Source organism: Lactuca serriola, chromosome 6 (assembly GCF_051521515.1).
Source record: "Lactuca serriola cultivar US96UC23 chromosome 6, Lser_US96UC23_V15, whole genome shotgun sequence".
NCBI classification, from domain to species: Eukaryota; Viridiplantae; Streptophyta; class Magnoliopsida; order Asterales; family Asteraceae; genus Lactuca; species Lactuca serriola.
The window spans coordinates 184,668,572-184,812,750 of NC_136413.1; the positions used below are offsets into that span (position 1 = coordinate 184,668,572).

The window sequence follows — 144,179 nt, forward strand, 5'->3', positions numbered from 1 at the left end:
CAGCAGAGTTGGGTCAGATTCACGACACTTTCCACGTGTCGCAGTTGCGAAAGTGTATAGCCGACGAGTCGGCAGTGGTACCACTAGAAGATATTCAGGTGGATGCGAGCCTGAATTATGCTGAGAGACCAGTGGCGATCAGGGATCGGAAGATCAAGGTTTTGAGGAACAAGGAAGTTCCTTTGGTGTAGGTCCAGTGGCAGCATCGGAAGGGGTCAGAGTTGGCTTGCGAACCGGAGGGTGAGATGCGGGAGCAGCATCCGGGGTTGTTTGTAGAGTGAGACTTCGGGGGCGAAGTATGATTCTAGTGGGGGAGAATTGTAACACCCAGATTCCCAGGTATGATATTTGTTCCTTCATTTTTTGGGTTTTGTGGGGGAACTCGGCGAGTTGGCGTCTAGACTCGCCGAGTTTGGTCGCGGATTTGCACGCAAGTTCACATCTGGACTCGGCGAGTTCTCGAGTGGACTCGGCGAGTCCACGCTGTTTAATGAAACCCTAATTTCTAGGGTTTGAGACCTATTTAAAGGGCCTTATGGCCGTCATTTGCGGCCACCAACCCCAGAGAGAAACCTTAAGTGAGATCTAGAGCGTTTGTGTGTAAGGAGAGGCAAATCTTGAACTTTTGTGAGTGTTTTTGCAAAAGGGAAGTGTTCAAGACAAGAGGAGGCTGAAGGAGGTGCGTTTTTGGTGGTTTTGAGCTCATAGAGACTGCATTGAGGTATTATTCTCGGACCTTCTTCAGTTTTGGTGTTGATTCTTAATGTTAGGGTTTTCTAACCCTTTTAGAGGATGATTAAGTGGTGTATTTGGTCCCTTCTCGAGTTTGTGTGCTGGATCTGGACCCAAAGAGGTCCAGAGACCTTAACCCTTGGAGCTTTATGAGTCATTTGGGGAGTATTGAGCTTGGAATGTCATTTTTGGGGCTAAATCACCATCTTGGACCATTTCTATGTTATATGTGTGTCAAAGTCTGAACTTTACGTGATTATCATGCTTGGGGAGGCCAGATCTATGATTGTATGGAACATATCTGACCTCAAGAGTGGTTTTGAGTTTGTGCATGGCATGAACTCGCTGAGTCCGAAGAACATACTCGACGAGTAGTATGAAGGTTGCCCGTAATCACCCAGTGAGTGGACTTGTCGAGTTGAGGGAATGACTCGGTGAGTCAGGGAGAGTCAGGGGGGGCTGAGTTCAAGTTGGAACTCGCCGAGTTGTTCTTGAGACTCGGCGAGTTGAGTCGTGGTGGCCCCGCGATTCATGCCAGGTGGAACTCGTCGAGTCAGGGAGGTACTCGACATGCCAAGAGAGGATCTAAGAGAGTCAGTGGACACACGTAGACTCGGCGAATCGCCCTAGTGCACTGGCCGAGTCGGGTCAAAGTTGACCGTTGACCTTGTTGACTTTAGGGTTGAGTACAGTTGTATTTATGGGAGTATTACTTTATGTGATTAGGCGGAGGCTAGATCATACTTCTTATGAGTCAGATATTTACTGAGACATCGAGGTGAGTCTTCTCACTATACGTTACCTAGAGTGGTATGTTGTGTGGACCAGAGGGTCTTATATGCTATGTATGAGATATGTGCTATGTGTTATGTGTATGTTGTATGATGTTATAGACTGGATAGAAGGGTCCAACGATATAGACTAGGCCGGAGGGCCCAACGAGCTATGACCAGACCAGCGGGTCCGACGAGCTACGGGATTGGAGGGTCCCGCTGAGACACATCCACCGGAGGGTCGTATTATAGCCTCGAGTGTCGTATGTTTTGTATGCGGTATTTTGGGGAACTCACTAAGCATTTACGCTAACAGTTGTTGTGTTATGTGTTTCAGGTACTAGTGATGAGCGCGGGAAGGCGCCGACATGATTCGTACACACATGCAGTGGAGTTTTGCAGAGATTCTGGGGAGATACTTTGTGATAATGACTTTTGATACAATGTGTTTGACTTTATTTATGAATGAATGAATGTTTTAAAAATGAAAAATTATTTTGAAATTTTGCGTCGTTACACCTGGATTAACGACAGTTAACTGAGTCCAATCCATACTCTCGGACTAGGGACGAATGAATATGTCTAATCTGTGCTTCTGGGTCAATGACATGTTTAAGGGTTCTATTCCCCGTATATATCTCACTCATACTCATAAGGAGATATTACCCAATGACCCTCATAACAAATTTTTGGTTTACTCATTAACCTAAATCATTATAAATAACCATGTATGTTCTTTAACACATAATTCAGACAACATCAAATAATTCGCACATAAACATATATTTAATACATTCAATCAATACTTGTATTAAAATAATGTTCATGAAAGGGACTATGCACTCACTTGAAATGTGGTGACTATGTACTCGAACAACGCTTCGTTATCTCAAAATAATTTTCCATCACCAAAACCTAGTATCAATACTACTAGGGTTTAGTCTAACGTTAACCGCGACTAATTAATAGTCTAGCTTTTATTATTATTATATAAGTGTTAAACAACACTCTATATAACTCATAATAATAGCCAAAATAATTATTTTAAGGTCCTAATGATGTTACTATAATTAATTAGAAGCTATATTAAAAATAGCGTAGGCGTAGCTCACTTACAGCGAATTTTATAGAAAACCGGGCTTCGTTTGGAGCAGCGTTTCCGAAACCGAAAGACCCTTTATCTCGGGACTCCGGGAGCCTCGGGGCTTCCTTCGGGTGCTAGGGGTTTTACCTGGGGTTTAGGGGGGGGGGGTTTGGAACCCTAGAGAGAGAAAGAAATTTAGAGAGAAAGTGAAGAAAGGTGTGAAAAATATGGCAGCCTCGCAGCCTTTTTATTGGCCGAAGTTTGGACCTATGCTGGGCGTTCAGCAACACTACGCGGGGCGTAGTCTCGGATAAGGTCAGCAGGTGGCAAGCTCCGGATGGTCCGACGTGGCTTAAGCTGGATCGAGGGAGGGCACGCGTACACGGCACGTTCTGAGCTCGGACACTGGGCGTAGCGAAGGGCGACATGTCCGTCATCCGAAGCGAGGCGTGATCAGCAAGCAACGACTAGGATCTTGCCACGTCATCATTCGAGCAACAGGCTTCGTAAATTCGAGTCTAAACTTTAAAAATTCGTAACTTTTGTGTACGAGCTCCGTTTTCGATGTTATTTATATCCACACGAAGGCGGGAACGTACTCTACAACTTTCGTTTAGACTCCTTCGACTAATTTTGACTTTATTTTTAAAAGTTATATTATTTAACAGGCCGGGACATGATTGGTCCGTTTAAAATCTCATAACTTCTTCATCCGACGTCTGTTTTCGTCTGTATTTTTATCGTTACGTTACAAATAATAAGATCTTCAATTCTCGTTTAGGTTATGTTGGCTAAAAACCGCTCGATCTAATATTCGGATTTCGGGTTGTACATTGCTTAGCCGAAACCTCGAAAAATCATAACTTCCTCATACGAAGTCAGATTTGGGCGTTCTTTTTATGGACGCTCTCGGTTTAACGAATTCTACGACTTTCTTTAGATCAGTAAGACTGAATATCACTCCATCATAAATTCACTATTTACACTTCCCGGTGCCGTGCCGGCTCCGTCGCAAAACTTCGACGGGTCATATGTTTTTCCTTATAACTCGGATTTCGGCGTTCTTTATATGTACGGAACCATTGTAACATATACTATAACTTGGTTGAGATTATTTATTATGGATAATCTTTTGTCGAAAAGTCATTTTCGACCCCTATTACCTCTAAATTGATTAGCTCGGACCTACGGGCGTTACAATTATCTCCCCTTTAGAATGATTACGTCCCGGAATCATCAACGAAACAGGGCTCACATGATGACTTTATACGTTATCTCTTTATCCTAGGTAATAATCGTAACTTTATGTCGCTTTGAACAAGTATCTAACTCTTGGACTTCTTGACTACAGGCGGTGCTTGATCTTGCACCTGCTCCCTATCTCACGTTAGACTCCAAATTATGACCTTCAAGTCACAATATTGATCCTCACTGGAGGCTCCTTCTTCTTCTTAAAAAACTTAAGATAAGTTATCTTATTACTACAATGGATCGATGTGTCATAATCTAATGACATATCATCATATGTTGCAACGCTTAGACTTAGGTCTTTTAGAGTCTTCCAGAACAGGCTATACCTTCCTTCATGTTCTAATCACATCTTATAAGGTAGCATTTCTAGCTACAAGCAATTATCGCGATACCTCTACTGATTGCTTTGATTGTCTTTCACTTCAAGCTTTTAGCTTAAGTCAGATGCTACATCGGACTTGGTTCTCTGAACTATTTAACATACCTATCGTAGTTGGACTCAATTTGATATGACCACTAGGGTCGGAATAACATTCATCTTCTTAGTCATTACCGAAACGATGGTAACGACATACTTGAATAAAACGATATCAATTACTAGCTTCTTGGTAACCTTGTGACTTTCCCTGATCCAAGCGTGAGTTCCGTGCTTCCGGTAGTATAGGCCTCTACTACCGTTCACACATGGTCATACTCGTCCCAAGTATTGTCCCGTAGTTTTCTAAGTCACCATACAAGATTATCTCATATCAAAATGAAGGTTTTATATTATTCCTTTGAAATGATTACATAGGTGTTCAAGTTCACCCTAGACTATGCCTCTAACGGGCTACATCATTCGATATTTTGGCTACTGCATAACTTGATCTTCGGATATGAAGTCCTCATCCTTGAATCCTTGCGTTGTCATCTGCTTCATCAAGGATCATCTGAAATGCTCTTGCCTTTGGTTTTGGCGGCATATTCGGCTTTGTAGCTTCTTCTTTCCTTTGGCAGTCTTGCTTGAAGTGTCCCTCTTCACCACACTTAAAGCAGACCTATCTCTTGGTTGTGCATTCGATGGCGTAATGACCAGTCTTCCCGCATTTAAAGCAGGTCATCTCTTTAGAGCATTTCCCAATGTGCTTCTTTCTTTATATGTACGGAACCCTTGGAACATATACTATAACTTGGTTGAGATTATTTATTTTGAATAACCTTTTGTCGAAAAGTCGTTTTTGACCCCTATTACCTCTAAATTGATTAGCCCAGACCTACGGGCGCTACACCTATGGACATCGCGTGTAAGCCGTTTAATGAGAAACCCTAATATTCAGGGTTTGCGCCCCTATTTAAGGAAATATAATGGCTAGGGTTGCTCAGCCTCAAAGAAAACCCTAACCTCAATTTTTTCTCACTAAACCTTTTTTTGTTGATTTTTGGGTATTAGAAAAACAAGAAGGTGTCATTTAGACTTGAATTCAACAAACAACTCTTGTCATCATCTTGTTGTTCATCTTCTGGACTCTTGTAAGTCCTCAAGTTCTAAGCTTTTGGTTTTTGTGTATAGATCTAGGTTTCTATGTCTTATTCTTCATGATGGGACTCATTGGAGTGTTGGGATTCCATAAAGTTGCCAACTTTATGGATCCCCAGAGTCCCATTATGGTTATGATTGTCGAATATGGAGTTTTATAGAGGTTTGAACTATTGCATGTAATCTTCGCCCCTTTTACTCTATTTGACCTAGCTTGAGCTCAATACATGCATTAGACATGCATATCTATAAAGCAACACTTTTTATGGTCCATTGGATGAGGGAATCCCATCTGGGAAGATTGAATGGTTGGTTTTATGGATTAAGATCTTGTTGGATTAAGTACTCTGAATAGTCTGCATGGTGTGGTGAATGGGTCACCACGACGTGGCCGACGGCTGCCTTGCGATTGTTTTGTCTTGTACTGCCCACGGCATGGCTAGAGGCTAGCCATGATGTGGCGACTGAATAAATTAACTTTTGAACATGATTTTGACAAAGTTTGACCTAGGGATATTTAGAGACTAGGACATTTTTTGTTATACAAGTGATTTGTAGAGTTAGTAGGTAGAGTAGTGATATGCTCAACTATCCTTTTCAAACTTTAAGGTGAGTTTTCGTCACTGTACTTGTGGGTCGAAGGCACCAATGCCGACTCACTGGATTTTGTATCCTATTATATTTGATTGATGTTATACTAGTTATATAATAGATTGGTAGATCCGTATGATTACTTGAGAATGTGTTAGATTGGTAGATATGTATGATTACCTGTGTGTTGGTTATTGATTGTTATTGGATATGTCGACATGTTATGGTTTGTTGGGTTGAGGCGGTCATGATTTGTGCTGAAGGCCAAAATACACAGGGTGATCTGAATAGACTGAAGGCTTGCAAGGCTGTCTAGTTAGGCCGAAGGCTCGAAGAGCGGTCCAGATAGGTTATAGGCCCTACGAGGTGGTCCAGTCAGGATGAAGGCGCATATATGTATGTTGTCATTTGTTTTGGTTGTGTGTGGTACTTTGGGGGGAACTCATTAAGGTTTTGCTTACATTTTAAGTTTTATGTTTCAGGTACTTCAGATGATCGTGGGAAAGCAAATCCCTGATCATGCACATCCTTCTGATTTTATGATGTTTGATTTTGGGATACTCTGATTCTAAATTATTATCTTTGGAAAATATGTTTTGTAAACAACTGTGGTTTTTGGTTAGATTTTAAAAATGTAAAATTCACTTTGATTTTTAGGATGTTACAAGTTGGTATCAGAGCTCTGGTTTGAGAGATATGGATAAGCATTCGTGTGAATCCAGACTTAAACTAAGGATCTGTAAACATTTTCAAAATGATTTTGAAATTTTTTTCAAAAGTAACCAAGGACGGACGATATGTATACGATCAGCCGAAGCAGGAAAAGTATACCCAAAGATATCCACACTATTATGTGTTATGATGTTAATGATAGAACTACATGTTAATGATAGGCTAGGGACCTATAGAAATTGCATAATATAATTGCTTGATGTATGATGGTTGGTAGCCTAGGAGGACTTTAGATATGTTAGATGAGATTGACATCATTACTGTAGCTACCTAGTATGTGCATAATAGTTGACATAACTAAGATTCTATAGTTTGAGAATGTTTGGATCAACCTTATTTCCTTATCCTTATTTTATTGTGGCCTTAGGGTAGAATCAAGTATTCGACTATCTATGGGATCCAGTGTTATGTATGATTATCATGCACGAGTGGTTACAGGGTTGGTGGAAGTTTCATGAGTCAGTATGTGAGCAGCCGGTCAGATGAGGAATGCTTAGCCACTCTCAAGAGAGTGAGTATAAGATATATGTGTATCGTAGTTGTGGTTTTGTTTTCTGGCTAGCTTGTGATGATCCATTGAGGAAAATAAGGGTGGGTGTGGAAGGATGTATGGGCCCGTACTATTGGAAGCATAGGACCCGTACTTAAAAGTCTCAATACCGAGGGCACGAGGACGTGCTTTCTAGCTCACATCGGTGGAGGCCAGGGTGGTGCCAGCCGTTATTAGTGGTACCTTCTTAGTGAACTCTCTGTCTGCTCTTATGCTTTTTGACTTAGTTGTGAGTTGGTCTTTTGTGTCTCAGTCTTTTAGTAGGAGTTTCGATATGACTCTTAGAGAGTTGGAGTGTCTGTTGCGAGTTTCTATCACCAACAAACATGGGGTTTTGACATCGAGCGTTTATTGGGGTTGTGTTTTGGAGATTTTTGGGGTGTCTTACCCGATTGACCTGATCCCAATCCCCATGGTGGAAGTGTGTGTGATTGTAAGGATGGACTAATTGAGCATGTTTAGTGCGATGACTGATTGTGAGGGTCAGCGAGTGGTAGTTCAAACCCTAAGTGGGGAGAACTAATTATCCATGGATAGGGTACCAGAGTTGGATCAAACTTTTGTTCTACTTCCAGGGCTCGATGATATTTATAACATGAGTGCATGGGTTACCTTGCTTATGTGGTTGCACTAGGGCCGGGAAGGAGGTTTCGGTTTCAGTTGTGTCGGTAGTCAGGCAGTTCCCAGATGTGTTTCTAGAGGAATTACCTGGAGTACCTCCTGAGAGGCAGGTTGAGTTCAAGATTGATTTGGTTCCCGATGCAGCCCTAATTGCTAAGGTGCCGTATCGATTGGCATCATCGGAGATGCAGGAGTTGTCCTCTTAGCTTTAGGAGTTGTTGGGCAAGCAATTTATTAGACTGGTCAGTTCGCATTGGGGAGGGACGGTTTATTTATGAAGAAGAAGGATGGTTCCTACCGCATATGTATTGATTATTGAGAGTTGAACAAGTTAACAGTGAAGAACCGTTACCCACTTCCACGGATTGATGAACTTTTTGATTAGTTTTAGGATGTATCTTGGTTCTCCATGATCAATTTTAGGTCCAAGTATCATCAGATGAGGTTTAGAGAGGAGGATGTAGAGAAGACAACATTCATGACTTTTTATGGTAATTATGAGTTTGTTGTGATACCGTTTGGGCTTACCAATGTGCCTGTGGCGTTTATGGACTTGATGAATTAGGTATGCAGGCCATTGCTCGACGATTAGTTATTGTTTTTATTGATGATGTCCTGGTCTATTCCAAGACCAGGGATCAGTATGAGGAGCACCTTCGAGAGCTTCTTGTAGTTTTAAGGCAGGAACGACTGTATGCCAAGTTATCAAAGTGTGAGTTTTGTTTATAGTAAGTCTAGTTCTTAGGGCACCTCGTTAAACAGGACGAGATTTTGGTTGATCAAGCCAAGACTGAAGCTATTATGTAGTGAGAAGTTTCAAAGTCTCCCTCGGAAATCAGGAGTTTCTGTGTTTAGCAGGATATTATCGGATATTTATTCAGGATTTCTCCAAGGTTGTGTACCCCTCACTCATCTGATGAGGAATCGCATGGATTTTCATCAGAGGTCTGAGTAGCAGGATGCATTCGAGATGTTGAGACAAAAGTTATGTGACGCCCTAGTATTGACTCTCCTTGAGGGTGTCGAGGATTTTTTTGTATATTGTGATGCATCCATCATCAGTTTGGGAGTAGTTCTTAAGCAGCGATGGAAGTTATTGTCTATGCTTCTAGGCAGCTGAAGTCGCATGAGGTTCGGTATCCAGTGCATGACCTGGAGTTGGGGCGGTGGTATTTGCCCTCAACATTTAGTGGCACTATCTGTATGGGGTCTGTAGTACTATCTACATGAATCACAAGAGTCTGAGATATCTCATGGATCAGCTGAATCTGAACATGAGACAACACAGGTGGCTTGATGTGGTCAAGGATTACAATTGCGATATTCTATACAACCCAAGGAAAGCGAATGTGGTCTATGATGCCTTGAGCAAAAGGTCGGCTATCTCTGGTGCACGCTCAATCACAAGCCAATGATTAGCGTTAGCATTTCCATTGGTATTTCCAAATCTGCTTCGATTTCCCACCATGTCGATCTATGCACCAAATCAGACGTTCAGTGTGCAGTATCGAGAATTTAGATAGGGAAAGCTTTATTTATGATAGACATATAAATCTCCTTATCACTCCGAAAAGTTACATGCTAGTTTTAATACTGTAATTAAACGTTTAGATCTATGAACACATAAAGTTTCCAGATCTATTCGGCAACAGACCATGGATCAAATCAAATAATGGCATCATAAAGCATCACAAATCATTTAACACATAAAATCATTTTAAGCATCTTCCTAATTAAGCTAGTGCTTGTGCCTATCTAGGTGTAGTTCCTAAAATATATTAGACACACTCCTCATGATGATCACTTTGCATTCGAAGTTTATTTCTAGAAATAAATCATCATTCCTTGTTCGCTTAAACTAATGCTCTGATAGCAATTGCGACATCTCTAAATTCACGGTTATTTTACAATTTTTATTTATGCTTATTTGAAAATCAGAGTATTCATTTTTAAGAATAATATTGTAGAATTTGTTCCTAGAAAACATGATAAATATATTATCAAATCATTTCCGAAGAAATGTATTTTGTTTATATTAAAACTTTCGGATGTCATCGTCAATACAGAAACATAAGCATAAATAGAACTAATTTACATTAGTGATTTACATCTCCTTTAATCTCTTAATGTAATGTAGCTTCGTATCGATACCAATGATACAAATAAACTAAGTGGGTCGGGTTGAGAAACCTAGTTAGTACATAGGTTTTTCAACCCACAATAATAAAGTTATTATGTTTTATCATCAAACAATTAACCCAATTACCCATATCCCCATTATCTTCATTATTTCTTAAGGATCTGCGCTAAGAATCATCTATCATTCACTCATTCACTCCTAAGAATTGTCCTAAGGAATAGGCACAAAGTCCGTCATTTCCAAGGTTTGTATAATAGGCACTAAGTCCATAGCTGCTGATATTATTTGTTACGCACTAAGTCCCTAGCCGCAAGGGTTTATCTCTTTTATTGACAATATTATTATAGGGAATCCACCCACAATACATGTCAATGAGTTTTTAGAGTACATCTGATGAACATATCATTGACAAAACCTACATGTTGCGAGCCTGTTAGTGTTCCACTGGACTGTCTATAATAGTATATAATTGTCATCTATTCTCTGCTAGAAAACCGGGCCATCGTTTGGGTCATCGCTTCTCATCATTTTTCACATCTCATCATCTATATAATCTTTCATCTCTCATCATTCGTCTCATCTTTCATGTCTCATCTGATCTCATCTTTAATCTACCCATCATAATTATAGGTATAAAATATGTATACAGTTTAAATCGAATAAAACATGTATACTTTGTTCATCCAACATAGATATCAAGAACACAGATAATATGCACACATAGCACATAATTTATATTAAATACTTCATATCTATGTGTAAGATGAAAGTAACTATGTACTCACTTGTTAAAGTGTCGACTTCAAACTCGGACAACGCTTCGCTTCTAACAATCGTCTTTTCCTTTGATGATACCTAATATTATTACCACTAGATTTTAGTCTAATATTTATTGCGACTAATTAATAGTCTAGACATATGAGCGATATTTTTGATAAGTGTCAAAAAACACTTTTCAACTACTATTTACAGATAGGGGCCAGCCATGAAACACCAGAGGGCAGGACCATTTTGGCATTTAAGTTGTTCTGAATCCAACAACCCTATGCGGCCCTTTATGTCACAACTAGCCTTTTTGGCTAGGAAATTTCATCCTCAAGTAAGCAAGGACTATTGTGAGACTTGTTCTAACACACCTAAGTGTTCAATATGAGTTCCTAAGGAGCCATAAAGTGTTAGAATGCAAATCTCTCCAAGTATGTGAAATCTCTCCCAAATCTCTCTAAGTATGTGAAATCTCTCCAAGTATAGTGAATCTCTCCCAAATCTCTCCAAGAATGTGAAATCTCTCCCAAATCACTATAAGTATGCAAAATCTCTCCAAGTATAGTGAATCTCTCCCAAATCTCTCCAAGTATGTGAAATCTCTCCCAAATCTCTCTAAGTATGCAAAATCTCTCCAAGTATAGTAAATATCTCCCAAATCTCTCCAAGTATGTGATATCTCTCGCAAATCTCTCCACGTATCTCAAATCTCTATCAAATCTCCCTAAGTACCTTCCTTAGTCGAAAACAGCTCAAAACCGGAAGAGGAAATCCCAAAATGACCCTCTTGGTCCGGAACCCTCTTGGTCCTGAACCTCTTGGTCCGGAACCCTTTTAGTCCTAAACCTTCTTAGTCTGGAATGCCTTCTAAGAAACCAAGAAGCTTGTCACTTCGAAACCTCCTTCACTCTGGAATAAGCCCTTCATCTGGACCACAACATTCCGAAACCCTCAGAATTTCCTTTGGAACTTCGCACCGGAAGGCTGAGCCTCGCCTCGCTTCGGAAGACTTCTAGCTGGGCCTGACCGCTGATTCGCCTGTTGACTCTGGATCAGAAGGAGCACTTTGGAACTCACCCAACAGCTTCGGAAATGACCCAAATGACTCCGGAACTTTGAGAAATGCTCCGAAAATTAGAAGCTGACTCCGAAACTTCTCCTAAACCCTTTGGACCCTCGCATGAATCAACACCCACTTCGGATTTTGGTTATTTTCGGACTTTTTCACCATTTTAAGGCATTTTGACGTTGGAAATCACACCAAACTTGTATTTTTCCTTTCCTAAACCCCTTAAACCCCTAATTTATGCTAAAATTAATTATTTTAAGCATATTTTTCTTAAAAATAAATGTTTAGGATTTAGGAAGACCTTATCCTAAATCAAGAAAAGGACAAGGAAGTTTGACTTTGTGATATGATGAAACTCCTCATTCCCCATGCAAATCAAAGTATCCCATGCTTTACCCACCAAATATCCATGCATGGACCAGCAGATCCCCATGCACCAAAGATTCCCTTCCTTTTCTTATACTCCAAAGCAACGTCAGTAAAGGAGTTTAGACTCCACCTTCTCTCTCACTTTTCCCATTTCCCTCAAAACTCATCTTCAAGGCAAGAACGATGATCTTGTTGGAAGGGAAAAATATCCTCAATTTCTCCCTAGAGTTATAAGGTAAATTCCTCCACTCACCTAATATTTTATTATATTTCAAGATGAATCCATATTATTTTATTCATAATAATATGTGATGATCATCCTTAGGAAAGCATCCCTCCCAGGGAAGTTCCTCATCTCAGCAAGAGTTTAAGCTTGATATCTTTACTCCATAACTCCAAACTCCTCAACCAACTCAAGGTGAGCTTCATACCCCACCTTTTTCAATGTTTTAATGTTTTTCAAGGAGAGTACAAGTCAAATCATGCTTAAATTCTTAAATGATTGCATGTATACGTATGTTTGTATGTGTGTGTGAAATATTATTAAATTAATATTTTAGTAGTATACTCATGAATGTAGGAACTCTTAATTTCATAAAGAACAGAGGATACTTTGTACAAAAGAGCCTCCCAACTAGTGGGTGTGTCCACCTTAACCTCTTTATCTATGCTTTCATGTCTAGAGATAAAAGTTATAATAAGGATCTTGATAAGTGGACACCATTTCTACTACTTTTCAAAAATGGAAACTTTGTGAACTATTTGCAAACTATCAGGGGGTATTTTATAAATATTCGATATAAAAGTTTGCATCAAGAAAATATCAAATAAAGCCTTTATGACTGAAATATTTGCATGTCATAAGTTGTTGTCATAAAACCTCCAAGAACATAAGTAATATTCTATATGTCATAAAACAGAAAATGTGTGTCATAACCGGCAGTTATAAATTTATATAAATTATAACTTGACACTTTTTCTATTGACTAAATTGACTCATTTTTCAATAAACGAAAAGGAACGAACACGAGCACCCAGTTAACGAGAACAATCAACGGTATGGAACGAGAACGATATTTCTATTCAAAGAGTACAAATTTCATTATTTATCTAACAAACAATAAATCTCTAATGATTGCTCAAAATTTTGATAATATTTTAGTCAGATAAATCTCAAAAGTACCTAAATATAAAAATATTAGTGTACGTCTAAGTACTGTAAGGAGTTATAGCCGGAGTCTCCTGGAGGGAGAGCGGGAATTTGTGTATAGATCTATACAGGGTTGACACCCCGCACCTTCGTTGTTCGCTATAGCTAGACAGGCCAGTCTAGGGTGACAAATGTCTTTTCCAAAACAAGGGTGTCTGAGAAACGCCAAAACAGGCACTCCGTCAGATTAGTATGGTTATAACGACTCACTAGAATATGTTCTATTAACTAGAAATTTATGTAAGAAAAACCTCATAAATAAATTTCGGCACGTTGTGTTGACTGTCCTAAAAGTGATAGGTGATGGTCTGCATTTGTTGTGTTGATTGTCCTCACTACTAGAAAACTGCCCTTTAATGACGTGCAAACAATGACACGTAGTGATTTACAATACGCATTTGTGTGCGTCGTAAAAATAACGTCCGTTTTTAAAAGAAATGAAGGATAGAGGATACGCATTTTTGCGTGCCCTAAAAATAATGTCCAATAAAAAAAATTAAAAACACGGAGGGTACCTATGTTATAATGAGTGTCGTCTAGAGATGTCGCTTTATATTTTATTTAATGAAACACACGTTTTCTTCTTTCGCAGCTTGGGGGGAAATGAAAATCACAAAAGTTTGAAAGTCCGCCATTTTATCCTCTACCTTGTTTCCATCACTGTTGTCTCTCACTGATCAATACCCAAAGAAAACCCTAATATCATTACCACTCTCTTTTCTTGCACAACTAAAATGTTCACGGGTTCTTTAATTTCACTCCTAGGGTTATTTGATGGCTCTTGTTTGGTTCATTCCCTATACTGAATCGAGAGTCAAAACCTTGCATATGTATTCAGCTTATCGCCTTAATCAACTGTTATTTCATCCTTCATTCACCTTATCTCCGTTGCATTGCTACTGCCGCCAAATTTCCTCTTCCCTTCTCATAGTTGCCAGTTATTCCATTACCTTATTTGTTTCTACTCGTAACAAGAAAAAGCTAAACTGAAAAGATAATTCCACTACTGGTACTAGTCGTTGAGTTCTAATAGATTATGTAGTGAGTCATATTCCGGTGATGCTCGGCAAGGTATTGGAGGTTATTGATTCTCGCAAACTTCAGATTTGTTGATTGTACCCTTGGAGCCGCCGGTCATTCTTCCGCCGTATGTGAATCTGATTCCCCTTTTCTATATTTTTTATAATTCATTTTGTTGTTATTTGGTCAAGTATCCTTTGATAATGTGAAGCCCTAGAATTGAGAAAAGGGTTTTCTCAATTGTACTAATGTCTTTTAGCTCTGATGTTGATGTCTTTTGGGTCTCGATTATGTTACCAGTACTTCTAACCAAGGCAGAAACTATAGTAAATCCAACGCCTTCTCATCTTTTTCTCTTTCTAATATTTTGATTTTTTTTCATTTTGGATTAGAAATCGGATGTTTGAGCTAGCACTGAGGGTGGGAATCAAAGCAGGAGGAGGAACTGGGTATGCTTGAAAAGCATTTTGAAGCTGTATGAGTATGTTTCTTTGTTTTTCATGAATTAAATAAGGTTGAGTTTATAAATTAACTAATGTTTTTGTGTATATATTCTTTTTAGCACATTTCTGTGTAAATGATTGATTCAATTTGTACAGGAAAACGAATTTCTTAATTGTTTTATAACTTTTTTCTTAAAAACGCGCGTCCAATCCTTAAGATCAAAAAATGGCAACCAAAAACTAGGGCTTTTATTTCCCCCTTACATATAATCGTGATTTTTAGAGTTTCAAAAACACTTTCTGTAATATGTGTTCTAATCATAATTGTTGGGTATCAATGGAGAAATTTGGGGTTTTCAATGAAGACTTGGAAGTGGCAGCTATTGGAGAGCCTTTGGTGCTCTGTTGCAGCGAAGAAGACAGCTTCTGGTTTCATGTTTTTGTTAGAATATATTGTTTATTCCTCCAATTTTTAGTTAGCAGTGCTTTTTTCAGTTAGGTTTCTTTACGAAGGATCTGCACACCCACAAACAATGCAAATTCTTCTGGTGAGTTTCCATGTCTTTACTGTTCCCACTTGTAATGTCTGTTAGCTGTTATTTTAATACATGGTTGCATTTTTAAGTTTTTCCTTCTAGATCTTTAGTTTATAAACTTTTACAGGGTGAGATAGGGCGTAGAAGTGGAGGAGATAATTTACTCGAAAGGGAAGGATACGTTGTATCTGCTGGATTTGCCTTGGGTCTAGTTGCCTTGGGTATGTCGTTTTATTAGTCACACTTTCTTGAAGTTGGACTTGTTTTTTAACTTTGTTCTCTTTAACTGAAGGGTGTGGTCTAGATGCGACTCGTTTCATTGATACATTAGTTGGTCGGTTGTTCCAGTATGCAGGAAGCAAAGATTTTCATCATGTAAATGCTCTTTGAATATGCTCATCACTTTTACTCTAAAAGATTTCAATTATCAGTACTTATTTCACTATACTTTAAAGATGACTAGAATTAATATTTCATGTGGATGACTTTTTTTTGGTTAAATTGCCTTTTCTCAGGAAAGATCCCATCTCTCCAACGGATCAATGGATGACCACAATCGTGGTGGAGCAGCTGCTGCCGGGATTTCTTGATGGTTAATGTTCACCTGAGGTGATGATGTTGCAGTTTCTCCAATCCTTCAAATGCCTACAAGTTAGACAAGATTCCATTATATATATATATATATATATATATATATATATATATATATATATATATATATATATATTACAATTTACAAGTAAATAAATCTTTTGACTTATTAATTAATTAATTTACCTCTTGGTATCAACAGGGCTATGACCGTCACTCACAGCATCTTCATAACTAGGAGGCCCACCACCAAAAAAGAAAATTTTATTTCAAGCCCCCTACCCTCACCACCAAAAAAGAAAATAAAATCTGAAAATGGGGTTATCTACTTTATTTATGATTTTGCTTTTTCTTCCTGAAAAATTTCACCAGCTAGTTTTCACCAGCTACAACAGGTTATGGAACAGGTATGTCATGATTTTACTTTTTCCTCCTGAAAAATTTCACCTTTTTCATCTATATAATCAATCAATCACTAGCATTGTAGTGTTGTTGTGGTTCAGTTGGATTTGAGGACAAAGTTATGCATAAGGGATAGTCTATACTGTTTGGCTCAAATAAGGACCAACTTTGTAAAGCTATTCTTTTTGGATTTGATCCAAAAAAACACTTGAACACAGGGACCAAAATAGCAATTTAGTGTATATTTAATACTGAAATCTTTAAGTCTTTTAAAATATGAAAAAATCTTTCTTGTTAATATTGGGAAAGAGGGGCTGAAGTCTCTAATGAACAAATGGAGAATCTTCCTAACATACACAAAGTTTACAGCTGGAATTTTTTTGGTATTGCAAGCTGCAACTCTCAAATTGTCTTGGATTATATTAGATATTTTCTTCATCAGCACATGTGAGTAGATTACTCTTTGCTCCTCCTAATCTAACTTCTGTTCTTCTTGTTTGATGTATTTCGAGCAGATCATGGTTTACGACCTCCAATCTAACTACATTTCTTCCATGTAATTATATTTATATAAAATCATTTATACACTATATATGTCTTTACTTCAATGTATATAGATTAATGGTATTTTTTTATATAATTTACAGGTAGTATTCTATAAAAGAATAAACCGCATGTTTTTTATATAATTTACAGGTAGTATTCTATAAATTTGACCACTTATAGGCAGTTCAGGAAGTTGAAGTTATTTATGGTAGTGATCTTGATACTTATGTTTATGGTAGTGGGTTTCCACGTGCAGCTAATGAAAGACGATTACTATTGGTATGTATAGCTTGAGTGCATCTGTGGCTTAATCATAATAATAATTTAGTTTTATATTATCTTATTGTCAAGTTTGTTTAGTAAGAAGAGTAAGCATGGTATCCTTATCTCAGTTGCAGTCAAACCATAAGCTTCCGGTGCCAATTCAGTTGCTGAGACCTTTTCTGAATTCAAACACCTTCTTCTTATGTATAATTTCAATAGCAAATTCAGTACTTTATTGTGTATAAGTTCTATTAGAAGACAAACATATTTTTGAACCCTTAGAGATTTATTCATTTGTATACTATTGGAATGATTATTTGTATGACATTAACTTTTGTGCAATGTATTATATTTTTTGTATATGGTATTTTATTTTCTATTATGAGACATGAAATGCAAATTTAATTTGAAAATTAGAAAATCTATAAATTATTTTTTTAAAATTTAAAATTACGATATGCAAAAATGTGTGTCATCTTCATTTATGACATGGCCTTTCTTGACAGCGGCTTTAATGATACACATTGCGCGTCGTAAATGCGCGTCGTCTATAGAGGACGCGCAAAAGCGCGTCGTCTCTTGTTATGACAGGGCCTTCCTTGACGCGTATTTACGCGTCGTCTGAGCGTTTTACGACACGCAATGAGCGTCGTAAAAGGTTGTTTTTCTAGTAGTGCCTTCTTCATCGCCTAGAATGTCCACAATAGCCAGGTTGATTCTTTTTCCTAACAAGTATAGATTCATAATACTGCTATTTTTTTACAAATTAAAAAGCATAGGACTCTATGGAAAATGTTTGTAAAGGGTTTTGATAACGATAAACTAGCCCACACATATACATAGTTGGAAACTAGAACTTACGATTATTTTATAGCAGAAAATATAGGATTTTCTGGGGAAAACGATTTTTCTACGATTTCGATAATGATAAACTATAACTTATGAATATTTTATAGCAGAAAATATAGGATTTTTTTTGGAGAAAACGATTTTTCTACGATTCCGATAACGATGAACTAGAACGCACACACTCAATTTTACTCGATAAAAGGAACAAGATTTTCAACCATATTTCCTTTTTCAAAAATAAGGGATTTTTCTGGAAACAGTTGACTATTACTATTCAAAAGAACTATTCTCGTACACACCTCGCTTTTACAAATCACACTACTTTTCAAAATCACTCCTTATAAGGATGAACAAAAGTAATGTCATACACACATATATCCATAATTTTCAAGGCAAGACTTCAAACGATTTCATAGAAAATATCGGATTTTCTGAAAGTACAATGAGAACGGTTCTAAAAAAAGTGTAAACGATTTTATACAAAAATGCTTATGAACTCACCAACTTTTTAGTTGACGCTTTTCAAAACGACTTGTATTCTCAGGGATCTAGTAAGCAGGTAACAAGGGACGCTGATGCAAGACTATTTAGTTGTAGTTTGAAGTTTTCTACTTAAGTATATTTTGTGTAACTCGAAGAACAAATACAATATGTAAACTATGTAAGTTTGTTATCTCAATGTATGATGTTTGGATTGCTTTGTTTCATTTATATATTCAATTGTTATGATACTGCACAATGAAGTCACCCGCCTCCTGACGTTTCCGCCGTCTGGTCCGGGGGTGTGACACTTTAAACTAGATTCCCCGTACCACGAGTAGTTAAAAGATATTTTAATAACACTTTGTATTTCAAATATATATATATATATATATATATATATATATATATATATTGTTTATAAGTTCATAATAACGATAGTAAACTTAAACATAAGTTATACTTAAGGTTGGGTAAGCATAACTCACTTAGGAAGTTTGGCTAGGAACCGGGCTCTGTGGGGCCAGAACTTCCAAGCCGAAAGCTCTTCTTCTTGGAGCCTTCTAGCGCTTTAGGGCTAAACTCTTAGCACTTGGGAAGTACTAAGGGTTGGGAGGGGTTTAGAGAGAAGTTAGAGAGAGAGAGAGAGAGAGAGAGAGAGAGAAAGAAATACTAAGGTGTGAAGACTTGTGGGTCCCCTCGCATCCTATTTATAGAAGTTGGTCCTCGGTTACGTTGGGCGTTCCTCAGAGCTACGTTGCGTGTACCCGGTATGCTGCGCGTACGAGTGCTACGCTTCACGTACGAGGGGACACGTGTTGAAATCCAAAGCAAAGTCTAAGGGGAGCAAGCAAGGGTCGAGATTCGGCCACGTCACCCTCCTCGCATCAACTCATTCTTGACTTCTAAATTTCGTAACTTTCTCATACGAGCTCCGTTTTCAACGTTTTTTATATCCACACGTAGGTGGTGACGTACTCTATAACTTTCATTTAGACTCTGTCGGCTTATTTCGACTTTATTTTTAAAGTTATATTTTAACAGGCTTGGACATGTAAAGTTCGTTAAAGATGCCTAACTTTGCATCCGTCGTCCGTTATCATCTATCTTTATATTGTTGAGCTCTTATTAACGAGATCTTCAATTCTCGTTTAGATTGTGTCGGCTAAAATTGGTCGATTTGAAATTCAAATTCCGGGTTGTGCACTGCTATGCTAAATCTTAGAAAAATCATAACTTTCTCATACGAAGTCAGATTTGGACATTTTTTATGCATGCTCTTGGTTTAGCATATACTACAACTTTAGTTTAGATCGCTAAGGCTAAAAAACATTTTATCGCAAACTCACCTTTTACGATTCTCGATATCATGCTGGTGTTGCCGCAAAACTTCGACAGGTTATAACTTCTTTGTTATAACTCGGATTTCAATGTTCTTTATATGTACGGAACCCTTGTGACAAATAAATACAACTTAGTTAAGATTATTTATTCTAAATAATCTTCTATTAAAAAGTCATTTTTTTATGTTTATTGTCTCTAAATTGACTTGCCCGAATCTACAAGCATTACATTTTATGCGCTATTTGAAGCCTGGACTGATATCATATAATTACTAAGTATATGTTTTAGAGTTGTACATAACTAGGATTATATAGCCTTAGAATGTTTAGTTCAGCCTTACTTCTTGTTCCTCGTTTGGGTATGAGCTTAGGGTAGAATTAATTATTCGACTGTCTATCCCATCCTGGATTATGTATGACTTGTATACGCGAGGCAACCATTTGATATTAGGAACGACTTCCTACGATACAAGAACTCGGATAGGTGATACCCTAGAGAAAACTCTAGGAAACAACTAGTTAGGTTCCTTGTAACACTAGGTGTGTGAAAAGGCCTATCGATAGAAGAGTTTGGTGACTTATAAACCTCGATAAAATTCTTGAATCTAGTATGGATGGCTGTGGAAGGTATTATGGGCCCATACTATTGGAACCATAGGGCTTATACATGAATCAGGAAGAGTCGGAAAGTTACTATGGAATTGGAAAGGATTACATGTTATCCCCATATAACTTAATAAATTTGTATTAAACTATTCCCATTTCCATCTTCATCATGATATAGATCACTCGAGCAAGCGGTTCTGTATCGGACGGGTCAGGTCCAAACAAGACTGGCATATGTGACTGGATTAAGACAATGGTAGCAACAGTTGTAAGAGAGATGATCCCAGAATTATTCAGAACTATCAAAACCGAACTAATTCCGACGAGAGGTATGCGGTTGTTACAAGTATTGATGCCGTTGTAGCCACTGTTGTTTTCGTTGTTGTAGCTTTACCTAGAGAAAAGAAGATGCCTTATCGAGAGTTCAATAACACAAAGTCCCTAGAAGGCTGACTCCTTGATCCAAAGATCCTATAAGTGTAACGTTCCATTTAAATTAAATAAATAATTAACCCTAAACCCCAAGATGTATAAATTATTTTATTGTAGCTCTAAATCCATAATATCTTTGTGGGGTGTAGGTCTTCGAGAGTTAAAGGTCATAATCGAGAGTTTGGGGGTAACATGTAATTTACGGATTAATTTGTAAAGAAATTTGATGGTTGATGTGACATCCCTAAATTTCACGGCCAGAAAAGACCAATTTGTTTATGCTTTGTTTTAAAATCAAAGTAGTCTTTTAAAGAAAACTGTTGCGAAATTTGTTCCCAGAATACATGATAAATACTTTATCCAAGCATCTCCGAAGAGATGTATTTTATTCGTTTTAAAATATCTGGGATGTCCTGGTCAATATAGACACATAAGCATAAACCGAACTTACATTCATCTAAACTAATGATATATATCTCTTTAATCTCTCAGTGTAATGTGTCTTTGTATCGATACCTATGATACAAAAATATTGAGTGGGTCAGGTCTGAAAAACCTAGTGAGTACATAGGGATTTCAATCCCATAATGTTATAACATATATATAATTTAGAATTCACACAATATAAAATTCTCTCTCTCTCTCGGTCTCTCTCTCTCTCTCTCTCTCTCTCTATATATATATATATATATATATATATATATATATATATATATATATATATATATATATATATATAGCCAACGCTTACCCCACCCCGTCAATCCTCTCAACGCTACTATCCATACCCTTGGACCTTAAAGTTTAACTCTTACTCCCAGATCTAATCCATATTCTTGAGTCCATGATTATGCTCATTCCATACACCTGGATAAGGGACAATTGGTCTATGTCTAAATCCATACTCCCGGACCAATGACAGATTCTATGTCCTGTCCATACTCCCAGACTAAGGACAACTAACTATGTCTTAACGTAATCCATACTCCCGGATTAACGACAATTCACTATGTGCAATCCATACTCTTGGACTAGAGACGAATAACTATGTCAAATCCATGCTTCCAGATCAATGACATATTTTAAAGTTCTATTGTCCGTATATATCTCACTTGTACTCATAAAGAGATACCACTTCATAACCGTTATAACAAACCTTAGGTTTAATCTTTAACCTAAGTTATCATAAACAATCAGTATGTTTTTAACACTTAATTCAGACATCATCAAATAAATCACACAAAACATATGTTTAATACATTGAAACAATACTTTTATTAAAATCATGTTCATGAAAGGGACTATGCACTCACCTGATAAGACGATGATCGGACAACACTACTGCTCTATAAAGTAATATTCTTCGATGAAACTGAGATATCTTCAAAAACCGGGCTTCACGCGGGCAGAGTTTCGGCTCGAAAACTCTTTTTCTCGGGATCTTCGAGGCTTTGGGACTTGCTTTGGGTGTCGGGGATGATATCGGGACTTCGGGCGGCTAAAAGTAGGCTTAATGATGAGAAAAGTAGGAGAGAGATTGAGAAATTAGCAACCAAAACCGGCTACCTTCGATTTCTATTTATAGGGTTGAATTTCGCTATTCACGTCGTGAACCAGGATTGTTCACGTCGTGAACTTGGACGTCATTAGGTGTGTAGTCACGACACCAGTCTGTCAGGCTCTGAAGGTGTCAATCACTGATTTCACGTCGTGAGTTCTGACACGGGTTGAAGTTCGTGCCCCAAACTTCAGAAATTCATATCTTTCACATACGAGCTCCATTTTCGACGTTCTTTATATCCACGCGTAGGTGAGATTATGCTCTACAACTTTCATTTAGACTCCGCCGACAAATTTTGACTTCATTTTTAATATTATATTTTTAGTAGGTCGGGACAAGAAAATTCCGTTATAAATTTATAACTTCTTCATCTGACGTCTGTTATCATCTGTCTTTTTACCGTTGAACTACTATTAAGGAGATCTTCGATTCTCGTTTAGATTGTTTCGGCTAAAAAGCACTCGATCTAAATATCGTGTTTTGGGCTGCACACTGTTAAGCTGAAACTTAGAAAAATCATAACTTCCCTATATGAAGTCAGATTTGGACGTTCCTTTTATGCACGCTCTCAGTTTAACGTATTCTACAACTTTCGTTTAGATCGCTAAGGCTAAAAATTTCTCTATCGTAAATTCACTATTTACGTCCTACAACGTTGTGTCGAATCTGTCGCGAAACTTCGATAGGTCATAACTTCTACATTATAATTCGGATTTCAACGCTCTTTATATGTACAGAAACCTTGTGATATATACTAAAACTTGGTTAAGATTATTTATTCTAAACACTTTTCTATCAAAAAGTCATTTTTGACACTTATCGTCTCTAAATTGATTAGCCCGGATCTACGGGCGTTACAGTTGAGGGCTGATTAGTAAATTATGGATTTAATTTGAAAAGGATTTCAGAAGTCAGGGTGTGTTTGGTTAATTATGGGCTTATTATGAAAAGATTTTGGAATGTGGAGGGCCGAATGGTAAATTATGTACCTTGGTTGAATATAATTTGTCATGGAGGGGCTATATGGTAACTTATGGAGCTGAATCAAAAAGAACTGAGAGGGAGGGGTAAAGTGTAACTATGAGTCAAATTTTAAAATTTACAGGCTTAAACCCGTCATCCTCAAATGAAGCCTTGATATATAAGAATTGTGAAACCCTAACCCTAGCGGCCTTCTTCAACCGTCACCATCTTCCCGGAGTCCTCTCAGCCGCCACCTCCTCACCGTCGCTTGCACCACCCTCACTATTGTCGCTGGCGAAGTTAAGGACGAACTATAACCACCACTGCATTCATTCTATAGAAGATGAAGGCTACCCTTGGTCGTCGGGGTACTGGGCGATTAGAAGAACCTGATCTATCATTGCTGTCGTTCGCCAGTTAGGGTCGCTACCTCCTTTCCTTCTACGCTCTTTTGTTGTTGCATTGTCACCGAACTGTCACCGCCGCTTCTCTTTGTTTCATATTCGTGGTTTCTCCAACCGCCACCTTCCTCCGACGGTGAGGCTGCTGCTCCGTTGGTGTCTGACTTCTGACATATGGGTGTTAGTTTCAATCCATATCGCAGGTATGAGTATGTATAGGTGGCCGGAAAATGTGTATAACCACCATGACAACCAACCATGGTGGTTGCTGCCCATGCTATTCCTTCGGCCGCCACCAGCCACTGTGAGGGGTGGTGGTGTGTGTTTCTGTTTTTGTATGTGTGAGTGTGGATTGTATGGGTTTTGTGAGTATGATGTTGTATGTATGATTTTTGGCCGGAAAACCCATCACCACCACCATAACGTGATGGCTACCACCTTACGTTGCCACTCTGCCACCACCAGCCGCCATGTTAGGTGGTGGTGTACATTCATGTTTGACTGAATTGTTTTTAGATGATTGGATAGGTTTTGGGTTTAGAATCATAACCACCACCACCATAAGGTGGTGGCTGCCGCCGTGAGCCGCCACCAACCACCACCGCCCGAGGTGGCAATGGGTGGTGTCCGGCCTAATGAAACCTTAATAAACCTAAAAACCTAATTTGGAACTTTGTTGGCACATAAGTGGGTTGGAAGCCTAATTAGGGTTTAGAAAACCCTAATTGTGAATATGTTAGTTTGAAATTATCGGGACCCGCGTTTTGGGCTATTGGAATTGAATAATGAATTACGCCCAAACACACCATATGAGTTACCTAGTAGAATGATGGAATTAATTGATTAACTCCTTAGTGGGTTAAGTGTTTCTAATTAACCCTAATCGCCATTTTATATGAAAACCCCTAATTTTGTTTGGGCCTTGAGTTGGGCCTTTCTGTTGGGCTTTGGTGATTGGGCTCTTGATAGGCCATCCGAGAACAAGTACATGGACCAGAATATTTAGATGGGCTTTAGGGTAAGGCCCATGTGAGGGGTTTGGGCCCAATTTGGAAAATTGGGCCATAGATGGGCCATATATTGGGCCTTGATTTATTATTTGGCTTTTAGGCCGTCAGAGTTTGAGTTTGGGCCTTGGCTTTGGACCAAGCTTGGTTAGGGGTAAAATGGTATTTTTTTTCCCAAGTATGGACTTATGGTTATGCATTGAAACTCAAATGCTTAACTAGGTTTTGTTTTGATGTTGACAGTTCGGGGGTCTGCCAATCAACGGCCATAGATTTATTCGTGGGACTTCAACAGTGCGGGGTGAGTCTCCTCACTGTTTGTATGGGTCGAAGGCACCAATGCCTACCAATTTGGTTTATGTATTATAGGAAGGCCCAGGGGTGATATGGGCTTATTTAGTCATAGAAATCATTCATTATCTTATTAATTATTGTTGATTTTATATCATTTTATGAACAAAAGATACTTAACTAGCTTAATATTTCAATTTCAGCAATAAAAGACATGCTCGGGTGAGAAAGGAAGAGGATTGAGTGATTGGAAGCTTGGATCTTGGATTTTGAAGAAAGAAGGATGTTGCTGGACAGCTTGACCCCTCATCAGTGTTTTGGCCATATCTCATGAACCGTGACTCCGATTGACGAGATTCAAAATGTTATGAAAACTAGACACAATTGCGGACAACTTTCGTGTTTTGAGAAAATGTTGATTCCAAAATAAACTCAAAGATGCCTTGCCATACACGCTGTATACGCGGATTATCGAAAAAACTCGGCGAGTTTTTGGTGAAAACTCATCGAGTTGACGCTGTTTTCAGAATTTATATATATAAACTCTTCTCATTCGAACCCTAACTTTTTATGGAGGCTAGCTGCGACTTTTAAAGACCAGAAGGGTTATTGGAGCTGCTATTTTCGAGATTGCAACATAAGAGAAAATTTAGAAGAGAATCAAAGGAAAATATTCATTCTTCTTTTCTTAATCTTTGTTTTGAACCATGTTTGAATCAGTAGATTTTGATTTTAGGTTATTACTTGCTTTAGATATGAGCTAAAAGCTTTTTACTTCTGTTTGGATGAGATAATCTTATAAATATGGTTTGATTGAGTGGTTGAATTGATATTAATTTGGTTATTCATCTTGTTAAGCTTATTAAAGATCCTTATGTATTGATGATAAATGTTTTTAGTTAACAAATAAGTAATTGAGTTGCATGAATATCTTATTGATTACTTGATTCATATAGTTCTATGAATATAAGATTGTATGCCTAGGAATAGTGAATATGAAACTAGGGTTAACTATAAAATATGTAAATAAATGTGTGAGCATGTGTGATGAACATCTATACATGAGTTGATTGAATTGAACAAATTTGATTAACTATTATTACAAGTCTTGCTTGATACGAACTAAACACTAGGAAACTTGTTAGTTTAATCAATTGGCCATTGTTTGAATTAACTTGTCTACTAAAGGATTGGTAATAATGAACACGAACCCAATCACATTAGGAATCGGTAACCATTGACATATTAATCCATTGCACTTGCCACGAAATCAACCATAAGAATAAGTGAATCGAATCTGAACAGAAGTCTCTTTTATCATTGAATCTAGTTGTCTTTTCTTGTTCTTCTTAGTTGTTAATTGTCTTTGTTTAAGTGTTAATTGATTGTTTAAGTTTCTAGTCTTGCAAAACTAGAGAAACCCCTCCTTTTATTAATTGTTTTAATTAGATAATATTAGCATTTATTTTAATTGTTTACCGTTGCCTGTGTTCGATACCCTACTTACCTGAACTAAACTGCTAATCGATAGGTACACTGCCTTTCGTGTGTTTGTCTTTGTGTTTAAGTTAGCAGGATTAAAACTAGTTCGTGTCACACACATCAAGGGGTTAGCCCTAGGCATTATGTATGAGATTTATCTCATATAAAGTTACACATTTTCTGTTAATTTTATTTGCTAGTGTTATCGATCCTTTGTGTGAGATTTATCTCATATAAAGTTACACGTTTTCTGTTTTAATTTTTATTATAATATTATTATGTATTTTCCAAATATCAATGCTTTTGATGCTTTTCTTGAGGAAGTAGCACATGAAATTGAGCAAGAAGATGAAGAATATGAATTAGATGAAGATTTGATGAAATTTAGAAGATGGTTAGATAACATCTTGTCTAACGAACAAGAGAAATCTGAGTCACAAGAGCTAGAGTTAAAAGATGAAGAATTTAATCCAGAAAGAGATTTGGAGGAGCTGGAAAGATTGCTAGTAGAAGGGTCAGATGAAGAACAAGAACAAGCTGAGTTGCAGGAACCAAGACATGGTTTGACCATTATCACGACATGGCCACCTATTTTCCCAGATTGTGTTTCGAAGCATGGGGTGACGTCTCCAACTTTGGAGAAAGTTCTGAAACGCGATCCATTTCTGATTAGTATCCAACTGGTCCCAACCCTTATCAAGATTCTTGGGTTTTATATATTCAAGCTCGTTTGGCCATTTTTAGAAGTAAAGAGCCAAATTTTACAAATTAGTCCACCAAAGAAGATATTCAATGCACTGGGTGGATTGGCATTAAGTTTATTGGAAGTTTATTAAGTTGGGAGTCCAGCTCAAGACTCGCACAAAAAGAAGCGCTTGCGGGAGGCAACTCGTCGTTTGATTTTTGCTTTTATTTTTCATTTTTCTAACTTCTTGTAATTAGGGTAAACTAGGAATTTTAAGTTTGATGTTTGTTTTCCTTTTTATTATGTAGTTTTTTGCCTTTGATATTTGCAGAGTTTAGGTGAGAATTGATCCAATTAATTAAAGCGTGAGAGATTTAAAAGTGAGGGGCCGAATCGATTACGAGAAGATTAGAGGATTTGAGTGAAACTATGTGTCCGATGCTTTTAATGGTTCAAAAAGAGTCTCGTTGTTGAAGAAACAGATGAGGTGTATTACCCTACTACCCTCCTTGAACATAAAATCAAAACTGGAGCAGAAAGGAAAAGTTGCCTATACAGAGCCGAAAACTCGTCGAGTACACACTTAAAACTCGACGAGTTCATGAAGACTTTCATGTTTTTATGCTGAGTCACGATCCAACTCCACGAGTCTCTATTTATAACTTGGTGAGTTCCTAAGTTTCTTATTTTCAAGTATTTGATTCGATTCCAATCAAGGCGGGCACTATACACATATATGAAGACCATTTCTAGGTGATTCCAAGAAGCTTTTTCCACTATATTTTGGAGCATAACCACACGAGATTTGACACCCAAGGCATCGATGAGCTGTTCCCATGTCCAAAGTCAGCTGAAGAAGGAGCTCAAAAGAAGAATATCAACCTCGCAACTACTATCCCAGGGGAGTTTGTTCTAATTTTCTCTACTTTTATGTTCTTTTTCATGCATAAAATGCAATGGGGACATTGCATAAATTAAGTGTGGGGTAGGGGGTTGATTACATTAGTTATATTAGAATCCTAGGTTTAATTTTTGAAAATTGCATAAAAATTGCTAGGGTTAATTTAGAAAGTTTTGGTAAAGCAATTAGGATTCCATGCTAGTATTGTATTTGATGATTCTATGAGAACCCAAATGTTTAGTTGAGCCAACATACGTTATAGTGCATTTGTGGCCCCCTTTATTCTAGTGAAATCATGGGACAAAAACACAACCTCGCTTAGTTTGAGGATCGCAACATGTTTAGCATCGTGTACCAGAAATGTATCCAGGAAAGCTTAAGTAGTCATTGCACACTAGACTAATGCCTTTAACCAATAAAGGATGAAGTTAAATTCCCTTGCTTAAGCATATGTTTTTCTAGGTTTTTAGTTTTGAATGGAAAAAGTGTGTGAAAAAGAAGAGAAAAAAAAGAAAAAAAAAGTTGAAAAAAAAAGTGATGAAATGTTTGAATAAAGAATCTACAAAGCTGTGAAGACAAAGAAGAATATCATGAAGAAAAGCTACAAAGTATAAAAGATTCAATCAAAAGTTCTATTTGTCTTTTATTTGTATTTTTCTTTTCTAGGTTATTTTATCGTATGTATGCTTGGGGATTTAACCAAAAATGACTTGAGGTTAAGAAAGTTTTCTGGGGATGGATTCGGAGGGATGCATAAAATGAGCGTTGTTCGAAAGAAGTAGACGAGTGTTTATGAGGATTGTGAGTATTTAGAATTGAGGGGGGTTCTTAGGAAAATTTTAGACACAAATGCATGTGTTGCGGTCTTGGCATAATGGCTGGGTTCGATTGGGATTGTCTTATGTGGTATTAGTGTGCTAAAATTCGGTTTTGCATGGGGGCAAGCAAAAGTCAAGTGTGGGGTATTTTGATATGGGCTTATTTAGTCATAGAAATCATTCATTATCTTATTAATTATTGTTGATTTTATATCATTTTATGAACAAAAGATACTTAACTAGCTTAATATTTCAATTTCAGCAATAAAAGACATGCTCGGGTGAGAAAGGAAGAGGATTGAGTGATTGGAAGCTTGGATCTTGGATTTTGAAGAAAGAAGGATGTTGCTGGACAGCTTGACCCCTCATCAGTGTTTTGGCCATATCTCATGAACCGTAACTCCGATTGACGAGATTCAAAATGTTATGAAAACTAGACACAATTTCGGACAACTTTCGTGTTTTGAGAAAATGTTGATTCCAAAATAAACTCGAAGATGCCTTGCCGTACACGTTGTATATGCGGATTATCGAAAAAACTCGACGAGTTTTTGGTGAAAACTTGTCGAGTTGACGCTGTTTTCAGAATTTATATATAGAAACTCGTCTCATTCGAACCCTAACTTTTTATGGAGGCTAGCTGCGACTTTTGAAGACCAGAAGGGTTCTTGGAGCTGCAATTTTCGAGATTACAACATAAGAGAAAATTTAGAAGAGAATCAAAGGAAAATAATCATTCTTCTTTTCTTAATCTTTGTTTTGAACCATGTTTGAATCAGTAGATTTTGATTTTAGGTTATTACTTGCTTTAGATATGACCTAAAAGCTTTTTACTTCTGTTTGGATGAGATAATCTTATAAATATGGTTTGATTGAGTGGTTGAATTGATATTAATTTGGTTATTCATCTTGTTAAGCTTATTAAAGATCCTTATGTATTGATGATAAATGTTTTTAGTTAACAAATAAGTAATTGAGTTGCATGAATATCTTATTGATTACTTGATTCATATAGTTCTATGAATATAAGATTGTATGCCTAGGAATAGTGAATATGAAACTAGGGTTAACTATAAAATATGTAAATAAATGTGTGAGCATGTGTGATGAACATCTATACATGAGTTGATTGAATTGAACAAATTTGATTAACTATTATTACAAGTCTTGCTTGATACGAACTAAACACTAGGAAACTTGTTAGTTTAATCAACTGGCCATTGTTTGAATTAACTTGTCTACTAAAGGATTGGTAATAATGAACACGAACCCAATCACATTAGGAATCAGTAACCATTGACATATTAATCGATTGCACTTGCCACGAAATCAACCATAAGAATAAGTGAATCGAATCTGAACAGAAGTCTCTTTTATCATTGAATCTAGTTGTCTTTTCTTGTTCTTCTTAGTTGTTAATTGTCTTTGTTTAAGTGTTAATTGATTGTTTAAGTTTCCAGTCTTGCAAAACTAGAGAAACCCCTACTTTTATTAATTGTTTTAATTAGATAATATTAGCATTTATTTTAATTGTTTACCGTTGCCTGTGTTTGATACCCTACTTACCTGAACTAAACTGCTAATCGATAGGTACACTGCCTTTCGTGTGTTTGTCTTTGTGTTTAAGTTAGTAGGATTAAAACTAGTTCGTTTCACACACATCAAGGGGTTAGCCCTAGGCATTATATTTGAAAGATCAGGAGGTGGCTCCTGGCATACTGTATGCTATTATGTATGGTAGGAACTAGGAAGACCCGGGGGTTAGCCCTAGGCATGATGTATGAAAGACCAGGAGGTGGCTCCTGGCATACTGTATGCTAATTTGCTAAGTAGAGTAGTATGTATGATAGTTGTCTTTATGATGCTTTCATGGAAAACCAGGAGGTGGCTCTTGGCACCTGTCAGTAAGACTGAGGGGGTGGCCCTGGACTTGGCATGAAAGACCACGTGGCGGCCCATGGCATAATGGCAAGACTATGTTTGGCACATAGCATCTTTATTGATTATGATATATGTGTTGGGTTTTGTATACTACAACATCCTCTGGTGCATATACAACCCTAAATGATTTGGATCTATGTTTTCTCTAATTATACACGCAATATTGTTTGCAAAGCATAAAGCCTACAAATAGCATACAATTGACATAATCAACATAAAAGTGAGTTATAGAATTACCTCTTTGTTGTAGCTTGTAGTTTTGGCCTTTAAGAACTTAGCACTCCAAATGTGATGCCTCAAACGGTTCACAACACAACCTTGAACAATTGGATGACTTGAGAGAGATTACTAGGCACCCAAATCGGTTATGAACTCCAAGAACACATGTTGTCACCGATTTTAGCCATTGGGTTATGTATATATATGTAGGAATCCAAGAGTCATGGGTAAACCCTAATCCATACTCTTTGGGTTATGATCCATATTCCATGTGGGCTAACTCTTCATGGAAACTTACATAAGCTTAGCCCATCATGGATCAATAGCCCAGACCATATATATATATATATATATATATATATATATATATATATATATATATATATATATAATCAGTCCCCGTTAATTTAATTAGTCTCTTTTGATCACCAAAATAATTCTTAATCTATACTAATTAAATAACATGATTTCATATTAATATATTAGAACTTATAATATATTGACAAATCATAAATAACCTCTTACTCAAATATCCATCCTCAAATTGTCCTGGTGATATGCAACCTGAAATGGACCATGCTACTCTCGGGTCAAGTACATACCAATTATAGTTATGGGCTTAGACACCTAATCCAACAGCCTCCCACTTAGATAAGTCTAATAACTATTATTACAAGTACGACTCCACAACCCGACTAGCAATCGTAGCTCTTAAAAGCCGTTGTCGAACTCTAACCTAGTCAATGACATGTCTGTTAGATAAGGGATCATACATTCCTCCATTCTACAAGATATCATATGGACTGAGACATGGATTATAATCATTCTCTTTGTCCATCTATTGTTTCCCGATTTCCGATTTATGACGACCAACTAACTGAACAAATCAAATCAGTCCAGGATTGGCCAAGCACTTAGGTTTGTCATCAATAAATCATCGAGGGGCCCACAAATATCACTTTTATCCCTCTAAGGGTAAAAGGAATGCATAAACTTTGACAAAAATGCTTGCTTGTACTTACTCATCAAATCACACACAACAATATTGTAACGACCCTATTTTCACGTCCAAAAATTTCGTTTTTAAAACATTACTTAGTAAACATTAATAATTAAAACATTGTTTAATTAAACCATTTCACATCGAAAACCAAATTTGAAATCCACAACATTTGAACAACCAAAATATCAGAGTATCAATCCCAGAATAAACTCATAACTGCGGAAACAAGAGTGTGTGTGATAGGCCGCTACCGCGCCGACTCCTTCCCTTTTGAAGCAGAGGTACCTGAAAACCAAAACTGAAAACCGTAAGCACGAAGCTTAGTGAGTTCCCCCACTGTACCACATACCATATAATCACATAACATACATATATTGTAAGGCATATCTGGGTGCCCGACCTACCCCTTCGGTCCTCTCGACCGGACGTTGCCTAGCATACCTGGGTGCTGGCCTCCCCTTCTATCCTCTCGACCGGATACTGCCTAGCATATCTGGGTGCTGGCCTCCCCTTCGGTCCTCTCGACCGGATACTGCCTAGCATATCTGGGTGCTGGCCTCCCCTTCGGTCCTCTCGACCGGATACTACCTAGCATATCTTAGTGCTGGCCTCCCCTTCGGTCCTCTCGACTAGATACCGGGGAACTATTTCTGCCCTCTACTACTACCACATAACATGTATCTCAATATCAGAGTCTATCTAACATGACTGAGTATGACTACCCCTTCGGTCCTACCGACCGGATATCTCGGGGACGATCTCCCCCTATTGTCACTAGCACATAAACATAACACAGGTAGTAGTAATCCCTAGATGAATATCACAGAGACAATCATCTACATACAACTCCTACTGGTGGGCCGGCATTGTGGCCGTAGACCCACCACTACTGGAAGGTAATTCACCTTGAAGTAGCTGCTGATCTGATCGGGAACTGACTATCTACTGCTGCTCCGGAAATCCTCCGGCTGTAATTCCCACAACATACTCAATCAAACACTGCTAACTGCCCTTTGGGTAAAATGACCATTTTACCCCTAATCATGCCCTAATTCAAAGTCAGAGTCAACTTTCAGTTGACCCGACTCGCCGAGTTGGCTCGCCAACTCGCCGAGTCCCTGTCCAGTCGACTGACCTGGATCCCGTCTCTACTCGTTGAGTTAGGCGTTGACTCGACGAGTTCTCCTTCCAAACTGATGTTCAAGTCCTTCATCCTACTCGCCGAGTTGTATGAACAACTCGCCGAGTTCATCTTCATCCGATGAACAGTTATGCTGTGTGACATCCCCAAAATCATGGCCAGAAAAGACCGGTTTGTTTATGCTTTGTTTAAAAATCAGAGTTACATTTTAAATGAAAGTGTTGCGGAATTTGTCCCAAAACAAAAATATGATAAAGATTTATCAAAAGCATTTCCATAGAAATGTATTTCATTAAAAGACTCGGGATGTCATGTTCGTACAGATCAAAAGCATAAACAGTACAATATAAGCCTTACTACATTATTTCATATCTACAGGCCTATATCCGTAATCCCTCGTCCAAAACATCACACCTATGCTCATGCGCCACTACCTGTAATACATAAAAATGAGTGGGTCAGGCTTGGGAGCCTGGTGAGCACATAGGGTTTTCAACCCACAATAAATAAGTTTATTAATTTCATCGATCAACAATAACCCGATTACCCGTTCCCGTTATCCTCACTTTACGTCCCTAAACACCTATCATAAGGGACCTAGCCTAAGGATCATCATCGGGACAGACACTACTGCTAAGGGGATTCCTCAGCAATAAATGTCCTAAAGGCAACCATGTGGGGGATGGAGTACACCGGTAAACATATCGTTCACAAACACCTACAGGTTGCGAGCCTGCTAGTGTTCCACTGGACTGTCTAGAAGAGTCCGTGGTCGTCATCCATACTCCGCTAGATGACAGAATCAACAACATCAACATCGAGGCCTCTCATCATTTTATCACACATCACCTATTGCATCTACCCATGTTTTACCCCAACATTTTCGTAGATATAAAATACATATACAGTTTAAATCATTGAAAACATGTATAACAACGTTCATCTAGCATAGATAGCAAGTATTCAAATAATATGCACACATAGCACGTAATTTATATAAAATACTTCATATCTATGTGTAACTTGAAAGTAACTATGCACTCACCTGTTAAGGTGATGATTCCAAAATCGGGCAGCGCTTGCTTCTAACGATTCTATTTTCCTTCGACGAAACCTACCATTATTATCGCTAAATTTTAGTCTAATATTTACCGTGACCAACTATTAGTCTTAGTATTATTATTATTATTATATAAGCGTTAAACAATATTTTCCAACCACTATGTACAGACAGGGGCCAGACATAAAACACCGGAGGGCAGGACCATTTTGGCATATAGCACTTCTGAAATCCAACAACCCTATGCGGCCCTTTAAACCAGATTCCCCGTACCGCGAGTAGTTAAAAAAAATATTATAACAACACTTATATAAGTTATAATAATAGCTCAAATATTTATTATAAGTTCATAATAACAATACTAATTTTAAATATAAGCTATATTAAAATAAGGTAAGCATAACTTACTTACAAGGGGGTTTTAGCTAGGAGTCGGGCTCTGCAGGGGCAGAACTTTGTCGCTGAATCTTTCTAAGAAAGATTCGTGCAGCGCTTCAGCGCTCACCTTACTATACTAAGCTACAAAAAGAGAAGTCGAATCACGAGGGACCGAAATGCTCGGGGGATAAGGAGAGAAAGACTCTTGAATCAAGAGAATGGTGCAAGAAATATGAGAGCCCAAGGCTCTTATTTATACTAATTGAATTTTCAAAAACTACCCTCCATAATTACTTAATGACCTTTTAGTTATATAAACAACTAAACACCCCTCTATAATACTATTATAAATGGATTTAATGATATTTGTACTAAACTAATGTCGAAAGAACTCAACATTAGTCTTATAATGACCGCATCGTCGATACCTTTCTAATGATATATACATATGTATATATATATATATATATATATATATATATATATATATATATATATATGTGTACGTATACATGATTTATACTTTATTTTAATACGTAAATATGCTATTATAATTTGTAACTCGTTCATACGAACTCCGTTTTTGACGTTCTTTATATCCACGCGTAGGTGAAGACGTACTCTACAACTTTCGTTTAGACTCCGTCGGCTAATTTTGACTTTATTTTTAAAGTTATATTTTTGACAAGCCGGGACAGGATTGGTCTGTTTAAAATCTCATAACTTCTTCATACGAAGTCAGATTTGGGCGTTCTTTTTATCGATGTTCTTAGTTTAACATATTCTACGACTTTCGTTTAGATCACTAAGGCTAAATCTCGCAATATCGTAAATTCACTATTCACGCTTCCCGGTATCGTGCCGGTTTTGTCGTGAAACTTCGACGGGTCATAACTTCTTCGTTATAACTCGGATTTCGGCGTTCCTTATATGCACGGAAACCTTGAGACATATTCTACAACTTTATGTAGAGATATCAGGATTATCTCACACTTTAATTTTGACGCTCATTTTTATTCTTTATTAATTATACATTTATAATTAAATAATAAACACATATAATTCCCATAATACTCAAATATTTCATCTTTATTACTTCAAAAAGAGTTACAAGAGTTGACCTAGACTATTACATTGACAAAAATGCTTAGCCCTGAAACCCGGGCGTTACATGCTAAGACTCGCCGAGTTGTATGAACAACTCGTCGAGTTCATCTTCATCCGATGAACACTTATGCTGAGACTCGCCGAATTGTATGAACAACTCGCCAAGTCTGTTCTTGATCTAAGAAGATTGCCTTGAACTCGCCGAGTCAGGGCAATGACTCGCCGAGTTCCTTCATGTATGAGTCCGGCTTCCAACTCACTGCTCTACTCGACACGATGAAAAAGGGACAAACTCGGAGACTCGCGAGCAGACTCGCTGAGTCGCTACCATGCAGTCTCTATATGGTCGATTTTGCTTGAATCCAGCTTATGCCATCCACAGATCTGGGTTCCTAGAGCATGAATAACACGTAAAGTTTCCTACTTTACGTGTAGATATTCACCAATGAGGATTTTAAGGCTCAAAATGCACCAAAAGGCAGTAGATCCAAGCTCCTGGAGCTCGATCTCACCTAGATCTAGAAGTTACCCAGCTTATTACGAGTCCACAAGCATACATAAGCTTGGAAATGGATCAAAAAAGGATTTAATGGAGCCATAAGTATGAAAACATGGGGGAAACGAGCCATACCTTAGTGAACACTCTGAGATTGCTCAAAGGTTCTTGACCTCCTCTTCTTCTTCTTCTTGATCTCCTCTCCTTCTCACTCCAAAGCTTCAAAAGACACACCAAAGGCTTCAATTCCACAAGAAACAAGGCTTGAACGAGGTGTAGGGCTCTGAGGGTGAATGGGGGCTGGCTTGGGGCAGAAATGAGTGCTTAAATAGGGTGCAAACCCCTGGAAATTAGGATTTCATCAGACAGCGCGGACTCGCCGAGTCGCCAACTTAACCGCGTCCCAAGTCTCGTCCCTTCTCGGCGATTCGGGCCTCCAACTCGCCGAGTCTAAGGCCAAAATACAAACTACTCAGATAAATCTTACATACCAGGAACCAGGTGCTACAAATATGTTTTATAACACCAAGTTACTGGTGCGTTTACATATGTCAATGTGCAACCGACTTGTAAATTACAACTCACATGTATTGGTTTCAAGAATATAAGATATTATCGTCTCACAATCACTCTTGATAAAATCCGTGAAGTGATTCAGATGAGCGTGGGTTTAATCCAATATTCAAATCCTATTCTAGGAGTACTCATGAATACTGCGACAAACTTGTGATATGTCTAAAACACATAGACAATCTACAGTCAGATTCATGACAGTCTTGCCTCGATACCTACATCTAAAATATGATCGACTGTGGATAGTTTGAATAACCTAGTTATTCGGGAAGTCAAAACATGCAAAGTGAAACACAAGAAAAAATGAATCCAATATGGTCTCAAAACTTATAATATAAATAAAACACATTTTGTTTAATCAACATATTGATTACACATTATTTATTGTATAATGTTTCGATTAATCAACTTAATACTTGAATTAAAACAGAAGTTATGCCACGCTCCAAGCATGCACACTATGTTTGCATATGGTCCTTTCTTTGTGAAATAGATTAATTGAAGCATTTCAATGACACTCATTTCATAATTCCAAATCCTTACCGTAAATGTAAGAATACCAAATTCTTGTCATTTACTATGATTTGTTAGATTCTAAACTTAAATGCAATGGTCCTCTTGTAATGACTATGCACAAAAGTCACAGAGACTTGGCAACAGACATTACAAAGTATTCCAATGGAGAGCAATTCAATGGAAACGAAGTCTCACATTCAAAGTACATTCCTTTGAACATCCTTCTTGCATTAAGTTTTCTAATCTTACATAGATTTAATGAGTAACTTCTACTTATGAAAACATTTTCATACTCTTGCTTTGACTATCACTCCCGAACAAGAGTTACCTCTTCTCACAGTATGTCAATAGGTCCTTTCCAAAATTTACAATATACTTCCAGTTGTCCATAAGCAACCAATCGTTGGTAAACCTCAAATTGTCCTTGACAATTGCTTAACCATTCTATTCATATCTCGTTCTATTTCCTTTTCCCTCTTAATGCCCTAGGCATTTGGAAAATTAGAACAGATTAATATTATAACATATGTAATCAAACCTATACTCGAAGCATATGGGATACGATACATAATGTTTCACATAAATACATGATACTTTACCAGTCTCTTGCTATAATATTGCCACATATAGAATTTCCTTATGTTGAATCATTTCAACATAACATTCACATATGTCCATGACTAAATTTGATTAAATTTTCAATCTAAGCTTTTAGATTTGAAATGAATGATGAATTCCTCTCCCTTAATTATAGCAAAACAACTTTTCATATCTTGCAACTTTGCGAATTGAAACTTTTGTTTTCTATAATTAACATTGCTACCTCGCAACACTTAACCTAATAATTGTGCTCACACCAGCATAATAATTACATTCTTATTAGCATAACACTTATGCTCCCACTAGCTTTTACATGTACCCAGAAATTAGCTGGACTTCTAGAAATCAATATTTATTGACTTTCTTACCAATTAAAGTTCAGATTTTTGATACGAGATGCTTCGATAAGACTTCATCTAAGCTTCTCAAATTCATACACCTTTCCTTATATAGCTCACATGTGTGTCTAAACAATTTTTGAACTTACAACAATAAGTCTCAAATGTTTAGAAAAATTATTCACTTTGTCAAGAAACATTACTTGACAAAAAAATATTCAAGAGTTAGTGCGGTTTCTTATCAAGACAAACACTTTTGACAATTGGTCTTAGTTGGTCTTTGTTTAATCCAAAACATCATAGCTTACCAATTTCAAATGTACAAGAATAATAAATAGTTTACTCTACACCTGATAAGTGTTATAAATCTTTCTTAACATTATGTCACTCAAGTTATAATCTTGGAGTATGACTCTAAGACTTGATTTTGGAACGAAGTATGATTCATCTTTTGATTTAACCATTTCAACAATTCATGATTCCTCTTCTTAGCCATGCAAATGCACTAAGATGTCCTTAGAGAATCAATTGTGATATGGTTTCATAATCACTAAGATGATCATAAAACATGATACTCAAGTACTCTCCCTTCTTTTCAGATTGGAGAAACTTTATCTTTCTGCCTAAATTTGATTCTTCTTATTCGTTCTGCCATACATTGAAACTTTTCCAATGGTTCAGAATTATACTTAATCTTGTAAGTATAACCATACTTACTAAACTTTAGTAAATCATAATGAATAGTCTTATCGTTCTTTGTGGTGGACTTGATCAGCGCACAACCAAGTATACCCCATCCCTTAGTCCTTCACTTAACTCACATACACATGTGAACAAGGAATTAGTCTTAAGTTCCCAAAGACGAAGGTTATCATTCATCACACAATACAAGTTGCATGATTCCAAGTTTCTATCCAACTGAAACTTAGGTGATGAGAATCTTTCCTTATTTGGTAAAAAATGACACTACCACAAACGAAAGAATCAAATCAATTTCCAATATTTCTATCAATGGAAGCATATAAACAACAATTTTCACAAATGCCATTGTACGGAAACTTAAAATAAGATAAATTCAAAAAATTTCTTTATTTATAAAAAATTGCGGAAAACTATGTTGATATCTATTCCTAAGAAATCAATCATAGCTCTTAAGTAGCAGCTCAAAATCTTGATCATCGAACCATGCAATTGAAATCCATCTCTTCACGATCAGATCAACTTACTTTTCCTTTAAGTTTCCTTTCGTTTATTCGATTCTACAAAACATCAGAATGTAATTACATTACATCATGTATTAAGAATCTCCAAATAGGAACTTAATAGAGTTAGACAGTGGACTTTACCTGAAGTAGAGTCAAACATTTTGACTTTACCATCCTTGCGATCTTTCAGGTAAATATGGCAGCTTCACAACCAATGCCCCTTCTTTTGGAAATAGAAACATATGGACTCTTTGGGAATGGTACACGGGACCATCTCAGACTTAGCCATTCGCTTTACCATTTGTTCAATCGACTTGACCATGGTCGATCCCTTTCCATTGGGAAGAGAAGAATTTGAACGGACTTCCAATGTTTCCATTGTCAATGTCCATGGAAGTTTGGGGAGTAGATCTTCCAATCAAATTTGCTTTACCAATGCACCAAATCATTTATGATTCAGCAGCAACAAGCAAATATGTTAGATAAATAAGGGTCATGTCATGATCTCCCATATAGTAGTCCTTAATGAACCCGATATATGACTTAGGAAGTGATTGAAGAACCAAGTCAACATTCAACTTCCTTGAAACAGCGACACCCAACATTCCCAGCTTTTCAATGTGTGACTTCATCTCCAAGACATGTGCACACACAGACCTTCCATCTTGGTGTTTGCTAGCCAATAGGGATTGAGTAACCTTGAACTTTTCAAATCTTTGAACTTGTGGGTTAGGGAGAATTATTGGAGGATGTAGAGGAAGTGAAGTATGATTTCCATTCCCATTAATGCACAACAAAGGGATTAATCTTTCACCTCAATCGTCATGTGGGATATCATCTTCATTAGGAAGGCTTTTTCCAACAGGATAATGAAGACCGCAGTTGTCTGAACTAGACACTATGAGGATAGAAATTCAACTTTAAATAATTTAAGTCCTTAATATAGCACCCTATATGAATATATTAAGGCTAGGACCCATCACAATAATTTACAATTCGGAAGAGGGAAGTCGTAATCCAATTACAAAATATTTGAAGATAGGTAAATGACGATTTACCAATTTCCACCATGAAAAACGAAATTGATTATTAAGTTTTAAAAGAATTCAAATTCCTAGATCCTTTGAGATTCATTGAACTTTTCAATGGCATGTTTAAATCTTGATTGTGACCTTCAAGTTTGTGACTGGGATGTCGAGGATCACAAACAAGGTGTGAATAACCATGCAGATTAGCTTAGTACTCTCAATGTCATTTATTACCTAATTAATGTGTCGGTTAATCACACATGCTCCATTGATCTATGACAAACATCGAGCTACCCTTTGCCAACCTTGTTAGTCCAAGTTAGTGTGCTGGTTAACCACGCACGCACCACTAATGACTTGGCAAGGTGCAAACTGAAATTTCATGGGTTAGCACCAAATTCACATTTTTTCTAAGTAACTAAGATTGGGAATTTATAAGTATTTAGTTAATTGGTATTTTCATTATACTTTTAATGAGAATTAATGTCCTATCCTACCAGTTCAGCTAACGACCCTCCACCAGTCAAGGAAGCGGTGGGTGAGAGTGGACACCCGTTAAACTGTCATTTTATAGGCAGTAACTTTATACCCCCTTATAGACCGGCTTCGTGAATGAGGCCTACTAACGGTAAGACTGATTTTGTTCTTATATATATATATATATATATATATATATATATATATATATATATATATATATATATATATATATGTATATATATATATATATATATATATATATATATATATATATAATTATTAAACTTTTAATATTATAATAGTATAAGGTTGTATTTTAACCTTTTAAAATACTAGATGGTTTAATCTATTAATAAATTATACTCTTAAGTTAATTAAACTTAAACCATGTCATTATTAAATTATTAATTCTCTTTTAATTAAACACTTTAATTAATTTAATAAAGCCTATAAGGTGTAATTGAACTATTTAAGACATCAAGGTCCTAAATAAAAAAAAATCAAAATTAAAAACTATATAATAATTTTTTTTAATTTATGAACCCAATAGTTACATCTTTTAATTACAAGAGTTTCTTAATTTGAGACTTTTCAGATACCAAAACTTGACGGCAAGTTTTGTAATTCTTAAAAACTTTTGATTTTCCATAACTTATGAGTTTAATGTGGTTTTTATGGAAAAACTTTTCATGTTGCGTAACTAGAGGACAAGTTATAGAGGACTTTAAAAACATTTAAGATCAAACATTTCAATTAACAAAATAATCAAATAATTTATCTATGATCGAGTAAAACTCATAAGTCAAGATAATTCAATTCAACAATTTGCAAGAAATTAGCCTAATCATATAAACTAATACAAATCTTGAGATTTTGACAATTATCTTTTAATTGGATAAGCATGATCACTACCGTATCAACAAATCAAATTTTATGAACTAAAACATTTTGTGGTAATGATCGTAATAAAAAAACAAGCCAAAAAAACCTAAAAATCTGCCATCAGAAGCATTAACTCATCGAGTGAATGAACATGACTCGCCAAGTTGATCTTATACTGAGTGGACTCGTCGAGTTAGCCAGTGGACTCGGCGAGTTCATCAGTCAGAGGCCATAAAATCGATTTTTTCAACTTTGAAAAGTAAGCCATGCATCAAATATAATAGAAAACAAACATAGTCTTTGATACCACTCTTGGGTTTTGTATACTACAACATCGTATGGTGCACATACAACCCTAAATGCTTTGGATCTATGTTTTCTCCAATTATACATGCAAAATTGTTTCAAAAGCATAAAGCCTACAAATAGCATACAATTGACATAATATACATAAAAGTGAGTTATAGAATTACCTCTTTGTTGTAGCTTGTAATTTTGGCCTTTAAGAACTCAGCACCCCAAATGTGATGCCTCAAAAGATTCACAATACACCCTTGAACAATTGGATTCAAAACCATTAATCATTACACAACTTGTTTTTAAAATAGTATAATATTAGAGTATCCCAGAAACAAGTCATAAGCATGCGGAGCTGTACGATCACGCCTTTGCCTTCCCGCGATCATCTGATGTACCTGAAACCAAAACTGAAACTGTAAGCCTGAAGCTTAGTGAGTTCCCCCAAAATACCCATACACACAACAATATACATATAATCATGAACAAAATACTATAGGCCCAATCATCCTTACGACGGAATACTCCAGGCCCACAACCAACATGTTGGAATGCCCATATACTACGAGTCCAATCATCCTCGGGATGGAATACTCATGGCCCACAACTATCAGGTTGGAATGCCCAGGTCTATTGGCTTTCGCACAAAGAAAATAACCCTCAACCACCAATCAAACATGTACACATATAACAGATAACCACATAACTGTCTACAGACAAACAAATCGATCTAATAGATCATAACCGCATGTAACATCCTATCTACTAGGATACTAATCTAACGGATCATAACAGCATATACCATCCTATCTACCAGGATACCGATCTAATAGATCATACAATACTCAAGCATATAACATATCAGGATAACAATCCAAAAGGGTCGGCCTTGGTGCCTTAGATCCTTGAATATAGTGAGGAAAACTCACCTCGCAAATGACGATCTCAACTGATGAACCGAACTCCCGAATCGCTGACTCCCCAAAAATCCCAAACTATCTAATAATGAATATTAAGTCAATAAATGGGAATATAAATCTTGACCAAGAGCCCTACAACTATTCATAGTCCATTTTGCCTTTTTCCCAAATTTGGCCCAAGGCCCAATGCCAAACCATGATCCACAAGTCTACATATGTAAGGCCCATTATTGGCCCAATTGTCCAAATTGGGCCCAACTACTTATTTGGGCCTTATTACAAGATCCATATTCAAAATTGGCCCAAAACACGATTATTCAGTAAGCCCAGGAAGGCCCAAGTCCAATTAGTCCAAGAGGTGGCCCAATCCCGAAGCCCAACTTGCAAAAGCCCAAAAGGGGGTCGTACGTTGCGCGTACCCCTCTGGTACGCAGGGCGTACTCCGTCTTGCGTTGACTGGAAAATGCGGCCATTGACTCGGTACATGGGGCATACTGCTCCTTACGCGGGGAGTACGCGAGTCTGCACCAAAACTCTCTTAAGTGGTTAATGGCTTAACCACTTAAACCCATATTTCAGATCCATCGACCAAAAGTGTCTTAGAATCATAAAGTCTCGAAATTTATCATTTTGGACGTCCAGAAAGCTCTTAATTCATGGTCATTAATTCCTTTCTACTACATGCATGGGACTTCTTAAGCCATTTGGGACCTTATTTTTATCAATTAGGACCTCTTCAAGAGTCTAAAAGGACAGTTTATTTCGTCCAAATCATATCATGCACCAACTTGGGACTTTTAGGACAAGAAATGGTTCCTTAAAGCTAAAATGGAAAGATCTATAACATACATGCATAAAGTTTGAAGTTTTTGTTGGATTAATGTCTAAGTCCATAACTATTTTGGTATGTGCTTGACCCGATGGTGCATGGTCCTTTTGGGTTGCCTTCACCAAAGCAACTTGATAGGATGAATTATAGAGAGAAAGGATTAATTATGATTTGTTAATATATTATGAGAATAATATATTAAAGGAGAAATCATATTGTTTAATTAATATTAGTCAAGAATTAATTGGTAATTAGTTTTGTGGCTAAAAGAGATTAATTAAACTTAAGGGACTGGAATTGTAATTATAAGATAATTGAAAATTGGGCTATGGATTACCTTATAATATAAGGTTGGACGACTTCTATAGGGGAACCCATTAGAAATTGTCCAAGGCTTATTAAAGAAGGGTCCATGGGTTACTTAGGGCTTAAGCATCCAAATTAGGGTTTCCTTGTTAGATAACCCTAATAGCCTCACTATTTAAGGAACCCTTGAGACTCAAAAACGTGGTGAAATGAATCCTTAGGGTTTCACACATTTTGGGCAGCCTCCACTCTCCTTATTCTTCATCCTCTTGCTCTTGGTGTTTGTGAACCATTATAGGAGTGACATTTGTGACTCTAAGCTTTCTAAAGTCATTACAAGGAGGATTTGGGATTGTTATTGCTACATAACAATCAAGGTAATTTCTAAACCCCATTCATAAGTTAATTTGATTAATTGTATGCTAGATCTAGGGTTTAAAGTCTTGGATGAATTTCATGTACAATAGAGAAACCTAGATCCAATCTTTAGGGTTTGTATGAGCACATAGGATGTTCTTATGGCTAAAACCCATTAGTGGTATCAGAGCCTTGATTCGTTTCTATTGTATTGATGCCTAGCATATTCATTCTTGTTGCAAAAATCGTTTTTTGGCTCCCTACCTGATGAACTTGGCGAGTTCCAATGTGGACTCGGCGAGTTGCTCCAACTCGACGAGTCCATAGAGGAACTCGGCGAGTTTAGCTGTCAGACAGGCAGATTTTCGGGATTTTTACCTATTTTGACTTAGGATAATTGCCATAATTGTTTATAATTAAAAAAAATTCGAATTTTGTTGATCCCTTATGATTATCCTTGTCAAAATAAAAGATTTTGGTCATCTAATTAGATAATTGTTACCTTATTTGATAAATGTTAAATTATATGAATTATTTGATCATTATCTTGCAAAAATTTGAATTAGATCTAATTAGATAACCACCAATTAATAGTTAATTGCCTTATTTGAATTATGTGTTCTAGAATATTCTTGACAAAGTTTGGAAAAGTTTCAAATTAATCCCTTTAGGTTTTATAGTTTAAATTAGAACTTAAAACTTTTGGTTTTAAAATTTAAATAGTTCAAACCCTGATGTTTTGAAATGTTTCAAAACTTGCCCTCAAGTTTTGGAATTTAAAAGTTGATTAAAATTTTAATTTAGAAATGTTAAATTCTAAAACCCTAGTATTGTTTTGAAAAAGTTCAAATCACACCCTTATGGTTTTATTAATTAATTAAGGTGTATAATTAAAAGAGATTTAATAAACCCATAAATTTTTTGGTTTACATTTAATTAAATTAAAAGTATAATTTATTAAATTAGACTACCTAGTATTTTAAAAGTGTAAAATACACCCTATACTATATATGACATTAAAAGTCTAACATGATATATATGTATGAGTAAAAGTCAGTCTTACCGTTAGTAGACCTCATTCACGAAGCTAGTCTATAAGGGGTGTTTAAGGAAATTGCCTATAAAATGGCGATTAAATGGGTATCCACTCTTACCCACCGCACTCTTGACTAGTGGAGGGTCGTTAGCCGAACGGGTAGGATAGGACCGAAACCTTCCATTATAAGTATAATGAAGTACAAAAGTAACTAAATGTTTTCATAAAATTCCCAATCTTAGTTACTTTAGGCAAAAGTGAAATGATGCAATTCAATTAAATTACACTTTGTGCCCTTGCGAAGACGTTAGTGGAGCGTGTGTGGTTAACCGACACACTAAATGGTTCCAAGAAAAGGTAGAAAAGGGTGACTCAATGTTTGTCATAGTTCGGTGGAGCATGTGTGGTTAACCGGCACATCGAATAGGTGACTGAAACATGTGGGGGCACCATGTAACTTTGCATGGTTATTCACACCCTGTTTTGTGATCCTCAGCATCCCAGTCACAAATCGAGGGGTATATCGAGATTTAAACATGCCATTGAAAAGTTCAATGTATCTCAAAGGATCTAGGAGTTTTTCAAAGCATTTAAAACTTAATCGGTTTTTCGTTTTTTTATGGTGGAATATTAGTGAATCGTCATTCACTTACCTTCAAATATTCTACAACTAGATTACGACATCCCTTTTCTAGGTTGTAGCGTATTGTGTTGGGTCCTAGCCTTAATATCTCATTTGGGTGATTTATTAAGGACTCAATCAATCAACTAACTTGAATTTGTTCTCTCCCATTTTGTAGATGTCAAAGTATGACAACTATGGTATTCCCAAATCCCGTGGAACATGCTTTCCACATGAAGATGATATTCCACGATTCGATCGAGGAACAAGAGATCATGCTTCACTTCCTCCACCTCCTCCAATTATTCTCCCTAACCCACAAGTTCGAAGGCTTGAAAAGTTCAAGCTCACTCAAGCCCTTTTGGCAAGTGAACATGAAGAAGGAAAGTCGGTGTGGGCACACATCCTAGGGATGAAGTCACACATTGATAGGTTAAGAATGTTGGGATCCGTTGTCTGTGAGGAGATGGCTGTTGACTGGGTTCTTCAGTCACTTCCTGACTCGTATAGTGAGTTCGTAAGAGAGTACTATATGATGAACTGCGACGTGAACCTTATAGATCTCACCTATATGCTTATTGCTGCTGAATCATCAATGGTTTGGCACAATGGAAAAGCAAAGTTGATTGGTGAATCTGCCTTCCATACCTCTATGGATATAGGCAATGGCAACGAAAGACATGCCATGATCGAAAAGTTTGATCATAAGAGAAAGGCAATGTCTGAAGTAGTTCCATGTGCTGTTCCAAAAGAGTCAATCCGCTTTTATTGCCAAGAGAAGGGGCATTGGAGACGAAGCTCCCCTATTTACCTAAGAGATCTAAGAGATGGGAGAGTCAAAAACATATGGCTCTATTTTAGGTAAAATCCATTAACTAACTCTTTTAAGATCCTATTCTAGATTCTTAATACATGATGTGATAAGATTACATTTCGATATTTTGTAGGATCGAAGAAAAGAGAGGAAGTGAGGCAAATCTAACCGTGAAGAAATGGATTTCGCTCGCATTACTTGAAGATTAGATTCTTGAGCTACTACTTAGATTTGAAATAAGATTGCTTAGAAATATGTATTAGCATAGTTTTTTCAATGAATTGCATTGTAAGGACAATTTTTTCCGCAATAAAATAAATTTTGATTTTATATTATTTATTTATCCTTGCAATGGCGTGTATGAAAAATTGATGTTTGAATGTTTCTATTATTAGCAATAATGGATTTGATTCTTAATTGTGTTGGAAATGTCGAGAATTTACCAAATACGGAGAATTTCTCATCGACCAAGTTTCAATTGGACAGAAACTTGGAATCATGCAACTTGGTTACACGATGAATGAGAAATTTCATATTTGAAAATTAGACTAATTCGTTGACAAAGTGTCAAGTGAAGGACTAGGAGATCAAGTACACAAGGTTGTGTGTTGATCAAGTCCACCACAAAAGTGACAAAGATATTCGTCATGATTTACTAAAGGTTTAGTAAATATGATTATACTTATAAGATTAAGTGTAATTATGAATTGATTGAAAGAGTTTAAATCAATAGCAGAACGAATAAGAAGAATCAAGTAGGCAGAAAGATAAAAGTTTCTCTATTCTAAGAAGAAGGGAGAGTACCTTTTATTATGTTTTATGATAGGTCTTAATGATTAAGAACCATATCTCAATTGATCCTCTAAGTGAGTCTTAGTGCAATTGTATGTCTAAGAAGAGGAATTGAGAATTGAAGAAATGGTTAAATCAAGAAGCCAATCATATTTCGTTCCAAAACAAGTCTTAGAGTTAAGATTGTGACATTGAGTGACAAGTATTAAGAAGGTTGATAACAATCATCAAATGTGGAAAGTTCTGATGTCTTGGATAAGACAAAGACCAACTAGGACCAATTTTATGAAGTATTTTGTCTTGATAAAAGCTACACTAACTCTTGAATATTCGTTTGTCGAAAATGTTCTTTGACAAAAGAATATTATATGTCAAGGAGTCAGTGGCAGTCTTAATGGTGTCGAAAAGTTTCAAGAACTAATCAAGAATAAACCTTATCGATCATCACTAGCATACGAGTTGAGGTTTACAACCTATCGTGTTAACACTATCTTGTTTCTGTGCGGTTCCAATTGAGTTAATTATGCATGTGAGTTCTATAAGTTCTCATTGGAATGCATAAAAGGCAAGCACCTTGATCAATGAAAAGTACATAGGAAAGGGTGAGCTGCTTAACTACTTGGAAGACATGATGGGCACTCGTGTTACCATAAGGCAAGAAATCAAGATTGAGAAAGTTCAGTCCATATGAGTTTGGATTTGTCGCAAACATTGGTTTTAACAAATTCGCATGGATAGGAACACATACACCATTAAAATTTAAGTGTCATAAGATTCCCTCCTTCATGAAAATGACTGTGAGGAAATACTTTCACTAAGAGAGATTTTAAGAAGATAGTAATTTTGAAAATTGGATTCTCGAATTCAATTATGGTTACGGTATCCCTTTCCATGATTCGAATTGTGAGATTTGGCAATTAGTCTAAATTGTTTAGACACTCATATGAGCTATCTAAGGCAAAGGTGTATAAGCTTAGATAAAGGATTATCAAAGCATTAGGTATTAGAAACATGAACTTAAGAAATTCAATAGGTATTGTTTTTTTGGAAGTTAAGCTATTTCTGAATACATGTCAAAGCTAGTGGGAGAATAAGTGTTATGCTTATATGATAATAATCATCATGATAGTGGCAGCATAAATGTTGTGCTTGTATGATTATTAAAACAAGTATTGCAAGTTAGCAATATGAATTATAGAAAACAAGAGTTACCCTTTGTAAAGTCGTAAGGGTTGAATAGTTGTTTTGCTATAATTAAGGGAGAGAATATTATGCTTCATTTCAAATCTAAAGGCTTAGGTTGTGGAATGTTAATAAGTTTAGTCAAGGATACATAGTGCGTTCTCAAATTTCGATTATGATTATGGTATCCCTTTTCATAGTTCGAATTGTGAGAACGTTACACATAAAATATTATGGCAAAAGATTGATAAAGTATCAAATCTTTATGTAAGACATTATGCATCGTATCCCACACGCTTCGGGTATAGGATCGACTGCAAGTGCTATAATATTTAACCATTCTAAAATTTTCCAAATGTCTAGCGCATTAAGAGGGAAAAAGAACAAGAATCGGTTTTTGACTAAGATAATTAAACAATTATCAAAGGACGATCCAAAGCTCGCTAAGGATTGGTCGCTTGTGAGTAGTTGGAAGTATGATATTGGATGGACCATATCGACATTATTATGAATAGATGAGATTCTATTAAGAATGAGTTTTCATATGGCAAATATGGAAATGTTTCCATATTGGGAGTTGGATATTGAGAGTCTATGTCTAGATTAGAATATTTTATGCAAAAGGATGTTCAAAGGAATGTACTTTGAGTGAGAGACATCATGACTATGGAATTGTATTGTAACAACCTCGAATAGAGAACTTTGTAATTTCATTGGCAATAGTCATTGTGATTTTTGTGCCATGACATTACGAAAGGATCATTGCATAAAATGTTAGAATCTAGAATATTCTATAGGTAGCAAGAATTTGATATTCTTACACTTGTGATAAGGATTGGGAGTTGTAAAATGAGTATGACTGCAAATGTATTCATTTGATCTATCTTACAAAGTAACAACCGTAGGTAAACATTGTGTGCATGCTAAGAGCATGGGACAAGTGTAGTAATAATTCAAGTAAGAAGTTGATTACCCGAAACAACAAATAATGAGTAATCGATATGGTGATAAATAAAAGGTGTTTTATTTATACTCAAAGGTTTGAGGCCATATGGGATTAGTATTATTCTTGTGTTTCACTTTGCATGTTTTGACTTCCTGAATAATTTAATTGGTTCAGAACAGTCAAATTATTCGAACGGGCCATAGTCATTCATATGTTGGTAGTAGGTATGAATGAAGACTGTCGTGAATTGGTGTGTGGATTGTCTAAAGTGTATTAGACATAAGCAATTGTTTGCTGTAACGTGATGGGTTTTGGTCATAAGAACATCCTATGTGCTCATACAAACCCTAATGCTTGGATCTAGGTTTCTCTATTGTACATGCAATTTATCCAAGACTATAAACCCTAGATCTAGCATATGATAATCAATATAACATATAATTAGGGTTTATATCATACCTTGATTGTTATGTAGCAATAACAATCTCAAATCCTCCTTGTAATGACTTTAGAAAGCTTAGAGTCACAAATGTCACTCCGCTAATGGTTCACAAACACCATGAGCAAGAGGATGAAGAAGAGAAGAGAAGGTGGCTGCCCAAAAAGTGTGGAAACCCTAGAAGGAAGCTTGTCCACGTTTTTGGGGCATAAGGGCTCTATATATAGTGAGGCTATTAGGGTTATCTAACAAGGAAACCCTAATTTGGATGCTTAAGCCCTAAGCAACCATGGACTCCTTTCCTTAAAGGCATTGGACGATTTCTAATGGCTTTCCCAATAGAATTTGTCCACTCCTTAATATAAGGCAATCCATAGCCCAAATTGCAATTATCTTATAATTACAATTCCAGTCCCTTAGGTTGAATTAATCTCTTTTAGCCACAAACTCAATTCTTATTAATTATTGACTAATATTAATTAAACAATATGATTTCTCCTTTAATATATTATTCTTATAATATATTAATAAATCATATTTAATCCTTTCTCTCCATAATTCATCCTATCAAGTTGCTTAGGTGAAGGCAACCCAAAAGGACCATGCACCATCGGGTCAAGTACATACCAAAATAGTTATGGACTTAGACACTAATCCAACAGTCTCCCACTTGGATAAGTCTAATAACTATTCTGCATATGAATTCAGATCCTGATCTGCTATCGTAGCTTTCCAAAGCCGCTGTCAACTCTGATCTTATCAGATACGTGTGTCCTTTAGCTAAGGGATCATATATTCCTCCATTCTAGATATCGTATAAGACATGATTTCTAATCATTCTCTCTGTACTATTTATCGACTTCCGATTTATGAAGACTGACTAATTGAGCAACTCAAATTAGCCCTAGCCCGGCCGAGCATTTACGTTTGTGATCACTAAATCATCGAGGGGCCCAAAGATATCGCTTTTATCCTACTTTGGATAAAAGGAACGGATAAACTTTGATTCAATGCTCGCTTGCACTTACTCACCGAATCACACAGAACAATATGTTTTATGACACCAAGTTACTGGTGTGTTTACATATTATCAATGTGTGACCGATTTTCAAGATACAACTCACACATCTCGGTTTCAAGAATATAAGATGTTATCGTCTCACCAATCACTTGTGATACAATTCATGGAGTGATCCAAGTGAGCGTGGGTTTAATCCAATGCTCAAATCATATTCATAATCACTCATGAACGTTGCAGCAAACATTTGCTTATGTCTAAAACTCTTTAGACAATCCACACACCAATTCACTATAGTCTTCATTCATACCTACTTCCAACATATGAACGACTGTGGCCCGTTTGAATAATTTGACTGTTCAAAACCAATTAAATTATTCAGGAAGTCAAAAAATGCAAAGTGAAACACAAGAATAATACTAATCCCATATGGCCTGAAACCTTTGAGCATAAATAAAACACCTTTTATTTATCACAATATCGATTACTCATTATTTGTTGTTTCGGGTAATCAACTTTTTACTTGAATTATTACAACACTTGTCCCATGGTCTTAGCATGCATACAATGTTTACCTATGGTTCTTACTTTGTGAAATAGATCAAATGAACACATTTCCAATCATACTCATTTCACAACTCCCAATCTTTTTCACAAGTGAAAGAATATCAAATTATTGCAACTTATGGAATATGCTAGATTCTAACATTTTTATGCAATGATCCTTTTGTAGTGTCATAGCACAAAAGTCACAATGACTATTGCCAATGATATTACAAAGTCCTCTATCGGAGATTGTTACAAGACAATTCCTTATATATGATGTCTCTCACTCAAAGTACATTCCTTTGAACATCCTTTTGCATAAAATTTCTAATCTAGACATAGATTTTCAATATTCAATTCCCAATATGGACACGTTTCCATATTTTCCATATGACAACTTATTCCTAATAGAATCTCATCTATTCATAATAATGTCGATATGGTCCATCCAATACTATACTTCCAACTACTTACAAGCGACCAATCCTCGGCGAACTTTGGATTGTCCTTTGATAGTTGTTTAATTATCTTAGTCAAAACCGATTCTTGTCCTTTTCCCTATAAATGCGCTAGACATTTGAAAAAATTTAGAATGGTCAAATATTATAGCATTTGCAATCGATCCTATAACTGAAGTGTATGGGACACGATGCATAATGTCTGACATAAGGATTTGATACTTTATCAATCTTCTGCCATAATATTTTATGTGCTACATTCTCAAAATTCAAACTATGAAGAGGAATGTCGTAATCATAATCGAAATTTGAGAACACACTATGTATCCTTGACTAAATTATTAACATTCCACAACCTAAGCCTTTAGATTTTTTGAAATGAAGCATAATATTTTCTCCCTTAATTATAGCAAAACAATTTTTTTTTCAACTCTTGCAACTTTGCAAAGTATAACTATTGTTTTCTATTATTAATATTGCTAACTTGCAATACTTTCCATAATAATCATACAATCATAACACTTATGCTCCCACTATCAAGATTATTATCATAAAACATAACACTTATGCTCCCACTAGCTTTGACATGTATTCAAAAACCAGATTAACTTCTAGAAAAACAATACTTATTGAATTTCTTAAGTTCATGTTTCTAGTACCTAATGCTTTGATAATCCTTTATCTTTCCTTTAGATAGCTCATATGTGTGTCTAAATAATTCAGACTAATTGCCAAATCTCACAATTCGAATCACGGAAAGGGATACCGTAACCATAATCGAATTCGAGAATTCAATTTCTCAATCACTAACTTCTTAAAATCTTTCTTAGTGAAAGGATTTCCTCACAGTCACTTTAATGAAGGAGGGAATCTTATGACACTTAAATTTTAATGGTGTATGTGTTCCTATCCATGCGAATTTGTCAAAACCAATGTTTGCGACAAATCCAAACTCATATGGACTGAACTTTCTCAATCTTGATTTCTTGCCTTATGGTAACACGAGTGCCCATCATGTCTTCCAAGTAGTTAAGCAGCTCACCCTTTCCTATCAATGTACTTTTCATTGATCAAGGTCCTTGCCTTTTATGCATTCAAATGAGAACTCATAGGGCTCACATGCATAATTAACTCAATTGGAACGGCATAAAAACAATATAGTGTCAACACGATATGTTGTAAGCCTCAACTCGTGTGCTAGTGATGATCAATAAGGTCTATTTTGATTTGTTCTTGAAACCTTTCAAGACCATTAAGACTCCCACTGACTCCTTGACATATAAGATTCTGTTGTCAATAAACATTTCTTGACAAATATTCTAGAGTTAGTGTAGTTTTTATCAAAACACTTTATAAATAGGTTCTAGTTGGTCTTTGTCTTATCCAAGACATCACAACTTCCCTCATTTGATGAATGTTATAAACCTTCTTAATACTTATCACTCAATGTCACAATCTTAACTCTAAGACTTGTTTTGGAACGAAGTATGATTGACTTCTTGATTTAACCATTTCTTCAATTCTTGATTCTGTTGGGTTGTATTTTGTGTTGCGTCTATTGGGCTCGTTAGCTAGTCCAATATGTATCTCCGGTATGGGCCTGTACATCCGTGAGTTTTGTAGGGTTTAGTATAAATAGATGCTTGCATGCATTCTAGAAAGAAAGGACGATTAGTAACGATTAGAGATTTATTGTTCAGCAAATTTATCATTCTTGTTTTGTAACCCTAGAATCCTTTACAGTGGAAGTTCTTAGTCGAGCTCTGCTGAGGATCGAATAATCTAATCATTCGACACATCTTGATTCATACTTGTGTTTTGTTTACTGTTTTTACGTTCATCGCATACCTGTTACAAAGATCTAATCGATCAAAGAGTTAATTAATAACTCATCAATTGGTATCAGAGCAGGAGGCTGTGTAATTCATACACATCTTTTCTGTGAAAGAGTTTGCGATTAGGGTTATTCCGCATTAACTAATAATTATTGAGCCGTCATTCCATTATTGATGTAACTCAGCATTTATTTGTTTGCCCTAATATTAAATATTACAAGTCTGATCTTTCAAACAGGTTAAAAACGATCAAGCATGGACGAGTCACAATCTAATCCCATCAACATCTCTAACAGCATTGGATCGACGACGAAGATTCCTATCCTTTACACCCAGGATTACGAAGTCTGGGCACATCGCTTTGAAGATTATGTCATCGGATCGGAAGACAATGGATACCTTATTTGGGAAGCAATCGTTTCTGGACCATTTGCTCACTCTGGAACGTCAAAAATCATTAAAACTCAGAAGGAGTACAATGATCTGTTAAAGGACGTAAAGGATACTGCTCAAGACGAAAAGGAAAAGTTTCAATGCAACATTAAAGCATTGAGACTGATTCGATTCGCTCTGCAATCAGATACATTCAGGCTAGTGAGTTCATGCAGCACTGCTAAAGAAATATGGGATAGGCTGCGAGAGCTATATTCCACAGATGAAGATTTGGAGCATTCTATTCAGACCTTGCTTTTGTCTGAGTTTGGTGAATTTAAGCAGAATTCAGATGAAACTGTTACTCAGACGTTCGATCGCTTCAATCATATTCTTAGCAAGATGCTCAAACACGATATAGAAAGGAAACTTATTGAGCAAAAAGTAACCTTTTTGAATGGCCTTAGATCCGAGTGGAGAGCGGTTGTGTCCACTGTTAAAGCTCATGAGCAATTTAAATCTTATTCGTTGGCAAAGCTGGTGGGGATTTTGAAATCCCAAGAAAAGATTGTTTTGCAAGAGAAAAATGTTGTCTCCAGTTTAGGGTCCTTGGCCCTCTTGTCCAAAAGCAAAAGTGTGGTAGAAGATGAAGATCTCAACTTAGAAGACTATGATCTTACTTCTGAAGACTATGCAATGATGGTGTCGAATCCAAAGAGGTTCATTAAGAAAAGGTTCCCTACCAATAAGAACCGAAATTGGCAGGGAAGGTACAGTTCTGAAAAGGTCAGGGAGGAACAGAAGAAAGAGGAACCAAAGAAAGAGGCGAAAGTTGAAGGAGATTCAGGTGTGAACTGCTACTACTGTGGAGGAAAGAACCACTATGCCAAAGACTGCGTTCTAAAGAAAATGGCAGAGAAGGATGAGGAAAAGGATGAAGAGGCCTTGTTGATGAAAAAGCTGGAAGAGATCAAGAGAAAGAAAGTTACTGCTAACCCTTCAATGAATGCTTTAATTGTGCAGGGTTCGGCAGCGGATGATGAGTTCGGTGGCGTGCAGGTCTGGTCAACCGACTCGGAGGATGATGAGGTCAGGAAGCCAACTCATGGAAATGCATACGTTGCAAGAGGTGAAGAAAGCGGTGGGAAGTGTTTGATGGTGACAAATGTATCTCAAATGAGGGGATACAATACAGATGGTGGGAATGAAGACACCAAGGAGCGAGAGGACCTATGCTTCACAACAAAACTTCTCAGCGTGCAGTTCAATGAGCTAGATGAATTGATCAAGAAGGTACAATCCGTTTTTGTTTCATTTAAAGTACCACAAAATTCGTATGAAAAAGAATTAAAAAGCTTAAATTCAAGAATCTCAAATCTAGATAGCAGTTTAACTCAAACACGGGTCACCAATTCTAAACTAACTGACCAAATAAGCAGGGTGTCTTCCAAGAGTGAGGAATGGAGGATGTGGATAGAGTTGAAGGAGTCGGAGTTGATTAAAACCAAAGATGAAAACATTTATTTGCAAAGAGACAATTTAAAACTTTTGAAACAAAGAAATGTCTTTTGTTTAATTGGTAAACGTCTTTATGCTAACATCACTCAACTTCACTTGAACTGTGAAATAGGGCAGAAAATTCATCGCATGATTTTACCCTCCTTGAATTTAAGGAAGATGAAATCGACGCTGAAGCATATAATTATGAAAGTGTAGTTTCGTCTGATGATGTGAATTCGACGTATATGTATGGTCTGGACAAAATCGAATCTTTTATAAAGTCCAAGGACCATAAGGACATGTTGAAAAACCTTTTGGATGAAAACGACAAACTGAAACTAAAAACCGAAACCATACAAAAGTTTGACTCATTAAATGCCAACTTAAGCTCAGAAAATAAAATTGGTGTTGAAAACGCATCTGAGCTCAATGAGGATGATGATATGAGTGACATTTCTGTAGAGGATGAAGTCGACTATTCTGAGTTTGTCAAGAGCAAACCCGAAAACCGAAAAAATCTTATTTCTGAAAATTCTGTGGAGTTTGCTCGTTTGTCCCAAAATAAGTCCCCGATTCTAGAAGAAAAGGCAGTTGTGTAACAAAAGGTGAGAACAACACCAAATCAGGTGTATAAGGTCACAAGAGTAACCGAACATCAAACAGCCGAACTCACCGCCATTGTAAACGAAGATAATGCAGATGGCTGTGATGAATTTTTCTGGTCTGCTCCTATAGATAATGCTGACGAAACCGTTGAGCTATCAGAGCGAACGTCCTGGAAAACCAAAGGCAGATATGTGCCAGAGCCACTAAACAAGCCTGACAACTTCGATGTGCCAAGTACTAGTGGTACAAAAGAAGTTCATGTAGAAGAAGTCACTCCTTCAAGCGAAACATCATCAGTTCAAAGTGAATCGGCTGACAGGAAGCAAAAGCAAAAAGCCAACATCCACATACAGCCGAAGCAAGTGAAGGATCAAAAGAAGCAAAGGAATCTGAGATACAAAAAGAATCTCTCAGAGCGAAAAAAGAATCTGATCATGACAGAAATTCAGAGAAAAGAGAAGTCAGACCGCAAGAAAGGAATAACAACCGAAGGGAAAGGTTTGGTTCAGAGAACACCAGCTACCGAAAGCATAGGTTCGGTTCCGAGAGCAAAACCTACCAAGGCTCAAGGTTCGGTCCCACTAATGACCAAAAACAAAAGCGCCACCTAGAACCTCAAGTCAAGAAAACTTCTCTGTCTAAATTCTCTCGTTCTAATTCTTCTCAACCCCATTCTAAATCCAATTCTGTTCAAACTCAAAATCCAAAATCTTCAACAGATTTGAAAGGAAAATTGAAGGTTTCCTCAGTCAAGAATGATCAAAAGCATTCCAAGGCCCAAACGCCTGAACCTGAATCCAAACCGACTGTAATAAATCCCAACTAAATTAAAGTTTTTGTTGGATTAGTGTCTAAGTCAGTAACCATATTTGGTATATACTTGACCCGAGTGTGCATGGTCCTTTTGGGTTGCCTTCACCAAAGCAACTTGACAAGGTAATTTGATATGAGAGAGGAGATATTATGATTTATTAATATATTATAAGAATAATATATTAAAGGAGAAATCATATTTATTTAATTAGTATTAGTCATAAATTAATTAGGAATTAATTTGGTGACTAAAAGAGATTAATTAAATAAAAGGGTATAAACTGTCAAATGTGTGATAGTTGAGTTTTGGGCTAGGAAACCTAATGGACTAAGGGGGAACGAAATTATGATGAAGGATCATCATATTTTCGTCCAAAGGCCTCATTCCATAAGGTTCCTTGGGCTGCTTGGTGGCTAAGCTGTCCATTAGGGTTTTGACTAAAACCCTAGCACCCTATAGTATAAATACATGCCCTATGCTTCAATTTAAGACCACTTGATTCCAAGGAAACCCTAGGGCCGAAATTAGCATCATTCCCTTCTCTCTCTTTGTTGCCTTCTTGCTTCAAGGTGTTTGTGAGCCATTAGAGGCACTACAATTGTGGTGCTTGCTTTCAAGAGTTCAAGAGAGTTCAAGAGATCAAGGAAACTAGTTGTTATTGCTATATAACAACAAAGGTATGTTTACTACACTTCTATGTAATTTTCGAAAATTATAGAAGCATGCCAGGGTTTTATTTTGTGTTCATAAAGTTGTATGTCTTATAGTGAAAACATAGATCCAACTAGGGTTGCATGCACACATAGGATTGTTTGTATAAAACCTAACAGTTTTCACCATCAAGAAGAAAGATGAAACTACTTTAATAAAAAGAACATATCTTGTTGACATTTCTCTTACTATTCATGTTCCTGTGAAAGGCTCACGTGTACCCAAGAAACTTTGGGTTCCTAAATCTGCTTGATTTTTGCAGGTTAGCAGTGACGAGCAGGTCGACGAAGAATGGTATATTGACGGTGGCTGCTCACGTCACATGACCGGAAGGAAGGAAGAGCTGAAGGAATTCCGATCTCTTCCAAACGGCGGGAATGTCAAGTTCGGGAACAACTCATACGGCACGATAAAAGGTTATGGGATGATAACAAATGGAGACTTCACGATTAGAAAGGTTGCATATGTTGAAGGACTACAGCATAACCTCATCAGTGTAACTCAGCTTGTTCGAGGTACCGGTCTCAAAGTTTCATTTGATGATGAGGGTTCGGAAATAATAGAGAAGAAAACAAAAAGAGTGATTCTCAAATCAGAGCACAAAGGCGAAATGTTTCCTCTCAATCTCAAACCTATCAAAGGAAATCCAGCTATCTGTCTGTTATCCAAAGCACATTCCTGCGAAAGCTGGCTGTGGCACTGAAGGCTCTCCCATCTTAATTTCAAGGATATCACCAAACTTGTCACGGGAGGTCATGTTCGGGGTCTTCCATTGCTCAAGTTTGATCGAGAACATTTGTGTGCTGCATGTGAGATGGGGAAGCAGAGTCGTCAAAGTCACCCATCCATAATCAACACTAAAATCGTTGAACCACTTGAGTTAATTCACATTGAATTATGTGGTCCATCTTCTATCGAAAGCATTGGCGGTAGCAAGTATATTCTTGTTATTGTTGATGACTTTTCACGTTTTACATGGGTGTTCTTTCTGAAGCAAAAATCTAAGGCAACTCTCAAGCTAAAGATGTTTATCAAGCAGGTTGAAGTGCAGCTGAGGAAAGTCGTTCGCAACATCAAAAGCGACAATGGGCTGGAGTTCAAGAATAAAGAATTTGAAGACTTTTTAGCAGAAAAAGGAACCATTCACAACTTCTCAGCTCCCTACACCCCTCAACAAAACGGAATTGTCGAAAGATGAAACCGATCTTTGTGTGAGGCGGCCCGAACCATGCTAAGTTTCACTTCTCTACCTCTATATTTCTGGGCTGATGCTATTGCTGCAGCATGTTTTACGCAGAACAGGCCCTATCTCAATAAGCGTTTCACTCTTACTCCTTATGAGATCATTAACAAAAGAAAACCAAACGTCAAATTCTTCCACATATTCAGCTCACGATGCTTTATCTTCAATTCTAAAGAACATCGTAACAAGTTCGACGTTAAAGTCGATGAAGGAATTTTTCTGGGATACTCTCTTACTTCAAATGCATACAGGGTTTTAAACAAGCGTTCGAGGAAGATTGAAGAAACGTATTATGTGACTTTCGACGACTGCTACGTCAAGAAGCTGAAGGCCACGGAAGAAACAGTTGGAGAAATTTTCTCTCAAACAGGCCAAGTCACAGCCTCGATTGCAAATTTGTTTGAGCAATTTGTGGAGTTATTCGATGAACCGGAGAAGGCTACTCTCTCAGAAGCCAATGCAGCAGACAACAAAGTTGACCATCTGAAGCAAATCGTCGATGACGCTGCCAAACGACTGGGTGAAGGAGAATCAGTTCTAAATGAATCTTCTCAGCACGGTGCTTCTATTGAGGGGGAGAATCCATCTTCTTCAAATCTGCCGAGTTCACAAGTTGAGGGGGAGAACTCTTCTCCAGCTGCACCCGAAAGCTCTACTGCACCCGAAGGTACTGTAGCTCCCAAAGGCTCAAATGGACCCGAAACTCCTGTAGCACCAGAAAGTCAAGACACACCTGAAAGCTCATCAGTCGAGGGGGAGAATGCCGATATGTTTTATGATGATGACAGTCAATCTGAATTAGAAGAGATGGTAAATGCTGAATTGGATCCATCCTATGATCCAAATTACCCTCCTCTTGTCAAATGGACCAGAGATCATCCTGTTTCACAGGTAGTGGGTAATGTCTCTGAAAAGGTCCTGACCCGATCTCAACTGAAGGCAAAGCAAGCATCTCTGTTCTCAAAAGTAGAGTTCTGCATGTTTAACTCTTTCGTCTCAAAACTTGAACCAAAGACAGTAAACACTGCTCTTGATCACTCTTATTGGGTTCAAGCTATGCAAGACGAACTTAACGAGTTCGAAAGAAATAAAGTTTGGCGCCTCATTCGAACTCCTCAAAATCCCTCGGTTGTTGGTCTCAAATGGGTCTTTAGAAATAAAATGGACAAGGAAGGAAATGTAATAAGAAACAAAGCTCGTCTGGTTGTGAAAGGATACTGCCAGGAAGAAGGAATCGATTATGAGGAAACATTTGCCCCTGTAGCTAGGCTGGAATCTGTTCGAATATTTCTTGCCTATGCTGCACACAAGAACTTTGAGGTCTACCAAATGGACGTGAAATGCGCATTTCTAAATGGAGAACTTGAAGAAACGGTGTACGTGGAGCAACCTCCAAGATTCGTGAATGAAAAGTACCCTAATCACTGCTATATTCTAGACAAAGCGGTATACGGACTGAAACAAGCACCTAGAGCCTGGTATGAAACGCTAACTAAGTTTTTAAAGATGTCCAAATTCAAACAAGGTTCGGTTGACCCAACCTTCTTTCATAAGAAGGAAGGTAACCACCTTATGATTGTTCAAATTTATGTTGATGATATCATCTTCGGCTCAACGAATCCGAGCTTAACGGCTGAATTCCGAAAGCTGATGGAGACTAAATTTGAAATGAGCTCAATGGGTCCTATTAACTTTTTCCTTGGCTTAAATATTAGACAAGGACCCGAAGACATCTTTATTAACCAGGAAGCCTACACCAAGACTCTCCTTGCGAAATTCGGCATGATGGGAGACTCAAAGGTTAAAGTTCCAATGGCGTTCGGCACCAAGCTCACTCCATCCTTGGACAAGCCAGCAGTTGATGTTACGCTATATCGCCAGATGATCGGTTCTCTAATGTACCTTACTGCTAGCAGGCCTGATATAATGTTTTCTGTTTGCTACTGTGCTAGATTTCAGGCGAATCCTCGTGAACCTCATATGCTTGCAGTGAAGAACATTCTACGGTATCTGAAACGAACTACCTCTCTCGGCTTATGGTATCCTTCAAACTCAGGTTTCTTCGTTCAAGCCTATTCAGATGCAGACCTTGGAGGTTGTGGACTAGACAGGAAAAGCACCACTGGAGGCTGCCAATTCCTTGACGGGAAGTTGGTTAGCTGGCAATCAAAGAAACAGACTTGTGTATCTTTGTCTACAGCTGAAGCAGAATACATCGCAGCTGCCTCCTGTACATCTCAAGTGATTTGGATCCAAAGCCAACTCCGGTACTATGGACTCAATATGAAAACGATCCCACTATATTGTGACTCTGAAAGTGCAATTAGGATCTGTCATAACCCAGTGCAACACTCCAAGACTAAGCACATAGCACTGAGGTATCACTTCATTAAGGATCATGTGGAAGATGGGAACGTCGAAATTCATTTTGTTCGAACCACTGATCAACTGGCTGACATCTTCACCAAAGCTCTTCCTAAAGCTTCTTTCAACAAAATTCTACAAGGGCTTGGAATGATGGAATCAGATTCAGTACCAAAAATTACCTCTCAAGATCAAACGTAAGAAGCGAAATAGACCGAACGTTCGGATTCGGGTCTTGATCTGGTGTACCGAAATAGACCGAATGCTCGGGTTCGGTTGTATCATCTGATCTTCGCCTATCACTCAAAGGTAGTTTCTTTGGTTGTAAATCTTCTATATTATTTTTCCTAATTCTTTTTTCTTATTGTCAAAGTTCTTCTCTTTTTCAATCTTTTTTTTTTGGCAACCGAAATAGACCGAACGCTCGGGTTCGGTTACAAAATTTTTCTCACCCGAAATAGACCGAACGCTCGGGTTCGGTTCCAAAGTTTTCTTTACCGAAATAAACCGAACGCTCGGGTTCGGTTCCAACATTTTTTTTTGTATAAATTTTTTTTATGTCTTATTTATTTCGATCAAAAATTCCAAAAATAATTTTTTTTCATAAATTCAAAAACTCCAAAAATATTTTTTTATTTATTTTATTTTGGCATTTATTTTTTTTATTATTTCATTTATTTCATTGTGGGTAACTTATTTCACTAGCTAAGTGTCCCTAGAAGCATGCTGCTGTATGTGACCAAAGCCTCATCTGATTCTGAATACAAGCCTTACTGACTTGGTACAAACAAACCTTGTCTTCCCAATTAGGCTTTCATATTTATTCTAATCATGAGCTACCTAACTCTCTTCTCACATGAGATAAGAGTTTTCTGCTTAGTCCTATTTTTCATAGCAGAGGTACTTTGGGTTTCTTTACACCATCTACATCATTTTTCTCCATCTCATTCGTTTCACAAACGTAACCCTTGAGACTCTCAGACATTACCACTGAGGTTTATGGTTGCACAATTTCTGTGTTCATGATCTTAGCTTCGTGTCACTACGTGCTAAGTGAAACCCACAATTCAATACCTATTGTGCATTGACGGTGAACAATTAACTTGCTCTAGCCTTCACTAATGAATTGACGGACTTATCCATGGGGGTACAACATGAAATCTCTATTTTTCTTTTGAGTGATTCCTATGAAATTGTTAAATCCAATAACATTTCTTCCCTTGGGATCCAGATTTAATTTTTTTTGAGATTTCACATACATTAGTTTACCTTGCCACTTAAATTATCTCCAACCTACCTGTTCAACAGACTACACTGGTCTCACAAGTACTTCGTTCGATTTCTATCTTATATCAAGATCAGGAATTATGAATCGAAGTGAAAGCCACCTCATAAGCCTAATCATTGGCACACCCAACTGTCACACGTCAGTCACCTCCGAAAAACCCTTCGTTTTTCAATTGAAGATTTGGGAAAGATTTTTCTCTCTCCATTACCCACAGTATAAAAGGCAATGTGATCCACCGTTTACCTCTTTACTGCACCTACATTCCCAGGGAGCAAGAAATTCCTCTAAACCTCTATTGTTCATCATCTCTCCCACTTTCATCTCAACAATGGCGGATTCTTCATCTGTTCACGCGACCTCTCACATCTTGCCCATTCGTCCCCAGCAGAGTTTGATCATTGATCTCACTCCTCAGGCGTACGACGCTTTCATGTTTCCCATCATTGAATGCCTGAAGTTCTTGCCAATCGCTCCTGCTCTTACCAGGGTTGAAGTTGTTCCAATGGAGTTCCTGTCACAAATCTTTGCCACGGCTCACTACGACAAGGTCGTCGACAGGATTTTCTTCGATGTCTTTGAGCACAAGGCGTTGATTTCCAAACAGAGGTTCTGTACGCTGTTAGGGTTTGCCCCTGATTCTTCGAGGGTTAATTCGGAAACCATTCCAATGGGTCATCCGTTCAACATGTTCTACAACATGGGGTACATTGAGGTGCTCACTACTGTCACGAAATTCAAGAAGTCGTGCCTGCCCCCTCAGTGGAATGGGATGTTCACAGTTCTTTTCAAGGGCTTATCTGAACGAAGTGCTGGATCCGATGGGGCAAGTCGTTTATTTCTCTCCATCATGTACGGGATCTACAATGGCATCAATATGGACTACGGGTCGGTCCTATGGCAACAACTCATTCAGATTCTTTCTTCTACTTCTCGACACTCAGAGATTTCTTATGCCCGGTTCTGGACTAATATCACGAAATGGGTGATGGACAAGTACCACGTCCCCATTGTCGCTGGTGCTCCAATGTCTTCAATTGGTACTTTCCATACCACGAAGATCATTGTGTCGGATGCTTCGAAATTTCCCTTCAACGGATCTATCCCGGAAATGATGTATGGTGACGTTCCTACTGACAGCCGGATCATTCAAACGTATAAGGAGTTCAGACGTTCTGGTCCGAGGGATCTTACTCCAGAGATGCTGAAATCAATTCATGACGTTGACAAGCCTGCTCCTAGTGGCAAGAAGGCTGATAAGAGAAAACAGGTGGCAAAGGGAGCAAAAGGGCCATCTCCCAAGAAAAGGAAACCCACTGAGGCTGCTCAGTCTCCACCGCAAAAGAGGAGAAAAACCCAACCACGACGAAAGCTGATTATCGCCTCATCCTCAAGCGAGTCTGAGGACGAGGGTTCTGATTCGGATGGATCTCAACGTGGCAACACTCCACCACGTTCGCCTACCCCAGAGATACATATTTCTACTTCTCCTATCTCTTCTCCACCCGTTACAATTCCTATTTCTATTCCCCCCATAACCTCCACCACTCAAATACCACCTACTTCCATCCCAATACCACCACCAATCTTTTACCGAAGCAACAACCACCACCACTGCAGACGTAAGAACCAACGTATCTGATACGGGGGTTCATACTGACACACCCAAATCCACCTCAGTACCCGAACCCACACCAACAACCGAACACACCACCCAACCCGAAACTACAACTACTACCGAACCTCCAGTTTCACCACCACCATCTTCTCCTGCTCATGCTTCAGAGGAAGAAGAACCACTCCTTGGCGGGGAGAATATGACTTTTGATTAGGTCTATTATAGTCCGTTTCAAGTTCAAAGTGACGACGATGACGATGCTCCTGTCACAAAGAGGCATCTCAAGGAGCTACATGACAAAATCGGTTCGCTCATCGCTTCGTCTTCCACATCTCAGTCCTCCATATCTGAAGCTGCAATTCAGAAAATTATTGAGGCTTTTTCCAAAGCTCATCAAGTTTCCCTTGATTCCGCCACTGCAGCCATAGATGCCTCAACCAAAGCTCGTGAGGCAACGACCGAAAAAGTCGATAAACTATTCACTGATGCTTCTTTCTTGTTGAAATCTTTTCAGGAAAGTGTTGAAGCCACCAAGACTACGCTGGAACCCATTATCAACCAGTTGGCTACATCAGTCGCTTCTGAGCTGAAGTCGTTCGCTTCACTTAGACAATCTATTTCTGACGACAACTCCGCTTTCAGAACAACCATTGAGGAGCGTCTCTCCAGGCTTCAAGAAGACTTAGCTGCCGAGAACTCTCTCATGGATGCTCTCGCAAGGAAGACTACCGCTCTGAAGGTCAAGAGTACTCAACTCTCCAACTGTCAACAAGATTTTTTTTAGTGCCAACAAAGTGCATGTGTTGTTGGTTAATGTTAATAAAAAGATGACTTTCGATAGGCTGGAGGACTGACAGTAGAAGTAGGACAAAGGTCTTAAAATAGAAATGAAAGGCATTTTTATTTGAGAGAGCTATGCTTAGGTCAGTTCCTTCAGTCCACATTTTAGGTAAGCCAAAAGTTCACTTTAGGTAAGTAAGTAGTCCCGTATGAAATTAATAAAACATTCATATCTGGCACTTGAGGAGGTCAATCTTAAGTTGTTGGAACCTACTGCTAAGGTACTCCCCCTCATCTATAAAGGATAGGCAATTGAGAGAAAATAGGACGAACGATAGACACAGGAACTTAAATAGATTAAAAGATGATCTTTGATATGAAAGAGAGGTGGTTAAATCGTGTGTTTCGGATGTCCACTCTTCTATCTCAAACATCCTTGAAGCACATGACCCAATCATCAATTATTCAGTACGCCGTACCCTTGCAGAGAAGCTTGCTCCCGCCCTTTCTCTACTCAGAAAAATTGAGGGGCTCCTTGATTTCGTGTCCATTCCGAAACAAGGGGGAGAAAAAGAACAAGTGTCTCAACCACCTCCTACTTCAGCAACTCACACAACCAAACCTCCTCCTATAGGCCAAGCCTCAGGTTCCGGTGTGAAAGACAAAGGCAAAAATATTGTTGAGGAGAGTGATGATGATGATGATAAAGAGACAATTGCCGACCTTCTGAAGCGTCAAGGTCGAGATAAAGAGGCTGAAATCAGTGCTCGTGTGGCTAGAGAGGCTGAAGAAGCCGAAAGAAGACAGAAAGAAGCCCACGACCTTCTTGAGAGCAGGAAAAATCTTTTTCCTCCGTGGACTCTTGAGAGGCTGATTAAAGAAGCCATTGACACACCAAGTATCTTGTGGCTAGAACCTGTGATCTCTTTAGATCGTTCTAACACTGTCGACTCACAATTTGACATGCCACTAACCCGAAAGGCGTTTGTTTTTCATGCCTTTGACAACATTGCAGAGTTCCCTCATCCTCATCCACAGGTTGATCGTGACTTGATCGAATTTTATCTAAAGGCAGCTCAACCCCAATACCAGACTTGGAGCGCTCAGAAAATTGTCAATGTTCGGGTCCTGAAGCCGTACAGGGAATGCAACTTCACCAACGTTCGGTTCAAGGTACTAAGGGGATCTGCCAAAGCCGAACATGCCATCTCCCTTGCAGATCTCCCCAACCTTAATCCACATGATTGGATTATCTTGCACAACATCCTTCTTACAAACGAAGCTGAATATGGTCTGATCATCGACCATTTTAAGAGGATGCTTGTATGCTATATCATGGAAGTTGCTTTGATGGATCAGGAGATTGCGAGCATATTTAAGAAGAAGCCTACAATATCTCCTGTTGGCTCTGCCAATGATCTCAACATGATGCAGATGGGGAAGATTGACCCAAAGAGAAACTCCGTCATGTTTACCAGGAACGAAGGACAGAAATGCCTTTTCGCCTTGGCAGACAAACATCTCTACACCACTGCATGTTTGGAACACGTTTTAGGGATCATCCATCGATGCAAGCAGAACACAGCGGATGATATCAAGTACTTTGATGATATGATTCAATGGTACATTCAGTTCAGACAGACTATCCTTGCTCTTATCACACGTATGTTTGATACAGTAAAGAAGGCTCCCGCTGCTGGCCCAAGTAAGAAGAAGAAGTAGTCTCGCTCCAATTTGACGCAAAGGGGGAGATTGTTGGGTCGTATTTTGTGTTGCGTCTATTGGGCTCGTTAGCTAGTCCAATATGTATCTCCGGTATGGGCCTGTCCATCCGTGAGTTTTGTAGGGTTTAGTATAAATAGATGCTTGCATGCATTCTAGAAAGAAAGGATGATTAGTAACGATTAGAGATTTATTGTTCAGCAAATTTATCGTTCTTGTTTTGTAACCCTAGAATCCTCTAAAGTGGAAGTTCTTAGTCGAGCTCTGTTGAGGATCGAGTAATCTAATCATTCGACACATCTTGATTCATACTTGTGTTTTGTTTACTGTTTTTACGTTCATCGCATACCTGTTACAAAGATCTAATCGATCAAAGAGTTAATTAATAACTCATCAGATTCCTCTTCTTAGACATACAATTGTACTAAGACTCACTTAGAGGATCAATTGAGATATGGTTCTTAATCATTAAGACTTATCATAAGGCATAAAAGGTACTCTCCTTTCTTCTTAGAATGGAGAAACTTTTATCTTTCTGCCTACTTGATTCTTCTTATTCGTTCTGCTATTGATTTAAACTTTTTCAATCAATTCAGAATTACACTTAATCTTATAAGTATAATCATATTTACTAAACCTTTAGTAAATCATGACGAATATCTTTGTTACTCTTATGGTGGACTTGATCAACACGCAACTTTGTGTACTCGATCTCCTAGTCCTTCACTTCACACTTTGTCGAATTAGTCTAATTTCCAAATATGAAATTTTGTCATTCATCGTGCAACCAAGTTGCATGATTCCAAGTTTCTGTACAATTGAAACTTGGGCGATAAGAAACTCTCCCTATTTGGTAAATTCTCGACATTTCCACAAACAACATAATTAAGAATCAAATCCATTATTGCTAATATTAGAAACATTCAAACATCAATTTTTTCATATACACCATTGCAATGATAAATAAATAATATAAAAATCAAAATTTATTTTATTGCGGAAAAATTTGTCCTTACAATGCAATTCATTGAAAAACTTATGCTAATACATCTTTCCTAGGAATCTAATTCTAACTCTAAGTATTAGCTCAAGAATCTAATCTTCAAGTAATGCGATCGAAATCCATTTCTTCATGGTTAGAGTCTGCTCACTTCTTCCTTAAGCTTCCTCTCTTTTCTTCGATCCTACAAAACATCAATTGTAATGTTATCATATTATGTATTAAGAATCTAGAATAGGAGCTTAAAAGAGTTAGTCAATGGATTTTACCTAAAGCAGAGCCATACTTTTTGACTCTCCCATCTCTTAGATCTCTTAGGTAAATAGGGCAGCTTCATCTCCAATGCCCCTTCTCTTGGCAATAAAAACAAATTGACTCTTTTGGAACAGAACATGGAACTACTTCAGACATTGCCTTTCTCTTATGATCAAACTTTTCGATCATAGCATGTCTTTCGTTGCCCTTGTCTATATCCATAGAGGTCTTGAAGGCAAATTCACCAATCAACTTTGCTTTTCTATTGCACCAAACCATTGCTGATTCAGCAGCAATAAGCATATAGGTGAGATCTATAAGTGTCACGTCGTAGTTCATCATATAGTACTCTCTTACGAACTCACTATATGAGTTAGGAAGTGACTGAAGAACCCAATCAACAGCCATCTCCTCACAGACAACGGATCCCAACATTCTTAACCTATCAATGTGTGACTTCATCCCTAGGACGTGTGCACACACCGAATTTCCTTCTTTAAGTTTACTTGCCAAAAGGGCTTGAGTGGGCTTGAACTTTTCAAGTCTTCGAACTTGTGGGTTAGGGAGAATAATTGGAGGAGGTGGAGGAAGTGAATTATGATTTCTTGTTCCTCGATCGAATCGTGGAATATCATCTTCATGTGGAATGCTTGTTCCATGGGATTTGGGAAGACCATAGTTGTCATACTTTGACATCTACAAAACGGGAGAAAACGAATTCAAGTTAGTTGATTGATTGAGTCCTTAATAAATCACCCAAATGAGATATTAAGGCTAGGACCCAACACAATATGCTACAACCTAGAAAAGGGATGTCATAATCTAGTTGAAAAATATTTGAAGGTAAGTGAATGACGATTCACTAATTTCCACCACGAAAAACGAAAAAGAAATTTAAGTTTTAAATTTATGAAAACTCCTAGATCCTTTGAGATTCATTGAACATTTCAATGACATGTTTAAATCTCGATATGCCCCTCTAGTTTGTGACTGGGATGCCGAGGATCACAAAGTGGGTGTGAATGACCATGCAAATTTACATGGTGCCCTCACATGTTACAGTCACCTATTCGATGTGCCGATAAACCACACACGCTCCACCGAACTATGACAAACATTGAGTCACCCTTTGCTACCTTTGCTTAGAACCATTTAGTGTGCCAGTTAACCACACACGCTCCACTAACGTCTTCGCAAGGGCACAAAGTGTAATTTCATGGAATTGCATCAATTCACTTTTGCCTAAGTAACTAATATTGGGAATTTGTAAAACATTTAGTTACTTTTGTACTTCATTATACTTATAATGGAAGGTTTTTTCCTATCTTACCCGTTCGGCTAACAACCCTCCACTAGTCAAGAGTGCGGTGGGTAAGAGTGGATACCCATTTTATCGCCATTTTATAGGCAATTTCCTTAAACACCCCTTATAGACCAGCTTTGTGAATGAGGCCTACTAATGGTAAGACTGACTTTTACTCATACATATATATAATGTTAGACTATTAATGTTATATATAGTATAGGGTGTATTTTACACTTTTAAAATACTAGGAGGTAAAATTTAACAATTAGACTTTTAATTCAATTAAATTGTAAACCTAAACTTTTATGGATTTATTAAACCTCTTTTAATTATGCACCTTAATTAATTAATAAAACCATAAGGGTGTGATTTGAACTTTTCAAAACAATACTAGGGTTTTAGAATTTAACATTCCTAAATTAAACCTTTTAATCAACTTTTAAATTCCAAAACTGGAGGGCAAGTTTTGAAACATTTCAAAACATTTAGGTTTAGAATTTAAATATACATCAAAATTAAACTTTTAATCAAAATTTAAATTCCAAAACTTGAGGGCAAGTTTTGAAACCTTTTCAAAACATTAGGGTTTCAACTATTTAAATTTGAAAACTAAACTTTTGAGTTCAAATTTAAACTATAAAACCTAAAGGGGAAAAAATGAAACTGTTCATAACCCAAGGATCGAATTACAAATAATATAAATTAAACAATTAATACAAATAATCCAATCTTTATCTTATAAGGAAGTTATTATCTAATCAATTGGTAATTATCTTGTGTTTTGGCAAGGATATTCTTTAAGAAACAATAAAATTCGTATTTTATAGGTTTAAAACGAATATGGTAATAATCCTTAAGCAAAACAGTAACAAAATCCGAAGTTTCCTCTGTCTGACGCTCCGACTCGCCGAGTCACACTTTGGAACTCGCCGAGTCAGGTCGAACAGAAGGCCAGAAAACGATTTTCAGCAACATAATGCATCAATACAATAGAAACCAATCAAGGATCTGATACCACTGATGGGTTTTGGTCAAAAGAACATCCTATGTGCTCATGCAAACCCTAATGTTTGGATCTAGGTTTCTCTATTGTACATGCAATTTATCCAAGACTATAAACCCTAGATCTAGCATATGATAATCTATATAACATATAATTAGGGTTTAGATCATACCTTGATTGTTATGTAGCAATAATAATCTCAAATCCTCCTTGTAATGACTTTAGAAAGCTTAGAGTCACAAATGTCACTCCGCTAATGGTTCACAAACACCAAGAGCAAGAGGATGAAGAAGAGAAGAGAAGGAGGCTGCCCAAAAAGTGTGGAAACCCTAGAAGGAAGCTTGTCCACGTTTTTGGGGCATAAGGGCTCTATATATAGTGAGGCTATTGGGGTTATCTAACAAGGAAACCCTAATTTGGATGCTTAAGCCCTAAGCAACCCATAGACTCCTTTCCTTAAAGGCCTTGGATGATTTCTAATGGGTTTCCCCATAGAATTCGTCCACTCCTTAATATAAGTCAATCCATAGCGCAAATTGCAATTATCTTATAATTACAATTCCAGTCCCTTAAGTTTAATTAATCTCTTTTAGCCACAAACTTAATTCTTATTAATTCTTGACTAATATTAATTAAACAATATGATTTCTCCTTTAATATATTATTCTCATAATATATTAATAAATCATATTTAATCCTTTCTCTCCATAATTCATCCTATCAAATTGCTTAGGTGAAGGCAACCCGAAAGGACCATGCACCTGATGGGTTTAATACAAACAATCCTATGTGTGCATGCAACCCTAGTATTGGATCTATGTTTTCACTATTAGTTATACAGCTTTATGAACACAAAAAGAAACCTGGCATGCTACTATAATTTTCGAAATTCATATATAAAGCTAGAATACATACCTTTTGTTGTTATATAGCAATAACAACTAGTTCCTTGAATTTCCTTAGCTCTTGAAAGCAAGTACCACAAGTGTAGTACCTCTAATGGAGTCATAAACACCATATGCAACTTGGATGAAGAGGAGAAGAAAGGGAGGCACCAAAAACGGCTGGAAACCCTAATGGAAGACTTGTTCACGTTTTTGGGGCATATGGGCCCTTTATATACATGTAGGCTATTAGGGTTTACAACAAGGAAACCCTAATTTGACTGCTTAGGCCCTCAGCAGCCCATGGACTCCTTAAACATATCCCTTGGACGATTTCTAATGGGCTTCCCATAGAATTCGTCCAACCTATATATTATTAGGTGATCCATAGCCCAATTATAATTATCTTATAATTACAACTTCAGTCCCCTAAGTTTAATTAATCTATTTTAGCCACAAAATTAATTAACAATTAATTCTTGACTAATATTAATTAAACAATATGATTTCTCCTTTAATATATTATTCTCATAATATATTAATAAATCATATTTAAACCTTTCTCTCCTTAAATCATCCTACATATTGCTATGGTGAAGGCAACCCAAAAGGACCATGCTCATAATCGGGTCAAGTACATACCAAAACAGTTATGGACTTAGACACTAATCCAACAGTCTCCCACTTGGATAAGTCTAATAACTATTTTCCGTATGACTTCAAAACCTGATCAGCAATCGTAGCTTTCAAAAGCCGCTGTCAACTCTGATCTTATCAGATAGCGTGTCCTCTAGATAAGGGATTATATATTCCTCCATTCTCAAGATATCGTATAGACAAAAGACATGAATTTCAATCATTCTCTCTATACTTTTTCCCGACTTCCGATTCATGACGACTGATAACAGACTACAATTGAACACATCAACTTAGTCCCGGCTTGGCCAAGCGCTTAGATGTCATTACTAAATCATCGAGAGGCCCACAGATATCGCTTTTATCCCACTTTGGATAAAAGGAATGGATAAACTTCGACTCAAATGCTCGCTTGCATTTACTGATCGAATCACACACAACAATAAGTTTTATAACACCAAGTTACTGGTGCGTTTACTTATTATCAATGTGCAACCGACCAGCAAATAACAACTCACACGTCTCGGTTTCAAGAATATACAATATTATCGTCTCACTAATCACTTGTGATAAAACCGTGAAGTGATCCAAGTGAGCGTGGGTTTAATCCAATACTTTAATCTTATCAAAGCACTCACGAACTCTGCAGCAAACTTGTGCCATGTCTAAACACTTCAGACAATCTACAGACAGATTCATGACAGTCTTTATTCATACCTACTCCCAACATATGACCAACTGTGGATGTTTGAATAACCTAGTTATTCTGGAAGTCAAAACATGCAAATTTAAACATGACAACAATACTTAATCCTATATGGCCCCAAACTTGTGAGAGTAAATAAAACTCTTCTATTTATCCACCATATTGATTACTCATTATTTATCATTTAATGTTTCGGATAATCAACTAATTACTTGAATTATACCAACAACTGTCCCATGCTCTAAACATGCACACTTTGTTTCCTATGGTCTATGCTTTGTGAAATAGATCACCTGAAAACTTTTCCAATGATGCTCATTTCACAATTCCTTAATCCTAATTATTAGTGTAGGAACACATGGTTCTTGCCACTACTAGAATATGCTAGATTCTAACATTTTACGCAACGATCCTTTCGTAAAGTCATAGCACAAAAGTCACCAAGACTTGGCTAATAAAATTACAAAGTGCTTTCTTAGAAATTGTTACAAGACAATTCCATAGATGTGAAGTCTCACATTCAAAGTACATTCCTTTGAACATCCTTCTTGCATAAAAGTTTCTAATCTAGGCATAGACTCTCAATATCCAACTCCCAATATGGAAACATTTCCACATTTGCCATATGACAACTCATTCTTAATAGAATCTTATCTATTCGTAATAATGTCGATATGGTCCATCCAATACCATACTTTCAACTACTTACAAGCGATCAATCCTCAGCGAACTTTGGATCATCCTTTGATAGTTGTTAAATTCTTTCAGTCAAAACCAATTCTATTCCTTTTTCCCTCTTAATGCGCTAGACATTTGGAAAATTTTAGAATGGTAAAATACTATAGCATTTACAATCGATCCTATACCCGAAGCGTATGGGACACGATGCATAATGTCTTACATAAAGATATGATACTTTACCAATCTTTTGCCATAATATTTTATGTGTCATGTTCTCACAATTCGAACTATGAAGAGGGATGCCGTAATCATAATCGAAATTTGAGAACACACAATGTATCCTTTGACTGAAGATATTAAAATTTCTTAATCTAAGCTTTAGATTTTGAAACGAAGTATAATATTCTCTCCCTTAATTATAGCAAAACAACTTTTCAACCCATGCAACTTTGCAAATGGAATCTTTGTTTTTCTATAATTAATATTGCTAACTTGCAATACTCGCCATAACAATCATACAAGCATAACACTTATGCTCCCACTATCATGATGATTATCATATAAGCATAACATTTATGCTCCCACTAGCTTTGACATGTATTCAGAAAACAAATGAACTTTCAGAAAACAATGCTTATTGAATCTCTGAAATTCATATTTCTAATACCAGATGCTTCGATAAGCCTTTATCTAAGCTTCTTAACCTTATACACCTTTGCCTTAGATAGCTCATATGTGTGTTTAAACAATTCATAACTTATGTTACTAAGTTCCAAATGTTGAAACTAATTGCCAAATCTCACAATTCGAACTATGGAAAGGGATGCCGTAACCATAATCGAATTTGAGAATACAATTTTCACAATTGCTATCTTCTTAAAATCTCTCTTAGTGAAAGCATTTCCTCACAGTCATTTTCATGAAGGAGGGAATCTTATGACACTTAGATTTTATGGTGTATGAGTTCCTATCCATGTGAATTTTCCAAAAACAAGGTTTGCGACAAATCCAAACTCATATGGACTGAACTTTCTTAATCTTGATTTCTTGCCCTATGGTAACACGAGTGCCCACCATGCCTTCCAAGTAGTTTAGTAACTTGTCCTTACATATCAATTTACTTTCCATCGACTAAGGCTTTAGTGTGTATTCAAATGAGAGCTCATAGAACTCATATACACAATTAACTCAATTGGAATGGCACAGAAACAAAACAATGTCAGCACGATAGGTTGTAAACCTCAAGTCGTGTGCTAGTGATGATCGATAAGGTTTATTCTTGATTTGTTCTTGAAACCTTTTCAAGACCATTAAGACTCCCACTGACTTCTTGACATATAAGATTCTCTTGTCAAGAAACATTTCTTGACAAACAAATATTCAATAGTTAGTGAAGCATTATCAAGACAAAACACTTCACATAATTGGTCCTAGTTGGTCTTTGTCTTATCCAAGACAGCACAACTTACCAATTTCAAATGTGCAAGAATAAGAAAACTTTTCCAAATTCCACATTTGATGAGTGTTATAAACCTACTTAAGACTTTTCACTCAATGTCACAATCTTGACTCTAAGACTTGATATTGGAACGAAGTATGATTGACTCTTTGATTTAACCATTTCTACAATTCTTAATTCCTCTTCTTAGACATGCAATCGCACTAAGACTCACTTAGAGGATCAATTGAGACATGGTTCTTAATCATAAAGACTTATCATAAAACACAATAAAAGGTACTCTCCCTTCTTCTTAGAATAGAGAAACTTTTATCTTTCTGCCTACTTGATTCTTCTTTATTCGTTCTACTATTCATTGAAACTCTTTCAATCAACTTAGAATTATACTTAATCTTATAAGTATAACCATATTTACTAAACTTTAGTAAATCATGACTAATATCTTTGTCACTCTTGTGGTAGACTTGATCAACGTACGACCTAGTGTACTCGATCTCCTAGTCCTTCAATTGACACTTTGCCAAAGAATTAGTCTAAGGTTCCCAAATGTGAAAGTTTTTCATTCATCATACAATGCACATTGCATGATTCCAAGTTTCTTTCCAATTGAAACTTGGGTGATGAGAAACTCTCCCTATTTGGTAAAATTTTGACATTTCCACAAATAACACAATTAAGAATCAAATCCATTATTGCTAATAATAGAAACATTCAAACATCAATTCTTTCATACATGCCATTGCAAGGATAAATAAATAAGATAAAGTCAAAATTCATTTTATTGCGGAAAAAATTTTGTCCTTACAATTCAACTCAATTGAAAAACTATGTTATTACATATTTCTTAACAATCTATTCTAACTCCAAGTAGTAGCTCAAGAATCCATTCTTCAAGTAATGCGATCGAAATCCATTTCTTCATGATCAGATTCAGCTCACTTCTTTTTTCAAGCTTCCTCTCTTTTCTTCGATCCTACAAAACATCAAAATGTAATCTTATCACATCATGTATTAAGAATCTAGAATAGGAACTTAAAAGAGTTAGTTAATGGATTTTACCTGAAGCAGAGTCATACGTCTTGACTCTCCCATCTCTTAGATCTCTCAGATAATTAGGGCAGCTTCGTTTCCAATGCCCCTTCTCTTGGCAATAAAAGCAAATAGATTCCTTTGGCACAACACATCGGACAATCACAGACTTAGTTCTTTCTGGACTTCCGATGTTGCCAGTATCCATTGAAGTTTGGGAGTTTGATTCACTAGACAAATTTGCTTGACCAGCACGCCAAATCATTGTTGATTCAGCAGCTATAAGCAAGTAGGTGAGATCAATTAGGGTCACGTCGTGGTCAATCATATAGTACTCTCTAACGAACTCACTATATGATTCAGGAAGTGACTGAAGAACCCAGTCAATATCCAACCCACTTGAAATCTCGACACCCAACATGTTTAACCTATCAATGTATGACTTCATCTCTAAGACGTGCGCACACACAGGTTTCCCATCTTCGTGTTTACTTGCCAAAAGGGCTTGAGTAAGCTTGAACTTTTCAAGCCTTTGAACTTGTGGGTCAGGGAGAATAATTTGAGGAGGTGGAGGAAGTGAAGCATGACTCTCATTTCCTTGATCGTATCTCGGAACGTCATCTTCATTTGGAATGCTTGTTCCAAAGGATTTGGGAAGACTATTGTAAGATTCAGACATCTACAAAACGGGAGAAAATTCAAGTTAAGTTGATTAGAATTCTTGATGCAACACCCAAAAGAAACATCAAGCTAGGATCCAACACAATACTCTACAACCTAGAAGAGGGATGCCGAATCTAGTTGCAGAATATTTGAAGGTAGGTAAATGACGATTTACCAATTTCCACCATGAAAAACGAAAAAGAAGTTTAAGTTTTAAATGAATTGAAACTCCTAGATCTTTTGAGACTCATTGAACTCTTCAATGGCATGTTTAATCTCGATTATGCCCTACTATTTGTGACTGGGATGCCGAGGATCACAAACAAGGTGTGAATAACCATGCGAATCACGTGGTGCACCCAATTTTACTATCACCTAATCAATGTGCCGGTTAGCCACACACGCTCCATTGATCTATGACAAACATCGAGTCACCCTTCGCTACCAATGTCATCCCCAAATTAGTGTGCCGGTTAACCACACACGCTCCACTAACGTTTGACAAGGGTACGAAGTGTAATTCCATGGGTTAGCATACAATTTCACCTTTTGCCTAAAGTAACTATGATTTGGGAATTTGAAAAAAAAACATTTAGTTACTTTGTACTTCATTATACTTATAATGGAAGGTTTCTGTCCTATCCTACCCGTTCGGCTAACGACCCTCCACTAGTCAAGAGTGCGGTGGGTAAGAGTGGATACCCATTCAATCGCCATTTTATAGGCAATTTCCTTAAACACCCATTATAGACTAGCTTCGTGAATGAGGCCTACTAACGGTAAGACTGAATTTTTAGTTATACATATATAATATTAAACTTTTAATGTTATATATAGTATAAGGGTGTATTTTACACTTTTAAAAATACTAGGTGGTTTAAATTATACTTTTAATTAACCAAAATCATTATGGATTTATTAAATCTCTTTTAATTATACACTTAATTAACTTAATAAAACCATAAGGGTTTAATTTGAACTTTTCAAAATTAGGGTTTTGGATTTTAGACTTTCAAAATTAACTTTTAATCAACAATTTAAATTCCAAAACTTGAGGGCAAGTTTTGAAACTCTTCAAAACAATTAGGTTTTAATCTCACTTAAAATTTTGAATTTGAGACATTTAAATTAAAATTTTAAATATTAAAACTGTTGATTTAATAATTACCATAAATTAAACAATTAATTTAAATTATTAAATCACAAGGGATTATCTAGATCATGAGGATAATTACCAATTATACATCTAAGATATCCAAATCCCTTGAATCCCTCTCTAAATCTCGAAAATAAGGGATGGGATAATTCAAGATCTTTAATTACCATATTTAACAATTAAAAGATAATTACAAGATATGGGATTATCCAAATCCCTAAAATTTAGGATCTAACCTTGGGGAAGGAGGTAATTTCGAAATCCAAGGGTTGGAAAACCCTAGATTTCAAAATCTTGGAGGCTAAGGAAAGGATTTGGGAAACCCTAGCAAAAATCGCCATCTAGGGTTTAGCAACCCTAATTGCGAAAAATACCTAGCCTTTAGGGTTCATTAGCCATAAACCCTAATATGTCAAGTTCATAAATTTGAATAAAAGCTAATTGAAAACAAAAACCAATGGCTCTGATACCACTGATGGGTTTAATACAAACAATCCTATGTGTGCATGCAACCCTAGTATTGGATCTATGTTTTCACTATTAGTTATACAGCTTTATGAACACAAAAAGAAACCTGGCATGCTACTATAATTTTCGAAATTCATATATAAAGCTAGAATACATACCTTTTGTTGTTATATAGCAATAACAACTAGTTCCTTGAATTTCCTTAGCTCTTGAAAGCAAGTACCACAAGTGTAGTACCTCTAATGGAGTCACAAACACCATATGCAACTTGGATGAAGAGGAGAAGAAAGGGAGGCACCAAAAACGGCTGGAAACCCTAATGGAAGACTTGTTCACGTTTTTGGGGCATAGGGGCCCTTTATATACATGTAGGCTATTAGGGTTTACAACAAGGAAACCCTAATTTGACTGCTTAGGCCCTAAGCAGCCCATGGACTCCTTAAACATATCCCTTGGACGATTTCTAATGGGCTTCCCATAGAATTCGTCCAACCTATATATTATTAGGTGATCCATAGCCCAATTATAATTATCTTATAATTACAACTTCAGTCCCCTAAGTTTAATTAATCTCTTTTAGCCACAAAATTAATTAACAATTAATTCTTGACTAATATTAATTAAACAATATGATTTCTCCTTTAATATATTATTCTCATAATATATTAATAAATCATATTTAAACCTTTCTCTCCTTAAATCATCCTACATATTGCTATGGTGAAGGCAACCCAAAAGGACCATGCTCATAATCGGGTCAAGTACATACCAAAACAGTTATGGACTTAGACACTAATCCAACAGCACCATCGGGTCAAGTACATACCAAAATAGTTATGGACTTAGACACTAATCCAACACAACGTTCATGAGTGCTTATGAATATGATTTGAGCATTGGATTAAACCCACGCTCACTTGGATCAATTCATGGATTTCATCACGAGTGATTGGTGAGACGATTACATCTTATATTCTTGAAACCGAGATGTGTAGTTGTATCTTGCGAGTCGGTTGCACATTGATAATATGTAAACGCACCAGTAACTTGGTGTTATAAAACATATTGTTGTGTGTAATTCGGTAAGTGAGTGCAAGCGAGCATTGAGTCAAAGTTTATCCGTTCCTTTTATCCAAAGTAGGATAAAAGCGATATCTTTGGGCCCCTCGATGATTTAGTGATGGCACTTAAGCGCTTGGCCAAGCCGGGACTAATTTGATGTGTTCAATTATAGTCTATTGTCAGTCATAATAAATCGGAAATCGGGAAACATTATAGAGAGAATGATTATATTTCATGTCTCATATCTATACGATATCTAGAATGGAGGAATATATGATCCCTTATCTAAAGGACACACGTATCTGATAAGATCAGAGGTCACAGCGGCTTTTGAAAGCTACGATTGCAGATCAGGATCTGAGCAGAATAGTTATTAGACTTATCCAAGTGGGAGACTATTGGATTAGTGTCTAAGTCCATAACTATTTTGGTATGTGCTTGACCCGATGGTGCATGGTCCTTTTGGGTTGCCTTCACCAAAGCAACTTGATAGGATGAATTATGGAGAGAAAGGATTAATTATGATTTGTTAATATATTATGAGAATAATATATTAAAGGAGAAATCATATTGTTTAATTAATATTAGTCAAGAATTAATTGGTAATTAGTTTTGTGGCTAAAAGAGATTAATTAAACTTAAGGGACTGGAATTGTAATTATAAGATAATTTAAATTGGGCTATGGATTACCTTATAATATAAGGTTGGACAAATTGTATAGGGAAACCAATTAGCAATCGTCCAAGGCTTATTAAAGAAGGGTCCATGGGTTGCTTAGGGCTTAAGCATCCAAATTAGGGTTTCCTTGTTAGATAACCCTAATAGCCTCACTATTTAAGGAACCCTTGAGACTCAAAAACGTAGTGAACTGAATCCTTAGGGTTTTCACACATTTTGGGCAGCCTCCATTCTCCTTATTCTTCATCCTCTTGCTCTTGGTGTTTGTGAACCATTAGAGGAGTGACGTTTGTGACTCTAAGCTTTCTAAAGTCATTACAAGGAGGATTTGGGATTGTTATTGCTACATAACAATCAAGGTAAGTTCTAAACCCCATTCATAAGTTAATTTGATTAATTGTATGCTAGATCTAGGGTTTAAAGTCTTGGATGAATTACATGTACAATAGAGAAACCTAGATCCAAGCTTTAGGGTTTGTATGAGCACATAGGATGTTCTTATGGCTAAAACCCATTAGTTTTTTACCTTCTGGAGCTTCTAGGGAACCAAAAAACTTCAGATCTACTAGCTTGTTCTTCTTCTCCAACTCCTTGATGCAACACCTACTTCTCCAACTACTCAAAATACACTCTATAAGCTCATACACTCAAGGAAATGATTAAGGTTTGGGGAAAATGAATTAAAATACTGGAGGCTGAGGTAAGAGAGGGTTATGAGCTCAGAAGGTTTTTTATATAGCACTCAAACCCTAAATACATGGGTTTCCACTTGACGTGAGTACGCCCAGCGTACAAAGGTGTACACCCAGCGTACTAGGACGCGCCTAGTACGCTCAGCATAACTTATGTACGCTTAGCATACTCTCTTTATTCCCAAAGTTGCAACTTTATCCCTTAGGCTTCTCAAGCGTCAAATCCTTTATCCCCCAGGGACTACAAATGACAAAAAAAAAAAGAGGATTCGGAAATACCTACAAAATCTCGGGATGTTACAATTCTCCCCCACTTGACCTAGACTTCGTCCTCGAAGTATGTGGCGGTAAACAAATCTAGATAATGCTCCTACATCTCAGACTCTGGCTCCCATGTCCACTCATGTGACATCCCCATTTTCACGGCCTGAAAAGACCGATTTGTTTATGTTTTATTTTGAAAATCAGAGTATCTTTTGAAGAAATATGTTGCGCCATTTGTTCCCAGAAAAACACGATAAATACGTTATTAAAGCATTTCCGAAGAAACGTAATTTATTCATTTTAAAACATTTGGGATGTCATCGTCAATACAGAAACATAAGCACAAACAGAACTTACATTCATTTACACTAGTGATCTATATCTCCTTAATCTCTCTGTGTAATGTAACTTTATATCGACACCTGTGATACAAATAAACTGAGTAGGTCAGGTTGGGAAACCTGGTAACTACATAGGGTTTTCAACCCACAATAATATTATTATGTTTAATCATCGAACAGTTAACCCAATTACCCATTCCTATTATCTTCTTTATTTTTAAGGATCTACCCTAAGAATCAGCTATTTCTCATTCATTCATTCCTAGGGATTATCCTAAGGAATAGGTACGAATTCCATCGTTGTCAATGACACATCTGTCAAACATAGCTGCTAGTTCTGTCACTTAGGCGCAGCTGCCATAATTGTGACATTCTATGTGAGACGCAACTGCCAGTATTGTCCTTCGAGCACAGCTGCTAGGGTAATCTCGTTTATTAACAGTATCGTTTTCGAGAGTCCACTCGCAATACATGTCAATGGGTTTTTAGAGTACACCGGTGAACACATCGTTCAAAACACCTACAGGTTGCGAGCCTGCAAGTGTTCCACTGGACTGTCTAGAATAGTCCGTGGTTGTCATCCATCCTCTAATAGATGACGGGGCCAACATTTGGGAACAAGGCTTCTCACAACGTCCACCTCTCATCCTTACCTCATGGTCTATATCACCTCTCAACTCATCATCGAACTCATATTTCATCTACCCATGTTTTACCCAACATATTACGTAGATATAAATACATATACAATTTAAATCATATAAAACTTTTATAAAATCATTCATCCAGCATAGATAGAAAGTATACAGATAATATGCACACATAACACATAGTTTATATAAAATACTTCATATGTATGTGTAAGATGAAAGGGACCATGCACTCACTTGAAAAGAGGGTGATTCTGAACTCAGACAGCGCTTCGCTTCTTAAAAATAATTTCCATCGACGAAACCTCGTATTATTACCACTAGAGTTTAGTTTATTATTCGTCAAGACTAATTAATAGTCTAGTTATTATTAATATTATATAAGCGTTAAACAATACTTATATAACCCATAATAATAGTCTAAGTACTCATTATAAGTTCCTAAGAACGTTACTATAATTAAATAAATGTTATATTAAAAATAGCGTACGCGTAGTTCACTTACAGCGGGTTTTATGAAAAACTGTCCTTTCCATGGAGCAGCGTTCCCGAGCCGAAAATCTCTTCTTCTCGGAGCCGATGAGCACTCCGGGGCTTCTGCCTCGTGCTAGGGAGGTTCCCTAGGCTTTTTGGGGGGTTTCGGGGCTAAAGAGAGGTTCTAGAGAGAGTAAAGAGAAGAAAGAATGGGAAAAGTGTGAAGAAAATAAGGGTGGAAGAGGTTCTATTTATAGGGTGAAAAATGGCTGAATTTGGTTCCACATCTTACCATCTAGTGGGAAGATTTGGGGAGAAAGCAATGGCCAAGATTGTGTCACATCACATATTTTCACACAGCACACTTCCGACTTCTAAAATCCGTAACTTTCACATACGACCTCCGTTTTTTACGTTCTTTATATCCACACGTAGGTAAAAATAAGATCTACAACTTTTATTTTGACTCTGTCGGCTAATTCTCGACCGATCCTAAATTTAACAGTACGATGAGATTATACTGTTAAATGTCCACGTAAAATTCATAACTTCTACATACGAACTCCGTTTTCATCTGTCTTTTTACCGTTGAGTTCCTATTAATGAGATCTTCAATTCTCATTTAGGTCGCGTAGGCCAAAAACCGCTCAATCTATAATTCGAGTTTCGGGGCGTGCACTGTTATGCCAAATCTTAGAAAATTCATAACTTCGTCATACGAAGTCAGATTTGGGCGTTCTTTTTTTGTAGGTTCTCGGCTTAATGTATACTACAAATTTTGTTTAAATCACTAAGGCTAAAAAGTACTTTATCAAAAATTCACTATTTACGTCTCCTGGTGTCGTGCCGATTTTGTCGTAAAACTTCGACGGGCCATAATTTCTTCGTTATAACTCGGATTTTGGCGTTCTTTATATGTACGGAACCCTTGAGACATATTCTACAACTTGGTTAAGATTAATCCTTCTAAATAATATTCCATTAAAAACTCATTTTTGACGCTGATTGTCTCTAAATTGGCTAGCCCGGATCTGCGGGCGTTACAACTCAGATCCATTCCGATGTTGCCACTACACCTTTACCAGAGGTATCTCCTTGTTGCACAGAAACTTTACCTTCCTTTCCAAAACATCCACCAACTGCTCCACATAGTTCAGGCACTCGTTAACCTGAACATCATCCAACGACACTACCACATCCTCGTCCAATATGCACTTCAGCAACTCGGAAACGTGGAAAGTGTTGTGTATCTGACGAAGCTCCTCCTGAAGATCCAGTTTGTATGCATCCTTGCGAACCCTGGAAATAACCCGAAATGGTCCAATGCATCAGGGACCCAACTTTCCCCTCTCTCTGTAGTGAATCACACCCTTCCAAGTTGAAACCTTCAGTAATACCATGCCACCTACCTGGAATTCGAACTCAGATCGACGTATGTCGGCATAACTCTTCTGCCGAATCTGAGTGGTCTACAGTCGCTGTCTAATCTGCTGAATCTTCTTGGTAGTTTTCAAGACTACCTCCGTCCATCCAATCACTCTGTGACCAACCTCACCCCAGCAGACCGGGGTGCGACATCTCCACCCATACAACAACTCAAAAGGTGGGGCACCAATACTGGAATGATAGTTGTTGTTATTGTAGGCGAACTCTGCAAGGGGTAGGTGGGAATCCCAGTTCCCCCGAAATCGATGACATAAGCCCTCAACATGTCCTCGAGGTTCTGTATAGTCTGCTCACTCGGCCGTCAGTCTACAAATTGTATGTTGTTCTAAAATGCAGCCGAGTGCCCAGCTCCTCATGGAACTTCTACCAGAAGCGAGAGGTGAATCTAACATCCCGATTAGAAACAATGGAGACCAGAACTCCGTAGCGAGCAATGACCTCACAGATGTACATGTCGGCCAGCCTCTCAGCCAATGAGCTCTCCCGTATGGCCAGGAAATGGGAACTCTTGGTCAATCGATCCACGATGACCCATATAGCATCGAATCCTTTCTCCGTCCTCGGCAACTTGGTAATGAAGTCCATAGTGATCTATTCCCATTTCCATATGGGAATCTCTAGAGGCTGCAGCTTGCCATGCGGCCTCTGATGCTCGGCCTTGACCATCTTGCAGTCAAGCATCTCTCGACATACCAAGCGATTTCTCGTTTCATACACGGCCACCAGTAGCTCAAACTCAAATCTCGGTACATCTTAGTGGCTCCCGGGTGGATAAAGAAGTGAGACTTATGATCCTCCTCCATAACTGTCTGTCTGACCCCTCCAAACATCGGGACCCATACCCGACTGCATCGGGTCATCAAAACTCGGCAATCCTGCACAAATTGGGCATTCTCGCCCCTGATCCTCTCTAGCTTCTAGTTCTCTGGCTGCATGTCCTCAGTCTGAGCCTCTCTAATCAAACTCACGAGTAACGAATCCATCGATATCCGCATACACATCCCTGGTGTGGAAGATCCAGTTGACTTGCGGCTCAGGGCGTCCGCCACCACGTTCACTTTACCTGGATGGTAAAAGATCTCACTGTCATAGTCCTTGACTACATCTAGCCACTTGCACTGCCTTATGTTCAGGTTCGGCTGATCCATGATGTGTCTCAGGCTATTGTGGTCTGTGTAGATGGTATATCGGTCCCCATAGAGATAATGCCTCCAAATCTTGAGATCGAATACCACCACTCCCAACTTCAGATCATGAGTAGGGTATCTCGTCTCATGTGGCTTCAACTGTCGCGATGCATAGGCTATCACCTGTCCTCTCTGCATGAGGACCGACCCTAGTCATGTGGTGGATGCATCACGAAACACCACAAAATCCTCGACTCCTTCCGGAAGAGTCAATACTAAAGCCTTGCACAAACGCCCTTTACTCCCCAGGGCCTCACCGGAAATCCATCCCCTTCCTCGTTAGACGAGTCATGCGTACTGCAATCTTGGAGAAATCTTGTATGAATCTCTGGTAGTACCCTGCCAATCCTAAAAAGCTCCTGATGTCTGAGGGAGATTTCGGGACCTCCCACTGCATGACCGCCTCGATTTTGGCTGGATCGACCAAAATCCCCTCTTGGTTAATGAGGTGTCTTAGGAACTGGACCTCTCGTAACCAAAAATCACACTTCAAGAACTTAGCATACAACCGTTCTCACCTCAGAACTCCCAATAACTCCCACAGATGCTCCACATGTTGTTCTTGATGGGTTTTAGCCATAAGAACTTTCCTATGTGCGCATGTAAAACCCTAATGCTTGGATCTAGGCTTTCTAATTAAACATGCTTTGAATCCAAGACTTCTAATGACTAATTAGGTTAAATAACAACATTGAAACAGATCTAGAACCATACCTTTGAGTTCCTTGTTGATCTTGTGGTCTTGGAGCTTCTAGAGTCACAAATGTCACTCCTCTGATGGCTTACAAACACCAATAGCAAGAAAGATGATTTAGGAGAGAGGAGAGGGGAGGAAATCGGCCAGGGTTCTCTTACTTTAGGAGAGGTTCTGATTTCCCTTGCCTATGGGATCTATTTATACTTGTAGACTCCTTAAGGGTTACAACCTAAACCCTAATTGGATAATCTTCTCTTGAGGCTATCCAAATCCTTTCCTTAGATAAGCCATGGACGAATTTAGCTATCCTTTAGCTTCTAGAATTCGTCCCTAGTATATCTATAAGGATTTATAGTCTAAAGCTTAACTATCAAACAATTGACAGTTTATACCCCTTTATTTAATTAACCTCTTTAAGTCACCAAATTAATTCTAATTAAATCTATGACTTATATTAATCAAATAACAATATATTATTCTTTATATTATTCTCATAATATACTAATAATATTTACTCTCTCTTATTAAATCATCCCATCAAGTTGCTACGGTGAAGGCAACCCAAAAGGACCATGCACAACCGGGTCAAATACTTGCCTAATATAGTTGCAGCCTTAGACACTATTCCAACAGTTCTCGGGTCTTGGAATACACCAAGATATCGTGAATGAATACTATGACCGAGCGATCGAGCATCGGTCTGCAGACCCGACTCATCAAGTCCATAAACACTGCTGGCATGTTGGTGAGCCCAAACGGCATCACCACGAACTCGTAATGTCCATAACAAGTTTGGAACGCGGTCTTATCCACGTACTCCTCTCTAATCCTGACCTGATGATACCTAGACCACAAGTCTATCTTGGAAAACCAAGACGCACCCTGCAACTGATCAAATAAATTGTCTATCCACGGGAGCGGATGACGGTTCTTCACCGTCAACTTGTTCAACTCCAAGTAGTCGATGCACATCCGGTGTGAACCATCCTTCTTCCTGAAGAAGAGTATCGGTGCTCCCCATGGGGAACTGCTCGGTCGGATGCACTGCTTGCCTAGCAGTTCCTGTAGTTGTGGTGACAGCTCCTGCATCTCTGGTGGTGCCAACCGGTACATCGCCTTGGCGATGGGAGCCGCACCTGGCACTAAGTCGATCCTAAACTCAACCTGCCTCTCCGGAGGCACTCCGGGTAACTCATTCGGGAATACATCAGCAAAATCCCTAACCACTGGAACCTCTGATATTGAAATCTGATCTCTGACCCGCGTATCCACCACAAACACTAGATAACCCGCACACCCATGTTGAATGTACTGTCGAGCCCTGGCAGCTGAACAAACCCTGATCCCAACCTGGTACCCTCGCCAGAGACAATCAATTCTCCCCCCACTTGGGGTTCAAAAAACCACTCCCTGACCCTCGTAATCGATCGTGGCACTGAAACGACAAAGCCAGTCCATAGCCACAATCACACACACACCTCCCCTATGGGGATCGGAATCAAGTCGATCGGGAAAGACACCCCGAAAATCTCCAACTCACATCCCTGATAAACTGAAGAAGCAGAAACCCCATGTTCGTTGGCGATAGAAACTCGCAACAGACACACTAGCTCTCATACTCGCACACTGAACTCCCTACTAAACGTCTAAGATACAAATGATCGACTCGCTCCTGAGTCAAATAAAACCAATGCAGGAAAGGAGTTCACTCAAAACGTACCTAATCACAGGTACAACATATAAGCATAAAAAAGATATAATCAATAAGATAAAGGATAGAAACATACCAGCAATCACATCCGGTGCTGCTCTGGCCTCCTCCGTTGTGAGCTGGAAGGCATGTCCCTAAGCCCTCGGGGGCTCTGCCCTACCCTACATCCCGTCAGTAATCCTCAGTGTAGTCGGCGCGGGAGCCTGCGCCGGCTTGGCGGCTAGTAGAGGACACCGGGCCTTCATATGGCCCACCAGCTCATAATGGCAACAAAGTCTTACTCTGGGAGCTGCAGTCTGCTGTCTGCAATCCCTGGCCAGATCTAACAAACCGTTATTTCAAACCTATGTAATAGTGTAGGTCAATTTGTACTTCTTTTTAAATTAATAAAGAGAAATTTTGGCATACTGTGTATATTTACATAATTGACCCTCAAAAATAAATTATTAAATAATCTCAATTGGGATGAACCAAGTGATAGAGATTGTAACAAGGTTTCCAAAAATATAAAGAACACTAAAATCCGAGTTATAACGAAGAAGTTATGACCAACCGAAAATCTGCGACAAAACCAGCAAAACACTATTCAGTGTAAAAACTGAATTTTTAATGAAAGGCTTTTTAGCCTTAACAATCTAAATGAAATTTGTAGTTTATGTTAAACCGAGAACTTTCATAAAAAGAACGCAAAAATCTGACATCGTATTAGGAAGTTATGATTTTCTATGTTTCAGTATAGTAGTGTACAGCTAAAAACTCAAAATAAAGATCGAGTGGTTTTAGCCGACACAACCTAAACGAGAATTTAAGTTCTCGTCATTAGTATTACAACGGTAAAAGACAGACAAAACGGACGTCGGATGAAGAAGTTATGAATTTTTAACGGATTTTCCTGTTCCGGTCTGTTAAAAATAGTAATATTAAAAATAAATTCAAAATTAGCCGACGAAGTCCAAACGAAAGTCGTAGAGTATAATCTTACCTATGCGTGCATATAAAGAACGTCAAAAACGGAGTTCGTATGCAAAAGTTATGAATTTTACAAGTTTTGGAACAAAAATAAAGAAAAATAGGAAAACCGAGCAATTTCGCATGTGACACGTCACCTCGCACGTGGCAGCTGTTGAGTGGACCAAAGCCATGCGTGGCACCTTCTGATTCGACCAACTCCGCGGTTCAATCCTACTCGGACAGCTTCGCATCGCACGCCCCTCGCACGCTCCCCTTCGCACGTGTCCTTCTTCTATTGGACCGAAGTCTGGTCCAATCCGAGCCAGCCAGCAGCGAGCCTCCGGCCCGAAGAAGCTTCCCACCCTTCGCCACCTATCCGACACGCGGCAACCTCCCATGGCCTCGCATCCGAGGCTTTGGCCTATATAAGGCATGCGAGGGTTTCGACTTATTTTACACTTTTTCACCCTAAATTTCACCCTCTTTCATATTTTCCACTTCCATAAGCTCATATACAACCCCTAAAGCCCCGGTATCAAGACTCGAGCCCGAAGCAAGCCTCAAAGCCCAGTGATTCCCGAGAAGTAACCTCTCTCCTGTCAAACCTCTGCCCGATTTGAGCTGGTTTCTCGACAAATAAACTCCTTTTCGTGAAACGAAACTCTGTCCGATTCACCATCTATCAAGTGAGTTCATACCCTCGTATTTTTATAATTTCTACTGTTTTAAGGGGGAAATACAAGTATAACACAATAACTTTGTGTTATAAATAAATGATTTCAAATCACGATAAAACGATTTTAAAGCATCAAAAATACTCCAAATATTGAACTCTTTTATAAACTTATATTTTTCCCAAATATTCATATTTGCATATATATATATATATATATATATATATATATATATATATATATATATATATATATATATATATATATATATATATATATGTATATATATTAATATAAATAATATTTAAAAGGCTTAGGACTAATAACTCATTCTAGGTCATTTTTCTTGTTTAGATGTGGACTTATAGTACCGGTTATTTGTCCGAAAGTTGTTTAGCTTTTACTTATAAACAAAATTGTATATGTATATAACTATGAAAGTTATTTCATGAAGTTTAATTACCCTTTGTAACATGTTGAGCAAAGGATTACATGCAAAAATAATTATTTACCAATTCATAAAGTACATATAAATTATAATATGTATAATTTATGATACATAGAACAATAATTCATGATTTAAGTATACAAGAATACACTGTTTTACATGAAACAAGGGTTTTAATTCAAAACAAATCAAGGGTTTGCACTTGTCAAATACATGTTCGGAATACTAATTCAAGAACATACTATCAATCATTTATTTCAGAATGATTGTGTTTTCATAACTGATATACATGTAACGTTTATATGCTTTTTATGAGACATTCAATTCAGGTTGTTTAATCCATTTTAGACAACCAAGGTAAAGCTCTGACATTATAACTAGAATCTCCATTCTGGGGATCGAAACAAGTTGTGTGTAGATCTATATCGGGATTGACAACCCCGCACTCAGGCTGCTAGCTACAGTCAGGCATACATGCCAATGAGTGGCAATTGTTATCAACAGTTTAAACGCTCGCAAGGCATGTGTTTCAGGCGTTCATGTCTTAGTATGGTTATAATAACTCATTAAAAAGATATTAACAACACGTTAGTGTATAAACAACTAAACGTAAGCACACCTTTAAAGTGCCATTTTACAAAATAAAAAGTACAATGGTATACTATAGTTTTCAATAACAGCTGGTGAAGCCAGCCACACCCTTAGTTACAAGTTTTACAAGTACATTGGTTTACAAATAGAATGGTTTTATGGGAATAAAACTACTTTTCACATACCACAAAAAATATGGGATTTTCTGAAACAGTTTTCATATTCAAGATATAAAGACACCCTTTCAAAACATAAAGAATTATGTACTCACTCAACTTATTGTTGATACTCTCTTTTCAAATTACTTGTATTCTCAGGGAAATAATAACAGGTACTCCCCGAGCTTTTGAGAAGATGCAGCCATTATGATTCATATCTTCTTCTTTTGTATAACTATTTTGGTTTCAATATACAATGATTGAACACATGTAAATACTTGTACTTTTAAATACAATGGTTGTTTGTACTTTGATTACTATGATACATGTGTTGTGATACTACAAATGAAGTCCTCGACCCCCAGACGTTTCCGCCGTCTGGTTTGGGGGTGTGACACCAGATAACACTGCTTGCCACATTTGTGGCACCCGCTACCTGATAGGCAAGTCCCTGAATGAGCGTTCCACACTTCCCACAAGTGCGGCCTGACTGTCCCCTAGATCTGGTATAAGCGGTCTTAGATTGCTTTGGCGCTGGCTGTGACTTGGTCGGGGCCTGCCACTGCTCCCTCAACTGCGGCTTAATCTCCAACTCACACCGCCTAGCGGCCTCCTATAAATCCAACATTGTATCACATCGCTAGGTTGCAACAAACTAACAAATTTCCTTCTTGAGCATGCTCAGATAATATGTCATCTGAGCCTGCTCCAAAGCAAACTCCAGGAAAAACATCGCCCTCTCGGTAAACATGCGGGTGATCTCCGTTACCGACTCCATATCCTGTTTCAGATCCAAGAACTCCTGTGACAACCGCTCGCACTCGACCCATGGGATATAGCGAGCGTAAAACATATCTCTGAACTGCTCCCAAGTAACAACAGCTCTCTGGTCATCCGTATACGACCCAATCAGCAATCTTTACCAGTCCTTTTCCCCAGACCTTACCAAGTTCAGGGCACATCCGACCTTCTGGCCAATAGGACATGAGCACGTAAAGAAACATCCCTCCTCATCATATAGCCACCTCATGACTATGATCGGATCCTGATTCCTATCGAAGGTCGGGGGATTCGTGTTATCGAAGTCCCGGTACTAGAAAGCTCGACCATCTCCCCCCTACCACTGTTATAGCTGTTGTGACAACCGTCTCAGCAAGGGTTGCATATATGTCATCAAAATACTCCATCATAACGGTCTTAATAGACCCAAACATCTTTGGAATTTGACCCCGAACAATCTCGACCACCTCCTCACGGATGATCTCCCTCACACGATCCTCCGTCAACACTGGCCCATCCTGGACGATTGTAACATACGGATTTCTAGGTATCATATTTTAATTGTTTTAGTTGAGTTATAAGGAGGGAGTTGGCAAGTTGACGCTTAGACTCGCCGAGTAGGATCGCGATTGCTGACTGGACTAATGAACAGACTCGATGAGTCGATGGGTGGACTCGATGAATCCGCGCTGATGTCAGAAACCCTAAATCTTCGGGCTTGTGCCCTATTTAAGGGACCTTATAGCCCTCAATTGTGGCTACTAGTCCAGAGAGAGAAACCCTAGAGATCTTGAGCAAGTTGTGTGTGAGAGAGAGAGAGCTATTTTGATCCCTTTTGTTGTGGTTTTGCAAAGAAGAAGGTGTTTCCAGTTAGAGAAGGCCAAAGGGATTGTGATTCTGTGGTTTCAAGCTTGGGTCTTCGTTGTTGAGGTAGAAAATCGACCCTTTCTTTTGTTTTGTGCAAATCCTTGAATCTAGGGTTTTCTATACCTCTTTATTGGCTTGAATTGATGCATATGTTGTCCCTCTTAGTGTTAGACTCTGGATCTGGACCTTTAGAGGTCCAGAGAGCATTACCTATCGAGCTTTATGTTGTCCCATGGTGGAAATGAACCTAGGATGCCATTTTAGAAACCATTTCACCAAAAGAAGCTTTGAATGGTTGCATGAGTGTTAAGATTTAAGCTTTACGTGATTATTGGACATGGGGAAGTCAGATCTATAGGTTAGAGAAGCAGATCTGACCTCAGAAGGTCGATTGGGTGATGGTTATGGAAGAAACTCGCCGAGTCCATAAGGGGACTCGACAAGTTGAGTCGGGTTGCCCCGCGACTCGTGACCGGATGTAGCTCGTTGAGTGGAAGGCTCACTCGACAAGTCGAGTGAGGTTTAGAAAGATCCAGAGTACACATTGGGCTCGCCGAGTCACCTATGTGCACTTGAAGAGTCTGGTCAAAGTTTGACCGTTGACTTTCGTTGACTTTTAGGGTTGGGTCAACACTTGGACTTTTGGACCATTAGAAGGGTAAAATGGTGTTTTAGCCTTCTAAGAGTACATTGGAACGAACTAGTCTAGCCTGGAGAACCATTATTGATTTGAGACAGTTGCTTATATGTTTAGGCGGGTCTAGGTCATTGTTACGAGGTTCAGGGATACCGAGCACGTGAGTTGCTAGACAGCATACGAGGTGATTCTTCTCACTATACTTTACCTAGATTGGTAACTATGTGTGACCGGAAGGTCTTATATGTTGTGCCTGGTATGTGATATGTGTTGCTATGTGATATGTATGTGATATACTATGTTTTGAGTACCATGATATGGACCGGAAGGTCAACAATGTATGGACCGGAAGGTCAAGATGATCAGGACCGGAAGGTTATAAGGGTACGGCCGGAAGGTCTACCAGAGTTGAGACGGAAGTCCCTTGAGACACATGGATCGGAAGATCCCATAGAGTTATAGCCATGAGTGGCGTATGTGTTGTGTTTGCTATTTTGGGGAATTCACTAAGAATTTACGCTTACCGTTTTATTTAATACATGTTTCAGGTGCTAGCGAGGACCGTGGGAAGGCGCCGGCATGATCCGTACACACTGAGATGATTTATATATTTGAGATCCTGGGATTTGTTTATTTATGATAACATGTGATACAATGTAATTTTATGTTATTTTATGAATGGAAGTATGCTTTAAAACTGAAAAATTGTTTTGAAAATTCACATTGTTACAAGTTGGTATCATAGCCTTGGTTTGAGGGATTTGGATGCACCTTCGGGCGTATCTGAACTCAAACTGAGGATTTGAGAAAGTTTTCATACAGCAAACAATTTTTCTAAAAAGAAAAAGAATTTGAGAAAGCCAAAAGAAGCAGTATGTATGATCACTCAGCGCCCGAACGGTGATTTCCTAAAATACACTTATGTTATGTATTATGAGATATGATATGATATACTATGTATGCTAGAGTAGACTAGGTATTCATATTAGGACTAGAGTGGCCTGATCTGTGATGCCTTAGCCTAGGAGATTATTGCTGCTGTGAGATGCTGGAGAGTGAGTAGGTAGCCGTGAGGAGCTTATTAGGAGCCTACCGAAGGGTAGTCGGTGCTTAGCGAGAAGTAGAGTACTTGTGATCTGGGATCCTAGGAGGAAGACTTGGAATGAATGTTGATGTAGTGAGGAAGGTAGTAAAGGGCCCGTACAACTGGAAGACCAGATCAGTGAGCAGTCCAAGTAAGAATCCTTAGGATACTAAGGAACAAGTAGGGTTGAGTGGTCGAGTGTGAGTATACTTGAGCAAGTCTCTGATATTTTTATGTTGTATTTCAGAGACATCAAGGTTGTGACACGCCACATACCAGAGACCAGCGACGTGAGTGACGAGGAGCTTTGTTAGATGATTCACGAGGAGGTGGCTGCAGCTATCCGCGCAGAGATACCGGAGATGTTTGGGTCTATCAAGACCACTTTGATTGAGATGTTTGACGAGAGATACGCAACGGTTACTGAGGTTGCGGCTGCTGCAGCTACTGCAGTTGTGGCTGCTGCTAGACCTCAGGGGGTGACTCGGTGATGTTCCGGGAGTTTAGCAATACGAAGCCACCCAAGTTTGATGGGACACAGGATCCAATTGTTGCGATGAGATGGATTTCTGATATTGAGGGTTATTTTTATACTTGCTCGTGTCAGGAGCATTTAAGAGTACAGTTCGCGCTGAACCAACATCGCTTGGGGGCGAAGGACTGGTGGAAGTTTGTGTCGGTAGATTTCACCCCTACCGAGCTTACTGCGGTGACCTGCGAGAGGTTCACCACTATGTTTCGTGATGAATATGTTCCCCTAGTGGAGAGGGAACGGCTGGCTCAGGAGTTTTGTCCCTCAAGTAGGGAACTGATTCAGTTACTGTGATCACCAGGAAGTTTCATGAGAGGGCGATCTTCTGCCCTAAATAGGTGACTACCGAGCAGACACGCATGAGTCGGTATCTGTGCATTCTGAGGAGAGATATTCGCGATTTCGTGGCAAACTCAACATACCGGACGTTTGCCGAGCTTCAGGAAAATGCTCGGAAGAGGGATATTGAGATGGAGACTCGGGCCAGGGAGGAGGTAGAGTCTCAGGGGAAGGATCGGCGGCCGACACAGTCTCAGCCGGCAGCCAAGCGAGCAAAGCCCGCCGATTCGAGATCTGGAGGCCAGAAGGGCCGCACTTGTGGGAAGCGCAGCAAGCGACATGATGGGGTTTATCGATCAGGTGCTTGCTAAAAATGTGGCAAGGTGGAGCACATAGCCAAGGATTGCCCCAAGGGATTCATGGTTTGCTTCCATTGCAACCAAACCGGACACTGGAAGGCCGAGTGTCCGCAGTTGCAGGGGACAGCTCAACGAGCACTGCAGGGATCTGCCCCTACCTCCGTGCGAGCTATTGAGGGTCGGCCAGCGAAGGTCGAGGCACCGAAGGCTCGCGGGAGAGATTTCCAGTTGACAGCGGAGGAGGTCCATGCAGTGCCCGATGTCGTGGCTGGTACGTATTTTTTTCATTTATTTATGTTGAGTTAAGATATTGTGCTTATTTTACGATATGCGTAGGTACTTTTCTTGTGAATTCTATACCTACTTTGGTGTTATTTGACTCGGGTGCGATTCGGTCATTTATGTCTTTAGCATTTAGTCAGCACATCAGTATCCGACGAGAGGCGTTAAGTTGACCTCTATGAGTTTCTATAGTTGACGAGCGAGTGATGTATGCTACGGATGTGATTCAAGGATGTGTACTCGAGATCTTCGGTGTTGAGTTCCCGATAGATCTGGTCCCGATTGCGATAGGGGATGTGTGTGTCATAGTGGGCTTGGATTGGTTGAGCCGATTTGGGGCTGTTATAGATTGCAAGCGACAGTTGTTGATGATACGAGACCCTAGTGGGGGAGTACTTAAGGTGTATGGTGAGGGTACCCGATGTGGGTCAGCATTTTGTTCGGCTGCCTGAGCGGGACAGAGTTTACAGCAGGGTTACAGCGGGTTTGTAGCCCATGTGATGGATACACGAGTGGCCACAGAGAGGCCGAGTTCGATTGATGATGTTCCGATAGTGCGTGAGTTCCCGGATGTTTTTCCCGAAGAGTTACTGGGTGTGCCTCCAGAGAGGCAGGTGGAGTTCCGCATCGATTTGGTTCCGCGGCAGCGCCTATCGCCAAGGCACCTTATCGCCTTGCGCCGCCAGAGATGCAGGAGTTATCCTCGCAACTTCAGGAGCTGCTGGGGAAGGGGTTTATTAGACCGAGTAGCTCACCGTAGGGAGCACCGATCCTTTTTGTCAACAAAAATGATGTTTCACACCGGATGTACATTGATTACAAGGAGTTAAACAAGTTGACGGTCAAGAACCGTTATCCATTACCGAGGATCGATGATATGTTCAATCAATTGCAAGGAGCGTCTTGGTTCTCCAAGATAGATTTGAGGTCTGGATATCATCAGATGAGAGTGTGGGATGCAGATATCCAGAAGACAACACTCAGGAATCGTTATGGGCATTACGAGTTCATGGCGACGCCTTTTGGGCTCACCAATGCACCGGCAGCGTTCCTGGATCTCATGAACAGGGTGTGCAGGCCGATGTTGGATCCGTCGGTGATCGTGTTCATCGACGATATTCTGGTATATTTGAGGTCTAGAGAGCAGCATGAGGAGCATCTGAGAGAGATTCTCGGAGTATTGAGGTTGGAGAGGATTTTCGCCAAATTCTCCAAGTGTGATTTCTGGTTACGAGAGGTCCAGTTCTTGGAACACCTCGTTAACCAGAACGGGATATTGGTTGATCCGACCAAGATTGAGACGGTTATGAGATGGGAGGTGCCGAAATCCCCCACCGAGATCAAGAGTTTTCTGGGATTGGCCGGCTACTATCGGAGATTTATTAGGGATTTCTCCAAGATTGCAGTTCCTCTCACCAGGTTGACCCAGAAGGGCATGACTTTTAGTTGGGGTCTAGAGCAGTAGGCCTCATTCGAGACGCTTCGTCAGAGATTATGCGAAGCCCCGGTTTTAGCCCTCCTGAAAAGGATGGAAGATTTTATGGTATATTGTGACGCATCGACATTGGGTTTGGGTGCGGTGCTTATGCAGAGAGGGCACATGATAGCATACACATCGAGGCAGCTGAAGCCTCACGAGGTGAGGTATCCCACCCATGATTTGGAGTTAGGGGCCGTGGTGTTCGCCCTCAAGATATGGCGTCATTATTTGTATGGGGTTCGGTGTATCATATACACAGACCACAAGAGTTTGAAGTACTTGATGGATCATCCAAACCTGAATATCCACCATAGGAGATGGTTGGATGTGGTAAACGATTATGACTGCGAGATTTTGTACCACCCGGGAAAGGCTAACGTTGTAGCTGATGCCCTGAGTCGTAGGGCGGAGAGCGCCCCAAAACGAGATATTTGTATGAGGATGACGATGATGACTCTGGTGTTGGATACCATTCGAGAGGCCCAGGCAAAGGCCGTGAGACAGAGAACCGCAAGAAAGAGCGCAGGTATCGGAGTTCGTTACCAATAGCCGAGAGCTTATGACCTTTCAAGGTCGGATTTGTGTGTCGTTTGCAGGCAGGGCACGTACCACCTTGATGGAGGAGGCGCACAGATTGAGGTTCTCGATCCACCCTTGGGCCACTAAGATGTATTTGGACCTGAAGAAAGATTATTGGTGTCCCTGTATGAAGAGGGATGTTGCATGGTTTGTTGAGAGGTGCTTGAACTGTCGCGGGGTTAAGGCTGAGCACCAGCGTCCGCATGGCAAGTTGCAGCCACTTGGGGTTCCCCAGTGGAAGTGGGAACATATTTCAATGGATTTCATCACCAAATTACCGACGACTGCAAGGGGTGTTGACGCAATGTGGGTGATCGTTGACCAGATGACGAAGAGCGCTCACTTCCTTGCTATTAGTGAGAGCTCTTCCGCTGAGAGGCTGGCAGAGATGTGTGTGAGAGAGGTGGTATCGCGGCATGGTGTACCGATCTCGATTGTGTCAGATCGAGATGCACGTTTCACTTCCAGGTTCTGGAAGAAATTCCATGAGGAGTTGGGTACGAGATTGCATTTCAGTACCGCGTGCCACCCACAGACGGACGGAAATAGTGAGCAGACGATTCAAACGCTCGAGGACATGCTTCGAGCATGTGTGCTGGACTTTGGAGGAATTTGGGACATGTACCTACCATTGGCTGAGTTATCCTATAACAACAGCCACCATTCAAGCATTGGTATGCCTCCCTTTAAGTTGTTGTATGGGAGGAGGTGTCAGACTTCCATCTGCTGGGGAGAGGTAGGGTAGCGAGTGATGGGTAGCACTGAGATAGTGCTTCAGACAACTGAGCAGATATAGCAGGTCAGGCGGAGATTGCTAACAGCCCAGAGTCGCCAGAAGAGTTATGCAGATAGGCGACGATCCGAGCTTGAGTTTCAAGTTGGAGACTTCGTACTCCTGAAGGTGTCTCATTTGAAAGGAGTGATCCAATTCAGGAAGAGGGGCAAGCTGGGGCCCTGGTACATTGGTCCTTTCAAGATGACCGCGAGGGTGGGCAGGGTAGCGTATCGTTTAGAGGTACCTGCAAATTTAGGCCAGATACATGATACCTTCCACGTGTCTCAATTGAGGAAGTGTATAGCCGACGAGTCGGTAGTGGTACCATTGGAGGATATTCAGGCGGATGCGAGCCTGAATTATGTTGAGAGGCCAACCGCGGCGATGGATCGGAAGATCAAGGTTCTGAGGAACAAGGAGGTGCCCCTAGTTTAAGTCCGAGCTGACTTGGGAGCCGGAGGCAGAGATGTGGAAGTAGCACCCAGAGTTGTTTTCAGAATGAGACTTCGAGGGCGAAGTCTGATTTTAATGGGGGAGAATTGTAACATCCGGATTTCTAGGTATCATATTTTAATTGTTTAATTGGAGTTATAAGGAGGGACTCGGCGAGCTGACGCTTAGACTCGCCGAGTAGGATCGCGATTGCTGACTGGATTAATGAACGGACTCGACGAGTCAATGGGTGGACTCGACGTGTCCGCGATGATGTCAGAAACCCTAAATCATCGGGCTTGTGCCCAATTTAAGGGACCTTATATCCCTCAATTGCGGCTACCAGTCCAGAGAGAGAAACCCTAGAGAGCTTAAGCAAGTTGTGTGTGAGAGAGAGCTATTTTGATCCCTTTTTGTTGTGGTTTTGCAAAGAAGAAGGTGTTTCCAGCAAGAGAAGGTCAAGGGGATTGTGATTATGTGGTTTCAAGCTTGGGTCTTCGTTGTTGAGGTAGAAAATCGACCCTTTCTTCTGTTTTGTGCAAATCCTTGAATCTAGTGTTTTCTACACCTCTTTATTGGCTTGAATTGATGCATATGTTGTTCCTCTTAGTGTTAGTCTCTGGATCTGGACCTTTAGAGGTCCAGAGAGCATTACCTATCCAGCTTTATGTTGTCCCATGGTGGAAATGAACCTAGGATGCCATTTTAGAAGCCATTTCACCAAAAGAAGCTTTGAATGCGTTGCATGAGTGTCAAGATTTGACCTTTATGTGATTATTGGACATTGGGAAGTCAGATCTATAGGTTAGAGAAGCAGATCTAACCTCATAAGGTCAATTGGGTGATGGTTATGGAAGAAACTCGCCGAGTCTATAAGGGGCTCGACGAGTTGAGTCGGGTTGCCTCGCGACTCGTGACCGAATGTAGCCCGTCGAGTGGAAGGTTCGCTCGACGAGTCGAGTGTGGTTTACAAAGATCCAGAGTACACGTTGGACTCGCAGAGTCACGTATGTGCACTCGACGAGTCAAGTCAAAGTTTGACCATTGACTTTTGTTGACTTTTAGCGTTGGGACAACACTTGGACTTTTGGACCATTAGAAGAGTAAAATGGTATTTTAGCCTTCTGAGGGTACATTGGAACGAACTAGTCTAGCCTGGAGAGCCGTTATTGATTTGAGACGATTGCTTATATGTTTAGGCGGGGCTAGGTCATTGTTATGAGGTTTGGGGGTACCGAGCACGTGAGTTGCTAGACAGCATATGAGGTGAGTCTTCTTACTATACTTTACCTAGAGTGGTAACTATGTGTGACCGAAAGGTCTTATATGTTATGCGGAGTATGTGATATGTGTTGCTATGTGATATGTATGTGTTATACTATGTTTTGAGTACCATAATATGGACCAGAAGGTTAATAGTGTATGGACCAGAAGGTCAAGATGATGAGGACCGAAAGGTCTACCAGATTTGGGACGGAAGTCCCTTGAGACACATGGATCGGAAGATCCCATAGAGTTATGGCCATGAGTGGCGTATGTGTTGTGTGTGGTATTTTGGGGAACTCACTAAGCATTTATGCTTACCATTTTATGCGATATGTGTTTCAGGTACTAGCGTGGACCTTGGGACGGCACCGACATGATCCGTACACACTGAGAGGATTTATGTATTTGAGATCTTGGGATTTGTTTATTTATGATAACATGTGATACAATGGAATTTTATGTTATTTTATGAATTGAAGTATGTTTTAAAAATGAAAAATTCTTTTGAAAATTCACGTTGTTACACCGATAACCTTGGGCGCTGTCGAGGCCTCCTAATCACCCTGCCCTAATCCCGATCCTGTTCCAATCACAAAATGCCTCTTAACCACCATTCTGAAAATACACCAGAAAGATATCAGATAATCACCATAAATAATAGGGAACCAACTCTCAACTCTAACCTTAGGGTTTGTGACTTCCTTACTACACGTATGGGTCCTGCGATTTCAGAAGTACGGGCCCATACTACCTTCCACACCTACCCATATTTGTCATAAGTATCACCAAAACACCCTAACAATATACATATACATGGTGGTCGCGCAATCCTCACTCCGAGAGGAAGGCTAACTATCTCACAACTGACCTACCGACCTCACACAACCCACCCATCCATGAAACTTCCACTAACGTCGCAACACTAGTGTATGCTAACCATACATAACGTTGGATCCCATAGACTTTAGAATACCCAATCCTACCCTAAGCCCTTCTTCAAACAAGAATATGAAATAAGGCCAAACCAAACATTCTCAGGCTATAAGATCTAAATTATGTACGACCGTGATGAATACTCTAAGCAACTACAGTAATGATGTCAATTTCACATAAGGAAAACCCTAGGCTATCAGGCATCATACAATCAGGAAATTTTATCATGCAATCCCTAGCCTAGCACTAGCATGTTGTTCTAACATATCACATAATCAAGTAACTGCATGGTATTTTGGGGTTTACTTACTGGCTCTGCCTGATCATACACTTGTATCCTCCTTTATTATTTTGAAAACCATTTGAATATCTTTTCCTTGATTTGAGACTGGAGACACATGAGTGTTCCTCCAATTCACTCAAACCAAGGCTCTGATACCAACTTGTAACACCCATAGAAAAATCATGCCAAATTTAAACCTTTTCAAAACAATTCAAAACCATTAATCATTACAAAACTTGTTTTCAAAATAGTATAATATCAGAGTATCCCAGATACAAGTCATAAACATGAGGAGTTCTACGATCACGCCTTTGTCTTCCCGCGATCATTTGATGTGCCTGAAACCAAAACTGAAACTGTAATCCTGAAGCTTAGTGAGTTCCCCCAAAATAACCATACACACAACAATATACATATAATCATGAACAACATACTATGGGCCCAAACATCCTCGGGATGGAATACTCCAGGCCTACAACCAATAGGTTGGAATGCCCACATACTACGAGTCCAATCATCCTCGAGATGGAATACTCACGGCCCACAACCATCAGGTTGGAATGCCCAGATCTATTGCCTTTCGCACAAAGCAGATAAGCCTCAACCGCCAATAAAACATGTGCACATATAACAGATAACCACATAAAATTCTATATACAAACAAACCCATCTAACATATTATAACCGCATGTAACATCCTATCTACTAGGATACTGATCTAACGAATCATAACAGCATATATCATCCTATCTACCAAGATACCGATCTAACAGATCATACAATACTCAAGCAGATAACATAGCAAGATAACAATCCAAAAGGTCCGGTCTTGGTGCCTTAGGCCCTTGAGTATAGTGAGGAAACCCACCTCACAAATGTCAATCTCAACTGATGAACCGAACTCCCGAATCGCTGACTCCCCAAAAATCCCAAACTATCCAATAATGAATATTAAGTCAATAAATGGGAATATAAATCTTGACCAAGAGTCCAATAACTATTCATAGTCCATTTTTCCTCTTTCCCAAATTTAGGCCAAGGCCTAATGTCAAACCATGATCAACAAGTCTACATATGCAAGGCTCATTATTGGCCCAATTTTCCAAATTGGGTCCAATTCCATATTTAGGCCTTATTCCAAGATCCATATTCAAAATTGGCCCAAAACAGCATTATTCAGAAAGTTCAAGAGGTGGCCCAATCTCGAAGCCCAACTCGTAAAAGCCCAACAGGGGGTCGTACGCTTGGCGTACCCCTCTGGAACATGGGCCGTACTCCGTCTCATGTTGACTGGAAAATGGGGTCGTTGACTCGGTAAGCGGGGCATACTGCTCCCTACGCAGCGCATACGCGAGTCTGCACCAAAACTCTCTTAAGTGATTAATAGCTTAGCATTTAAGCCCATATTTTAGATCCATCGACGAAAAGTGTCTTAGAATCATAAAGTCTCAAAATTTATCATTTTGGGCGTCCAAAAAGCTCGTAATCCATGATCTTAATCCATTAAGACCTTTCTACTACATGCATGGGACATCTGAAGCCATTGGGACCTCATTTTTATCACTTAGGACCTCTTCAAGAGTCTAGAAGGACAGTTTATTTCTTCCAAATCATATTATGCACCAACTTGGGACTTTTGGGACAAGAAATGGTTCCTTAAAGCTAAAATGGCAAGATATATAACATACATGCATAAAGTTTGAAGTTGTTTACCTTCTAGAGCTTCTAGGGCACCAAACAACTTCAGATCTATTAGCTTGTTCTTCATCTCCAACTCCTTAATGCAACACATTCTTCTCCAACTAATCAAAATACACTCTATAAGCTCAAACACTCATGGAAATTATTAGGGTGTGGGGAAAACAGCTCTAAACAGTTGAGGTTGAGGTAAGAGCGAGTTATGAGCTCATAAGGTTGTTTATATAGCACTCAAACCCTAAACATTAAGGTTTCCACCTGAAATGAGTACACCCAGCTTACACAGGTGTACGCACAGCGTACTAGGGCGTGCCTAGTACGCCCAACGTACCTTATGTACGCTTAGCGTACTCTCTTGATTCCCAAAGTTGCAACTTTAATCCTTAGGCTTCTCAGGGGTCAACTCCTTTAACCCCAGGGACTACAAATGACAAAAAATAATACGAGAGAGGATTTGGAAATACCTACAAAATCTCAAGATGTTACATGAGAGAGATTACTAGGCACACAAATCAATTATGAACTCCAAGAACACATGTTGTCACCTATTTTAGCCATGGGGTTATCTATCTATCTATCTATATATATATATATATATATATATATATATATATATATATATATATATATATATATATATATATATATATATATATATATATATATATATATATAGGAATCCAATAGTCATGGGTAAACCCTAATCCATACTCTTTGGGTTCTGATCCATATTCCATGTGGGCTAACTCTTCATGGAAACTTACATAAGCTTAGCCCATCATGGATCAATAGCCCAAACGATATATATATATATATATATATATATATATATATATATATATATATATATATATATATATATATCATTTATTTACATAATCAGTCCTCGTTAATTTAGCTTGTCTTTTTTGATCACCAAATTAAATCTTTATCAATAGTAATTAAATAATATTATTTATTATTAATATATTAGAACTTTTAATATATTAATAAATCATAAATAACCTCTTACTCAAATGTCCATCCTAAAATTGTCTTGGTGATATGAAACCCGAAATGGACCATGCTACTCTCGGGTCATGTACATACCAATTATAGTTATGGGCTTAGACACCTAATCCAACAATATGTATTGATCACGTTTATGTATGACAACATGTGATTTATGTGCTTATATGCTAGACAATATCCGGTTGAAAGAGACCGAAGGGGTAGGCCAGCACCCAGATATGCTAGGGAGTATGTTGATATTTATGGTAAGTGGTATTTAGGGAACTCACTAAGTTTCGTGCTTACGGTTTTTCAGTTTTGGTTTCAGGTACCTTTTTCTTCAAAAGGAAAGGATTTGGCTTGATCTCAACACATCACATTATGATTTTCTGCATTATTAGATCCTTGGGGATTGTACTATGATATTGTTTTACTATAACATGTTATGGTTTTGATTTTTGGACACTTGGGTTTGTGTATGATTTGAATGATACTAATGATGTTTCTAGACTTCTATTTTTATAACTTACCTAATTAAAAATGAAATTGTTGGCTCTAAATTTTAGGATGTTACAATAAGTCCAAACCATATTCAAAACCGAATCATCATAGGATTAATGCCCTCGAAGATGAAGGGGAGGAAGAAGAATTTCCCAAGATAACAGACTATTGCTTTTGTATGGATGTTTCAGGTTTAATATTTGCTATGCAGGATCTTGGTGACAAAGCGAGATTGCCATGGAAGGGAGAAAAATCCACCGCCTGGAAAGATAAGTCTAAGTGGTGGGCATACCACGAGGACTCTGTTCACTTTATAGAAGATTGCATATCCCTCAAGAAAGAGATCAATTACCCACTAAGCAAGGGATGCCTCAAAGAGATCCTTGGAAAAAGAAAAGATAGATCCAAAGAAAAGGATCAGGATCCTTATAAGATCCTAGAAAAACTAGGATACCCTCATACAGGCGCCAAGGTAATCAATGTTATCTCAGGAGGATCTGACATTTGTGATACCTCTTATTCTGTAGCAAAAGGGCATGCCAAATTGTTAAAAAAAAAGAGAAAGAAGAAAAGCTTCAAAAGAATACGCCAATAAAAAACGAGAAGGAGATCACCTTCTACGAAACAGATAGAGAAGACGTCCAGGATCCCCACCATGATGGATTGGTGATCACTCTTTACATCGCTAACCATTTTGTCAGAAGGATCCTTGTTGATTGAGTATCCTCAGTCAACATTATACTCTTGGATGCTTTACAAAGAATGATATCCCAGAGTCCGAAATAGTCAAAAGATACTCAGTGCTAATAGGATTCAGTGGCGAAACAAAACATACGATTGGCAAAATAAAGTTGCCTATCTACATAGAGGATGTAGAATCTATGCAACATGTTTGTGTAATTGATACATTATCTTCCTATAATGTTATATTAGGAAGACCATGGATCCACGACATGAAGGCGGTCCCATCAACATACCATCAATGTGTGAAGATGCCCACCCCATGGGAGAGAGTGAAGGTCACAGGTGACCAACAAGATTCCAAGGAGTGATACAAGACATTGATGAAGACTTCCACAATCCCACAACAAGCATAGAAATTAAAGCAAATGACACGAGATGTACTAGAAGACGAAGAACAAGATACAAAAGAACTTCCCCTTGACCTTAAGGATCCTGATGTGAAAGTACTCATATGATCCTCACTGCCAAAAAACATAGAAGAAGATATAATAAAGTTCCTAAAAGAAAAAAGGAAAACATTCGCATTGAAACATGAATACATGACAGGTATAAAAAAAATTATAACTCACAAACTTAACATTGATCCTTCTTTCAGACCTATACATCAAACAAGAAGGAAGTTTGTGTTGGATAAGGTGTCTAAGTCCATAACTATTTCTGGTATGTACTTGACCCGACCTGGCATGCTCCATTTGGGTTGCATGGCATCATGCAATTGGATAAACTAAATGAGGGAAATAACACATATGGTTTATTAATATATTATAAGTTCTAATATATTAATAATATTATTTAATTAGTTTTGATCAAGAATTAATCTAGAATTAATTAAGTGATCAAAAAGATAACTAATTTAATATATGGGTAGATTATGTAAATCTTCCATATCTTATATAGTGGGCTAAAAGGCTCCATGGATTATCAAGTTGGGTTCCACCCATAGGATGCTCCATGGATGCTCCATGGAGTTAACCCATGGATTGAGAAATGAAGAGTCATGTTACATTAGGGTTTTACCTAATGGAACACACTATATAAGGACCATGTCTCTCCCTAAAATCGGCTACACTAGTGAAACAAGAGGGCTTGGCCGATTTTGAGTGTGTTAGAGAATTCTCTCAAGTTTATACTTTGCATTTGGTGTTGTGTGAAGCATTTGAGGCATCACACTTGAGGTGCTAGGCTCACAAGGTTTCAAGGAACACTTTCATCAACAAGGTATGTAGTTCTATCTTTTATACAAAGAAAAATGTTCCCCATGTATGCTAGATAGGTTCATAACCTTGGAAAAACAACTTTGCATGATTATTAGACAAACATAGATCCAAGGTTATTAGGGTTGCATGTACACTTAGGATGTGTTAGAATGCTCAAAACTCATCAGTGGTATCAGAGTCTAGGCTTGTTTGTTTGTTATTTATGCTAAATAGTTGGAAAAAGTCGATTTTGTGCAATCTGCCTGATGAACTCGCCGAGTCCATGGGGGGACTCGCCGAGTAGGTTCATGCACTCGGCGAGTAGGAGGCTCAGAATGCAGTTTTTCGACTTTAGTTGCTGGAAATGGACTAGGAACATTACCCTAAACTGTTTTGTTATTTGAAAACTTATTTTAGTTGGTGTAATGTTCATACTAATCCATTTACAACAACAAGTTATCAAAATTACAAGTTTTTAAGTGTAATTTTTTATTCATGAAAGTGTTCATATTCATGTTCTTGATCTTATGATATTTAGATGATCATAGGAATTATTTGTAACCTATGTGGTAGATTAATTCATGATCATTATGTGTTTTAATGGAGTCCATAACTTGTCCTCAAGTTATGGAAAACCAAAAGTCACTTTGTTTAAAAACCATTAAAAGAACACATGGGTTATAAAAATGAAGAGTCTTCATTTTTAATACTCTAATTAACTCATAAGTTACAAGAAATGAAAAGTTTTGAAAGTTTACAAAACTTGCCCTCAAGTTTTGGAACAAGTAAAGTCATATTAAAACTTTAGTTCCAACCCTTAGAATTTTAAAAGTTCAAATTCAACCTTTATACTTATAATATTATAAGTTAATAATATAATAATATATATATATATATATATATATATATATATATATATATATGTATGTATGTATAAGATCAAAGTCGTCTTACTACTAGTACGCCTCATTCACGAAGCCGATCTGTAAGGTGGGTATAAGGTTGTTGCCTATAAAATGGCAACTTAATGGGTGTCCACTCTCACCCATCGCTTGCTTGACTGGTGGAGGGTCGTTAGCCGAACGGGTAGGACAAGGACTTACAAAATCTCATTAAAAGTATAATGATAATAAAGTAACTAAATGTTTTATTAAATTCCCAATCTTAGTTACGTTAGGAAAATGTGAATAAGGTGCTAATCCATGAAATTACACTTTACACTTTGTCTAAGTTGTTAGTGGAGCGTGTGTGGTTAACCGACACACTAACTTGAACTTAAAAAGGTAGGTAAAGGGTGAATTAATGTTTATCATAGTATCGATGGAGCGTGTGTGGTTAACCGACATATCGATTGAGGGGTAAACATTAAGGGTACCAAGTGATTTGCATGGTTACTTCACACCTCGTTTTGTGAACGTCGGCATCCCAGTCACAAAACTTGGAGGGCACGCTCGAGATTGAAACATGCCTTTGAAAAGTTCATTGAATCTCAAAAGAATCTAGGAGTTTCTAAAAACCAAATTAAATATTTTTAATATTTCGTCTTTGGTGGAAATTGGTGAATCGTCATTCACCTACCTTTCAATTATGTTATTACTTAGATTACGGCATACCTATTCTAAGTATAATATATTGTGATTGGGTCCTAGCCTTAATACTACATTTGGGTGTTTTATTGAGGACTATCTCAATATCTAATCTAATCCTTTCTTTCTTCTCTTTTCAGATGTCTGCAAACAACGCTGCTTCTGGCTCTAATCCTAGTGGCTCCTTTTCTCTTATGAACTCGTGTGGGAAAGTCACTTTTGATGGATCCAACTTTAATGAATGGATCAGAAACATCAGAATGATTACTCGCTACGAGGACAAGGAATATGTCCTCGATAAGGAGCTCAAGGAGATTGATGAGACAGTTGCTACTCCTCAAGAGATCGCTGATTTTAGGGCACATCAAAGGGATGCCACCAAAGTGGCATGCATCATGATGGCCACTATGATTGCGTATCTCCAAAAATCCTATGAAGATTTCTACCCCTTTGAGATGCACCAAGACTTGATGGAAAGATACCATCAAAGTGCTCGTCAAGAGAGGTATGAAATCATCTCCTCCATGATAACAACTCGCATGAAGGAAGGTGAACCCATCACAGGCCACATGCAGAAAATGCAAAGATTTGTGGACCGTTTGCTGAAGCTTAATGTGAACTTCCCCGAGGATCTTGCAATAGATATCATTTTGCATTCCTTACCTTCATGTTATGATCAATTCCGCATGACATACCACAAGAACAAGGAAGAGGTCACACTCAGCAAACTTCGAGGTCTCTTAAAGACCGCGGAAAGTGGTCTTAAGGGTAAGGCGATTGTTACTTCTACTCCTACCAACTCCGCCCCTGTCTTGGCAATCGGGAAAGGGAAGGGTAAGTAGAGGAAGAGCCCCTCGAAGGGTACCAAGGCTAAGACCCCTGAAGGCTCCTCTTCTGGATCCAAGAAAGGTTTTGTCACTCCTTCGTCTGACCCAAAAGAGGTTGAATGCTTCTATTTTCATGAAAAAGCACATTGGAAGAGGAACTGCCCAAAGTACCAGCAAGATGTGAAAGATGGGAAAGTCAAACCCAACCATGCAGGTATTTACACTATCTTATCTAATAACTCCCCCATTCTAGCTCATGGGTCCTTGATACCGGATGTGGTATTCATATTTGTTGTGATTTGTAGGGACTAAGAAGAAGTGAGAATGTGGAGCAAGGAAGAAAGAAATTAGTCATGGAGAATAGGAAAGTTACACCTGTCACCAAGATTGGAGTTTATACTTTATCGCTAAGTAGTGGGTTTAATTTAGATTTGAATAAATGTTGTTACTCGCCAGAAATGGCAAGAAATATTATTTCCTTTCATGCATTGTATAAACAAGGTTTTACCTTTTCATTTAATAATGAAGTTGGTTCTATTGATACTTTCTTTAATAATGTTCTTTATTTTAAAGCATTACCTTGTGATGGTGTGTATGAAGCTGTGTCTGTTGTAGATAACTTAGGAAATAATGTGATGTGTATTGATTCTATTAATAATAATAATAACTTGGATAAAGCATCATTAAAGCATTGTCGTCTTGGACATATAAGCAAGAAACGCATAGGCCAACTCCAAAAGGATGGAGTCTTGGAGTCATTTTTCCTAAAGTCAGATGATAGTTGCGAATCATGCTTACATGGAAAAATGACAAAGTCACCCTTCACAAGTTCTTGTGAGAGGGGTGAATGTTTGTTGGATCTTGTGCACACGGATGTGTGTGGACCATTCAAACATGCCACAAGGGATGCTAATCGTTATTATTTGACTTTTACTGATGATTACAGTAGATATGGATATGTCTACTTAATCAAGCATAAGTCAGAGACTTTCGAAAGGTTTAAGGAATTTAAACAGGAAGTCGAGAATCAATTGGGTAGGAACATTAAGATGCTTCGATCCGATCAAGGTGGTGAGTATCTTAGTTCAGAGTTCCTTGACTATCTTAGGGAATGTGGGATTGTCCCACAATTGACACCTCCCAGGACACCACAGTTGAATGGTGTAGCTGAGAGGCGTAATCGAACCTTGTTGGATATGGTTCGTTCCATGATGAGTCGAGCTTCGCTACCAATCTCATTTTGGGGGTATGCCTTAGAGACTGCCGTCCATATCCTTAACCTAGTCCCTACAAAGAAAGTTGCCAAAACTCCTCACAAGATGTGGACTGGTAAAGTACCCAAACTAGACCACATCAAGATTTGGGGTTGCGAGGCTTTTGTGAGACACGAGTCTCATGATAAGCTAGAACCCTGAAGCGAGAGGTGTATATTCATCGGCTACCCACAAAGATCCTTTGGTTACCTCTTCTACAGACCTAGTGATAATGTGGTCTTTGTAGCAAGAAGAGGAGTGTTGAGAGAGAGAGAGAGAGAGAGAGTTTATAAGCCAAGGAGACCGTGGGAGGCAAATTGACCTTGAAGAACTTCAAGATTCAAGTGGTTAAGGAACTTCAAACCCTAGCCCTCAACTTGAGGAGGAAACTCCTGTTGAGCCAATTGACGAGTATGTACCTCTGAGGTGTTCCACTAGAGTTAGGAATGCACCTGAGGACTACTATGGTTTTCATATTACTGCGGAAGGTGAGACACTTATTACTGATGAGACACTAGTAGGTCTGGATGAACCTAACAGTTACGCGGAATCCATGGCAGGCCCCGAGTCTGCAAAATGGAAAGAGGCTATGGATAGCGAGATACAATCCATCTATGACAATCAAGTTTGGAAGTTGGTTGAGAATGTACCAGGTCGTAAGACTATAGGGTGCAAATGGATATTCAAGAAGAAGACCGACATGGATGGTAATGTACACACTTATAAGGCTCGACTGGTTGCAAAGGGTTTCTCTCAAACTCCTGGAGTGGATTATGATGAGACGTTTTCTCCAGTAGCCAAGATTAAGTCTATTAGGGTTATGTTAGCCATAGCAGCATTTCATGACTATGAAATTTGGCAAATGGATGTCAAAACCGCTTTCCTTAATGGAAAGTTGACTGAAGATGTTTACATGAGTCAGCCAGAAGGTTTTGTCAGCAACGAGTACCCTAATAGAGTGTGTAAGCTTGAGAAATCCATTTATGGATTAAAGCAAGCACCTCGCAGATGGAATCTTTGCTTTGATGAAAAGGTCAAGGAATTTGGCTTTTCTAGGAGTGAAGATGAATCTTGTGTTTATGTCAAGGCTAGTGGGAGTATAGTTAGCTTTTTGGTATTGTATGTGGATGACATACTACTCATAGGAAATGACATCCCAACTCTGCAGGAAGTTAAGTCCTGGCTTGGGAAGTGTTTCTCTATGAAGGACCTAGGAGAAGCTGCCTATATTCTAGGGATAAGGATCTTGAGAGACCGGAGTAAGAGACTAATTGAACTTAGTCAAAGTACCTACTTGGACAAGGTGTTGAAGAGATTCAGCATGCAGAACTCCAAGAAAGGAGAGTTACCTATCCAGAGTAACGCCAAACTGAGTAAGACACAAAGCCCTAGTACTGAGGCTGAGATAGCAGAAATGAGTCGAGTACTGGATTGCGGTAAAGAATATCCTCAAGTACCTACGGAGGACTAAGGACTGGGTCCTTACCCTCGGTGGGAGTGATGAATTGAGAGTTATAGGGTATTATGATGCTGGCTTCCAGACTGATAGGGATAATTTCCACTCTCAGTCGGGCTGGGTCTTCACCCTAAACGGAGGAGCAATCACTTGGAAGAGTTCCAAGCAGGAGACAGTGGCTGATTCTACTTGTGAATCAGAGTATATAGCAGCAAGCGAGGCAGCAAAGGAGGCTATATGGCTTAAGAGCATCATAGGAGACCTTGGAGTAGTACCAGCTATAAAGGAGCCTATGGAAATTTTCTGTGATAATGAAAGTGTTGTTGCCTTAGCTAAGGAACCAAGGGATCATGGGAGATCCAAACACATCGACAGAAAATATCACTTTATCAGACATCGCATAGAAGAAGGAATCCTCATGGCAAAGAGGGTATCATCGGATGAGAACCCAGCAGATCCCCTCACGAAGGGACTACGTAGGGTTAAGCATCTCCAGCATGCTCGGAGCATAGGGCTGAAGGATGATATTAGTTTTAGTAGTTAGATAATTTTTGAAATTTGTGAAGTGTAATTGACATTTGATGATGAATAAAAGTTGTGTTTATTTATGAGTAAAGTGTTGCTATCTCTTGTCAATCATTTACTATAATTTCTTTTGTATGTTTTGACTTCCAGAATATTATGTTCAGTTTTACATTTTATTCAAATTTTCCACAGTCGGTCATATGTTGGAAGTAGATATGAAGTAAGACTGTCATGAAGTTGGTTGTAGGTGTCAAGATATAAGACAACACTTCATGAGTGCTCGTAAGTTCTGAGTATTAGAGCCAACCCACGCTCACTAGAATCACTTCACGGAATTTTATCTCGAGTGATCGTGAGACGGTAATATCATATAAGTCTTCAAACCTAGAGATATGATTTGTTTCCTATGAATTGATTATGCATTGATCGTACGAAAACGCATTGGTAACTCGATGTTATAAAACGTGCTTTTGTGTATGATTCAACTAGTATTAGAACAAACATATGAGTCGAAATTTATTTGTTCCTTCTTGGATTAGAAGCTGATATTTGGGCCCCTCGATGATTTTGTTTTGACCTATGTACCGGGCCCGGTCAGAACCTAATTGATGTGTTCAATTTAGTTCTTTGTCAAACAAATCAGAAATCGGGAAACAAACTGTTGGACAATAAGTAAGACATTGTTCCATGTAATTGTCCGGCTGATATCTAGAACAGAGGATTATATGGTCACTTATCTTAAATGGCGTATCAACATCTTCTCAGTTCCGAGAGACCTTGAAAGAGCTATGATTACCGATCGGTTCCTGAAGTATTGCAGTAATAGTTATTAGACTTATCCAAGTGGGAGACTGTTGGATAAGGTGTCTAAGTCCATAACTATTTCTGGTATGTACTTGACCCGACCCGACATGCTCCACTTGGGTTGCATGGCACCATGCAATTAGATAAACTAAATGAGAGAAATAACACATATGGTTTATTAATATATTATAAGTTCTAATATATTAATAATATTATTTAATTAGTTTTGATCAAGAATTAATCTAGAATTAATTAAGTGATCAAAAAGATAACTAATTTAATATATGGGTAGATTATGTAAATCTTCCATATCTTATATAGTGGGCTAAAAGGCTCCATGGATTATCAAGTTGGGTTCCACCCATAGGATGCTCCATGGAGTTAACCCATGGATTGAGAAATGAAGAGTCATGTTACATTAGGGTTTTACCTAATGCAACACACTATATAAGGACCATGTCTCTCCCCAAAATCGGCTACACTAGTGAAACAAGAGGGCTTGCCGATTTTAAGTGTGTTAGAGTATTCTCTCAAGTTTATACTTTGCATTTGGTGTTGTGTGAAGCATTTGAGGCATCACACTTGAGGTGCTAGGCTCACACGGTTTCAAGGAACACTTTCATCAACAAGGTATGTAGTTCTATCTTTTATACAAAGAAAAATTATTCCCCATGTATGCTAGATAGGTTCATAACCTTGGAAAAACAACTTTGCATGATTATTAGACAAACATAGATCCAAGGTTATTAGGGTTGCATGTACACTTAGGATGTGTTAGAATGCTCAAAACCCATCAGTTTGCACCCGAGGGGAATCAGATGATCCAAGAAGAAGTGCAAAGACTTTTTAAGATAGGGATGATCAAGGGGGTCAAGTTCCCAGGGTGGCTGGCCAGCATGGTTGTCGTATAGAAAAAGAATAGGAAATGGAGAGTATGTGTGGACTATACAGACTTAACAAGGCTTTTTGTAAGGATCCTTTCCCCATGCCACACATAGATTACGTCATAGATGCTACAACTAGCCATGATTTATTAACATTCATGGATTCATCATCAAGGTTCCAACAAATTCAAAATGGAACCATCTGAGAAAAAGGACACAACATTCATAACCCCAACAGGTATATATTGCTATATTGTTATGCCTTTTAGTCTTAAAAAGGCAGACGCAACATACCAAAGGCTAGTTAACCAGATGTTTAAGGACAACCTGGGGGACACCATGGAATTCTACATCGATGACATGGTGGTCAAGTCAAAAAAAACTTGAAGATCACCTCAACGATCATGAAGAGGCTTTCAACATACTAGACCAATATAACATGAAGTTGAATCGTTCCAAATACCATTTTGGAATGAGATTAGGAAAGTTCCTTCGATACATGGTAACCAAAAGAGGAATATAAGTAATTCTAGATCAAATAAAGGCCATCATTGATTTAAGATCCATATCCTCAACAAAGGATATTCGGAGACTAATAGGAAGAGTAGCAGCCCTAAACAGATTCATCTCAAGATCCTCAGATAGGTGTAACCCTTTCTATGACATATTAAAGAAGAATAAAATGTTTGAATGGTCTAAAGAGCATGATGATGCTTTTCACGAACTTAAAATTTTTTTAACTTCGGCGTCCATGTTGGTGAGACCACAAGATGGGGAACCGCTCCTTCTATGCCTTTCAGTATCCTCTAACGCGGTAAGTGTAATTTTAGTCAAGGATATTAATAGGGATTAACATCCCATCAACTATGTAAGTAATAGTCTATTGGATCCTGAGACTAGGTACTCCCACCTTGAAAAATTAATACTTGCATTAGTAACTGCTTCCACAAGATTAAGACACTATTTTGAAACACATATTATACATGTAACAACTAATTGCCTCATTAAGAATGTTATAAGAAAACTAGAGATGTCGGGAAGGATGGCAAAGTGGTCTGCGAAGCTAATCATATATGACAAAAAATATGAACCAAGATTAGCAATAAAGTCACAAGCATTAGCAGAATTTATGGCTGATTTCAGTGATGATCTACAACCTAAAGCAGAATTGGAAAACAAGGAGATCCAAAATGAAGAAAGCATGAGAAGATGGACACTCTTCAACGATGGAACTTTGAAATTTAGAGGAACAGGCCTATGTATCATACTAAAATCACCACATAGGGACATCCTATTGGATTTAGTGTCTAGGCCCATAACAATAATTGGTATGTACTTGACCCAAGAGTAGAATGGTCCATTTGGGTTGCATGGCACCATAAACAATTTGTAAGGATGGACTTTTGAGAAGAGGATATTTATGATATATTAATATATTATAAGTTCTAATATATTAATATGAAATCATATTATTTAATTAGTATTCATCAAGAATTAATTTGGAATTAATTCTGTGATCAAAAGAGACTAATTAAATATAAGGGGTTGATTTGGTAAATCAATCATTCTTATGGTGTGGACTTATGGTTATTTAGGATGGGCTAAAACCAACATGGAAGTCCATGGATAGTCCATGGAGGTTTAACCCATGGATCCTAAGTAATATGAAGAGTCATGCACATTAGCGCTTACATGGATGTAACCCTAATCCTAGCCACACTATATAAGAAGACCCTCGGCTACTAAAATCGGCACCTAGTGATCTTTGGAAGAGCATAGCCGATTTTGAGTGCAAGATATTCTCTCTCAAGTCCTCCATTGTTGGTGGTGTTGTGTTGCATTTGAGGCATCACATTTGGGGTGCTAGGCTCTTAAAGGTCCAAGGAAATAAGCTACAAGAAAGGTATGTCATCTAACTAGTTTTGTTATAAAAGTACCCATGTTTTGTATGCTAGTTAGGGTAATGCTTTGGAAAATCAAATTGCATGTATAATTAGAGAAAACATAGATCCAAAGCATTTAGGGTTGTATGTGCACCTTAAGGTTGTTAGGATGCTCAAAACCATTCAGTGGTATCACAGCCTAGGATTGTTTTCTATTATACATGATGTTTTATTGGTTTTCAAAGTTGGAAAAATCGAATTTCTGCATTCTGACAGGTGAACTCGTCGAGTCCATTGGGTGACTCGACGAGTCCACTCAGAAATGGACCAACTCGACGAGTCCAGTTCATGTACTTGCTGAGTTGGTGGTCATATGTGCAGATTTTTTAATTTTAGCCAGAAATTGGATTAAGATCATTACCCCAAACTGTTTTTTGAACCATGAAACATGTTTTTTGATATGGTAATGATCATGCTTGTCCAATTAAAAGATAATTGTTATAATTTCATGATTTGTATTAGTTTATATGATTTGGCTAATTTCTTGAAGATTGATGAAATGAATTATCTTATGCTTATAAGTTTAATTAGATCATGTAGAATTATTTAATTATTGTGTTAATTAAAATAATGATCTAAATGGTTTTAATGGACTCCATAACTTGTCCTCGAGTTATACAAAATGAAGAGTCTCATTTTTAAAAGAGTCATTAAAATCATAGGTTATAGAAAATGAAAATTTTTGCCTTTTAAAAGCCATTAAACTCATAAGTTAAGAAAATGAAAAGTTGTGAATAGTGTCGAACATTTCCCTCAAGTTTTGGAATTTGTAAAGTCAAACTTATGAATACTTTAATTCCAAACCCTAGAATTTTAAAAGTTTAAAATCCAACCCTTATACTATTATAATATTATAAGTTTAATAATTTTATATATGTATAAGACAAGTCAGTCTTACTGTTAGTAGGCCTCATTCACGAAGCCGATCTATAAGGGGGGTATAAGGTTACTACTTATAAAATGGTAGTTTAATGGGTGTCCACTCTCACCCACCGCTTCCTTGACTGGTGGAGGGTCGTTAGGCGAACGGGTAGGATAGGACATTAACTCTCGTTAAAAGTATAATGAAAATTATAAAGTAACTAAATGTTTTATTAAATTCCCAATCTTAGTTACTTTAGGAAAATGTGAATTTAATGCTAATCCATGAAATTGCACTTTGCACCTTGCCAAGTCGTTAATGGAGCGTGTATGGTTAACCGACATATTAACTTCGACTAGCAAGGGTGGCAAAGGGTAGCTTGATGTTTTTCATAGATCGGTGGAGCATGTATGATTAACCGGCACATCGATTAGGTGATATACGACATCGGGTGTACCAAGTTAATTTGCATGGTTATTCATACCTTGTGTGTGATCCTCGGTATCCCACTCACAAACCTAAAGGGCATAATTGAGATTTAAACATGCCATTGAAAAGTTCAATGAATCTCAAAGGAATCTAGGAATTTCAATCCAATTAAAACTTAATAATCTATTTCATTTTTCATGGTGGAAATTGGTAAATCGTCATTTACCTACCTTTAAATATTTTGCAAGTTGGGTTACGACATCCCTCTTCCAAATTGTAAAGTATTGTGTTGGGTCCTAGCCTTAATATTTCATTTGGGTGTTATATTAAGGACTTTTATCTAATCTAAACTTTGTCTTTCTTTCTTTTCAGATTTCTTCCAACACTTCTTCTGGCTCAAACCCTACTAGCTCCTTCTCTCTCATGAACTTGTTTGGGAGAGTCATCTTTGATGGTTGCAACTTCAATGACTAGATTAGGAACATCAGGATGGTCACTCGCTATGAGGACAAGGAATATGTCCTTGACAAGGAGCATAAGGAAATCGATGAATCTTCAGCTACTCCTGAGGAGATCACTAAGTTTAGGACTCATAAGAAGGATGCCACCAAGGTGTCTTCTATCATGTTGGGCACTATGATAGCGGAACTCCAAAAGTCCTATGAGGACTTCTACACTTTTGAGATGCACCAAGACCTGATGGAAAGATACCATCAGAGTGCTCGTCAAGAGAGGTATAAAATCATCTCTTCCATGATAACAACTAAGATGAAGGATGGTGAACCCATCACGGACCACTTGCAGAAAATGCAAAGGTTTGTAGACCGTTTGCTAAAATTGAATGTGAACTTCGATGAGGAGCTTACTATAGATATCATTCTACACTCCTTACCTCCATGTTATGATCATATCCGCATGACCTATCATATGAACAAGGAGGAGGTTACACTTAGCAAAATTCAAGGGCTTTTGAGGACTGCTGAAAGTAGTCTCAAAGGTAAATCAATTGTTACTACTCCTACCACCGCCCCTGTTCTAGCAATTAGACAAGGGAAGGGGAAGGAGAGGAAGGCTCCCTCTAGGAGTCGCAAGGGAAAGTCTCTTGATGGATCCTCTTTAAGTGGGACCAAGGCCGGTTCTGCTCCTCCCTCTACAATTCCTAAGAAACCAGAGTGTTTATATTGTCATGAGAAAAGGAACTGGAAGCAAAGTTGCCCTAAATACTTGCAGGATGTTAAGGATAGGAAGGTTAAGGCCACCCATGCAGGTATTTATATTATTCTATCCAATAACACATCACATTCTTGTACTTGGGTCCTTGATACAGGTTGTGGATTTCACATTTGTTCTGATGTGCATGGCCTAAAAAGATGTAAGGATGTGGAGCACTGGAAGATAAACTTGATCATGGGGAATAGGAAGGTTTCACCTGTCACCAAGATTGGAGTTTACTCTTTATTGCTTAGTAGTTGGTTAGAGTTAGATTTGAATAATTGTTTCTACTCATCTGAAATGGCTAGAAATATTATTTCCTTTCATGGTTTTTACAAACAAGGTTTTAGTTTTTCATTTGATAATGAAATTGGTGCTATTAATGCTTTTTATAATGGTGTTTTTTATTTTAAAGCATTACCTTGTAATGGTGTATATGAAATTGTGATGGTTGTAGACAACTTAGGAAATAATGCGTTGCACATTGATTCTTCCAATGAATTGGATAAGGAATGCTTGTGGCATTGTCGTCTTCGACATGTCAGCAAGAAGCGCATAGGCCAACTCCAAAAGGCTGGAGTTTGGGAGTCATTCGACTTAAGGTCAAATGACACTTGCAAATCTTGCTTACTTGAAAGATAACCAAGTCACCCTTCACTGGTACTTGTGAAAGGGGTGAAGGTTTGTTGGATCTCATACACACCGATGTGTGTGGTCCCTTCAAAACTGCCACAAGGGATGCTAACTGCTTCTATGTGACTTTTACTGATGATTACAGTAGATATGGATATGTCTACTTAATCAAGCATAAGTCAGAAACCTTTGAGAAATTCAAAGAGTTTAAACAAGAAGTGGAGAATCAGCTGGGCAGTAAGATAAAGATACTCTGATCCGATCGGGGGGGGGGGGGGGGGGAGTATCTTAGTATCGAGTTCCTTCACTATCTTAAGGAATGTGGAATTGTATCACAATTGACGCCACCTAGGACACCACAACTTAATGATGTGGATGAAAGGCGCAATCGAAACTTGTTGGATATGGTTCGTTCCATGATGAGTCGAGCTTCGTTACCTATCTCATTCTGGGGATATACTTTAGAGACTGCCACCCATATCCTTAATCTAGTCCCTACTAAAAAGGCTGCCAAAACACCTCACGCGATGTGGATAGGGAAGGTTCCCTCGTTAGCACACATCATGGTTTGCGGTTGCGACGCTTTCGTGAGACCCGAGACTCACGACAAGCTTGAACCTCGTAGTGAGAGGTCTATTTTCATTGGCTACTCATAGAAATCCTTTGGTTATCTCTTCTACAGACCGAGTGACAATATTGTCTTCGTTGCAAGGAGAGGAGTCTTTCGCGAGAGAGAGCTCATAGGCCAAGGAGACAGTGGGAGGCATATTGAACTTGAAGAGCTTCAAGAGTCAATCGGTGAAGGAACCTCAAACACTAACAATCAACCTGAGGAGGAAACTCCTATTGAGCTGATTGACGAGTTTGTACCTCTGAGGCGTTCCAGTAGAGTTAGAGTCCCACCTGAGTTTTATGGTTTCCATATTACTACAGAAGGTGATACATTTATCAGTGATAGCACACTAGTAAATTTGGATGAACCTAACAACTACAAGGAAACAATGGCAGGCCCCGAGTTTGCTAAATGGAAAGAGGCTATGGATAGCGAGATTCGGTCCATGTATGACAATCAAGTTTGGAACTTGTTTGATAATGTACCGGGTCATAAGATAGTCGGGTGCAAATGGATCTTCAATAATAAGACCAACATGAATGGGAAATTACACAAATACAAGGCGCGACTGGTTGCGAAGGGCTTTACTTAAACTCTGGGAGTCGACTATCATGAGACCTTCTCACCAGTAGCTAAGATTAAGTCTATTAGGGTTATGCTAACCATAGTTGCATTTCATGATTATGAAATATGGCAAATGGATGTCAAAACCACTTTCCTTAATGGAAAGTTGGATGAGGATGTTTACATGAGTCATCCAGAGGGTTTTGTCGATGCAAAGTACCCTAATAGAGTGTGTAAACTTGAGAAATCCATTTATGGATTGAAACAAGCATCTCGCAGATTGAATCTTTGTTTCGATGAGAAATTCAAAGAGTATGGCTTTTCGAGAAGCGAGGATGAGTCATGTGTGTATGTCAAGGCTAGTGGGAGTACAGTTAGCTTTCTGGTATTGTATGTGGATGAAATACTACTCATAGGAAATGACATCCCAACCTTGCAGGAGGTTAAGTCCTGGCTTGGGTAGTGTTTCTCTATGAAGCACCTCGGAGAAGTTGCCTATATTCTTGGGATAATGATATTGAGAGACAGGAGTAAGAGACTAATTGGACTTAGTCAAAGTACCTACTTGGAAAAGGTATTGAAAAGATTCAGCATGATGGATTCCAAGAAAGGTGACTTACCGATCCAGAGCAATGCCAAACTAAGTAAAACTCTGAGTCCGAGTATAGAGGCTGAGATAGCTGAGATCAGTCGAATACCATATTGCTCTGGATAGCTGAGATGAGTCCGAGTACAGAGGCTGAGATAGCTGATGTGGCCTTTGCTTTGAGCATGGTCAGCAGACATCATGGGAATCCTGGCAAGGCTCACTGGACTGTGGTGAAGAACATTCTCATGTACCTGCGTATGACTAAGGACTGGGTCCTTACCCTCGGTGGGAGTGATGACTTCAGAATGGTGGGGTATAGTGACGCCAGCTTTCAGACCGACAGAGATAATTTCCGCTCTTAGTCGGGTTGGGTATTTACCCTGAATGGAGGATAAATAACTTGGAAAAGCTCCAAGCAGGAGACAATAGCTGATTCAACTTGTGAATCAGAGTACATAGCAGCAACCGAGCCCGCGAAGGAGGCAATATGGCTGAAGAACTTCATCGGAGACCTTGGCATTGTACCATCTATAAAGGAGCCTATGGAGATTTTCTATGAGTCCGAGAATGTAGTTGCCTTAGCCAAGGAACCAAGGGATCATGGTTGATCCAGGCACATCGACAGAAAATACCACTTCATAAGACATCGGATAGAAGAAGGACTCCTCGTAGCACAGAGGGTATCGTCTGAGGAGAACCCAGCAGATCCCCTCACAAAGGGACTGAGTAAGGTTAAGCACTTACAGCATGCGAGGCGCATTGGGCGGAAAGACGATATTAGTTTTAATGATTAAATAGTTTTGAAACTTGTAATATTTGAAATGTAATTGACATTTGATGATTAAATAAAAGGTGTTTTTTATAAGTAATGTTACTATCTTGTGTCAATCATTTACTATCGTTTTACTTTGCATATTTTGACTTACAGAATAATTATATTATTCAAACTATCCACAGTCGATCATACGTTGGAAGTAAGTATTGAGGAAAGATTGTCATGAATTTGGCTTGTAGATTGTCTAATGTGTATTAGACATAGCAAAGGATTGCTACAACATTCATGAGTGCTCATAAGATCTGAGTATTGGATTAAACCCACGCTCACTTGTATCACTTCATGGAATTTATCTTGAGTAATCGTGAGACGATAACATCATATAAGTCTTCAAACCAAGATATATGAGTTGTTGACTATGAGTTGGTTGTACATTGATAGTACGAAACTGCATTAGTAACTTGAGACCATAAAATGTGTTGTTGTGTACAATTTAACGAGTAGCTAGTACAAGCATATGAGTCGAACTTTATCTATTCCTTTTGATCCTTGGAGGATTAAAAGTGATATCTCGGGCCCCTAGATAATTTTGTTTTGACTTATGTGTCAGTCCCGGTCAGAACTAAATTGATGTGTTCGATTAAGTTCTATGTCAAACAAATCGGAAATCGGGAAACAAACTGTTGGACAATAAGTATGATGTTGTTCCATGTATTTTTTTGACTGATATCTTGAGAACAGAGGATTATATGACCACTTATCTAAAATAGCGTGTCACGGTTCGATAGAGGCTTTTAAGAGCTACGATTGCTAGTCGGTGTTTTAAGTCGTACTTGCAGTTATAGTTATTAGACTTATCCAAGTGTGAGACTATTGGATTTAGTATCTAAGCCCATAACTATAATTGGTATGTACTTGATCTGAAAGTAGCATGGTCCATTTGGGTTGCATGGCACCAGAACAATTTGTAAGGATGGACTTTTGAGAAGAGGATATTTATGATTTATTAATATATTATAAGTTCTAATATATTAATATGAAATCATATTATTTAATTAGTATTGATCAAAAATTAATTTGGAATTAAGTTTGTGATCAAAATAGACTAATTAAATATAAGGGGCTGATTTGGTAAATCAATCATTTTTATGGTGTGGGCTTATGGTTATTTAGGATGGGCTAAAACCAACATGGTAGTTCATGGATAGTCCATGGAGGTTTAACCCATGGATCCTAAGTAATGTGAAGAGTCATGCACATTATGGTTTACATGGATGTAACCCTAATCCTAGCCGCAATATATAAGAAGACCCTAGGCTACTAAAATCAGCACCTAGTGATCTTTGGAAGAGCATAGCTGATTTGATTGCAAGATATTCTCTCTCAAGTCCTCCATTATTGGTGGTATTGTGTAAAGCATTTGAGGCATCACATTTGGAGTGCTAGGCTCTTAAAGGTCCAAGGAAACAAGCTACAAGAAAGGTATGTCATCTAACTAGTTTTGTTATACAAGTACCCATGTTTTGTATGCTAGTTAGGGTAATGCTTTGGAAAATCAAATTGCATGTATAGTTAGAGAAAACATAGATCCAAAGCCTTTAGGGTTGTATATACACCTTAAGGTTGTTAGGATGCTCAAAACCCTTTACATCTTACCCCAGGCAATCAGTTGTGAATTTGATGCAACCAACAATGAAGCTAAATACGGAGCACTGATCATGGGATTATAGTTGGCCAAAGATCATAAAATCAAGGATCTTCAAGTATTTGTTGATTCTTTATTATTAACTAAACATTTTAAAGAATTATATGCAGTAAATGGTGAAAGACTACCGCTATACCTCCAAATCAACAAAAAATTAGCATCCAACTTCAAAGCTCTTAGCCTAAGTCAACTTCCTAGATAATAAAACGCCAAGACAAACATATTGGCCAGCCTAGGATCTTCCCTCAAGATCCCACTAGAAATCAGGATCCATATAACCTGTATACTAATCCCAACGATAGAAGATCCCTCCAATAAATCGGACAATCCTAATGACCATGATCAAACAACCAACATAGCAACAATCAAAGATCTCAATCCTCAATCACTTGCTTAAGATCCTAATCATCAGGATCTCGACATCAAGGATCCTCCATAAAGCTCAAGATCCTAGAATCAACCCATTGTGGAGTATCTCCAGAATGAAACGATTCCCAAAGAAGAGAAAAGCGATAGAGCATTCCAGATGAAGGTTTCATGGTTTGTAATGATTCGAGGGAAATTGTACAAGAAATCGATGGTTGGTCGATACTTAAGATGCTTGGAAAGTCATGAAGCTATCAAAGTACTAATGGACATACACGAAGGAGATGTGGTAATCATGTTGAGGGTAGATCCTTATGCTCCAAAGGGTTAAGGACATGATTCTACTGGCCAACGACAAAGAAAGATGCATTCTTATACGCACAAAGATGTGATGATTTTCAACGGCATAGAAACATCCTTCATCAACCTCTAGAAGCATTGCATCCTATCATTTCCCCTTGGTGGTTCATGAAATGGGGAATGGATATAGTTGGCAAGTTACCAAAAGCTCCTGGTGGAAAAGTCTTCATCTTAGTAATGACATACTATTTCTAAAAATGGATAGAAGATGAAGCCTTTGTTCAAATAAGAGACAGGGAGGTAGTTTCATTTATCAAATGTAATATCCTGACCAGGTTCGGGATCCCTGCTGAGGTCATATACGACAATGGATCTCAATTCATAAGCAAAAGGACTAGAGACTTTTGCACGAGTTGGGGAACTAAAATGATAATGTCTACTCTTATCTATCCTCAATCTAATGGTCAAGCTGAATCCAACAAAAAAAATACAGTAAATAATTTTAAGAAAATATTAGACGAAAAGAAAGGAAGATGGGTAGAGGAACTCCCTTTCATCCTATGGACGGATCAACCAATTTCAAAAACAACCACTGGCCAAACTCCATACTCCTTGGTGTTTGGAACAGAAGACATGATCCCTACTAAAGTGGTGATCCCAACAAAAAGATACCAATTACAGGAGTAAGGGAACAACGATATGATCCTAGCCCAGGATCTTGACACTATCGATGAACTCAAGGATCTTGCTAGGATCTGTATTACTGCTCATCAACAAAGGATTACTAAATCATACAATAAGAACATTAAAGTAAGAAGATTCCAAGTAGGTGACTTGGTCCTTAGGAAGGCATTCCAAAATACCAAGGATCCAATGTAAGTAAATTGGCACCTAAATGGGAAGGACCATATCTCATCGATTCAAAAGCAAGAAATTGGTCATATTGGTTGGCTACTCTTGAAAGAAATGTCTTACCCATATCCTGGAATGCTATATATCTAAAATCATACTTAATGTAAGTTGTATTAATCACTTTCCAATAAGCTCAGGGTACACAATCTCTACTCGTTACTTTTATCTAACTCTTTCATTTAATTTTTCAAAGATCATTACTAACTTAAGCATCAGAGGGGCGTTAGCCAAGCTAATGCCCACCCGAAGCTAATATTTGAACCATGCAGGAAACTAAGGATCCTAATAACCAAGAATAGAGATTGATCATCTCTCCTACGACTAAAGGTACTTAATCCCCTCTATGGTTTAAAGAGTTATTGACCTCTTTCACACGAGTTAAGGTTTCTACAACTTGCTTGAATGCACGATATCTAACTATGGGATGTGAATAAGGGGATCATTTCACGCTTTAGTAACTTGACAACCCTCTTATTTCTGAACATATGTCAAGATCCTAAAGTTTAAATCTAAGGTTTATGACATTATCATGTTATCCTAAGTTGAGATCCTCCCCAGTAAAAATTATAAGGTTTATAACATTATCATGTTATCCTTAGTTAAGACTATCTGTAGTTATCATGGGATTTTCTCAAATTATTTTTTAAAGTGGGATTTTCCCTAGTTAATGTCTAAAATGGGATTTTCCCTAATTATTATTCAAAGTGGGATTTCCCCCAATTATTATCTAAAGTGGGATCTTCCCCAGTCATTTTCTAAATAGTATCTTTCCCGGTTGGAAAGCAAAGTAAGGATCTTCAAAGATCTCCTAACGGGGATCCTTCTCTATGCAAACTCCAAGGATCATATGGAACTAATGGGATCATAACTTAAGACCTCTCGTAAGGCAAAAGGTTATAAAGCCTAAGGATCATCAGGTTCTATCTATCCTTATTTATTAAGAACTATTTCCTTATATTATAACTAAAGGTTTTTACAAGGATCCTAACTTCTCTAGAATATTTAGCATATAATTAACTATTTCAGATTATTAAGAGCCCAAGAGTTCTTGTAAAACCTGAACTCTTTAGGATCCTAACCATATGAAGATCTTCAGAAATCCTACTGCTACAATCACATCAAATGCACGAGCAAAGAGATAGATACAAAGCAACCATAGCCTAAATTTAGAAAGGGTTGCTCATTAACCCCACAAAAAATAACAAAATATTGTTTTACGGAGAAAATGTTAAATTATTTTTAACTAATCAAACCCCAACTAAGATCCTGAGAAGTTCTAACAGGCCTACCAGTCAGCTTGGCTAGAGTCTCACGCCACCAAACTATGTCCTGGGATCACACATTCTTGAAGTCCTTTGCCAAATTGATTTTTTCCTCCCAAACCACCTCCACGGAACTGCTCCTAGCCTTAGATATCACCTCTTCGATCTATGTCGCAGGCTCCTCTTCTCTTTCCGCTTTCTCCTTGACCAGTCTCTCCACCCTTTGTAATAGGTCCTTTTTGGATACTTCTTGTTCCCTCAAAGCTTGTTCTATCTGGTTAAGCTTGGCCTTGAGATCATCGGAAGAGTAGGAGATATGATCAACCACCTGTAAGAAGAAACGATGAGGAAACCGAAGGTAGATATAAGAGACTACAAGGGTACTTACATATTTCAAGAAGGAGAGCAGCTTCTTCAATGCTTTGTCCACCCCAAGATTCTCCAGGTTGAAAACTTTAGCAGATTTCCTTTTTTGGAATCCTGGAGTTTTGACAGGAAAATCTACGACATCTTTCTTGGAAATAAGAGATGACTTTTCTTTCTTAACCACCAATTGGTCACTAGACATGGCAGAATCAAGGTCAGCAAGGGTAAAACGTGCACTAGAAGGGTAGATTTAAATCCTAAGCATAACAAAAAAGCTTTATTAGTTCGGGATCCTTCATAAGAAATGAAATAAATTTAAGGATCCTCACTGGTAGACATGGGTATAATGGCAATTGAACTTTCTTGGTGACTAGGAAGATCAAGCTTCAATGTTCTCTTAATCTCAGGCAGGGCAAGGAAATTCTCGATCTTATCCCGGTGTCTTCAGCCGGAGGAACAAGCTCTTCAAACTTGAAAGCTAAAAAATTCAAACAATATAAGAAGTGTGAATGCCATGATCGTAGTGTAAAAATATGAAACCCTACGCATTTTAACCCACGAATGTGGCACGAGACCTCCAACAGGAATGGCGTCGCATTTCATGAAGAAGTATTTTCCTTTCCAGGAACCATCATTATGCTTGGATCTCAAAATAAGGGTGCTTTATCAGTTTTGACTTTCGGCAAGAAACAAGAGTTCCTAAAGGTCAAAAGATTGTATAAGTAGGCTAATTTATTCAAAGCAATATTGAGATCTATGGAGCACTTTAGCAGATCGATCCAATAAAGGATCCTCTAAACCACTAGCATTGCTTGAATATACGAGATTTTGGTAATCTCAAAGAGCTCAAAAATAATCCTAGGAAAGGGGTAAGAAAGACCTAGGGTGAAAGGGTATTTAGGAAGACAAACCCAAGAGGAAGAAACAAAATCCGGTTGGATCCTTGCATCAAAAGGTCTAAAAACAATACCGGCGGGAAAAGACCTAGCCGATTTCAGGGCATCGATATCGTTATCATCGAAATTACAAGTTCCCTCGTAAGACAAGGCCTTCTGATCGATGAAATCATCATCAGGAACGACGATGACATTTGTACGAGAGCGAGTTACTTTTTTACCCATGAGTAAAGACGAAGAAACATAAGAAGAAAAGAAACAAGGATAGTACCTTCAATAGTATTCGATGAATGTCTGTAGGAAGCTTAAAGAGTAAGGCAAAAACAAAAGAATAAACATCCTATTTATACAAGAATTATTGAAAGGTAGAATGGTGATTTAAGATATTACTATGTCTGTTTCAACGGCTAGATATATATCCGTTAGGATTCAAGTTACCCTATCCGTTAGAACATCAAGATCTTTATTTTTCACTTTTTATTTAAAAAAATTATACCTTTAAATATTTGAAATTAACCTTGTTATTTCCCAGGTATAATTTGGGGGCAATAGTTAGGGCCAAGATCCTCAACCCTATTTAGCATCCCGGATCTTCAAAATCTTTCAGGATCTCGAACCTTTCTCTGGATCCTGACCATTGTTATTATTATTTCCTAACACTCTTAATGGTCATATTTCAATTTCTTTTTTCTCACATGTGTAGAAATGGTCAATATGAGACTCATCCTCAATGAATAATCGCTTCAACCAAGCTTAAGACCCAGGAATACCAAGTCAAACAACATGCGTATGCTCATTCATGAGGATCCCAAAAATACCAGACTTGTTGTTATTTTGCCTAGACTTTATATACACTTGTAAATCACACACTACATACACGATTAGCTCTATTACTACATTTGTACTCTTATTATCTTCATCATTTCTATAATCTTACATTCAAATCAAGAAAAACAATAAGGTAAGTGATCATTATCACATCCCAAGGTTTTATGTCGGAGATCCTATAAAGGGTCAAGGGCTTTCCCTTTAACTCACTTGTCTCACTTTGATCAATATTCGATACTTTCAGTACCTCAAACACCACAGCCTCTCATACAATTTGGTTAAATATTATTTAATCAGTTTTTGACCAAAACACCCAACATACAAATACAAGAGTCACAAAGATAGCTATCATCCTACATAGTATTATGAGAAGACCCACCTCAATCTGTAGAGAGAAAAATCTCACACTCGAGCTGCTCATACTAGAACTCCTCACATTAATCATATACACAACAAAACCATAATCATAAATTTAGGTAATAATGCATATTCAAGGGTCTTGGTTCATATCTAACTCTCCTTGGGGTAAAAAAAACCATTTTTCCCTTCCAAGACTAAGACCCGCTCCACTTTACCAATAGTCCAATTTCCAAAAGTTATTCCTCTGGTGCTACGCCCAGCATCACACCATGCTCTACGATCAGGATAGAGCCTAAGATGGGAATATGGGGAAAATTCAGGCTACGCTAAGCGTAGTGATGATTACGCCCAATATGATTTTAATGGTTCACCAATCATCCTATTCAGATCTTAATACACAAAGACCAACAATCTAATCCTCAGATCTAGATCTAATGAACGTCCTAAGGGGTAAAGTCTTTAACTTTACTCCTTAGCATGGCTAAAAAGAGTACAAGGCCAAACCCTAAGTCTATAAAACACTCTAGTGATCAATAGCTTATGCATGGATTGATGAGAGTGACCAAGCTCCCATTTTTATGACTCTACAAACTTATAAATGTCTAGAAATGATACCCAAAAGGTCTAGAGTGGCTCATACCCAATAAGACCAAGGTTATGGGACAAAAAGCATATAAACTCCCGATCTAACTAGTTCTAGCATAAAGGAACATCAAGATGGAAACTTTATACCTCTTGGATATGGATTATGAGGTGCAAAATCTATATCTACAAAGTTTGGAGCTCCCAAATCTTCTCCAATGGACTATTCCTTTAAGGATTCACATCAAAAACACTTTAAGGCTTCAAAACTCTCACAAGGTGGCTAGGGTTTTGAGATGAGTGAATATGAGGGTGGAGGATGAGCATGGAGAGGCCCTCAAGGAGTTAGAGCCTTTAAATAGGGCTCACAACCCCACAATTAGGGTTTTGATGTTGCATATCAATGCTCAGCGTAAATAGGTCTTCGCTCAACGTGGTGCATTAAACCCTTTCATGGGATTCTCTACCTATGCTCAATGTATGAGGCTATTCTACGCGTAGCATAGGGCACCCAAAATGCAAAAATGGAAGAATTAAACTTGAAGATACGGGTCTTACAGATAAACTCTCTAGTCCTTTTGTCTCACTTTGAAGAGATGGACTCAAGTCTTTAAGGAATTGATCATCAAGATTTTAGGATCACTGACACTCCAGAACTAGGAATCATCTAATAGATTGATGGATTAGAAGAAAAAAAATTATTTCGATTGAGTCAGAAACATTGGTGCTTAAACTCATTTCTGAAGAGCCTCATGAAAGTTTCTATTGAAGCCCTTGAAGCTTCTGATGACATCAAGATGGAAGTTGTAAAGCGGATTCGGTGGATGTTTATTGTTAGAAGATTTTTCAGGAGGGTATTTGATTTCCTTAATGACACTTCATACATTTGAAGAAATAGCAACTACGGTGACTTATGGGGAGATTGTTTAACCCATAAGTCACCCTCCGCAAAAGATTAACAATATGTTGCTGATTGAAGCTTGTCATATCCGAAGACAATCAATCTACGGAAGGTATATGTTCGGAAGGAGGTATGAAGATCAGAAGAAGTTGACTTCTGTTTTGTCTTTTATTAATAGAAGTTAATGTTTGTTGAGTTGTAATGATTGTTGTTTAATGACTAGATCACTTAGTCATTTCATTATCTTTTGTCAGTATGTATTTACCTTTTGTGCAATTGAAACGTGTATATAAAAGGGGAACCAGGTTGTGGTTCTCCTTACACCTTTTCAATAATTTTGCTAGACAATCTATCTAAATATAAGATTGTTCTTTTTTCATTACAATGTTCATTTACTTACGCTTCTAGTCTTTCATTATTGTTCTTTAAATCAGTTTTTAAGTTATAACTTCCACATTGATTTTATAGTCATTTAACTTAAAGCATTTTCCTGGTTTATTAATGTTGAAATAAAATAGAAATTTTCACCCAAAACAATTAATTAGAAAATAAATCAATGTATTAGATATTATTTGAGTGTATCAAAAATAAAAATAGTACTATTACAAATACTTGTTGATTAGTCACTTTATACTACTTTGGATAAGGGTGGAAAATCAGGCCATTGTGACGTGTTTTTTTTTCTGACACGACACGATAATGTTTTATGTAACACGAACACAACACGGCACGATGTCATGTTTTTTCTTAACGAACACGAAAACGAACCAATTAAAAAACGACAAACACAACATGACACGACAAAAATAACATAATATAACAATTAGTTTATTTAATAAATATTTAATCATACATAACACCACAAACACACCAAATAAATGTTAAATTGTGTCAATATCGTGTCGAATTTTGAACACGAACATGACACGATACGACATTTTGTTTTCTATAATTGACACGAACACGAATTCAAATTTTAGTTTCGTCCTAATTTCATTTCGTGTCGTGTATTTTTGTCGTATCGTGTCAGCAATTACCACCCCTAACTTTGGACATTTTATATGATAAAAATAAAAAAAATAACAAATAAATAAATAATAAAAAACTGTAAAAATATTAAAAGTTGATTTTGAATATAAGTAGTATCTCAAATTTTATAATCTTTTAACCTTCATTAGATATCTATCTTGATATATGTCGATGACAAACTTTAAAGTTTGTTTTTGCATTTTGTTGAAAAACATCCGGTTTCGATTTTTATGAAACTTGCATTCCTATTATAAATTATGAAAACCAAATTTTACGGTTGATTTATCAAAGAAAAAAATAAAAAAAATCAAATCAAATAGTTTTCCACACAAAAGAGTTAAACAATCATAGAAACTAAAATCAAATGATTTTCATCCTAACAAATTGAAACTAAATCATAAACACCGAAACGGAATGTTATTTCAATGAAAAAAATTCAATTTAAAGTTTAACATATATATATATATATATATATATATATATATATATATATATATATATATATATATATATATATATATATATATATATATATAGGAATGAGTTTTATGGAAAACAAATAATTAGGGCAACATCTACTGGAACCAATAATCAAATGACACATGTCCATTTCTTTCTTCACAAGTAATGTATTGTGGAAGTGATGTGTTGTCATGTTTTCATTGGTTCAAATATGTGTTGCCCTAATCATTGATTTTCCATATAACTCTTCCCTATATATATATATATATATATATATATATATATATATATATATATATATATATATATATATATATATATATATATATATATATATATATATATATATATATATATAGGGAAGAGTTCAATTGAGAAAAAAAAAAGGTTGAGAATGGGGGAATCATTCTCAGCCACTCATTTATTTTTGTCGCAAAAGCCTCCGTCGTACCACCGGAAATGGGAAAAGAATAGACATGTATTTTCCAACAAAACATATTTTCTTAAACTATGCTAATCGTTACCTTAATATATACAAAAACATAGTCTTTTTTGTTTTTTTTTAAAATTTTTAAGAAGCTATTTTTATCGAAAAATTATTTTAAATATACCAAAATTCATGATTTTTTATTCTCTACAAATAGACATCCATATTGATATAGTTTTAAAATAAAATAAAAAATTTTTTTTTTTTTATATTTTCAGCTATCGTTATTCATAAGTGAATAAAAATGAATCAAGTTTTTTCTATACTACATTCGTTATTCACTTATCAATAAAAAACTATGATTAATTTTTTTTACATTTTAAGTATCATTCATATATGAATATAGCATATACTAAACATATTATATTCGTATTTAAATATTAAACGATTCATTCACTTGTGAATATTACATAGTATATTCACTTGTGAATATTAGATGGTATATTCACTTATGAATATTAGATAATATTTTCATATCTGAATATTACATAGTATTACATGGTATATCACATGTGAATAATACATAGTATATTCACTTGTGAATATTAGATGATATATTCACCTATGAATATTACACAGTATATTCACATATGAATATTACAATGTGTTTTCACAAATATATATAATTTTTAAATGTTATTCACATATGAATAACATACAGACTTGCATATTCGTTTTTTTGTTTTAGTAATCATATACTGATTCAAGTGAGAAAACATATTCATATATGAATATAACGTGGTAATTTAGTTTATGCATTTCATCAAACACTTGGAGTGCATACAAGTTAACTATTTTAAAAATGTTAAAAACGTCAACTTATCAATTCCAAATCATCATATACTTCCGATTTCGACATTAGATGCGACACCTATGTCTAATTGATTTCTCATTTTGATTTTGATTTCCGAAAATCCGATTGGGAACCTGTGAGTACCGATTCTGAGTCCTTCAGTGTCGTCTGTGACTGCGAGTCAAGAACTCTGATTCCAATTTCATGAACAACGAAGAAATTCCGATTCCAACTGATTTTCTTTGCGAATCTAAGAAATTTCAGTTCCAAACTTTAACAAATCGATGAAATTGATGAATTTGGGTTGCGAATTTGTCTTGAACGACGAACCTCCCATCTACGAATATTGATGATTGATTAACACTGGATGACATTGGTGATGGTTTAGTTGAAGAAATTTGGATAATTGTTGAAGGTTGGAGGAGAAATTTTGAGGATCAACGAACTGTTATCGAATTCTCTATAGTTACGTATTTGACATTGAAGGTTATTAACATATTTACAAGTTTGTCACCGCGTCTTTTTATGCTTAAATAAATGAGTGGCTGAGAATGATTTCCCCATTCTCAACCTTTTTTATTTTCTCAATCTATATATATATATATATATATATATATATATATATATATATATATATATATATATATATATATATATATATATATATATATATATATGTCAAAAATTTGCGTGTTACACGTACTAAAATTATATAGTTCAAATTTTACAACTATATATGGTTGAAAATGATTGTCTTTGATATTAACATGAATTAATAATTTTTACATTATATTGATACTTAAAATTATAACTACTTAATTTGAATGATATAGTAAAATAATCAACTATTAAAATCAAATTGTTTAATGATATATACTCATGACTTACTTATAAATAAAGTTGATATAATTCTTGATTTAAAATTAGTTTTAACTTTTGTTATAATTAATTATGTGATTTAAACAAATTACCTATTTGAATATTTTTTTTAAATTCTAGCTCATTATATAAAAATATAAATGTTTATGTGGTAATATAATATAATTTAATTAATAACTTTATATTATTTCCAATTATTATTATTAATTAATTTTAAAATCACTTTCTAGTAAAAATTTGAAAGATGGAATTTTAAAATAATGTAGTACAAGAAATTTTTCTTATTATATATATATATATATATATATATATATATATATATATATATATATATATATATATATATATATATATATATATATTCGATAACAAAATATAAATAAATAATGAATAGTGTTAAGTTTTTTTTTTTTTTTTGAAAATAGTGATTTTTTTAGAACAAGAAAAAAAAACATTATTTGTTTCAACGATATTTGTTGATAATAATGATCATGATAGAATTTGAATTTTTATCAAAAAAAATAGTTATTTTAACACAAATTAAAACAGAGAAATTAACAAAATCATTATGGTTGATGCGATCTCCTCTGAATCGTCAAAATTTAAGGTGGTGATTTGTTGATAATGTCTCATGTCAATGAAATTCTGAGTGCTCATATCATTGATCTTTTAAGATGGTGTGAAGGACCACTGTCAATGATTCATCTGAACTTGAACAATTACTTTTATTTTTTCTAGATTCTAGGTAATTGATATGAAATTGATCTTTGGTGTATTTGATGGAAAACATAGATCACAAAATTATGCTCTAAACGGAAAAACATTTAATAGTTAAATGATTATGGCATATGCAACCTAAGGAGGATCAATGTCTTTCGTATAAGTGCAACATACTATGAACTATCAAACTACAAAATTTTCCTAATGAAATCTGATTTCTTAAGGAAGAATACATACCTGTTAATTATTGTAGTAAACAATTAAGAATCCTTTCTTCAAAGCTTTAGGAAGTGAGCACCACAAGTGTCGTATCTCTGATGGCTCACACCCAACCCTACTAGCTAGAATACTTGAAGAGAGAGGAGAGAGGTGAGTATAATTTCGGCTTTTTCTATGGAAGAAGGAGTGTCCGAAATATGAAGGTATAGGACCCTTTATATAGCTAACTGAAACCTAGGGCAAAAGCTATGGTTTTTGGGATAACACCTAGATTAACTAGTATAAAAATCAAACTGCCTTATCTCTTATCAATTCACCCTTAGACATATGGTCTCTATCCAATTTCGTCCACCCCATTCCATGGGGTTCTAGAGTCTTCACGCTTCAACTTTCAACAAATAACCAAACAATCCTTGCACTTTTAATTAATCCCAAAATTCATTCTAATTGTTATCTTCTTTGTCTTCCACGTCCCAATTTGTGTGTTTTGTAGCATATTTACAATTCATAGTAAAAGTTCAATACATATCGATTGAAGGCAAACAGGCAACAAGTTGCGCCACTAGCCCTTTCTAGATGGTAAAACCAATTCTTTTGAAAACAACATTTGTGGATCTAGGAGATATGACATTAGAATGCATGACCAGTTGGACTCTATTTGTCTCACCCCGAAAACCATAGGCGGAAACATTTCCGGGGTTGACTCCACGTTGAGTATCAAATCCAATGTACATAGTAATCACAGTAAACAACCATTACATTACATATATTTGAAAGTTTACATTTGTTTCCAAAGTAAATTATACAAGTGTTATACATATATCATATGAACAAAAGTTGAGATGAGTCTTCTGAGCACTCCGTCTTCTCCAAAAGATATCGTCGGGTACCTGTCTAATGTGGACCTGAGAGTACAAGCAGTTTGAAAATCAGCATAAAGCTGGTGAGTTCATAAGCGGTTTTGTTTTATGAAAATGTATTGGTTTCCTTTAGTTTTTCCGAAAAGGTTTGTTATCCAAAAAAATCCCATATTTTCTTATGTAAAGTTAGTTTGGTTATCTTTCGTTACAGTTCAATTACGCGATATATATTAACCCCAGGAAAATCCCATATTTTCCTAAATGCAAGATTGATTGAATAACACAGAGTATAGTTTAATACATAAAACTATATATTGAGAAGCATGGGATTTCTATCCCGAATTAGATATGAAATACTTTGATATACACGAATTGTAGATAGAAAGTAGTTTGAAAACATTGGGACTATCATCCCGAACTAGTTACAAGATAGTTTGATATACTTGAAATTTTAGATTAAAAACCATGGGACTACTATCCCGAACTAGATATAAGATTGTTTGATAAAACCCTGGGATCACTATCCCAAACTAGATATAAGATAATTGGATAAAGTCATGGGATTACCATCCCGTACTAGATATAGTTTCAAAACCATGGGATTACCATCCCGTACAAGATATAGATTGAAATCATGGGACTATCATCCCGCACTAGATACAAGTTCGATAGACTAAAAACCATGGGACTACCATCCCGTACAAGATATAGTTTCTAAACCAAAGCTGTGAATAAACTTATATTTACATATTGTGAGTCGGGTAACCATGCTGATACGACAATGAGACCTCCTTGACGTTTGTCAGACATCGGACGATATCCAGAATTTGTCACCCCAGGCGTGCCCACCTAACTGTAGCTAGCAGTTAAGGTGTGGGATTGTCAGTCCCGAATAGATCTATTCACAAATTCCTCGCTCTCCCTCCAGGAGACTCTGGTTACACTTCCGGGGAGGATTTACTGATCATCCATAAAGGGTAGTGACAAACTCACAAGCTAGTACTAAACTATTCACAGGGTTCTCATACGATATCAAACCTACAAAAAATTATGAAACATAATACATTAAATATAGGTACATACAATGAAACTATCTGGTAATACAATCAAATGATACGGAGATAAACTGAATCAGACATAGTTTATTTAATAACTTTATACACATATCAGTACATGATAAAATGAACGCTAAAGACCCCAAATTATTCCCATAATAATTTGATTAGTTTGGTTATTTTCCTGACTAAAATCCATTTAGTTGTAATTGATAAATCATCCCTTATGCTCAGCATAATACATAAGGAGTAAAAGTGTTTATAAATTTGCCAGATATTATTTGAAACACATCAACGTTATGTTTTTGAAAACAGTTATAGTTTGCTTGTATTCCCCCCCCCCCTGAAAACATTGAAAAACACGGAAAAAGCGTAGGGGTATGAACTCACCGAACGAGAAACGTGACGATTTCGGATGTTAAACGTTGGTCCGGGGCTTGAAAACGCACGAGGTTCCTATGTATAATGTAAAGATACACATTTGTATCTAATTAGGACTTAGATTGATTATTTGTTAGGGACAATTACGTCTAATCGCGAAAACACCCCGGTACTAATGTTTGGAGGGACCCGGGTGGCATTTGGGGACACATTTAGCTAGGATAATGACTTGGGACCTCAAGAGTAAACTCCTTAGGGAGTTTACGGCCCTAATGACCCCCTCCCCATGATTTTACGGCCGTAAACTCATGGTGGGGTAGGTTATGGTGCAATTTGGCTTCAAACACTTAGGGAATAATTTCTAGGTTTGTTTTAAGGGCTTGGAATAATTGTTAAACACCAAATGGACATATTTAAGGGAGTTTACAGCCTAGCATAGGACTCGTGGCCGTAAACTCCTATAAACCCATGAAAAATTGTGTAAATGACTACAAACAAATCACATGTGATTGCTAAAATTATTTCAAGGCCTTACATGAATTTCTATGAGACTTTTGAGGTGTTTTTGGAGTTTACGGCCTATAAGACCCCCCTCATGGCCGTAAACTCTCCTAGAGAGGGATTCATTATGTTTTAAGGCCAAAAAACTTGTTTGTAAACACTTCTAAAAATTATTCTAAGGCTTTAGGGGTGTTAAAGTGGCTTTCTAACACCTTAAATTGAGTTTACACCCAAGGTTGAGGAGTTTACGGCCCAAGCACATGCCTTGGCCATAAACTCATATAAATCCCCCAAAATTTATGTTTAAAGTGTTCCAAGGCTAAAGCAATTATTCTAGAAGTCATATCCATGTCTTGTTGAGGTTTAGGAAGGGTTTAAGGGCTTAAAAACTCTATAATTATGAGTTTACGTCCTAAACACCATGCTTGGCCGTAAACTCATATACAAGTCTCCAAATTATAGTTTAAGGCATTCTAGGTCCATTCCTTAAAGCCATCTAGCCATATCTAAGTCCCAAAATTGTTTAGGAGGGGTTTAAAGGCATAAAAACCCACTAATTATGTGTTTACGGCCCAAGCTCCTTCCAGGGCCGTAAACTCATCTACAAGGTCTTAATTCATGTTTTAATCTCGAATTTGAAGGCCAAATATGCTATACAATGAGTTTAGAAAGGTACCTTAGAGATTTGAGGCCTTAAAATTGAGTTTTGGACCCTTAAACTTGGATTTAGGAGAGAGGTTAGATAGAGAGTAGAGAGAGGAAGAAAAAGCTTCAAATGAATGTTTAAACACGTTTATATAGGTCCTAAAACTTGGACACGGTGGAATTCTACCCGATACCGGCTTTAAACGGGGCTTTAGGTCGCACCCGATTAAATTTCCGTCACCCGGCGGGGACGTTTCTAACTTTTTGAAATAAACATTTTTGGGCTAGATTCATGAGTTCCTAAAGGATTTAGACACTCATTGGATTTATAATAACATATAAATTTAAATTATTCAACCCAAAACGAAAACGGAATGATTGACAAACGGCGAATCTTTGCGGGTAGAACGGGTTATCGGTGATGAACAACTTCGGGTTGTTACACTATTAAGGAGCTCCACCGCCTCTGGTGTGAGAAAACCAAATGTATCGAATGCAAAGGGAACACACACATGTTGATTTTATCTACATGCATTCTCGTGCTTTACCACTTTGCACGCAGCGGCTTTCAAAGCGGCATGCCCAGCTGTGAAACCCCCGCTCCCCAAACCAACGAGAGGAGAGACCCCAATAACATCCACGCACACATGCTTCCCTCCTATCCATTCAAAGACCAGAATGTCAGTCGGTCTAAGTGTGAACCTGCCATCCTGCGGTTCCGTCAAAAAGTTCACTGGCGCTTCTTTCTTCACAGAAATACCAGCACGCCGACAAGCATCAAAGAGAACATCCCGAACCACATCATTTCTATGCTTGAAACTAGGGAGCTCTCTACAATGAATTGTGTGCTCCCCAAAGGTATCCAAACATGCCTTGTGACAAACTAGGCATATCTCGTCAATTGGGAATATGGGAATCATGAGGCGGCAACGAAGGATAGTTTGGTACTCCACGGGAGACATATGCTGGCCAAGACCATCAATAAGGAGAGTTAGCAGAAAATCCTGAGCATGAGGCGCCCGCAAACACTCAAAGACTACTTTCTGTCTAACAGTCATGTCAAAGTCAACTTCCATATCTTGGACGATTTGGCTAAAAAGGGCACACGCCAAAGCTTTTTGGGATTTAGGGGGGCGGTGTCCTTATTAGTGAAACCGCTACAGTCAAAAACGGGAATTGTATCGCGAAGACGAGTCATAGCACATAGGTAATCCTAGTCCATACCACATATGCCACTATTGATGGGTTTTATACAAACAATCCTATGTGTACATGCAACCCTAGCATTGGATCTATGTTTTCACTATTAGATACACAACATTATGAACACATAATAAAACCCTAATCAGGATTGCTATTTTCGAAATTAACCAAGAAGTTTAGATTACATACCTCTTGTTGTTATATTGTAATAACAACTTAAATCTTCAAACCCTAGGTCTTGAAAGCAAGCACCACAAGTGTAATGCCTCTAATGGCTCACAAACACCACAAGCAATTGGAGAAGATATAGAGAGAGAAGGAGAGGTATAAAATTCGTCCCTAAGAAGCCTTGGGAAGGTATGGATGAAATCATGAGCCAAAAGGGTGTTTATATAGGTGTAGAGATAGGGTTTCAGTCCTTATCCTTATCTAGTTGCTTGCCCACCAAGCAACCCATAAGATAAGCCTTGAATCCTTATCATGGACGAATTCTAAGGCCTTATCACCTTAAATTCGTCCAACCTATCCTTAGGATAATCCTTACCCTATTTTCTAACTATCATATAATTACAATTCAGCCCCTCTAGTTTAATTAATTACATTTGATCACAAACTAAATTCTTATTTAATTATTGACCAATATTAATTAAACAAATATGATTTCTCCTTTAATATATTATTCTTATAATATATTAATAAATCATAATAACCTCTCTCTCTATTATTTCTCCAGTCAAGTTGCTTTGGTGAAGGCAACCCAAAAGGACCATGCACAATCGGGTCAAGTACTTACCAATTATGGTTAAAGGATTAGACACTAATCCAACAGTCTCCCACTTGGATAAATCTAGTAACTACAAATGTAAGTACACCTCGATTTGCAATCGTATCTCTCAAAGACGTTATCAAACTCTGATCTTATTAGTAACCTGTCCTTCAGATAAGGGATCATATATTCCTCCATTCTAGATATCTTATAGACACGAGACATGGATTGAAATCATTCTCTCAGTCTATGTGTTGTTTCTTGATTTCCGATTTACGACTAATTGAAAAAAATCAAATTAGCCCTAGCCCGGCCGAGCATTTATGTTTGTCATCACTAAATCATTGAGGGGCCCACAGATATCGCTTTTATTCCACTTTGGGTAAAAGGAACGGATAAACCTCGACTCAATGTTTGCTTGCACTCACTCACCAAATCATACACAACAATAACTTTTATAACACCGAGTTACTGGTGCATTTACATATTATCAATGTGCAACCGATTCGCAAGATACAACTCACACATCTCGGTTTCAAGAATACAAGATATTATCGTCTCACCAATCGCTCGTGATAAAATCCATGAAGCGATCCAAGTGAACGTGGGTTTAATCCAATGCTCAAAATCATATTCATAAGCACTCATGAACGTTGTAGCAAACCTTTGTTATGTCTAATACGCTTTAGACAATCTACAAACCAATTCATGACAGTCTTCATTCATACCTACTTCCAACATATGATTGACTGTGGTCCGTTTGAATAATTCGATTATTCTTAATAAACTCAATTATTCTGGAAGTCAAAACATGCAAAGTGAAACACAAAGGTAATACTAATCCTATATGGTCCCAACCCTTGAGTATAAATAAAACACATTTATTTAATCACCATATTGATTACTCATTATCCCTTGTTTAACGTTTCAGATAATCAACTTTATAACTTGAATTATAACCACAATTGTCCCATGCTCCAAGCATGCACATTTTGGTTTTCAGTGGTCTATTACTTTGTGAAATAGATTAAGTGAACACATTTTTTTTAAATCATTCTCATTTCACAAATCCCAATTATCATCATAAGCACAAGAATATCAAATTTTTGTCACTTATAGAATATGTCAAATTCTAATATTTTATGCAATGATCCTCTCGTGAAGTTACGGCACAAAATCACAAAGACTCGGCCATCGAAATCACAAGGTACTCTATCAAAACTATTCTATAGATGTGATGTCTCTCACTCAAAGTACATTCCTTGAACATCCTTTTGCATAAAAAATTTCTAATCTAGACATAAATTCTTAATTTACAACTCCCATTTATGGAAACATTTCCATATTTACTATATGACAGCTCATTATTAATAGAATCTTATCTATTCATAATGATGTCAATATGGTCCATTCAATGCCATACTTCCAACTACTCACAAGCGACCAATCCTCAGCGAGCTTTGGATCGTCCTTTGATAGTTTAATTATCTTTAGTCAAAACCGATTCTTGTCCTTTTTCCCTCTTAATGCGCTAGACATTTGGAAAAATTTAGAATGGTCAAATATTATAGCATTTGCAATCTATCCTATACCCGAAGCATATGGGACACGATGCATAATGTCTTACATGAAGAGATACGATACTCTATCAATCTTCTGCCATAACATTTTATGTGTCACGTTCTTACAATTTGAACTATGAAGAGGGATACCGTAATCATAATCAAAATTTTAAGAACACACTATGTATCCTTTGACTAAATTTATTAAAATTTCTCAATCTAAGCTTTAGATCTTGAAACGAAGTACAATATTCTCTCCCTTAATTATAGCAAAACAATTTTTCAACCCTTACGACATTGCAAAGTTCAACACTTGTTTTTCTATAATTAATATTGCTAACTTGCAATACTTACCATAATAATCATGCTCCCACTTACATGATGATTATTTCTTTACCAGCATAACACTTATGCTCCCACTAGCTTTGACATGTATTCAGAAATCAACTGAACTTTAAGAAAACAATTTCTCAAGTTCATATTTCTAATACTAGATGCTTCGATAAGACTCTATCTAAGCTTCTTAAACTCATGCACCTTTCCTTGGACAGCTCATATGTATATGTCTAAACGATTCTAAGACTCATATCAATAAGTCTAAGATGTTCAGACATATTTGCCATTTCCCACAATTCGAACTATGAAGAGGTATGTCGTAATCAAAGTTGAATTTGAGAAAACCAAATCACATGATGCCATCTTCAAAATCTCTCTTAGTGAAAGCGTTTCCTTACAATCATTCTTATGGATGAAAGAAACCTTATGACACTTAGATTTTATGGTGTATTTGTTCTCATCCATGTGAATTTGTCATAACAATAATCACAAGATAATGTTAGTGACAAATCCAGACTCTTATGGATAGAACTTGTTCTTCTTAATTTCTTGCCATCAAGGGTCCCACCATTGCTTCCAAGTTATTTAGCAGTTCACCCCTTCATTTCAATGTACTTTCCATTGAACAAGGTTCCTTGCCCCTATACAATCCATTGAGAACTCGTAGAACTCACTTTCATAATTAACTTAATCCGGAATGGCATAGAAAGAAAATAGTGTCAACACGATAGGTCGTAAACCTCAAGTCGTGTGCTAGTGTTGTATTATAAGGTCTATTCTTGATTTGTTCTTGAAACCTTTCAAGACCATTAAGACTCCCACTGACTCCTTGACATATAAGATTCCCTTGTTAAGAAACATTTCTTGAAAAAAAAAATATTCAAGAGTTAGTGCAGCCTTTATCAAGACAAAACTTTTCACATAATTGGTCCTAGTTGGTCTTTGTCTTATCCAAGACATCACAACTTACCAATTTCAAATGTGCGAGAACAAGAAAACCTTTTCCAAGTTCCACATTTGATGGAAGTTATAAACCTTCTTAAGACTTGTCACCTAATTCACAATCTTGGAGTATAACTCTAAGACTTGACATTGGAACGAAGTATGATTGACTTCTTGATTTAACCATTTTTTCAAAATTCTCATTTCCTCTTCTTAGACATACAAATTTTACTAAGAATCACTTAGAGGATCAATTTGAGATATGGTTCTTAATCATTAAGTCATATCATAAAAACACAATAAATGGTACTCTCCCTTCTTCTTAGAACAGAGAAACTTTTATCTTTCTGCCTACTTAATTCTTCTTATTCGTTCTGCTATTGATTGAAACTCTTTTAATCAATTATACTTAATCTTATAAGTGTAACCATATTTACTAAACCTTTAGTAAATCATAACGAATATCTTGTCACTCTTGTGGTGGACTTGATCAACACACAACTTTGTGTACTTGATCTCATAGTCCTTTCACTTGACACTTTGTCAACAACTAGTCTAAATTTCCCAAATGTGGTAGTTTTCATTCATCATGCAATACTTGTTGCACTATTCCAAGTTCCTATCCACTTGAAACTTAGGCGATGAGAAACTCTCCCTATTTGGTAAACTTTTGACACTTCCACAAGTAACCTAATTAAGAATCAAATCCATTTTGCTAATATTAGAAGTACACAAACATCAATTTGTCATATATGCCATTGCAAGGATAATCAAATAAGATAAAATCCAAAATTTATTTTATTCATCAAAGCAGCGGAAAACATGTCCTTACAATGCAAAATTCAAATGAAAAAGTATGTATTCAAATACTCCTAACAAATCTATCATAACTTCCTAAGCTCAAAATCTGATCTTCGAATCCATGCGATCGTAATCCATTTCTTCGTGATCAGACTTATCTTGCTATTCCATCAACCTTCCTTTCTTTTCTTTGATCCTGCAAAACATGCAAATGTAATATTATCACATCATGTATAAAGAATAGGAATTTAATGGAGTTAGATAGTGGATTTTGTACCTGAAGCAGAGCCACACTTCTTGACTCTTCCATCTCTTAGATTCTTCGGTTCCTTTAGGCAGCTTCGTATCCATTTCCCTTTCCCTTGGCAGCAGAAACATATGGCCTCTCCTAGAGCTTCCATGGAAGCATGGTTGGTTGATTGACTAGACAAATATGCTCCATTACTTCGCCAAATCATTTCTGATTCAGCAACAATAAGCATGTAAGTTAAGTCAATGAGGGTCGCGTCAATGTTCATCATATGATACTCTCTTATGAACTTATCATTTGATTCAGGGAGTGACTGAAGAACCCAGTCCACAACCAACTTATTGGGGAAAGACGCACCCAACATAATCAACTTATCGATGTGTGATTTCATTCCTAGAACGTGAGCACACACGGGTTTACCATCTTCATGTTTCATTTCCAATAGGGCTTTAGTGACATTGAACCTTTCAATTCTTCGATCTTG

At 37.6% G+C, this 144,179-nt stretch overlaps 1 long non-coding RNA gene across 1 annotated transcript; it reads right to left on the reverse strand.

Annotated features, from left to right (window-relative positions):
- Positions 1-33,631: 33,631 nt before the first annotated feature.
- LOC145056745 (uncharacterized) lies at positions 33,632-34,927 on the reverse strand. The gene is made up of 3 exons (XR_013685906.1): positions 34,801-34,927; positions 34,374-34,442; positions 33,632-33,762 (listed from the first exon to the last, which is right to left on the reverse strand). It is a non-coding gene; the product is annotated as an uncharacterized LOC145056745 (long non-coding RNA).
- Positions 34,928-144,179: the final 109,252 nt, after the last annotated feature.